Raw genomic sequence first — 141,417 nt, 5'->3', positions numbered from 1 at the left:
CAGTGATTTCATGTGATTTCCCAACAGCCTGTATATTGGGTGAATAGACACATGATATTTAAAGGGTTGTTAGTTACAGCTGGTCTTTTTCAATTTGGGTGTTTGTGTTTACTCACTACACTAGGTTATTCATCAGCACTTGAGATGACCCTGAGATGATTAAAAAAAAAAAAAAAAGCCTTCCCTGGTGGCGCAGTGGTTGAGAGTCCGCCTGCCGATGCAGGGGACATGGGTTCGTGCCCCGGTCCGGGAAGATCCCACATGCTGCGGAGCGGCTGTGCCCGTGAGCCATGGCCGCTGAGCCTGCGCATCCGGAGCCTGTTGCTCCGCAACAGGAGAGGCCACAACAGTGAGAGGCCCGCGTACCCAAAAAAAAAAAAAACCTAAAAGATAGATGGGGATTGGCTTAGAATGAAACACTGGGGAGTCATGAGAAATGGAGCTCAGTAAGTAAACTGGAACAACATGGCCTGTCTGTCTTTGAAACTGATCTATATAGAGCTTAGATTACGTCCTGAGGCTACTGGAACGGCAGTGGATTTTTTTTTCCAAAGCATCATAGAAAATCAGACTTAACAAATAGGTTCAGTTTGTTTTAGATGGGCAGCCCTCAATTATACTACCTGTGAACCTCAGGGATGTTGTATTTTCTCTGAAGTGTCATGGTGATTAATTCTGTTAGAAAAATCTGGAAAGGCTGCCTGGAAAAAAATAGTATTTTTACCCAGACTTTGAAACAGGGGTGGAAATATGGGCTGATACAGGGAGGGGTGTTCCTTGAAGTAAAGATCAAAGTTTTCTAATAGCCCATTAGGAAAAATAATCCATTTTCTTTTATTCTTTCCTGGGAATTGATTCAAAAGTAACTGTCTTGACATTTTGAAAACTAGTGGTAGATCCAGGATTCTAAACCTAGTCAAATTCAAAGGAGCTCATTACATCTAGCCCAACAAAATTTAGTGCTAGACCCTCCTTTTCTGTTATCCAGTTCCCTACTTTTAAAAGCACCTCATAGGGGCTTCCTTGGTGGTGCAGTGGTAGAGAATCCGCCTGCCGATTCAGGGGACGCGGGTTTGTGCCCTGGTCTGGGAAGATCCCACATGTCGCGGAGCGGCTGGCCCGTGAGCCATGGCCGCTGAGCCTGTGCGTCTAGAGCCTGTGCTCCGCAACAGGAGGGGCCACGACAGTGAGAGGCCCGCGTACGGCAAAAAAATAAATAAATAAAAGCACCTCATAATTCCTCCTTGAGTCTCATTGTCAAGAATAAATAGCCCATTTTCAACTGCTACTTCTGAACCTTAGCTTTCAAGATTATCCAATAAGATTGATGAAAATTGTATGAACTGCGAGTTTTAGTGGCCCAGGTTATTTGATCTATATCTTCCTAAACTATATACTGATTTTTTGTTTTGCTTTTTGTCTCCACGCCCCTGATAAGTATGCTAGGGCAACTAGACAATAATATGAATAAAAATGAACAATTACATCACCAAACACAAAAGATGGATGATAGGTCTAAAGGTAAAAATTAAAATTGTAAACCTAGAAGAAAATATCTTTGCAACCTTGGAGTAGGCAAGGATTGAAATTTACCCAAAAAAAGGCACTAACCATTAAAAAGAAGAAACATCAAAATTAAAAAGACACCATTAAAAGTAAAAATGCAACCACAGACAAAATATTCACAGTATATCTGACAGGACATTTAATAAGGAAAAATTTTAAGGTAAAGACCTGAACAGCCACTTTACAAAAAAGTAGGCATATGAGAAGATACTTAACATGATTAATGAATTAGAACCAAGGAAACACTACAGTGCACCCTGTACAATGACAAGTAAACATCATACCGAGGAGGTTCAAACAACTGGGACTCATACATTGTTGTTTAGAGTGTTAAAATGGTACAGCTACTTTGGAAAGATGCCATTTCTAGGAAAATTTAAAACTATATCCACTGTATCACCCAGAATTATTACCAGGTGGGGAGGAAAAGTTTCCCGAGAGAAATGAAAAGTTGTCCTCAAATGTTCATAGCAGCTTTATTACTAAAGGTGGTCATCAAGAGAAGGTCACTTTATGTTCATACAGTGCAATACTGCACAGCAAAACAAAAAGCAAGATGTGAATTACTGATACATGCCATAGCATGGATGAGTATCAAAAACATGTTAGATGCAAGAAGCCTGGCACAGAATAGTATATCCTCTATTCCATTTATGTGAGGGTCAGGAACAGGCAAAACTACTCAACATGATAGAAGCCAAATTAATGTTTACTGGAAGGTGTGGGGGAGGAGCTGACTAACAAGGGGGCCTAGTGGAACTCTGGAATAATGGCCATCTCTCACATGTTGATTTGGGTAGTGGTTAAATAGGTGTGTACACAATATGAAAATCATTAACTGTGCATTTAATATTTGTTCACTTTAAACATGTATTTAAAAAGTAACGTGAAATAAAGATACTTAAGGAAAAGAGTAAATTTTGAGTGAAAGCTACAGAATGAAACCCATGAAGACTTCAGATACTGGAAGTATCAAAGGACAGTTCATAAAGTAGTCATGCTTAATATGTTTCAAGAAATATATAAAATGGAGGTTTTACAAGTGAATATCTGATTGTGGTATCATGAGTAAGCTGGACCTCTGAGCAACTCATCTCTTCCGTGACAGCTAATCTTAGAACATGCTTCTTAAGGCATTGCTGGCAAAAAAACAGAAGGGTTCCCCAAGGACTTTTTCCCCTCCACTCCTCTACCCCAAGCCCAAAGCTAAACTATTAGAGTAAATCTGGATTAATCAGGGTAGGGACTGGTGCTGCAGCTTAGATGACCAGGAGCAGTTAGTTATATTTGGGGTCTGGGGCTGAAGAGTAGGGGAGTCAGAGCAGGCTGAGGTGCTTCCAGGATGGGGATACCAGTAGAAGTAGAATCAAATCGTTAGAGGAAAACTTTCCAAGTTAGGCCTACAGAATTCTCATAGCATTACTTGATGATCACCAAACACGTTAAGACCAGCCACTATGAGTGATTACAGAAACACAGAAACAACACGTTTAACACTGTCAAACACTTAATAGGTTCCAACTGACAAGACAGAAAATGCAGAGTAGCTGTAATTACTAAGATGAGCATACAATAAGAAACATAAGGGATAAACAGACCAAAAGTTAAAATACAGGAACTGACATCAACTCAATAGATAAGTCAAAAATGGACTAGACATAAGTGAAATGATTTAAACTGTAAGGTATATCTAAATCATTGACCTAGAAGACAGCAAAGAGAGAGAAAAGGACTGTATGAATGAGAAGTTAGGAGACATGGAGGATGGAATGAGAATGTCTAATACTACATTATATTAAAGTAATGAAGAGAATAGAGAAGAGGCAATATTTTAAAAGGTAAAATTCCCAGAGTTGATAAACATGGATCCGTAGCTCCACGAATCACAGTGTATCCTAAGTAGGATTAAATCATGCCTATACACATAGCGAAACTGAAGAACATCAAAGCAAGGTGAAGATCTTGATTTCTGCTACCTGCATAATGGGCTACGTTTTAGGGCCACAGTTTCTAATGAGTGCAATTAAAATACTAGATAAAATACTTCAAAAATCTTGTCATCCTAGAGTTAATATAATAATGAGGAACAAGCAGGCCAAAATCCAAGATACAGCAAGAACCTATAAAGTTGATAGGCACTTAGACATGTTTGCTGATCTAACTATAATCTTGATAGCCTTTCAGAACAAGGGAGACAGAAGCAGATGACCAAGCAGGTCTCCCCTAAGTTGAGGAGCCTAGTAGACCCTTACCGTTAAGCTGGGACCCCAGAAGTACATTTGGAGGCTTCTTTCTGCCCCCTTGGGACCAGACAAAGTTTCCTTGGTGCTGAGCAGAACTGAGAAGAAAAATTGAAAGAGGAAAAGAGCCTATCCCTGAAACTGTAGATCAAGTACTGACCCTTGAGCAGAATTAAAGCCCAAATCTGCATTATTAGAGTGGGGCGGGGGACCCTCGGGTCATGAATGAAAGTGGTTCCAGAAATACAAATCTCAAGTGCACAATAGAAGCAAATCCCATTCATTCCTGGAAAAAGCAATCCTCATCCCTCATCCCAGGTTGTGGTAAAACCACATCCAGAGTTTTCCAAGGCCTATGAGACTGCACCACTGGGGAAAACCCTCAAAATAGAAGCAAAAACGGCCTGTCCTCCCCCCACCAAAAAAAACAAAAACAGATTCTGGAGGTATCAAATAAAGATTGCCAAATGCAAACTAGTACATTTTTAAAAATATAAGGCCTACTTGAAAACAGAATGGGCCGCTTAAAAATGGTAGAACAGATTCGAAAACCAAATATAACTTCTAGAAATGAAAAATAAAATTTAAACCGCAGTTGGACAACGTTGAAGGAGAATTGTGGAACTGAAAGATGGAGCAGAAGAAATGCAGCAAAGGGGAAGAAATTACAGACGAGAGAGTAAGATGCAGGCAGGATACACAGCAAGTCCAATAGATGTTTGATTGGTGTCCCAGAGAAGCAGAGAGAAAACGGATCATAGAGATCATCTGAAGCTACAAAGCCTGAGAATTTTCTCAAACTGATGAAGAACAGTACTCCACAGATTCAAAATCCCAGGTAATCCCAAAGAGAATAAATAAAAATGGGCCCCTATCTATACACAAAGTGTCTAGATAACCAAAGGCAAAGAGAAAAATTTGAGAAAAAAGCATCCAGAATTTTTCCTTTGACAGAACCTTCAAAGCAATGACAGCTAGGCTGACAACTAACTCCACATTAATAACAGAAGACAATGGAACAATTCCTTCCAGGGTACTGCCAAACTAGGATTTTATACCCAGTAAAAATCTTTCAGAAATGAGAATAGAATAAAGAAATTTCAGAAAAATTAAAACTGGGAGTTTGCTATCAACAGAAGCTCACCAAAGGAAATCCTAAAAGATTTAGGCAGAAGGAATCTGAGACCAAATGGAAGGCCTAAAATGCAAGATAAAATGGTAAACAAAAAAGCAGTAAGTTAGGCAGGTAAATGCAAAAGGTGTTTAACCATATGAAAGAGATAATTGTGGCTTTTTTTTAAATAACAGAAAAATACAGCACATTACAATTTTTTTTTAATGTTTTAATTTTTGGCTGCATTGGGTCTTCATTGTTGTGCGCAGGCTTTCTCTAGTTGCGGCGAGCAGGGGCTACTCTTTCGTTGCGGTGCGCGGGCTTCTCATTGTGGTGGCATCTCTTGTTGCGGAGCACAGGCTCTAGGTCTGCGGGCTTCAGCAGTTGTGGCATGCGAACTCAGTAGTTGTGGCGCACGGGGTTAGTTGCTTCGCGGCATGTGGGATCTTCCCAGACCACAGCTCGAACCCGTGTCCCCGGCGGGATTTTCCCAGACCAGGGCTCGAACCCGTGTCCCCTGCACTGGCAGGCAGATTTTTAACCACTGCGCCACCAGGGAAGCCCCGAGCACATTACAATTTTATGAAAGTGAGGAAGGAGGTAAGTGGGAGTTTGAACATTCTATGAACCTTGTATTAACCAGAAGGAAGACAAAGATTTTGATTCATTTAAAATTTTAAATATACATTGTAAGACATAGGATAACCAATGAAAGGCCTCTTCCCCATACTAGTAGAAGGGGAAAACATGAAATTCAGTTAAAAAGAAGGCCAGAAAGGAGAGACAAAAAGCATGAAATAAGATAGTTTTAAATCCAAATATATCAGTAGTTACATTAAGTGGAAAAGGACCAAATGTTCCAGTTTAAAGATTTTCGGGCTGAATTTAAAAACAAACAACAACTTTGTGAAAGACATGGCTAAACCATAAGGGCATGCTAAGGTTGAAAGTAAAAGAATTGGTTAAGGTGTAAAAATACTACCCAAAGGAAAATAAGTGTAACTATATTGCTACCAGAGAAAAAAGGCTTTCAGGCAAGAAAACATTCCTAGAATTCAAGAAGGTTAGTCACCACATATTAATAAAAGATTTGTTTCACCAAAACACAATGATTCAATGATTTAAAATTTTCATGCATCTAATGACATTTTCTCATTGTATAAAGCCAAAATGGAAAGAACCACAAGAAGAAACAGACAAACCCACAGCAATAGAGGTAGTTTTTGACAAAGTTCACTCAGAAATTGATAGAACAAGCAAATAAAAACAGTAAGCATATAGATTTCAACAAGATGATTAACAACTCTGACCCAGTGGAAACACATAGAACACTGCATTCAACTCTACAGAATATGCGTGTTTTTTTCAAGCATACACAGAATGTTTATAAAAATGGACACAACAAAGCGAGAGAGAGGCATGGACATATATACACTACCAAACGTAAGGTAGATAGCTAGTGGGAAGCAGCCGCATAGCACAGGGAGATCAGCTCGGTGCTTTGTGACCGCCTGGAGGGGTGGGATAGGGAGAGTGGGAGGGAGGGAGATGCAAGAGGGAAGAGGTATGGGAACATATGTATATGTATAACTGATTCACTTTTTTTTTTTTTTTTTGCCGTACGCGGGCCTCTCACTGCCGTGGCCTCTCCCGTTGCGGAGCACAGGCTCCGGACACGCAGGCTCAGCGGCCATGGCTCACGGGCCCAGGCGCTCCGCAGCATGTGGGATCTTCCCGGCCCGGGGCACGAACCCACGTCCCCTGCATCGGCAGGCGGACTCTCAACCAGTGCGCCACCAGGGAAGCCCTGATTCACTTTGTTATAAAGCAGAAACTAACACACCATTGTAAAGCAATTATACTCCAATAAAGATGTAAAAAAAAAAAAAAAAAAAATGGACCCAAGCAGTCTCATCGAACTTCAAAGTATTAAAGTCATACAGAGTTGTTTCTGGGACCACAAAGCAATTAAACTGGAAATCAACAAGAAGACTGAAGAACTTTGTAAGTTTGGAAATTGAGAAACATGCTTCTAAAGAATCCACAAATCCCCTCAGTCAAATGGACAAAATATTTTAAACTGAATAACAAAAAGTCTAAATGTCAAAACTGATAACTTTTTAAGCAGTCCTTAGAGAAAATTTTACCTTTTAAGCCCATATATTATAAAAGGAAAAAAAGGCTGAAAATTAATGAGGTAAGCATTTATACTAGTTAGGGTAGGCTAGGGCACAGTAGTTTAGAGACTCAAATACGTAATGGCTCAACCTAATAGGAATTTATTGCTTGCTCATTTAAGGATCTTGGGCTGAGAACAGGTTGGTTCTGCGCTAACAGTCCTTTAGAGACTCAGCTAACTGAGGCTCTGTGATTCTCAAAACTCCCCTTCCAAGGGTACACTGGGGCTGTGGTTCTCATACTTCAGCATATATCCAAATCATGCAGACAGTTTTGTTTTTCTGGTGTTGTCATTGTTCTTTAAAGTGCAAAATGTTACCTATCTTAGAGAAGCTATAAATCGGTAGGCAAAATTCCATCATTTGGGGAAATAGTTCAGAGAATAGAACGTTTAGATGTGTTTTCCCCATACTATTACAAAAATATTTTCCCCCCAGCCTTATTGAGATATAGTTGACATATGACATTGTATGCGTTTAAGGTGTACAATATGATGATTTGAAAGTACACTTTTGTGTGCAAAATTGTTGCAGGAAAGAGAGTGGGGCACGAGAGGATGGTCACATCCCAGGTCACCTCTGAGTCCCTGGGATAGCCACCAAGTGTGGGTTCTTGGCTTCACACAGGAAAGAATTCAAGGGCGAGCCATAGCAAAGTGAAAGGTTTATTCAGGGAGAAACACACTCCATATGTCAGAGTGTGGGCCATCTGGGAAGGTGAGAGAGGCCCCAGGGTATAGGGTGGTCAGTTTTTATAGGGGTGGGTAATTTCATAGGCTAAGGAGTGAGAGGAGTATTCCAGCTATTTTGGGGAAGGAGTGGGGATTTCCAGGAATTGGGCCACTGCCCACTTTTTGACCTTTTGTGGTCAGCCTTGAAACTGCCATGGCGCCTGTGGATGTATCATTTCGTTTGCTGAAGTGTTACAATGAGCATATACTGAGGCTCAAGGTCTAGTCATCTGCCATCTTGGACCTATTTGGTTCTAATCAGTGTATGTCATGTCCTCGGGCTATGTTATTCTTTTAAAGGTTGTGCCCTGCTCCCTTCCTTTCTCAAAATGATTACCACAGTAAGGTTAGTTAACACCTCCATCCCCTCTCATAATTACCATTTGAGTGTGTGTGTGTGTGTGTGTGTGTGTGTGTGTGTGTGTGTGTGTGTGTCTGGTAAACCATTTAAAATCGGACTCTTAGCAACTTTCAAGGATATAATACAGTATTGTAAGTATAGTCACCATGCTGTGCTTTAACTCATAACTGGCCGTTTGTACCCCTTGACTAAGATCTCCCCAATCCCCTCAATCCCAGCCCTTAGCAACTACCATTCTATTCTCTATTTCTATGAGTTCAGCTCTTTTAGATTCGTATGAGATCATACAGAATTTGCCTTTCTCTGTCTAACTTATTTCGGAAGATGTTTTGGTATGATGTAGTCCCACTTATTAATTTTTGCTCTTGGTGTCATATCTAAAAAGTTGTTGCCAAGACCAATGTCAAGGAGATTTTCCCCTATTTTCTTCTAAAACTTTTACGTTTTCAGGTCTTACATTTAAGTCTTTAATCCATTTTGACTTAAATTTTAATCCATTTTAACTTAATTTTTGTGTAAGATCGGAGTTCAATGTCATTCTTTTGCACGTGACCATCCAGTTTTCCCACCACAATTTATTGAAGATACAATCTTTTCCATATTGAGTGTTCCTGTCTCCCTTGTCAAGTATTAGTTGACTATGTATGCATGGCCAGTATCCTGTTTTTCTCCATCCTGAATCCCCTCAGGGTACACCAGGGAAGGAGTGGGGGGCAGCAGCTGTAGTGGCTGATAGCTTTAAGACCTCCAAAACATCCTTTGCTTACTGAAACGGCAGGCGACACTTTGTCCACAGTAGATTATGACCAAATTGGGATAATCCCAACAACACAAGGCTAGTTTAACATTAAATAATGTATTAATGCAAATTTATCACATCAGCAGATTAGTGAAGAAACACCATATGATCATCACAGATATGGAAAAAGCCTCCAGTGAAATTTAATATTCAGTCATGATAAAACTCTTCACAAACTAGAAGTAGAAGGTGAGTTCTTTAACCTGATAAGAAATATCTCCCAAAAACCTATAGTAGCCATCATACTTAGAAGTGAAATGTTACTATAGTTCCTTTGAAATCAAGAACAAGTCAAGAATGCTGCCATTACCACTTTTTGACATTGTACTTAAGATCCTAGCCAGAAACAATTAGAGAGGAAGAGACTAAGTTATTATGATTATCCACATGGAAAATTCAAAAGAATCTATAGATTAATTTTTAGAATTAACATATGTTTAACAATGTTGCTAGGTATATAGAAATAATTGTGTTTTATTGAAGCAACAAACAAAATATTACAAACTTTAAATAATACCGTTTACAATAGCAACAGTGAAAAATAACATAGCTGGACCTAAAGCTCAGAAAATATGAAGAAAATGATACAAAATGATACACTCTTTTGGAAAACTATTAAAGAAGTCCCAAATAATTGTAGAAATACAACATGTTATGGGTAGGGAAACTTAGAGCAATAGCAATTGTCTCCAGTAGACCTATGGATTTTATATGATTTAAGATCAACAGCATTTTTCTTAGAAGTTAATTAAAGTAATCATTAAATGTACATGGTAAAACAAAGGACCAGAATAACCTAGATGCTTCTAAAGAAGGATAAGATAAGGTGACTTTTTTTTTTTTTTGCAGTACGCGGGTCTCTCACTGTTGTGGCCTCTCCCGTTGCGGAGCACAGGCTCCGGACGCGCAGGCTCAGCGGCCATGGCTCATGGGCCCAGCCGCTTCGCGGCATGTGGGATCTTCCCGGACCGGGGCACGAACCCGTGTCCCCTGCATCGGCAGGCGGACTCCCAACCACTGCACCACCAGGGAAGCCCAAGGTGATATTTTTATTATAAAGTTAGAGTAATTAGGACTTCTGGTATGGCACAAGAATATACAGCTGAAACAATGGAGCAGAAGACAGAGCCCAGAAACAGACACACACCTAGACAGAGACTTGATTGTATCTGAGATAGCATCACAAATCATTGAGAACTGGATGGACCATTCAGCATGGTGCTGGTTCAAGTTTAGCCATATGAAAAATTATAAAATTGGATATTCATATCCAGTTGCTGGATACCTTATGCCATACTAAAAGAATCCATTTCAAATGGATTAGATGTAAATGTGAGAGGCCAAAATTTTACAATTTTAAGAAGAAAATATAGGAGAAAATCTTTATAAACTAGTGGGAGAGAAAGTTAAGCAAGACACAAAAAGTGCACATCAGACGGGAAATGATTGATAAATTGGACTACATTAAACCTTATAACTTCTTTTCCTCAAAATACTTCAAAAAGAATGAAAAGATAATGCCAAACGAATATATTTGCAACACATGTAATTGACAAGGTATAGTATCAGAATGTATAAAGAACACCTGTGACTCAATCGGTTCAAGACAACCCAATAAAAACCTGGACAAAAGTCATAAATAAGCATTGTGCAGGAGAATAAAACCTGATCTGCAAAAAGCAAGTGAAAAAGTGTTCATCTTAGTAGTAATTAGGGAACTGCAAATTAAAATCACAAGAGGTCATTTTATAACGATCAGAAAGGATGTAGAACAGAGGAATTCTTCTGCACACCAGTTGGGAGTGTAGAGTGGTAGCATCCCTTTGGAAAACATTTTCATTATATTATAAAGTTGAAGATGCTTATACCTAAGCAGCCCTTCCACTCCTACGTGTCTACACCAGAGAAATCCTGGCTCATGTGTTCCAGGAGTCATGCCCAAGAATGTTCACAGCAGGCCGGTGGCAATAGAAAATCACTGAAAACATTCTGAGTGTCCAAGGACAAAAGAGTGGAGAAATGCACATCAGTGAAAATGAATGAACCACATGATCAGCATGGTTCAGTCTCAGGAGCTTAATTTTGAATAAGAAATGCAAATCACAGAAGCATACGTGTAACTGGATTTATATAAGATAAAGTTCAAGAACCTGCAAAACTCAACAAAATGTGTTTAGGCAAACATATATGTGTGTTTTTTAAAAAGCAAGGGATGGGCTTCCCTGGTGGCGCAGTGATTGAGAGTCCATCCGCCTGCAGATGCAGGGGACAGGGGTTCGTGCCCCGGTCCAGGAAGATCCCACATGCCGCGGAGCGGCTGGGCCCGTGAGCCATGGCCGCTGAGCCTGCGTGTCCAGAGCCTGTGCTCCGCGACGGGAGAGGCCACAACAGTGAGAGGCCCGCGTACCGCAAAAAAAAAAAAAAAAAAGCAAGGGAATGTTAAAAATTCTGGATGGTGGTTACCTCTGGCAGGAGAAAGGGGAAGAGGGTGGCATGGAGAATAGGCACAGAGGAGACACTGAACGAACTGATGCTCTGTTTCTTCAAGCTGCTGATGGGTCTGATGATTTAAAATTTTTTCCTTCCTATCTATCACTGCATAACAAATTACGCCTAAACTTTAATAACTTAAAGCAGCAAATACCTACTGTCTCATGGTTTCTGTGGGTCTGAGTCCTTCATCCCAGGGACTCTCGGGGGCTGCAGTGTCAGCTGAGGCTGCAGTCAACTCAAGGCTCTCCTGGGAAAGGATCTGCCTCCGAGGCCACTCGTGTGATCATCCACAGGACTCAGTTCCTCACCAGTTCTTGCACTGAGGCCTCAGATGCTTGATAACTCTTGACCAAAAGCCACTCTCAGTTCCTTGCTACAGTGCAGTTCACAACAGGGCAGCTGGTTGCATCAGAGTGAGTGAGTAAGTTTTCTCTCAATTCAAGCGTGTTTCTTTCTTTCTTTCTCTCTCTCTTTTTTTTTTTAACGTCTTTATTGGAGTATAATTGCTTTACAATGTTGTGTTAGTTTCTGCTGTATAACAAAATGAATCAGCTACATGTATACATATATCCCCATATCCCCTCCCTCTTGCATCTCCCTCCCACCCTCCCTATCCCACCCCTCTAGGTGGACACAAAGCACCGAGCTAATCTCCCTGTGCTATGCGGCTGCTTCCCACTAGCTATCTATTTTTGGTAGTGTATATATGTCAGTGCCACTCTCTCACTTCGTCCCAGCAAACGTGTTTCTAATTGAAAAGGCTTCAGGAATAGAATGAGTTTAAGACTTACATAGAAATAAGGCATCTTGCCCCTTCCGAAGCTCTAGGGGGCGCCCGGCAGCTGCTGTAGGGCTCGCAGCCCGGTCTGTCTCCTGGGTTCTGCAGGGGGTTCTTCCCCTTTGAGCCCAGCAGCTGGCACTCAGAACCCACAGAACCTGGAAACAGCATGCACCCACAGAGGAGTACCCCCGAAAGTTCGTTGCAGTAACATTTTAGGAAAATCTGGGCGATGCTTAAGGGCCTGGTAGATTACAAACATTAAAACATGGAGAGAAATACAGAATGATTTTATAGTGTTCTGTGATGATAGAGAACAAATTAAATGTAATTTGAATATTTTCACCATCAGGTATTTGTCCTCTAAGAAAGACACAATTTGGTACTGGTTATATATGTCCAAAAATGGGCTGCATCTTAATAATTTTATGATTTAATGGTATAATTTAGCCAGAAGGCAATTACGAATTTGAAAGCAGCAGCTCCTAGAATCTCTACCCCACAGGGGCATCGTATGCAAAATATTGACATTGTATCTTTAAAACGATTAAAGGTACAATTCTTTAATTGTATCTTTACAAATCTTAAAAACTGATTCTAATTGCAGTTGTGATAAATGCCCTCTTTTTACCTCCCTCTAGCCCTTCTTCTCTTGGGGCATGAGATTTTATGCTGACTTGAGTGGGCATTAGAGTAAATACTTTGCTGTGTCATACAGGAAATCAAGGATTTAAAGTAATATTGTGTTTTTTGGTGCAATTTCCTCTTTGCTCCCGGAGGGTTTCCCTTTAAAGTAGGTGGGATGAGGAGAAGAGCCAATGACTGCAGTTGGCCTGTCCCGGCAGTTCCCTCGGCCCCCATCACCGAGAGTGTGTTCACAGTCTAGGGAAGCACAGAACACATTCATCAGTTTTCTTGTTTGTTTACTAATATTCAGCAGTGTTTACTGAGTTACAGAGAAATCCTGGCAGAGCTTGCTTGAATTTAGAATTTCCTTCAACGGTTCTTCATTGTTTATGAAAGACCAATATAATTGCACTCAGTTATATTTGTGGGAGACACAGAATAGGAGAGAGAACTGCTTTCCAAAGGATTTGGTAGGTAGAATTTGCATTTACAATTGCGCCCCTGGAGTTTCAGATTTGGAGACAGAGACAGAGTCCCAGGGCAGAAAGTCCAGCTCGCTGTGCCTCACAAAATAATTGTGCCTGATGGGCAGTGAACGCCCTGCCCCAGGTGAGGAAGTAGAGGAGGGCAAAGGTGTTCAAATGGGGAATTATCAAAGGGGGTGAGAGAATCACCACAGTTTCCTAGCTCAGACAGATCTGGGTTCAAATCCTGAGTCTGCCCCCCGCTCTGGGAACTTAAGTCATCTTCTCCTATTTTTCCCATCTATATAATGAGAATTGTGATACCTGCCCCGACAGGGCTGCTCTGAGCACTAAATGTGAGATACACTTGTGAGTAGGCCTGCTACCCAGTATAAGGCCAATAGGTGCAGTACCCCGCGAGGCATTCCATTTTGCCCAAAGGAAAGCTGTCAACTCTGCCTTTATTAAAACCCTTTATCTGCCTGACCTATGCTTCGAGAAAGTTCTGCCAGTGTCAGTCTTTGCTGTCTCAAGAAAAAAAGTAGAAACTTGTGTGCAAAGGAAAGAGTTGGGTAAAGAAAGCATTTTCCTTTATTTTAAAATGAAAAACATATATGAAAACAGTGAGAGGGACTATGTCAGTAAGTTGAGTTCACCCAGTGCCTACAGAGGGAAGGAGAGAAATCATAATATAAATTTGCCATGCCCAAAGTTCTGCAAAACCAATCTGGTGTTAGAAGACAAAAAAGTGGGTCAGTTTTTTGGTAGAAGAAATATGAATTTTGGTGTATTTCGTATTGATTCCTCTCATGTCATGGTTCTTGGGAACTCGTATAAGGTCCTTCTTGTGACTATCAGGCAAGGGCTAGCTTCGGACTGTGAGTCTGAATCTCCTGCTCATCCCTGTCGCATTTCAGGCTGAGAGCTCGGCGGAAAGCTGCCACAAATGCGTTTCCTCTCTATTCTTATGCTGCAAGCAAAGCATGGTTAGATTTTAATTTCACATCATCTAAGGGTTAATTAGCCAGCCCAATTTAATCGGCAAGTGTCTTACGAGAAAAATGTGCAGCGTTGGCTTGGCTAGGTGTTTGTGTATAAAACAGAATTGTGTTGATGGTTACACTTCTTATCCTTTGTTAGCTCTTCTAACAAAAATTTAGGATTTAAGTCTTCGAGGGGCTCAAGGCTCAGCTCTTTTAGCACGGGCAATTTCCCAGTGTCTACTGCCTTTTCATCCAACAAATGGGGACAGTGATTCCCGACCCCAGAGTCACCCTTGGAATCCAACAGAAACCTGAAGAAGAAAGCACAGCCCTCATTGTGGTGACTCTGCTCTCGTTGTGGGGCTGCAGAGGCCATTTTTTCAGCTGTGCTGCCAGCAGTCCTCAGCCAGGACAGTCCCACACACTAGGGAGCGCTTGCAAGGTGCTCTTAGCGCCCAGGTCCGCTGGAGGGGTCCACTGTCTCCTGCAATGTGTGGGACAGCTCCAAACCACAAAGCTGTCCTGCACCCTACACGAATTCTCACTGTCCTACCAGAAACTCATGTAGATGAAAAACCTGGTCCTAATTAGCTCATCCTGGAACTTTTTTATGTAAACACATAGTATTTTTTTAACATCTTTATTGGAGTATAATTACTTTACAATGGTGTGTTAGTTTCTGCTTTATGACAAAGTGAATCAGCTATACATATATATCACCATGTCTCTTCCCTCTTGTGTGGTTTTAATATTGTGTTTTCTAGAAATGCATCTAACTGTGTAAATCGAGGTAAGATTATGCTTTGTTTCATTCTGATTGAAACTTTACTGAGGGTTTTGCCATTTTAGAAAGTTGAAACCACTCCTGTATTTGAGTCACTAAGAAAACACCCCAGTTAGCCTGCCACACACACAGCGATTTTAGGTGTAGGTATTAGCATCTAACTATGTACTTCATGGTGTCTGCTGGTATAATTGCACAAGCATTTATATATTGAAATACATATTTTTACAAATGACTTTCTTTTCATTTCTCCTAACATAACATTAGAATTGGGACATTATACTGATTTGGATATATTACATGTGACTGATTTTTATTTCAAGATGATAAAGGGGACTTTGCAGGATATTTGTCATATAAAAGGGAAGTTTTCTCGGGAAAGCTGATAGCCTGTGAAGCAGGGCATCACTGAAGATCCAGAATTCTGCAGTGCTTCTGCGTCTGACGTTGTTGTTTATATCTATTTGGATTAGGCTCTTCTACCCTGAACAAAATACCCAAATACATGGCTTAAACAAGATAGGGTTCTGTTTCTCTCTCCCATAAAGGAAGTCCAAAGATAGGTGTCAAAAAACAAATGATTCATGACACTTGATCAAGACTGTAAGGAAGACTCTATTCAAGGGGATCCGCTACAATGGGGTTTTGTAGCAGGGGACCGAGATCAGACTCAACTCTGAATACAACAAAGACAAGTAGGGATTTATGCCTAAGGAGCAGGGTAGGAGGTAAGTGGATGAAAAACTACTAAAAGCAAACATCAGGGATGAAGGAGGATTCTGGCTAAAATGGCCTAACAGTATTCCTGCTGAAGGCAAGCCAGTGCAATCAGACATCGCCTGGACAATGGTGGAGGACGAGGAGGCTGATCTGATATCAAGGGTGATCAGATATTGATGGCTGGGGCACTGTTCTGGCTAAACTACTTCAGCAGGATTCTTGTTAAAACTGAACAATGCAGACATGAACACGGGAAGCTCAAAAGTCAGCGTCTAATTGAGAAGAGAGCTCAGGGGAGACTGACTAGAGTTTGACCAAGTAGCGAATCTTGGTCATAGGCAGTCCCACCTGGCATGGCAATTCCTCATCATCAGGGACCCAGGCTCCTTTTATTTTTTTGTTCCCTTATCCTTTATGCCAGGTTTCCATTCTCAGTACTGTTTTATGATCCAAGATGACGATGGAGCTCCAGTCATCCTGGCCACAGTGTAAGCAGGAAGCTAGGAAGGAGGAGGGCAATGGCTACCCAGCAGCTGTCTGTTCCCTTACCAGGAGCTTACCCAGAAGTCCCAGCCAACATCTTCCGCTTATATTTCATTGGCTACTCCCTAACTGCAAGGGAAGCTGGGAAATGTAGTCTTTCAGCTGTGCACATTTTTTTCCCAGAGTTCTGATAATAAGAAAGAAGGGGAGAATGGATATTGGAGTGACATTTAGCAATTTCAGTTGCTGCTGCTAGTGTTTTTGATATTGTAAAAGCACCTCCCTCCCCAGCTGTAGGGAGCTTCATTTTTATGAAATCCAAGAGACTTGGGTCACACTGTAACCCATCCACTTACTTATTATGTGCTGACCTTAACCATGTGACTTAACCTCTTTGAGCCTCACTTTCCTTGTCTGTACAATGGGGATAGAAATGGTACTTAGCTCTTAAGATGGATGTGAGCTTTAAATTGTTGGTGTAGGCCTTACCAAAAGCCCTTAGGAAATCCACCTCTCCTCTCCCACACAGACACAATTACACACTTCGCAGTAGCACCACTGAGTCCTCCATGAGGAAACTTGTCACTCTTTGTTTGAGGTATCAGCTTGGTGAGCAGAGGAAGCGGGTCTCCAGGAAAACCCCCACCTCACACCTGTCAGCTCTTGGCCAGTTGCTCTGCGGGAAGGATGCGAAGACAGCTGGGCTTGGTTTTTCTGGGCTTTTCTCCATTGTCCTTTCCGGCAGGGCCAGCCAGAGGCCAAACTCTTGAAAGCAGTGAGGTTTCTTTGCAGCATCTGTCTCTCCTGGCGGCACCAGAAAAGATCTGACCAGCGATTGTGGGGACTGCTTGTCTGCTTCACTTCCACAGGAGGAGAGCTTTTAAAATAATTGTGTTCTTCGCTGTTGGAAAGCAGTTATACTCCAATAAAGATGTGTAATAAAAAAATTTCATTAATTAATTTTTAAAAAATTATTGTGTTCTTTTAAGCACCAAAAAGGAATCAGGGCTCCTTGGAAAAATGATTAACCCCAGGGCTGGGGCAGGATGTGGACAAGATAAGCCTGGGACATCTTGTGCCAGAAAACAAGGAAGGTCTCAGGACTCCCTGGGTCCTATGGAAAGGAGATAAATCCACTTGAAGGGACTCTCTGTGGCCAAAGATGAGACAGTTTGAGCATCAAAAAGAATAATGATCGTAATTTATTGAAATATATATACTTTAAATCCTCTTTAAATGATACTTACTAAGAATGTATTGTGGGGTTTTTGTTTAAGTTTGGTAAGGAGTAAGTCATTATTCTGAAAACAGGTAAATAAAAAAAAAAGAAACAAGCACTTATCCTGTCTTTGCTGGATAGCCTATATTTCAGAGTAATCAAAGAGTTGATGGGGAAAAGTTTATCTTTAGAGAAGAATCATGGTGAATAAAAGCAAGAAACATGATTTGATTAGAAAACCACTATTTTTGCAACCCCTGTTGAAATAATGGATCTAAGCCACAGTCATCATTGCTGCTAAAACCAGGCAGTGAAAGGCAAGGGGGCTTTATGATGGTTAATGAACCCCCTGATCCATTTTAACATCACCCAAAGTGCAGCATCCAGATGTGATATGCCTCTGGGTGCAATGCCATGGAAAATACACAGCACTACTATGAAGTATCCCTAGCCTCCAAACTGACCCTGAATAGAACCACACTTCTAGATCTTCCTACAGAAAACGCAGGGGATGGAGGAACGTATTAAGAAGCAGAGGATGCGATCAGCCAAGGCCAGAATGTGGGAAATTCTACAGGATAAATGACTCTGTTTCTCCAATAAATAAATGATGTAGGGTAAAGAATGAAAGAAGCTACTATTATACATTAAAATAAATTTAAAAGATATTAAAACACTTAAGCTGTATGCAAAAGGAACATAACTGGATTCTGATTTGGACAAACCAACTACAGAAGGACATTTTAGCACAGTTGGGGAAACACAAACATGGATTGGGTATTAGATGATTTTAAGAAATTACCATAATTTTGTTGGGTGTGATAATGGTATGTAGTAATGTTTTTTTAAATAAATTTATTTATCTATTTATTTATTTATTTATTTTTGGCTGCGTTGAGTCTTCGTTGTGGTATGTGGGCTTCTCATTGCGGTGGCTACTCTTGTTGCAGATCATGGGCTCTAGGCGCGAGGGCTTCAGTAGTTATGGCAGACAGTCTCAGTAGTTGTGGCACATGGGCTCTAGAGCACAGGCTCAGTAGTTTTGGTGCACGGGCTTAGTTGCTCCGCGGCATGTGGGATCTTCCCAGACCAGGGCTCGAACCCATGTCCCCTGCACTGGCAGGAGGATTCTTAACCACTGCACCATGAGGGAAGTCCGGTAATGTTTTTTAAGTCCTTATATGAGGGTCAAATGATAAGGTGTCTAGAATTTACTTTAGTATGCTCAAAAAAAAAAAAAAAAGATGAGTGGATAATGGATAGAATAGCTGAAAGAAGAATGGCTAAAACTCAGTCACGTCTCCTGCTGACTGCAAGGGAGGCTGGGAGATACATCTTCCCATGTGCCCATCCTCTGCCCCCTGAGACCTGCCAATGGCTGATGACAATGGGTCATGACTGAGGAATAGGATTAGCCCCATCATCTGAACTTGAGCTTAAAAAGAAGAGAAGGGGAGCTGGGGAAGCAAAGGGAAATAGGCAGAAAAAGAAAACCAATGAGTTTAATCAAAATTGGGTATTGCTTTGCTCACATACATGAAAGGCCCAAGCAATGCCAGACTCAGAGGACCCTCGGACTGGGTCTCACTCGTCTCTTGGTCCTGCTCTATATGGTTCAGTCTCAGGAAGGTTCTTACTCCACAAAATGCCCCCAGTCCAACTAAGCACCTGTCATTTCTGCCATTCCAGAAGAGAGAGAGCTCCTCTTTCCCAAGAAGCCAGCAGAAGCCCCAGGACTGACCGAATCTCTTTGGCTGACTTGGGTCACGTGCGCACCCCTGAGCCAATCGCTGTGTCCTACGGATCGAATTGGTGAGGGACCCGGCTGGGTCAGGTGTGCATCCTGGGAGCCAGGCAGCCTCACCTGAGTCATAGTTGACTGTGAGGGGGGCAAGGGTTGCTATTGCCAGAAGAAGGGGGATGCAAGCATTGGCACAGGAGACACCTAGATACCCCTTCATCACATCATCATCTTCAGCCCCCATTCCTCACTAGTAAAATGGAGATGATCCTGCCTACGTGAGGAGTCGATGGGATCTGCAAAATCGTGGCGCATGGTAATATGATCAGTGTAACTGTCCTCACCTCCACTCTCTCTAATGGTTCTATTTCTATTCCTTTTCATGGAGACAGAGCTTGTGCTACAGGCAGCCCTCGAGCCAGCATGTGTGTGCTGCATGACAGCTACCTCACGGCACCACCCTTCCTGCTCGGTGGTACCAGGAGGCCCTGCAATTTGCCACCCGCCCAGGAGTAGTGGTACCCAGCAACTGGTCAGGCCACCTCCAGATATTTGCAAAACGTGTTCAGTGGAGCCAGTGGTGGTTCAGACTCGTTGTGCTTCAGCATATCTGTGTGTGGTCAAAAGTCTCTCTTTTTGAAAACAATGATTTTAAACATCTGAAAACACACATTTTATTGTGATATGAATATCTCTAGATAAGAAATTTGGTAGCTTGATTCATTTGTCCCCGTGGAGAATTCTGATATATCCTGGCTTCTGATAACACAGGTTGAGGAATTTTTATTATTTTTTTTATAAATCTATTTATTTATTTAGTTTTGGCTGCATTGGGTCTTTGTTGCTGCTACTCTTGCATTGGGCTACTCTTCGTTGCGGTGCGCAGGCTTCTCACTGTGGTGGCTTCTCTTGCTGCAGAGCACGGGCTCTAGGCGGCGGGCTTCGGTAGTTGTGGAGCACGGGGTTAGCTGCTCCGCGCCATGGGGGATCTTCCCGGACCAGGGCTCAAACCCGTGTCCTCTGCGTTGGCGGGCGGATTCTTAATCACTGCGCCACAAGGGAAGTCCCAGTGTTTTGTGTTTCTGACCAAGGTTAGAAGTCGTGCAAGAGGCCAAGAGCTCAATACTTACCTTAGGGAAAGAATCAAGTGAAGCAGATCAAGAATATTGGCCTTGGAAAGAGACTGCTTGGTTTAAATCCTGACGTGTGACCTAGAACAAGCATTTCTTAGACCCAGTTTCCTCATCTGTAAAATGGGAGTTGGAAGTTGGCTGTGACACTTAAACGGAGAAACTCTTTGGGTCCGGCCCAGGCAGACCAGCACACAGGGCAGCTTCCATCCCCCAGTGTCAGGATGGTCTGAGGCAGCAGGTGTGTGTGTGTGTGTGTGTGTGTGTGGTGGGGGGCTTGGTGAGGACCGCCCTGGGGCTTTCACCACCTTTGTCTGTCCCCTTTTTTTGCCACCTGTCTTGCCAGGGTGCTGCCTGCTGGCAGGGTCCCACCTGCTCCCCTCCTCCAGCCGGGAGCTGCCGGGGGCCTCCCTTAGAACAATGCAGGACACCTTCCAGGGCCTGGGTCAGGGCCCTGCTTTGTGTCCGCCTGGGGACCTCTCTTCCTCCCAGCCAAATCCAGCCCAGCCAAGCCCAGATGGGTGCATGGCCGAAGCCCTTGCAGGGGACGTCAGAGGGGGACTTTGTGGATAGGAATGTGGGGGACAGAAGACAGGGATGGCCCCAGGGCACCACAGCCTCCCAGACTCCCTCGCTGTTCACCCCAGCCCTCGGTTTCCTCAGCAGGGATGGTTCTGAGCTTGTGCTCAGGACCAGGCAGGCCTAGAAGCACAAGTGTGTCTGGATTTATGAGAGCTGTATGCAAAGTTAATTCTATCTCCTGGGAACTATTTTCCCCCCTTTTGGGCACCAACCCATTCCGTGTGTTCAGGTGGCATTCTTTAAGGTAATTCTCTCTCTCCTATAATTTTCTTGCAATGACTCTGGATTTTTTCTCTTCCAGTTTTATTACGATATTGACATATCACATGTAAGTTTAAGATATACAATGTGATGATTTGATACATGCATATATTGCAAAATGATTACCACAACAAGGTTAGTTAATACCTGCATTTTCTCACATAATTCCTTCTGCATGTGTGTATAACATTTAAGATCTATTCTCTTAACAACTATCAATTATGCAATACAGTATTGGTAACTATAGTCACCATGCTGTACACTAGATTCCCAGAACTTATTCATCTTACAGCTGGAAGTTTGTAGCCTTTGACCAACATCTCCCCATTACCGCCACCTTCCAGGCCCTGGTAACCACCGTTCTACTTTTTATTTCTGTGAGTTCAGCTTTTTTAGATTCTACATATAAGTGAGAACATACAGGTTTGTCTTTCTCTGTCTGACTTATTTCACTTACACAATGTCCTCAAGATCCATCCATGTTGTTGCAAATGGCAGGATTTCCACCTTTTTATGGCTAAATAGTATTCCATCTTCTTTATCCATTCACCTGTCGATGAACACTTACCTTGTTCCTATATCTCAGCTATGATTAATTACGTTGCAGCGAACATGGGGTTGCAGCTACCTCTTCAAGATAGTGATCTGTTTTTCTTTGGAGGTATACCCAGCAGTGGAACTGCTGGATCATATAATAATTCTATTTTTAATTTTTTGAGGAACGTCCAAACTGTTTTCCATAGTGGCTGCCCCAGTTTACATTCCCAACGAACAGTGCACAAGGGTTCCGTTTACTTTGGTGGATTTTTTCTGAGTTAGACTCAAGCACAGGGAGAACTCATGGACTGAGGGTGTCTGATGATGTACAGAAGACCAGGGGGAGGGAATAGAGGAAGGTAAAACAGAGAAGGAAAAGAATAGTCTCCAATAATCTGTGGGGTGGGGAGACAGTTCCATTTTTAATTATATACATAACATGAGGCTTCGAATGTTTAGGGTTTTTTTTTTTTTTTGGCTGCATTGGGGCTTCATTGCTGCACACAGGCTTCTCGCTGCAGTGGCTTCTCTTGTTGCAGAGCATGGGCTCTAGGCACGGGGGCTTCAGTAGTTGTAGCATGCAGGCTCAGTAGTTGTGGCTCGTGGGCTCTAGAGCACAGGCTCAGTAGTTGTGACACAGGGACTTAATTGGTCTGCGGCATGTGGGATCTTCCCAGACCAGGGATTGAACCCATGTCCCCTGCATTGGCAGGCGGATTCTCAACCACTGTGCCACCAGGGAAGTCCAGAATGTTTAGGTTTTAATATTTCAAAATAAAATGAGTGAGTAAAGATGCTCCCAAAGGAAAAAATCACAAATAAGCAGATTTGTCTTCACAGAGAAAGAAATCAAATGAGTTCCTTGTAGAAGGTTTTTTTTTTTCATTTTTTCTTTTTGAATTTAATTTTATTTATTTTTATATAGCAGGTTCTTATTAGTTATCTATTTAATACATATTAGTGTATATATGTCAATCCCAATCTCCCAATTCATCCCACCACCACCCCTCCCCACCACTTTCCCCCCTTGGTGTCCATACGTTTGTTCTCTACATCTGTATCTCTATTTCTGCCCTGCAAACCGGTTCATCTGTACCATTTTTCTAGGTTCCACATATATGCGTTAATATACGATATTTGTTTTTCTCTTTCTGACTTACTTCACTCTGTATGAGAGTCTCTAGATCCATCCACGTCTCTACAAATGACCCAATTTCATTCCTTTTTATGGCTGAGTAATATTCCATTGTATGTATGTACCACATCTTCTTTATCCATTCATCTGTCGATGGGCATTTATGTTGCTTCCATGACCTGGCTACTGTAAATAGTGCTGCAGTGAACATGGTGGTACATGTGTCCTTTTGAATTATGGTTTTCTCTGGGTATATGCCCAGTAGTGGGATTGCTGGGTCATATGGTAGTTCTATTTTTAGTTTTTTAAGGAACCTCCATACTGTTCTCCATAGTGGCTGTATCAATTTACATTCCCACCAACAGTGCAAGAGGGTTGCCTTTTCTCCACACCCTCTCCAGCATTTGTTGTTTGTAGATTTTCTGATGATGCCCATTCTAACTGGCGTGAGGTGATACCTCATTGTAGTTTTGATTTGCATTTCTCTGACGATTAGTGATGTTGAGAAGCTTTTCACATGCTTCTTGGCCATCTGTATGTGAGTTCCTTGTAGAAGAATTTTATCTTCGTTGTGCATTTGATCATCATTAATAATCCTGGGAGGCAAGTAGTATTACTACAACAGAGCACAGGAAATGAAAGCTCAGAGAAAGTAAGTGACTTGCCTAAAGTCACACAGCTGGCAAGTGGAAGCCAACTCAGACCTGAGTTTCTCGCATGTTCCAAAGTCTGCACTGGTTTCAGCACTCCTGGTCTCCCATGAGACATTGGACATCCTGTGAGCAAGGTGCTTGCTCATTTTGATGGCAGTGAGGAGGGCCCTCTGGGCCAGAGTCTCCTTCCCTCTAAAGTGAGGATTTCTCATCCCACTGCTCAGGGCAGTCCTAAGGCTTAAGTGAGATAATAGATATGGAGGAATTCTTAAAAGTATTAAGAGCAGTTGTTCTCTGTACAGGTGCTTCTTTTTATCCCGGGAGCCCTGTTCCTTCTTTTAATTTGTGGCATTCACAGTCCAGGCATGCTCCACAGTGGCTCAGGCATCTCCCTCGACAGACAAGGGGAGAAATGCAGCAGCTCCGGCTAGAGAGCAGGCAGCTGACTGTGATGGCCTCGAGAAGGAAGCGATGAAGATGAGGAGGAAGGGGCAGCCCCGGCCAGGGCAGGAGGGATGATAAGCATCCTAGAGGCAAAGCCAGGGAGGAGGCCTGACAGCAGGAGGGGAAAATACACACACAAATGAAAGAAAGGAAGCCACAGGAAAGAAGCCATCTTCGCATCTTGACCTGCCAGCGACCTTGGATGCCCACAACACACACCCACACGCACACATACACACACACCCCACTGGGTACCCCTATTCACCCTATGGCCTAGTGCTTTTCCCAGCCCACACCCCTAAATAATGAAGACCTCCAAGATACCACTTTATTTTCCCTTAAGTATAAAAAAGAGTAGGGCTTCCCTGGTGGCGCAGTGGTTGGGAGTCCGCCAGCTGACGCAGGGGACACGGGTTCGTGCCCCGGTCCGGGAGGATCCCACGTGCTGCGGAGCGGCTGGGCGCGTGAGCCATGGCCGCTGAGCCTGTGCGTCCAGAGCCTGTGCTCCACAATGGGAGAGGCCACAACAGCAAGAGGCCCGCATACCGCAAAAAAAAAAAGAAGAAAAAAAAAGATGATGTAGAAACCATTGAATTACCTTAGCAATTTTGTTGAAGAATAATTGACTATATATGAATTAGTCTATTTCTCAGCTCTGTTTTGTTGCATTGATCTATATGTCTGTGTGATCTGTATGTGTGCCAGTTCCACACTGTCTGGATCATTATAGCTTTATAGAAAGTTATGAAACCAGGTAGTGTGAGTCCGTTTACTTATTCTTCCTTTTCAGATGGGTTAGCTATGACGGATTCATTGTTTTTTCATATGCATTTTAGAATCAGCTTGTCAATTTAAAAAAGTCTCCTGGATTATTGATTGGGATTGTACTAAGTCTATACATCAATTTGAGGGAATTGAATCTTAGTAATGAGTCTTCTAATTTATGAACATGGCATATCTTTCTGTTTATTTAAGTCCTCTTTAATCTCTCTCATACAAAGCTTGCACATACTTTAAACACTTTATCCCTATGTATTTAATGATTTTTATGCGCTTATAAATAGCACCGTTTTAAAATTTTCAATGTACAATTAATCATTAATAGTATGTAAAAATACAATTGATTTTTATATTATGACTGTGTTTTCTGATTTCACTTATCTCAGTTAATAGTCTTAACAGATTTTTTGTTGATTCTTTGGAATTTTTTTACCTAGATGGTCACGTCGTTGGCAAATAAAGACAGTTTTGTTTCTTTCTTTCCTATTTAAATGGCTTTCGCTTTTGTTTCTTGCCTCATTGCTCTTGCTAGGATTTCCAGTATGATGTTGGTAGGAGTGATGAGAGTGAACATTCTTTTTTTTTTTTTCCAGCCCAAAGTAACAAATTTATTCTTTATTTTTTATTGAGAGTGAACATTCTTGTTCCCATTCTTGGGGGAAAGCCTTCAGTCTTTACCAAGGGGTATGAGTTTAGCTGTAGGCTTTTAATAAATACTCTTTTTTCAGGTTGAGAAATTTCCCTTTGTCCCCTTCTGATTCTTAATTTGCTGAGAGTTTTTATCCTAAATGAAAGGCAAATTTTCAAATGCTTTTTTTGCATCTATTAAGATGATCACATAGTTTTCTTTTTCGCCTGTTGACATTATGAATTATATTGATTGACTTTTGAATGTTCAGCCAATCTTGCATTCCTGGGATAAACCGCATTTGGTCATGATGTAGTCTCTTCTTTAATAGACTGTTGGATTAAATTTGCTAAAATTTTAAAGGAATGTTTATATCTATGTTCCTATTGGTCTGTGGTTTTCTTTTCTTGCCATGTCTTGAGCTTTGGTATCAGGGTGATGCTGGCCTCATAGAATAAGTTGGGAAGTGTTCTCTTCTATTTCCTGGAAGAATTCGTGTAGAATTATAGTATAGAGTTATAATAGCTGCTTTAAAATCCTTACATGCTCATTTGAACATCTGAGTTATCTCAAGGTGGTCTTTTTTAATTTTCTTTTTTTCTTCCTGATGGGCTAAATTCTCCTGATCTTCGTATTTCAAATAAATTTGAATTGTATCCCCAACATCGTGCATCTTATTTTGTAGAAACTCAAGATTCTGGTTTGTATATTTATTCATTTGTTTCTTAGTAGGCGATTACCTTTGTTGGATTCTGACTGCAAATTCTCTCTAGTAGCAGCTCAAATCTCACTTTATTTCTTTTCTCTTAATGAGGCTGTTCACAGTCTGCCCTGGGCATGCACGGGTCAGTGGTTCCGGAGATGTGAGTGGAGCTTTTGCACTGAATTTGGGACTCTCTCTGGCTCTCTCCTTTACAGGATCCACCTTCACTTTTCAAGTGGCTACAGTTGCCCTGAACTCTGTCTTCTTCTTTTTCAGGCCAGAAAGTGCAGGTTTTCTAGCAGAGGTTTACCGACCTTGTGTGGAGCTAACTTAGGCTTATTTAAGTCTAAAACCCATGAATATGAGTAACTCACCCTGTGCCATTCATTGTTTTCCAAGTATAGGCTCGTCCCCAGGCTCTGCCTGCTTTGGTTCTTTCTTCAGTGTCTTCAGGTCTTTTTTTTTTTTTTTTAGTACATTTATCCAAAGTTTTCATTGTTTCCTCAGGGAGGATCAGGTCCTTTGGCCATATTGGCAGTGGAAATATCCTTTACCTTTGTTTTGTCTATATCATGTTCCTTTTACATTTATTTTAAGCTTTTCAAACATATGTCTGACAAAATATTGTCCAATATAAAATGGACTTTCATTTTGCCAAATTCTAACAGCTGTGACATCAACAAAAACGTAAGATTATTAAAAGGAAGCCTGTTGACACCCCTTCAGGCTGTCCACAAGAAAGTGTTCATTCTTGTGTGTTCTAACAGCACTGGGGGAGGCCCTTTGAGGAATGCTTTTCTCTGATGAAGGTAAAGTCCTTAGCTCACATTATGGGGGTAGGAAGGGCAGGAGAGGGACCGTGCTGGATAAACAATGCCGCACTTCCACAAGGGGAGATACCCCCCAGCTCTGTAAGTGATTCACTTACTCATTAAATATTTACAGAGCACCTACTATGTGTCAGATAAGGTGCTGGATGACAGGAATGTGACTATCAGTGATTTACTAAGGGAGCCAGGCACGAAACGACCCACAGGTGTAGGATTTGAAACTGTGACTCATGCCCTGCCTTAAAAGCATAGATAAGAGGGAATAATGGGGAGCTTGGTCCAGCCTGAGAGGTCAGGGGTGGCCTCCTTAGGAGTGAGAGATCATGGGAAAGAGGAGTAAAAGTTAATTAAGTGTGTGTGCTAGTAGGGGTAATTCCAGGCAGAAGGAAAAGCATGTGTAAAGACTCAGAGATGGGAGGGGGGATTGGAAATGCGCAGAAGGGAGAGACACAAGCGAGCCAGAGCGTGGAGGCCCCGGAGGGCCCGGAGCACAAGATGAAGCCTTTCAGCATCACGAAAGTGCCTGATCACTCGAACTCTGTGGTCCAGTTTAGGAGTTTGTTTTTCCTTCTCCTCCCCTTCCCCATCCTCCCTCTGCTCTTATCCCTTTGTTAAATTGTTATGAAAATGACTCATGGGTTATAGTCAAAGAAAACTCAGTGCCCTCCCCGATCCGTGCCCCATGCTATAGAGATAACCATTGTCAAGGTTTCTCATATGTGCTTCCAGAGTGATTTCACACACACACACACGTAATATATAGCTTTTTCTAAGAAACAGCTGGTGTGTGAGGGGGAGGGGGATGGAGTTCTACTTGCAGTGTTTCATACCTTCATTTTTTCCTCTTGACAACACATGCAGAGACTTTTCCACATTAGCGCCGTTGGATATACGTCAGTTTTTTCCAAGGGCTGCATGGTACCCCAATGCACGGATGTGCCATTTTGTATTTTCTCAATCTCTGATTGATGGATATTTTAAGTTCTTACTATTTTTAATTGTTACCAACAATGTGGCCAGGAACACTCTTATAAAGACATTTTTGGGCACATGTGTGAATATACGTGTAGGATAAATTCACTTCAGTGGAATTTCTTGGTGAAAAGTATGCACCCGTATAATTTTGAGAGGCATTACCTAATTGTCCTCTGAAGATGTTTGTCCAGGGCCCTTTTACCATTAAAATGTTCTATAGGCATAGTTCAGCATCAGGGGCCTAGGGAAACGTCTGGGCACTGAACAGTATGGATTAGTTTCCTGACACAAAGGGAAACTGCAAATTCGAGATCAATAAATATTTAATTAAATATCTCTACAACGTATTACTTGTAAGGCCGTTATTCATACAAAGTTCATTATATCTGAAAACAATTTGTAGGTTATATATTTTGCTTATTTTGCAAGAATTCACAAGTACGTATAGCGACTGTTGAGAAATAGGCTGTTATAAATTAAATAGCCTATCATAAATTGAACAGCTCATCCTAAGAATTACTTACAGTCAAGTAACTTCAAAAGCAAAATTATTAGAACCCTTTCAACATTTCAATATCAGCAAAAATTGTACTTAATATCGGATATACATGTATTGTAGTGTATGATGTAGGGCATGGCTTCTGACAGTAAGAGTGCCTGAAATCTGTAAAGGTCTTAAAATGGCCTTGATTATACAAACCACGTAGGGAATTGCCTGAACGCTTATACCTTCATAAACATTTTGTATTTTCAAAACTTTCAATCTATGCCAAGCTGATAGGCAACTTTTTTGTTTGCTTCTTAGTTTCATTTTTATTTAACTATGAGGGCAGTTGGGCACATTTTTTGTGTACTTCTATGTGGGCACATTTTTTGTGTATTTCTGTGTCATTTTTCTCTTTATTGTGAACTAAATTGTTGTGTTGTAGATCCATTTTGCTATTAGAGGTTGATCCTTTTCTTGTTGATTCGTGAGGTCTTTTTTTTTTTTTTTTTTTGTGGTACGCGGGCCTCTCACCGTTGTGGCCTCTCCCGCCGCGGAGCACAGGCTCCGGACGCGCAGGCCCAGCCGCCACGGCTCATGGGCGCAGCCGCTCCGCGGCATGTGGGATCCTCCTGGACCGGGACACAAACCCGTGCCCCCAGCATCGGCAGGCGGGCCCCCAACCACTGCGCCACCAGGGAAGCCCTCGTGAGGTCTTTTATATAAAGGAGGAATATAGCTCTTTGTTACTCAAAAATTTGTTGCAAATATTTCCCTCCAATTTGTTATTTGCTTTTAGCCTGCTTTATGATAATTTATATGTATTCTTTTTTGCCTCAGAGAGTTTGATACATTTTTCCTAGTTAAATTTAAAGTTTTCCTTTATGGCTTCCTGCAGGAAGTCCAAGAACAAAAGGAAGCCTCGAATTGTTTTTCAGCAGGAAAGTTGATACGATCTTATTTGTGTTCTAAACGTGGCTGCTGCCCAAGGAACTGGAGACCAAGTCTCAGGAGGGAGAGATGAAATTCAAAGAGAGTGGTTAGAAGGTGAGAGGTGATGGTGGCTTGGCTTGAAGGGGACAAATGGGAGAGCGATCAGGAGGCAAAACCAATGCAAATTATGATGGAGAATTTCCCAGATTTCTTGTTCTGATACTGAAATGATGCAACAGGGCAGCCACTCTCCGATATAGCAAGCACTAAAGGGGGGCTAGGGATAATAGATATATTTATTGTTTGTTTATTTCGGTGGGGGGCTGGGGCTCAGGTTGGTGAGAACGTGAGTTAGGATTAGGACATGTTGAGCTGGAGTACCACTGAGATATCCAGGGGGGAAGTAGAAGAAGCAGTTGGATCCAATGGCAATGGAGTGTAGAGGTGAGATATTTAGCAGGTGTGTTTCCAACTTATGAGTCTTGGTTTCCACATTGAGCATCAAAGTTCAACAAACACCTTTGTGGGTTTTTTAAATTTAATTTAATTTATTTATTTTTGGCTGCGTTGGGTCTTCATTACTGTGCACGGGCTTTCTCTAGTTGCGGCGAGCGGGGGCTACCCTTCATTGCGGTGCGCGGGCTTCTCATTGCAGTGGCTTCTCTTGTTGTGGAGCACGGGCTCTAGGTGCGCGGGCTTCAGTAGTTGTGGCACGTGGGCTCAGTAGTTGTGGCTCGTGGGCTCTAGAGCACAGGCTCAGTAGGTGTGAGGCACAGGGTTAGTTGCTCCGCGGCATGTGGGATCTTCCCGGATCAGGGCTCGAACCCGTGTCCTCTGAATTAGCAGGTGGATTCTCAACCATTGCACCACCAGGGAAGTCCCCCCTTTGTGGTATTGACTCACCAGGTTTCACTCAAAAAGTTCAACTTGGGTCTAGACGTTGGCATAGATTTAAGGAATTGCTAAATGTTTTTCCTGCTGAAAAAAAAGAGCTTTTGGTTTAAGCAAAAATACACACCCATGTTAACCGTGAATTGATAGCCCTAATTTTTTTTTACATTTAAAATTAATATCAAACATACAGAAAAGTTGCAAGAACAGCGCAAGGAATGCCCTTGTAAAAAAATCAATCTACCTAGAGCTAGTTATCTATTTTTGTGTAAAAAAAACTGCCCCAAAACAACAACCATTATAGGATGTATCATGATTTTCTGAGTCCAGAATTTGGGCAGAGCTCAGGTGAGTGATCTCTGTTCCATGTGGTGTTGACAGAGGTCATGGAATGCTCTTCAGCTAGTGGATAGAGTGATCTGGAGAATCCAGGAGAGCTTCACTTGCAAGTCCGGCACCTTGGTGAAGATGGCTGTAATGCTGAGTTGAGCTGGAAGTGTCGACAGGAGCACCTATGCAGGGCCTCTTCAGTATGGTGGTCTCAGGGAGTTGGATGTCTTTTTTTTTTTTTTTTTTTTTTTTTTTTCAGTACGCGGCCCTCTCACTGTTGTGGCCTCTCCTGTTGCGGAGCACAGGTTCTGGACGCGTAGGCTCAGCGGCCATGGCTCACGGGCCCAGCCGCTCCGCAGCATGTGGGATCTTCCCGGACCGGGGCATGAACCTGTGTCCCCTGCATCGGCAGGCGGACTCTCAACTACTGTGCCACCAGGGAAGCCAGAGTTGGATGTCTTATAGCAGCTCAAGGCCCCTGGAGAAAGCTTTCGAAGTAGCCCAGGTCGAAAGTTCAAAGCTTCTCATGATGTAATCAAGGAAGTCCCAGAGCATCAATTCCCCCACAATCTAGTGGTCTAACAAGTCACTAAGACCAGCTCAGATTTAAAGACAGGAATTAGTCTGTCTCCCAATCAGAAGAGTAACAATAAGTTTGTGACCATCTCTACTGTACCACAATTCACCAATTGTTATCTTGCCATATTTGTGTCATCATTCTTCTCTCTGAACTAGTTGAGAATAAGTTGCATATATCATGCTCCTTTACCCCTAAATATTTCCTTATATATTTCCTAAAAACAAAGAATTCTTTGACATATCCACAGTACAGTAGGGATTTTAACATTGAAAACCACTATTATCTAATCTATAGTCCATATTGTAATAGTCTAAATAATGTAATTTATAGCAAATTTTTTTTTCTGGCCCAGGATCCAATCCAGGGTTGTATATTACCTTTAGTTAAGGTCTCTTTCGCCTTCTTTAATCTGGAAGGATTCCTCATCCTTTCTTTTTCTTTTATAACTTTGACACTTTTAAGAGTCATGCCAATTGTTTTGCAGAATGTCCCTTAATGTAGGTTTGTCTGATATTTCCTTGTTATTAGTTTTAGGTTATGTATTACACTTTGGGCCAGAACACCACAGAAGTGATGTAGTGTTCTTCTCAGTGCAACATATGAGGAGGCAGTGATGTTGATTTGTCCCATTATTGGTGGTATTAACTTTTAAAAAATTTTATAAATTTATTTATTTTTGGCTGCGTTGGGTCTTTGTTGCTGTGTGTGGGCTTTCTTTTGTTTTTTGGTTGTGGCGAGCAGGGGCTACTCTGCGTTGTCATGCTCAGGCCTCTCATTAAGGTGGCTTCTCTTGTTGCAGAGCATGGGCTCTAGGTGTGCGGGCTTCAGTAGTTGTGGCTCGTGGGTTCAGTAGTTGTGGCTCGAGGGCTCAGTAGTTATGGCTTGAGGGCTCTAGAGCACAGGCTCAGTAGCTGTGGCACACGGGCTTAGTTGCTCTGCGGCCTGTGGGATATTCCCGGACCACGGCTCGAACACGTGTCCCCTGCATTGGCAGGCGGACTCTCAACCACTGCGCCACCATGGAAGCCCCCCAGGTCCTTTTAATAGATGGCGCTGTAATTGCAGTTTTCATCTTAAACCACTTTATTTTCAGAGGGAATGAGAGACTATGTCAAGAACATAATGAGATAATTCAGTGAAAATAATGAAATGCTTGACTACCACACAGGTAATAGCTGATAAAAAAAGAAGTCTCCAGTGACAATAGATCAGGTAGCGTGGAGCGGGTAACTTTCAGGTGTGTAGGTGGAATATATTCTGAGTTACTAATTCCCCATTTGCTCAAGGCTGGCCATCCTCAGTGATGGCTTGACCAGGCTTCCTCTCAACAGAGGGTGTGCTATCCATGTCAGTAGTGGGGTGTAGAGGCAGCAGTCGGGGCTTTGGAGTCAGCCAGACCTATATTCACATTCCAGCTCTGTTATTTATTGCTGTTTGATACCAGGGTGTTAAATGGGGTTAAGAAACATGACCCTATAAGATATTATGTGCCTTTGCTGAGATAACAAATGATGAAAGCCCAGTAGAGAGACACATTGTGAGGGTGAGTTCTCTTCTACTGTAGCTCTGCAACTTCATGGATTTACTTCTGTGTGCTGACAGAGCCCTCTTATCTATACATCCTCTCAGCCACACAATGGCCTCACCAGCTCTGAGGATTAGGCCACCAAGGAATGAGAGCAGAGGGGAGCGATACTTCCTCCTACACCACACCTGGTATTTCTTCCAGGACTCAAGCAGCATTAAGTCACCTGCTTCTCTCTTTATAAAGACATTTAGTAACGTTTTTAAATACCTAACCATTGCTCAGTCTCTGTATTGGATTTTTGCGGATGATACGAAGAAGTGTAAGAAGTAGTCCTTGTTTTCCAGGAACATAAAATCCCACTAAAGACACAAAATACTTACAATGAAAAGCACACAAACTTGGGTTCCAATCCCAGCTCTGCCACTTACTAGCTGTGTGACCTTGAACAGTCACTTAACCTCTCTGTACCTCTATTTCCTCACCTGTGAAACAGAGCCACCAATACCCACCTGGTCAGGTCATCACGAGGTTTAGAAGAGCTGCTACGTGTAAGGGACTTGGCACAAAGCTGGCCCTGAGACAATCCAAGTTCCTTTGTCTTCAAACCATGTGGTAGTTAAATAATGTAACAGGAGACCTGTTACAAAATTGCCTGTAAGTAATTGGCAAGTGAGATGCCCTGAAATAAAGGCTCTTGGAGTTCGGTGGAGGAGAGAACCATTCAGGCAGAGGTGGGTGGAGTAGATTCTTACATGAAGAAGGGAAGTGACTGGCATCCTCCACGGATGGGCTGATTTTCTCAGATGCATCATGGGAGCCTTGTTTCCTGCACCAACGATAATGAATAAAGACTTGGATGCCTAAGGTAGGAGTGGCACACTGAAGACTGAAGAAAGTCATTAAGTTATCCACCCAATGCCCAGACCACTGATACTGTTTGTCCTTGAGTTACCAGTTCTCAACATCCACCTGTCTCAATGGTCTTTGGGCCCACTGTGAATGAATCGTTCCAACTCCTGCAGTCATCAGAGTCCTCTGGGCAATAACAAACCAAGTGGAGGACAGATATATACCCAAGATAAAGGAAATGCTAATGGACAGAGATGCGTTCACCCCAATACTCTTTACAAAGTATAGCTTTGAACAAAAACATACAGGGAAACTTACTTGCAGAAGATGTGAATAACAATCACCAGCTGCTGTAAATTATGTTTTGTCTCCAGTTATCAGCTCCCTCTTCTGTAAGAGAATCATACATCCTTTCTCTGCCAGCACTCTCTGAGGATGGAGTATAGTGGTCTCCCGTTGATTTTCAGGATGGCCAATGGAATGTGAGAGCCTGCAACAGGCACATCAAAGCAAAAACATTAAATGCATTTCAGTGATTTATTTGGCCTCGTGCTCTTGTCTTCTCAGATGATCCTACTGTCAATCTGGGTCCCAGAATGAGAAAGACTGGTGCTCAAGGTGAGCTAAGCACAGCTGAGTCATGACAGATAAAGACCAATAAACCAGAACACCCATGAGCTAGAGGTGTTTGTTATTGTAAGTCACTGAGGTGTGGAGGTTGTTTGTTGCCACAGCAAAGGCTGACAAGTACGTCAACATTAACTGAACACTTGTTCAGTGCTGGCGTTGTCCTGAGCAATTATATGTGTTCCCTCATTTAATCTTCACATTAATCTTACAAGGTAGAGTTTCACCCAGTGTTCTCCATTGTAAACATCAGAAAATTACTCTGCCTGTGTACAAAGGGAAGTACAGAAGGAAGGCTTCTGCTTCCAGCCAAGATAGAAAAACACAGGCTGGATGTGCCCTCCCACCTGAAAGAACTAAAAAGTCAGTGAAATATATAAAACAATGGTTTTTTTTTTTTTTTTTAGACAATGGTTTTTAAGATATTGTATAATGGGCAGTGAAGGACAGCAAGCTCTGAGATATGGGAGTTTGCAAAAAATGGGGAAGACTGGCAGAGTGTGGTATTCTCCTTGGTTTGGGAATATGGAGCTGAGAGCAAGGAAGCCAAGGCAACTAAAATTTGCAGGGCAGAGTACTGGAAAGGAGAAAGCTACACAGAGAGAGGACCATGGAGATTTGCAAAGGGTCCCTCTAGAAGATTCAGCTGAGCACAGATCAGGGCGTACACAAAAGGAAACTATCCAAGGCATGGAAAGTAACTACCAATAAAACTAGAGGGAACATGGGCTTCCCTGGTGGCGCAGTGGTTGGGAGTCCACCTGCCGATGCAGGGGACATGGGTTCGTGCCCCGGTCCGGGAGGATCCCACATGACGCGGAGCGGCTGGGCCCGTGAGCCACGGCCGCTGAGCCTGCGCGTCCGGAACTTGTGCTCCGCAACGGGAGAGGCCACAACAGTGAGAGGCCCGCATACTGCAAAAAAAAAAAGAAAAAAAAAAAAAAACTAGAGGGAACAATCTCTGGAGCTCACCTAGGGCTAGAAATAGCTTCTTTCCCTACCAGCCAGAGTGGTCATCAGGCAAAATAAGAAAAGGCTCTTGCTCCACAGTGGGAAAAAATTACCAGGCATGCAAAAAAGCAGGTACATGCAACCCAACGTGAGGAGAAAAATCAATCCATTGAAACTAACCCAGAAATTACCCAGATAATAGAATTAGTGGACAAGGACATTTTAAAAAGTACTATGACTGTATCCCATACATTTGAGATACTATTTGAGATACCAAATATGTTAAATAAATACATGGGAGATATAGAAAAATAAAGGCCCAAGTTAAATTTCTAGAAACAAATCTACAGTGTTTGAGATGAAATCCCACTGGGTGGGATTAATCACAGATTAGACATGGTAGAAGGAAGAGTTAGTGAAATTGAGGACATAAAAATATAGAAACTGTTGCAAATGAAGCACAGAGAGGAAACAGATGAAAAAACATGAACAGGATAACAGCAAGTTGTGTGACAACTTCAGGCAGCCTGGGCACGTGGAGTAGGGGTCCTTGAAGGAAATGGAGGAGCAGAAAAATATTTGAAGAAATAATAGCACCCAGATTTCCCAATATGAATAAAACTCTAAACCCACAGATCTAAAAAACTTAAAGAAACTCAAACACAAGACACGTAAAGAAAATGACACTGAGGCACATCATAATTGAATTGATTAAAACCACTCATATAGAAAAAATGTTGGAAGTAGCTAGAGGAAAGGAGAAAACACATTACATACAGAGGAACAAAGAGGATGACAGCAAATTTTTTGTCAGAAACAATTCAAGCTAAAAGACCATGAAGCAACATCTTTAAAGCAATGAAAGAAAAACAATCCATCAACCTAGAATTCTTTACCGAGAGGAAAAGCTTTCAAAAGTGAGGGCCAACAAGGCTTTTTCAGATATACAAAAGCCTCAAGAACTCATTACCATCAGACCTGCTTTATAAGACCCACATAGTTTAAAAGTAAAAGGATGGAAAAGATGCATTGTGCTAACACTAATTTTAAAAAGTGAGAGCAGATATAGCAACATGAAACAAAACAGATTTCAGGGCAGTGCGTATTATTAGCAGGCACAAGGAGAGTCATTTCATAAAGGGATGTAACAACCCAAAGGTATATGCACCTAAAACAAAGCTTCAAAACACATGAAACAAAAAGTGATAGAACTGCAAGAAGCGGATAGATCCACAGGTATAGTCATACATCCTTCTCTTAACGACTGACAGAACAGATAGATAGAAAATCAGTAGGAATAGAGAAGACTTGAATAACACAACCAGCCTGACCTCATTGGTATTTCCAGAACACTCCACCCCACAACAGCAGAATACATGTTCTTTTGAAGTGGACCCAAAACATTTAGAAAGTTCAACTATATTCTGAGCCATGAAATGTTTCAGTAAATTTAAAACTATTTAAGTTATACAAAGAATGTTCTCTGACCACAATAGAAATAAATTAGAAATCAATACTGGAATGATGTCTGGAAAATCTTCAAATATTTGGAAACAAAATAACACAATTCTAAGTAAGCTATGCATCAAAAAGAAAAAAAATTACATTACAAAGTATTTTGAACTGAACGTAAATGAAAATGCTACGTTGCAAAATTTGTGAGATGCGGTACTTAAAAAACAATTTATGGCACTAAAGGCCTATATTAGCCAAGAAAAATGCTCTAAAATCAATGATCTCAGCTTCCACCTTAAGAAACTAGTGAAAGAGCAAATGGATGCCAAAAGTAAGCAGAAGAAAGGAAATAGAGCCAAAAATTAAACAGACAAAAAGAAACAAAAAAATAGAGAAAATGAATGAAACCAAAAGCTGATTATTTGAGACCATCAATAAAATTGATAAACTGCTAGCCAGACTGAACAGGCAAAATAAGAGAGAGAAGACCCAAGTTACCAGTATCAGAAACAAGAGAGGTGATATCACTACAGATTTTTCATGTAATAAAAGGACGATAAGGAAAAATTATGAACAACTTAATGTCAATATATACAATAATTAGATGAAATGACAAATGTCTTGAAAGATATAAACTACTATAGTTCATTCAAAAAGAAACAGATAAACAGAATGGCTCTATATCTATTTTAAAGTCATTGAATTTCTATTTAAAACTCTCCCCATAAAGAAATCTCCAAGAATTTCCCTGGTGGTCCAGTGGTAGAGAATCTGCCTTCCAATGCCAGGGACACAGGTTCGATCCCTGGTCAGCGAACTAAGATCCCACAGGCTGCGGGGCAACTAAGCCTGTGTGCCACAACTACTGAGCCCATGCACCCTGGAGCCCACGTGCCACAACTAGAGAGAGAACCTGCACACCACAGCTAGAGAGAAGCCCGGGCGCCACAACAAAGACTCAACGCAGGCAAAAAATAATAATAGTAATAAAATAAAAAAAGGAAAACTCCAGGGCCAGATCACTTCACTGGTGAATTCTATGAAACATTTAAGGAGGAAATAATACCAATTCTATATAAACTCTTCTTTTTTCTTAGAAGAAAAAGGAACATTGTTAACTCATTCTTGAAAGCCAGCATTAGTTTGGTGCCAAAGCCAGGCAAAAGACATTACAAGAAAAGAAAAGCACAGACTGTATTCCTCATGAACATATATGCTAATGGAATCCAACAATGTATTAAAAGGATAATATGTCGTGGCCAAGTGGGATTTATTCCAGGAATGCAAAGTTAGTTCCACATTCAAAACTCAATCACTGTAATTCACTGTATGACTAGATTTAAAAAGAAGGGAAATTGGGAAATCACAGAATGCCTGGGAAGGCTGGAGAGCAAGATCCAGAAAAAGAACAGGCAGGAGCAGCAACAACAATAAAATCAACAACAAATGCCGGGCAGCAGGAATACAGCTGGAATCACACCCCAAACCCAAACTACTGAGCTGCCATTCCCAGCACTGATCACTGGACACGGGAGTGGATACCAGTGCTAATGGCATCCCTGGGATCTGGATGTTGCTGCTGCCAATGCCTCCATCAGAGTGAATTCTCGGGTTTCCCTGGTGGCGCAGTGGTTGAGAGTCCGCCTGCCGATGCAGGGGACGCGGGTTCGTGCCCCGGTCCAGGAAGATCCCACATGCCGAGGAGCGGCTGGGCCCGTGAGCCATGGCCGCTGAGCCTGCGCATCCGGAGCCTGTGCTCCGCAACGGGAGAGGCCACAACAGTGAGAGGCCCGCGTACCGCAAAAAACAAGAACAAAAACAAACAAAAACAAAGAATGAATTCTCCACCATCTTTGCTTTTTTGGAATAGCTGATTCCAGCTTTGAAAACCCAGGAGGGAGGTTCTGATTGGCCAAGCCGTCAGGAAGACTGGAAAAGGGAGGGCAACAGAAGGGGTTCTTAGTTGTCAACAGTAGAATCCACTCCACCTACTTCATGCAGGTGGGACTTAGTAAAACAGATTAAATAGCTTGTGGAATCATTCAGATTGTTGAAAATTGGGCTCTGGACCGAGCTTTCTGGAAAATACTTCTGTCTACACTGCAGAACAGGCCTGGTAAGGGAGCTTCTGCCTCAGCTGAGATGAGGAAGCTGCCACTCTTACCCTGATCCCAGAAAAGAGTTGCCTCTACTTCCCCAGAAGTACCAGCCAGAACTAATGCCGTAGTCCTAGAGAATTTCCTGCAGTAGCGAACTTCTGGATCTGACTGGTGTATTTGTCTGGTAGAATCCAGATCACACCCCCATCCAGGGAAAGGGAGGCTAGGACATGAAGGGGTTTTTGTTTTTGTTTTTATAAATTTATTTATTTATTTTTGGCTGCCTTGGGTCTTTGCTGCTGTGTGCGTGCTTTCTCTAGTTGCAGCGAGCGGGGGCTACTCTTAGTTGTGATGCATGGGCTCTAGGCACATGGGCTTCAGTAGTTGTGGCATGTGGGCTCATTAGTTATGTCTTGCAGGCTCTAGAGCACAGGCTCAGTAGCTGTGGCGCACGGGCTTAGTTGCTCCGCGGCATGTGGGATCTTCCCGGACCAGGGCTCGAACCCGTGTCTCCTGCATTGGCAGGCGGATTCTTAACCACTGCACCACCAGGGAAGTCCCACGAAGGGGTTTTATTTGTTTGATTTTACCAAAAATAAAATGCAAAGAGGGTTTGCAGAGATTTGAGAGCCATGACTGGGCGCTGGGCTTTTTGTCCATCAGCAGGAAGCGACTCTGCTTCCTACCTGGATGCATGCAGAGGGGAACTCCTCAGGCTTAGAAAGGTGGTTCAGCCGCTCAGGGTCCCAATGTGACAAATGCCACTAGAGAAAGGTACATTTATTAGTTCACAGATTGGAAACTGAGCTTCCCAGACATTTGGTAACTTGTGCAAGATCACAATTTGAAGAACAAACATTGGCCAAGCCCTTATAGACATCACCTCCTTTAATCCGTACAACTCTATGTGCTAGATAGTATCTCTCCCATTTTATATGAGAAAAATGAGGCTTATAGAAATCCATTAAAGGCTAAAAGTTCTGTGGTGTGACCCTGCCGTGTTCTGCCCTCCGTCCCGCCACCCCATCCCACTGTACCAAGGTGTTTTATGACCACAGAACTCTCCAGGACTCTGGGTGTAGGTGTGTGTGTGTGTATCCTTAATATCTTGTCCTGCATCAAGTTCAGTGTTCACTGGATGAATTTGGGGTCTCTGTCACTGAGTCTCACCTGTCTTCTTTCTTACTACAGGCTAACTCGGGTGTATTCCAGAGTCCTCCTGGGGTGCTCAGACCTCAGGGCCCCAGTAGCTCTGCTCATCTAGGAAGTAAAGGGCAACAGGAAGGGGAATGGAATAACCTGGGATCTGCAGCTATGTTGGTATGCAAATCACCTGTATGCAAATGATTCCAAGGAAATAGTGTTGGAGATCCCTGGGTCAATCATTTTTGTGTCCTGTGAATGATGAAAATTATTTTTGGTGCCTTTAACCCTCCATGTTTCGTAGCTGTACTGAAACAGTTTTTTTTTTTTTTTTTTAAATAGACTTCATTTTTAGAGTAGTTTTAGGGACACAGCACAACTGAGTGGAAGGTACAGAGAGTTCCCATACACTCCCTGCTCTGACACATGCACAGCCTCCCCCATAATCGGCATCCCCCACCAGAGTGATACATTTGTTACAATTGATGAACCTGCACTGACACACCATTAGCAGTCAAAGTCCATAGTTTGTCTTAGGGTCGCTCTTGGTGTACATGCTGTGGGTTTCAACAAATGTCTAACCACCTGTATCCACCATTATAGCATCACACAGAGTAGTTTCACTGCTGTAAAAATCTGTGCTCCAGCTATTCAGCCCTTCCTCCCTCCTAACCCTTGGCAACCAACGATCTTCCTACTGTCTCCATACTTCTTTGCCTTTTCCAGAGTGTCATATAGTTGGAATCATACTATATGTAGCCTTTTTAGATTGGCTTCTTTCACTTAGTAAGAAACATATATTTAAGTTTCCTCCATGTCTTTTCAAGGCTTGAGAGTTCGTTTCTTTTTTTTTTTTTTTTTTTTTTTGCGGTACATGGGCCTCTCACTGTTGTGGCCTCTCCTGTTGTGGAACACAGGCTCCGGATGCGCAGGCTCAGCGGCCATGGCTCACGGGCCCAGCCGCTCCGCGGCATGTGGGATCTTCCCGGACCGGAGCACGAACCGGTGTCCCCTGCATCGGCAGGCGGACTCTCAACCACTGCGTCACCAGGGAAGCCCGAGAGTTCATTTCTTTTTAGTCCTGAATAATATTGTATGGATGTACACAGTTTATTTATCCGTTCACCTACAAAGGACATCTTGGTTGCTTCCAAATTTGGGCACTTACGAATAAAGCTGCTATAAACATCCATGTGCAGGTTTTTGTGTAAACATAGGTTTTCAACTCCTCTAGGAGTCTGCCAAACTGTCTTCCAAAGTGGCTGCACAATTTTGCATTCCCACCAGCAATGGATGAGAGTTCCTGTTGCTCCACATCCTCATCAGTGTTTGATGCTGTCAGTATTCTGGATTTTGCCCATTCTAACAGGTGCGTAGTGGTATCTTGTTTTGATTTGCATCCCCCTGATGACATTTGATGTGGAGGATTGAAACAGTTTTTAGCATAGCTTTGGATAGGCTGACCCAGGCTAGACAGTGAATCAACAAGTCCACTCCTACGAATAGGCTCAAGAAAACATCAGCACAGATGCAGTAGGGAACCTGTTCAAGAATGTTCATAGCAGCACTGTTCGTAATAGCCCCAAACTAGAGTCAATCCCAACACTCCTTGAAAGGACCATGGAAAAATAAACTGCTGGCAAAGACTCTTTCCTTTGACCAAACTTTAATGTTTCCTCTGCTCATCCAGGCCTGACCTTGGGCTTCCCTCTCTGTTCCCCTAGAATCCAGTTTGAGTAGGAATCCTGCTAAGTCAGTTTAGCAAAACTCTCCCACACTTTGGTATCTGACCACCCTCAACATCTGATCAAATCTCTCATCCCTCATGCTGGCCTGCCTTCAGCAAGGACCCTGTTGAGTCAGTCTAGCAAGAATCCTCCTTAACCCTGTGTTTGCTCTTAGTAATTTTCCATCCCCTGACCCCCAACCTTGCTCCTTGGCTATAAATCCCCACTTGTCTTTGTTGTATTCAGAGTTGAACCTGATCACTCTCCCCTGTACCTCCCCACCCCGCCCCCATGGAAGAGTTTTCCTTACCATCTTTTTTTTTTTTTTTTTGAGGTATGCGGGCCTCTCACCGTTGCGGCCTCTCCCGCCGCGGAGCACAGGCTCCGGACGCGCAGGCTCAGCGGCCATGGCTCACGGGCCCAGCCGCTCCGCGGCACGTGGGATCCTCCCGGACCGGGGCACGAACCCACGTCCCCTGCATCGGCAGGCGGACTCTCAACCACTGCGCCACCAGGGAAGCCCTCCTTACCATCTTTAACAAATGTCAGGAATAATTTTTTAACATTGTGTTTGTTCACCCAATAAGCTATTATAGCCATGAAAATGAATGAGCTACAGTTGCATGCAGCAATATGGATGAATCTTGTTGAGTCCAAAGAGCAAGTCCTAGAAAACTACATACAGTATAACATCTTTTAATAAAGTTTAAAAAACAAGTAAAACTAAATAAAATAATGTTTAAGCATATATATATTGTGTATATCTATGTGTGTGTGTGTATATATACACACATGCAAAAACACACACACAGTTGACCCTTGGGTTTGAACCACACGAGTCTACTTACACACGGATGGCTTTCAAGAAATACGTCCTATGGTTCTACACAATCTGTGGTTGGTTGAATCCCTGGTTGTAGCACCTCGGATACAGAGGGTCAGAGGGCCAACCATAAAGTTATATAAGGATTTTAAACTGCGTGGGGATTGGCACCCCCATTTCCTGGGGTTGTTCAAGGGTCAACTGTATAGATATTTGAAAAAAATAATCTAAGGAAATGATAAATCTTAACAATCAGGAGAGTGGTTTTACGTGATGGGGAGGCAAAATGATGGGCTAGAAAAGGAGCACATGGGAGACGTAGGTGCCTTGGGTTGGATGGTGGACTCATAGGTGCTTACTATATTATGAATAAATACATAACTATGTAAGGGCCATGCATAGGTTAATGATGACAGTGTGTCATGAACCAAGGAATATGATTAATCCAATTCTCAGCATTGATGTCAGAAGGAAGGGAGGGAGGGAGGGGGTAATGGAGATAGATTGTCTTCCTCCCAACCTTTGTCTTTCCTTCCTTCTGCCATGACTTCAGTCATTTATTCCATGACCTTTTATTGGCTGTCTACTGAGTACCTGGCCCTAGGTTGGGTGCCAGGAGCACTGAGGTAAAGCAGACACAGTCGTGCCCTTAAGAGAGCCGCTGTCTGCTGCGGGAGTCTGACAGTTCCCGAAGGGTTTGCGATGTGGTGTGACAGAGGTAAGACAACAAGCTGCTGTTGGGCTCCCTAACCCACCTGTGGCTGCTGGGGAGGGCTGTAGGGCTTAGAGAAATCAGTGAGTTGGAAATGGAGGCGGAAGTGCAAAAGCTGTAAAGAAGAAAAAGACAGCTCAGCTCTGGAAGTGCTCACATCTTGTGGGAGGGGAGGATGGCAAGTAAAGAGGCAGCAGCAACAGTGGAATTGGGGCCTTGAGAGAGGGCACAGGCCAGAGGGCACACACAGGAGGGGGTACACCGAGACTAGGCTTTCAGGAAGGCTTCCTGGAGGAGAGGGCATGCATACAGGCAGAGAATTGGAGTTACCTGGGCAAAGTCTGTGTCAGGGAGAAAGGTCAGTGTGTGTGAAGGCCGGTGTCAGGGAGGAAGCTTGGTTCCCTGGAGTTGCTCAGAGGTGGCCTGGCCCAGAGCAAGGGTGCAGGAAAGTGAGGCTAGCATGCAGGAGCCAGATTCAGCTAAGAAGTGGGAAAACCACCCTGTGGGCCATCCTCTGAAGGGGGCGGCAGGGCTGACTTTCACTTTGAGAAGCCAGCTCTAGCTGTGGAGCAGAAGTAAGGAGGCGCTGCAGCAGTTGGGGATAGAGATGGTGTTGAGTGAGCTGTAGAGAGGACCAGAGAGGAGGGCCCCTTATGGGCAACCCCACACTGCAGGCTGGGCTCAAATGGGGTTTCCTCTGAGGGAGGGCAGAAGATGTGCCGACAGCACACACCACCCTTCTCCTCCCCGGCATGCATCTCCTCGGAGCAAGCCTCAAGCGCCAGAATTTCTCAGTACTGACGGTTTTTCCTCACCTTCTATTAAATTGCAGTTGATACTTTTGGAAGACTGAGAAGGAGACCAAGGTTGCTGAAACCTGGTAAGTAGATTCTAAGCCGCTTGGGAGAAGAGGCAAGCAAATGGTGGGGTTCACAGCTTTGCATTACAAACAGAGGTTCTGGACCCCTGACTGTAGCAGCCCCCCAGTGGACCTTCTGCTCTAGGCATGACTTTGCCTTAGCCCGAGAAATCCCAAGAATGCTGCAGGTCTTCACCTCCTGCTCAGAAGTAGAAGAAAAAGACTTACTGAGCAGCTACTATGTATGTAACGTGCTACAACACATAACCATACTCAGGAAATCCTTCTGTCCCCATTTTACAATGAGAAAGCTAAGACCCAAAGAGTCTGAACTGAAATTAAACCCAAAGGCTGCCTGGCCATACCCATGAAATATTGTGTTTTCTTTGGAGTGAGACTGGCTAGTTCTTTGAGGGTTTATTTTTTGAATCAACCTTGGACAGTTAAGAACGTCTTGCATGAGTTATCTATTGCTGCACAATAAATTACCCCCCAAATGAGCAGCTTAATACAATAAACATTTATTCTCTTACAGTTTCTGTGGTCAGGAATCTGGACACAGTGCAGCTGAATGTCTCTGATTCAACGTTTGTCATGAACTTGCAGTCAAGGTGTCAGACAAGGGCTGCAGTCTCATATGAAGGCTCAGCTGGGACTGGGGGGTGAGATCTGCTCCTAAGTTCGTTCACTTAGAAGTTGAAGTGAGTTGTTTGCAGGCCTCTGTCCCCACCACATGGGCCTCTCCACAAGGCTGCTTCCACATATAGCAGCTGGCTTCTCCCAGAGAGCTAATTCAAAAGACAGTTAGAGAGAGAGAGAGAGAGAGAGAGAGAGAGAGAGAGAGGGAATGCTCAAAGTAGAAGCCACAGTCTTTTTATAACCTAATCTTGGATGGGTCATCCATCACTTCCACATTACTACTATTATTTTTTTAACATCTTTATTGGAGTATAATTGCTTTACAATGGTGTGTTAGTTTCTGCTTTATAACAAAGTGAATCAGTTCATCACTTCCACATTATTCTCTTGGTGAGAAGCAAGTCCATGAGGCCAGCCCACACCTAAGCAGAGGGGTTACACAAGGGTGTGAAACCAAGAGGCAGAGACTGCTGGAGACATCTTAGAGGCTGCTTACCTCAATGTGAAGAGTTTTAATAGCCAGGTTATTCTGGTTTCTACCAAAATGACAAATTGCTTCACCTGGTATCCAGGGGCTGGAGTATTTTAGGGCCTGCAGGGACACTTGGGGGGCTCTTGTGGCCACTCCTTTGGGCCTAAGGCATATTTGGAAGGGTCAGTATGGTGAACCTATCTGGAGCCCCCAAGGGAGAGGGAAGTTAGTTTCTCAAATTGTGGCTATTTCTCCTTCCCCATCTTGTCCTTGAAGCTGTTGTCATGTTTCCAGCAAAGAGGGCAAGTGATGGCATCCTCTTCCTCCACCCCGTCAGCCAGATTAGGTTCAGGTGGAGAAGCCACTGAAAGTCTTCTTTCAATTCCCCTTTGCTTCTATATCTTTTTTCCCCAGATTTTCTTTTCTTGCCCCCCACCTGTGTCCATAGCCCCCTCAGTAACTTGCAGAGTAGGTGCTCCAAGAGTTTCCTAATGGGGGGGATAGAAAGGCCTGCTGTGGAGACCCCCAAAATACAGTAAGTGTGAATGTACATCAGAACTGTCACTCGGGTCAGTTCAAATCACATTTACTCAATGTCTGTTCTGTGCTGGGTACAGGGAATCCAGAGATGTATAAAATGTATTCTTGCCCTTTGAGGGGGTTCACAGCCTTAGGAGGGAGACAGACATACAAACAGGCAACGACAGAACAACAGGATAAGTGCAACAAATACTTGATCAATACACCCTTTGGCCATCCCACCACGGCTACCCTGGTTTATGAGGCATCATCTTTTGCTTGGACTATTTCAGTAGCTTCCAAGCTGATTTATTCCATCCACCCACTCTGCTACTGAGAGATCTTTATAGAATGCAAATCTGACAAAATATTACCCTGCTTAAAGGCCTCAACTAACCTTGGGGGAACGGTCAGACTCTTTGGATGGCCCCCAAGACCCTAGCCACTGTCCATCCCTCCAGCTACATCTTACCTTATTGTTTACATTCCAGTCATACCATAGGCTCTGTGCTGTGATAGGAACCTAGCCAGGTGACCATCCCATCCCTCTGCCTCCAGGAGCTAATTCCAGACTGCCCTTCCCAGTCTGGGAAAGGAGCCCCAGAGCCGCCATCAAAACATTTCTCGCACTACGTTGGATTGTCTTTGCTTGCCTGTGTCCCAGATGAATGGGCGCTCTGCATCGAGGCTCTTTGATACCTGGCACAGAGAGGGCTGGGGTCAGACCAAATGACTGTGGAATGAACTGAGGTCAACTCTGGGAGCAGAGACGAAGGCACCCAGACCAGTAACTTTCAATATCCCCAAGGAAGCACTGATGCTACAAGCACTCGCTCGGCCTCCGCTCTGGCCACGCCCTCTTCCTTATCTCTCTGCGCCTGCTGGCAAAGAGGCTGCCCACCTTCAGCGCTGGTAGCAGGCAGAGTAGAGAGACCCACCTACTTGCGCCTTGGGTGGGCGGGGAAGGCTCCGTGAAGCAGGTGCGGTATGAAATTGGACTTTAGAAGATGAGTTGAAAAAATTAAGTGTAGACACGTGTCTGAGGAAGAGGTTATTAAACCATGCCCTTTCCCCGGCTGCCATTTCCCACATGCATTAGGTAAAGACAGCGAAGCTGCCGAGTGACTGTGTGTGTCCCCTCCAGCTCAGGGGTACCCACCCCGGCGCTCCCGAAGCTCTTGAATGAATAGGGAGGGGCGCTCATGAATGAGTGCGTGAGTGAGGGAGTGCGCGGGCTAGCGGGCTGGTGAATGGCGACCGCGCCGACTCGGCACGGGTACGCGGGCGCGGGCTCCACTTCCCTCTCCCGCCAGCTGGTGGCCTCGGGAAGGTGGCGGCGCCGGCAGCGGCCCGAGCTGGGACGGGCCGGGGCGCGGGATGGTGGGGGAAGGGGCGTTCCCGGCGGCCGCGCCTTCCGCGGCTATTGGATTAGTGGCCTTCAGGGATGAGCTCAGCCGGATCGGCTTTCAGCTGCAGCCTCCGGGCCGGCCGGGAAGGCGGGGAGCGGGCGGCGGCGGAGGAAGAGGGGGAGGCGGCGGCGGCTGCAGCATCCAGAGCTGGCCGCGGCGGCCGACGCGCCCCGCGCACAAAGGCGCCCAGCCTCTGGGGAGGGCGATGAGTGCACCGTAGCCCGGGCCCGGGCCCCAGCTCCAACCACCAGTGCGTGCGCCCAGGGCGCGGGGAAAGTCGCTGGGCGCGCCAGGGGCCGGAGGCCGAGGCGCGGCCCGTGCGCCCCGAGCTCGGGACTCGCCGCCCTCCGGGTCTGGCGCGGAGCTTAGGAACCGCTGGAGCGCGGGCCTTGGCGCGCCCCCGGGATCCGCGCAGAAAGGCGCTTCCCCACTCCCACCCGGCCTCCTGCGCCCTCCCGCCGCGCCGGAGCGCCAACTTCCCAAGAACGCTCCAACTCCAGGCCACCCTGCTGGGCAGAGGGGGCGCTGCTCCTGGGCACGGGCCGTGAGGACGCGCCCCTGGCCCCGGGGAGCCAGCCGGCATCTTCGGGGTCGCTCGGGCGCCCCTGAGTGGGCGGCAGCGGCGGCAGCCGCCTCTCCCGGCAGTCCAGGACCTGCCAGCGCTGGCGATTCCTCCAGGGCAGGCGCTTGCCCTCTCTTTTATGGTGAGTATTCTCCATCTTCTGGTGAGGGGCACGCGGGAGCCGAAATCTGGCCGCGCGGACCTCGTGCGGGCCGGCACTCGCCACAGCCGACGCTCCTGGCGTGGGTCCCGTCCAGGTCCTCGGGAATTCCTCTCTGCGGGCGGTGGCAGTCCGACCTGGTTGGTTTGCGCGCAGCCATGGGGCGTTGAGGGCCGGCCCCTGGTGCCATAGGTTCGAAGCCCGCTGCTTTTCTGCGTAATGGAGACACCACAAAAAACTACACCCTTCCCCCCAGTCACCCTGCCTGGGTTGGGTCCATGATCTGTCATTCACTGGCTGGGTGACCTTGGGCAAGGCGCCAAACCTCGATTTCCTCATCCATAGGATGGGGATGATAATGGTGCCCTTTTAATAGGGCTATTGGTAGGATCTATGGGGTGGTCCTCGTAATGTACGTGGACCTGTGCCTGGCACATAGGAGATACTCGATCAAATGTTAGCCAGCATTATTATTAGCTGTGTGAGCCCAAGCGTGTTATCCAACTTTCCAGAGCTGCAACAGCTCTCTCGTGTATGTATTGGGGACAGTAATTTCCAGGGGTCTGTTCATCTGGGTTGTTGGTGGGGCGTGTTCAGAGCGGTGGAAATCAAGCGCCCGGCACGCAGTGGGCGCTCGTGAACTGGTGGCTGTTATCGTTTACTCTTGACGCTGGATAGTGAGGCTTGTCGCCCAGTCCGGGCGCTGCTTGGGGCCAGTTCCTGGCCTTGCTTGGAGACAAACTTGGCGATGCTTAGGAAGGGAGGGGGTCGCGTGCTTCGTGAGTCACGGGCAGGGGGTGGGGGTGGGGTCTGGGAAGGAGGGAGGAGGCCATAGCTTGGAGCGCGGTGAATGTGTCCGCCCGGGTAGCGCAAGACGCGCCACGGGCTCGGAGCCAGGAGGGGACGCGAGCCCAGGACCTCTCCCTGGCGGGAGAAGCGAGGGGGAGTGGCTGCTCCTGCCTCCAGGATGGCGGAGCGTGGGCTGTTGCGGACTGGAAAGGAGAGGAGGGCACTTCTGGGCCGCCAGCCCTAGGAGGTGGGGAGCTCTGGGCTCTGGAATTAGGCTTGAGTTCGAATTCCGCCTCCATACCAGCGGTGTGACCTTGGGCAAGTACTCTCATCTCTCCCAGCTCAGTTTCCTCGTCTGCCCCATCCTCCTCCTGGGGGAGTTTCGGGGGTGAAGGTAGGAGTTCTCTCCTCTCTAGGAATCTGAGCCTCCCTCCTCCATGCACCTTCTGTCCCCCTGCAATCGATGAGCATAAATCAGGAAGGCGTGCCTGAGCCTCAGAGAAACGCTATTAAAAGGAGAATCCAGGAACTGCCCGTCCCCCCTTCCAGGAGGTCATCGCACCGAGGGAAGAAGCATCAGTGCACTACGTCTCTCCCTTCTCCTGTCTCTCCCTCTGTCTTCCCACCTTGGTGGCTCTATCCTCCAACAAACTCCTGAAGCCTCTGTCACTGAGGCTGATGGGGGAATCCCTCATCTCCCACACCTTCATTTTTCAAAAAGTGCTACTGATTAATGGAGTTTGTAGAAAGACTGTCAGTAGCATGATATGAACATGCTTGACACAAGGGCATAATCCTCTTGAGATACATGCCCTCTGATTGATTCCATTTTTTAAACTTCCTTTAAAAGTACTAATAAAAGGAATTTAAGCCACTTTTGACAAACAGCAAACAAAATTCAACTTGCTGGCCATTCCACTCAAATATCTCTCCAGTCTGTATTTCTATTTTATTTCAGAGACTGATAAACTGAATTATATAAAAAGAAAATCTACAGGGACATCACCAGAAACAGTTAAAAGACATATGACAAAAGACATATGACAAACTGGGGAGAGAATCGTCACTCCTGTTAAAAAGGGCTCATCTCTTTAATGTGTAAAAATGTTCTCAAGTCAAGAAGAAAAAGGGCAAAAACAGACAAAGACCATTAACAGTTCACATGCACAAAATAAAATTGAAATAGCAAACATAAGACAAGCTGCCCTACCTCACTCAGTAAGAAAAATGTAAGTTAAAACTCCAATAAGATACAATTTTTCACATATCAGATTAGCAAATAATAATAATTTATCAGAAACATCTTTTAAAAGTATAAAATAGATCAAATCTCTCCCAGGCTTAGAACGTCCTCGAGGTTGCCAGGGTGTAAACTCTAGGTGCCTCCAGGGCCCTCCGGGTCTGGTTACTGCTCCCTTCACCCCTTTCTCACTGTTTGCCTCTCTCATTACCCTCCACCCCCTGGCCTTTTTGGTTTTGCTCCAACACTCCAAGGACTTTTTCCCTTGGCTTGTTTAAGACTGGCTCCTTCTCCTCGTTTAGACAGGCCTGTCCTTGGGAGGCTTCGCTTCTACCCCAGAAAGTGGCCAAGACCTGGGCCAGTGCAGCGTTCCCCATCCCTCTGGGAAAAGACCTAGTGCCATTCACCATATGGGGGCTAATTGATTCTCCCCGAGTTGCCTGACCTGTTGTAACATTGCCAGGTTCTTGAAAGGCCCCTTCTCTATTGGTACAGGAATGAAGGGTCTCAGGCAGCCCGGCAGGTAGAACAGGCCACTCGGTGCAGAAAATCAGACGGTGTGAAGGTACCTGGAGCAAAGCTACCAGAAGTCTCTGCCTGAGTCAGTTAAAAAAAATAAGTACATAAATACATGCACTTAACATATGTGAACATAACCAAACATACTTGGCAAGAAAGATCAACAACAAAAAAATTAAATAAAACAGCAACACATTTTATTTTGTTATTATTATTATTTTTTGGCCATGCCACGAGGCATGTGGGATCTTAGTTCCCCGACCAGGGAACGAACCCATGCCCCCTGCAGTGGAAGTGCAGAGTCTTAACCACTGGACCATCAGGGAAGTCCCCATTTTAAATAAAATATTTTAAATAGAACGTGGTCCCTAAATAAGTTTCACTGGCTGTATCGGTTCTGAAGCTGGAGGAAAAACAGTTGTCTGTGCTGAACCCCTTGGGAAAGAGGATGGTAGACCCAAATTGGGTATCATGAACCTTCTTCAGAAGAACTTTCCAGGGCGGTGTTGATTGCATGTGATTTTTTGCTACACATATTGAGTTAACCCCCATTTAAAATGCTATGAAAGAAAAATGAAAGAAAAGTTACGAAAGAAAAATGTTTGTTGTTAAAAATGCAGACTATACGAGAGGTGTGGAGTGGAAGTTTCTTCTTCAGTCTGCGAAGTGCTTTCTAATGCAGACCGAGGTAGCAGATGCCCGTATGGTGCTGGTAGGAGACAGAGGCTGGCTGGGTGCTGGGCTCGCCAGCAAGAAATGTAGCACGGGGTGCAGAAGACAGCTGTGGATGCAGGACGAGGCCGAAGGGAGAGGGAGGGACACCACAGAGGGTGCCCGGTCCCGCTTGCGGGTGGGAGGAGAATGAATGACTGTCAGCTGGGCAAGGGAAGGTGGGAAGGCCCCCGGAGGCCAAGGTATGGGCAGGATGTGGTCTCTCAGGAGAGTCTGCTATGACTGGTCTGATGGGGGCCGTGCTGGGAGACTAAGCGTGGGAGAAGTAAGCAAGAACAGATCTTAAGGACTCTTACATGCCAAGCTAAGGGGTGCGGCTTCTCCCCGGAGAAGCCACCTGGAGAGTTGAACAAAAGGTGTGTGTGTGCCTTGGTCAGATTTACCCTGTGGCAGCATGGAGGGTGGCTTGGGAGCCACAGACTGGAGTCCGGGAGCCCCACTGGTAGACCATTTAGTAATCCAGGCAAGATCTAAATTGAGGGAGAGCTGAAGGCATTGAGGGAGACCGGGAGACAGGGGGATCCACGGCAGAAATGGGGACGAGAGAAGAACCTGGTTTGCCGGAGAGGGAAGAGGCTGCTTTCAGTCCTGGGCATGTAGATTCTGAGGTGCCAGCGGCCCCTGAAACCCCAGGTCTGATATCTAGAGTGGGTGGGCATGTCCTAGGGGAAAGAGACCAGCTGGCTTTACAAGGTCATTTGAAGGAGCCCCTAGTCTGGGGTGGCCAGAGGCCTTGGGATAGGTGAATCTGGTGCTGAGGAGAGAAAGCGGGGCTGGAGACTCAGTTTGGGAGGATCCACAGAGGGCTGGAACTGCCAGTCGTAAGAGAAGATGCATGCGGAGAGGGCGCAGCAGACGCTGAAGATGCGGCAGTGGGTGTGCCCCATTTATGAGGCCAGCCAGGTGGACCTCAGGGCCGAGAGGTGGCAGGAGACTGCCCCGAGCTCTACACCTCCATGTGCTGGTGTGTGCAGAGGGAGAGGCCCAGAGCAGTTCCCAAGTACCCCACCTGGCTTCCAGTGCTGTGAAAAGTCACTTATGAGTGAGCCTGGAGCTCTGACTTCTCCAGAAATTCGTGGGGCTGAGTCCACAGAGATCTCTCACCTGTCAGCCACATTCTGAGAGATGCACATGTCACACAGATTGCCACAGGTCACACAGATTCCCGGGGCCAGAGTGGCTCTCTGCTCCCTGGGGCTCCCTCCCTCTCTTCTCTCTCTCAGGGTCTCCCTGTCTCCCCACTTCCTCTCCATCCCCTCTTCGTCTCCAACAATGCCCCCCCACCCCCGTATCTCAAAAGTGCTCCCAGAGACAGCTGAAGCTTAACAGAGGGACCTTCAGAAATCCCAGCAGCTTCCTACTATGATCTCCTAGACCAAGCCTGAGTTTCCCTTTTCATTCAGGCATCCCGAGTTTTCAGACAACCAGTTATACTAAGTGGGCAACGTTCGGCTCATGAGATAAATGATGGGCCAGACATGAAGATCATTGTGTTTTCGTCATAGAAGTTGATCCAAGAGCGTCCCGTTGTGCAGCACCCACCCTGTCCCCTTTCTCCTAGCTCTGCTCCAGCCTGAGCCATGCTGGGTCTCACAGAGGCCAGCTGTCCTGCAGAACTTTACCCACGTGTGCTTAGGGCACAGGGGCAGCTGGAGCGATGACCAGACCCGCCAGGAATGCACGTGGAAATAGGGCATCTGGCCTTCCTGCCTTGGAGGTTTGTCTCTTTCAAATGACCTGTCAGGGCACGCTGGCTTGGTCACCGCCCGGCAAACCTCCTTCATCCCATCCCCTGCGTTCCTTGCTGGCTGACAGCCTGAGCTTCCGCCCTGGGGGCTCCTGGCTCGGTCACCCGTGGGAAGATTCCCATGGAAACCCCATAAGAAGGAGAGGCACGGGGAAACCTCATTGATTCACAGTCCAGGAAGATGGGTGTGAGATGGTTCCACCTGGAGCTGCACAGATGGCTCTCCTGGGAAGAAAGGGCCTGCCCAGCCCAGTGTCGCATGAGCTCCATGCACGTGTACAGAGAGAAATTTAATGGACGCCTGTGAATGAAAGCTTGGAGGTTCTTTAGCTCATTCACCCTTGGGAGGTTCATTCTGAATCAGCATCTTTTAATAGAATAGCCTCTCTACTTAATATTTGTACTAAGAAAATCTTAGAAACATCCCAGCCTAACCAGGTCCAAGTGGGTACCGTTGGCACCATTGCACAGAGGTGAAAATTGAGGGCTGAAAACGTAAACGGCTTGCCGGAGCCCAGGGAGCTCCGCTCTCCCAGTCATGCCTCGGTGGAGGTTCTTTCTAAAGTGGCAGGTTGCTTTTATTTCTTTGCTCGTGCTTGTGCATCCACCATTTTCTCTGAGCCAGAGCCCTGCAGAGTCCTGGGGACTCCGGTGAGGAGACCCAGCCCCTGCTCTTGCATTGTCTCCCGTCTGGTGGGAGGGAGGCAGCTGAGGAGACGTTAGGGCCCCTCGTGATAAGTCTGTGATGGAGACAGGTGCAGGGGCTCTGAGGGCATGGGATGGGGAGCTCCCCAGGGGCACTGATACCCGAGTAGAATGAATTGCCCAGGTGTGTGTATGTGGAGGGGCGTGCAAGGGAGGGGGAAGGGGTGAAGGCAGCAGAGGGTCAGGACACGCAGGTTAGTGGGGACGCCATGAAGGGCTTCACAGAGGGAGGTGGGTCAGGGAAGCATCAGGGAGCATTTGGGGAGGGTTAGGGTTAGGAGTTTGTACTTTATCCTGAAAGCTGTGGAGAGCCTGTGGAGGATTTTAAGCAGGGAGCGTGAATTAGATCAGCTTTGCATTTTTACAAGTGGTGTCGTATATATTTGAAACCAATATGCAGTCTATTATAGGAATTCAAGTGGTATCAAAGTGCACTGCTTTTTACAGTCCTTGTCATTATTCAGATCTGTCACTGGGTCTGACCCCTTTGGCGTGAGCTCTTTCAGGAGGGAAGTGATTGCGTCTTACACTTTCCTGTAGCCTCAGATCCCCAGGGAGGCATCGTTACTGCTGGTTAAATGAAGGAATGAAATCCGCCCCCAACCCCTACCCCAGCAAGTCCAAAGCCATAGGCCGCATTGAGGGGAGGGCATTTAACCCAGTCGTTATCAATCCTGCGGCCGTCCTGTCTCCCGGCAGACCCCATGCCCGGCTGAGTCCAGCAGACAAGACTTCGAGAATGGGATTTTGGGTCCTGGGCCTCTGAAGACTGAGCGCCACACCTTGCAAACCGTTGAGGCTCCGTAAGAAGTGCGACACCCACGCTTCGCGTCTCCTCATTTCCCCTGTCAGGTTGCAATACCCGCCAGGGTCCTGGGAAGGGCAATTGGCAATCTGAGTTTTTGTTTTCTCGCGTAGCCATCACTGAAGCCCTGGGGCGGATCCTTCCGGATAATGTCATTAAGCATCCCCATCCAAGCATGGCCTAAGAAATTAAGTTTGGTTTGAGGAAATGTGATGGAGGCATCGTTCAGTATGCTGTCTGCTTGCTGGGTTGAGAGACAGTGTTATTCCTACCAGGAACTTAGACTATGTGGTATCTCCTCTGTGCCTGGCCCAGCGTCACGAGCTATGGTGGAGACAAGAGGAGAAAGGTGACCAGTACCCGCTTCCTCTGTCTGGAGAGAGAGGGCAGGGGCTGAGCCTGACTTGGCCACTGCTGCGTGTCCCTAGCTCTCAGCCTCACAGAGCCTGGCACATGACAGCCTTCCACCAAGTGTTTGTTGAAAGAATAAATGAGGCTGGGAGCAGGAAGGCTGCACAGCAGTGTATAACAAGGGGCAGACTGGATACAGCCCAGGGTCAGCAGCTCAGAGGCAGTGACTGTGTTAATGGAGAACGAGGCCCCGTGCTCTCATCTCCTGACTCCAGCCCCGGCCCTTTCCCTGCTGAATCCTCTAGAGAGAGCAGAACGTGAGAACTTGCTGAAGCCCAGAATCTCCTCTTCACACCCATACATGTATTCTTCCCTGTCTTCCAAAGCACGGTGCTTGTTTGTATATGTGCTAGGTGGGGTTGGATGGGAGTCGGTGAAGAAGCCCAGGGGAGAGCTTCCTGTCCCCAGAGGAATGCCCCTCAAGGTAGAAAAACACGGATCAGTGGACCAGAAAGTCGTGGCTGGCTCAGGGGTGACAGAAGTGTGGGGCAGGCACCTAGAGGCCCTGGGGGGATCAGGGCAGGCTTCCTGGAGGAGGTGGGGCTCTCAGGCTGGATTGGGGAGGTGAGGAAGGAAGGACTGGGGGTCCCAACTGCCTGGACAAAGACATGAAGATAGACCTGTGACCCCGGTTTAGGAGTTGGGAATCTGCATTAGTAACTTCCTGTCTCCCAGCTCTGGCTTCTGATCCTGACCACTGCCTTTGACAGGTTCCATGGGGAATAAAACCGAGTTACTTAGCCCGTCTTTTATTCATTTGTTAGTTCAGTCACAGCTACAGGAGACCGTAGGAGCTGGACCTTCTCTGGGGCGAGGACTGCAGAGGCAACATCCCAGCTGGGTGCAGGGGAGGTACGGGCAGAGTAGATCTGGCTGGAAGCTGGGGACCCCATGAAAAAGTTATAGCCCCCTATTGTGAGCATTTACCTTAATCTCCACATTTTGGTTCTATGAACCACGCTGCCCTTTGCTTCTGTAGCTGAATCCTAGTGCGCGCCCTGGTGTTTCTTTAGGATGCATTCAGGTGGTGAAATGGCAATGTCGCAGGGCATACACAGTTTAAAGGAGCACTTAACATTTACTGGGTGCCTCCCAGGTGCCCTGTGCCATTTCAGACTTTACAGATGTCTCCCTGATCCTTGCAAAGACAGGCAAGCTTAGCACATAGAGCACTTTTCAGATGAGTCTCAGAGAGGGTAAGCCCTTGCCAGGGCCCAATGGACAGGAAGGGATTCAAACCCTGCCCTTCGTTATATTGTGCTGTCACTAATTTTCCTTAGTGGATGGCCATTAATGGACATGAGCACTTCACTCTGGGTCCTGTCTTGGGGGGAGTAGCAAAGGGCTGCTGTGTGTCCACTCCACCATCGCCAGGGTGGGCAGCTTCTGAGGCCCCCGCCTGCCACTGATGGGGCAGAGGCCTCGAGGCCAGCAAGGAAAGCACCGTGCCCTCCATGACCCAGCATGGTCTCCTCTGGGGCTGCTGCTTGGCCGCTGCTTTCAAATCTGTTAAAGGTGTCTTTCAACAGCTCCAAGGTTGGCATGGTGTGCACAAGGATAAAGCAATTTCCCTAAGAAATGTCCCGTGTGGGCCACAGAGCTGCTTACAGTCGGCATCGTGAGAGGCCCTGTTCTGTTTTTTGATTAGATCTTTTTTTTTTGTTTTGAAGTCTATTAATTTATTGAGTAAAAAAATCATTGTCAGACATATTAAATTCAGTTTGGTTCAAATTTGGCTGATGTCCATTTGCAGCAGAGATGAATGGAGGAAAAGAGAAGACACAGTGATGCTGGTAACGGGACACTGAACAAAACCATCTTCCGTTCATTATAAAAGCGGGCATCACGCAGCCAGCGTGAGTCAGTTAGCTAACGAGCAGGGATAAAACCAAAGTAAGCGAGAACTTTCAAGAAAAGAGAGGCCAGAGCTTTCAGAGGACAAGATGCAGCAGGGGCTCGCTGGAGAACAGTGTTGGGTGCAGGGCTGCCTGCACACTTAGGGAACACATTGATCACATCATAGCCCTCGGGTGGAGTGACCCGCTCCCGGGTGTGCTTTTCACAGTAGATCTGATCCTCCACAGAGAAATGGCCCTTCTGTTTCAGGTTGTTGCCACAGTCGGTGCACACATAACACTCAGGGTGGCGGTGACGGTCCCGCCGCTTCACAAACATGCCGACGGTGCTGGTGCCACATTTGTCACACATGGGCAGCTTCTGGGCATTTCCAATCTATGCAGCCACTTTGGTGACTGGAGCCTTAACTCTTCTGAATCCTGAGGGATGGTGGGGATCCCCTTTCTCCTCAGACTCCAGGATTTCCTGCAAAACCAGGAGTGAAGTGGACTGTTTTGGAGGCTCATTTAACTCTTGTTTCTCCTGCGGCATCTTGTAAACTTCAGATTCTTTATCAATGACGAGTCCGCTTGGAAGCTGAGAATGGTCTAAGGCTCTGCCATTCGTCTCCTGCCCACTGGCTGCCGTCTTTGACTCCAAGGCACTGTTGAAGCTGGAGATGTGTTCAGAGGAGTAGAGGCCAGCTGGGTTGTTGTACTGGTTTGTGATGACCCTGGAGCAGAAGTGGAGGCAGGTGAGGCGGTAAGGGGCAGGGCGCTCTGGTTGTGGGTGCTTCCTATGTGTAGGGCCTCTTGCGGTTCAGAGGCTAAATTCATCTTGTATGGATAATGTTTCCCTTCCTCTGTCACCAGAAGCGACCAGATTTTCTGTTCAGATCTGGTTACTGTGAGAGTCAAGTTGTCTGTGCAGCCCTTGATTTTCTCCTGAGCTTCCAAGTGCGTCGATGGCTGTGATTACATCTCCAGCACATAATAAATTAGCTATAGCAGCCTTGCTTCCGGGAGTGACCCGGGAGATGGTGAGAGGCTGCTCGAAGTCCTTGCCCCCCACAAGGCAGAAGCCCCACGGTCCCGGGCCCTGGAGGACTAGTTGCTGGGTGGTCATGGCGCGGTGACGGTGGGCGGCGACTCCAGGGGACAGATGGGGCAGGACGCGGAGTGGCGCGTTGGGCTCCCCGACAGCTGTGCTGATTAGATCTTTCATTTTTCTATTTTATTATGCTTAATTTGTATATTTTCACTCTTTTTCATTTACTAATATAAGTACACCAGCCATGACTTCCTCTGGGCTCTACCTGAATGGGATCCCACAGGTTCCAATATATGGAATGTTTTTTGATATTCTTGTTTTCTAGATACTGTACAATTTCTATATAGGTCTCTTTTTTGATCCGAGTTGTTTAAAAGAGAGTCTTCAAAAACGTCCAGGTGGTAGGATTTTGTGATCCATAACTTTGTGATTAATTTCTAGTTTTTCTTCTGTGTTACCAGGTTCTGTATTATGTCTGCTTTTTTGGTGAGGTTTTATTTGTGGCCTAATATATGGGCAATTTTTAGAAATACGTATACATCAATTAAATGTCATTACTTATGCAATTTTGGTTTTTCTATGTCTTTACTTAATTTGGTCCATTGATCTGTCATGAGCTGAAAGAGGTGAATTAAAATCGTCTGCCTCTACTGTGTATCTGTCTGACCTTTCTTGTATTTCCTGTAGCTTTTGCTTTGAATTTTGGTGCTGTTATTTGGTGTGTTCAATCTTCAATTGTGGATTATATTCTTTATTGTTATAAAGTGTTCTTTGTCTCACTTAATATCGTTTGCCCTGAATTCAACCTTACTTGCCTCATATTAAGGTTACTGTACCTGCTTAGTTTGATGTAGCCCTTACTTGATATATATTTACCTTTCCTATTTTTCAACATTGTTCAATTACTTTGCTTTGGGAATATCTCTTAAATATGCCATACGGTGGGAGTTTTGTCTTGTTCCCCAACCTTACAATCTTTTCTTTTTAGTAGTTCACTATGGCCAATCATTAACATAGCTAGTATTTATTTATTTATTTATTTTTGCGATACGCGGGCCTCTCACTGTTGTGGCTTCTCCCGTTGCGGAGCACATGCTCCGGACGCGCAGGCTCAGCGGCCATGGCTCATGGGCCCAGCCGCTCCGCGGCATGTGGGATCCTCCCGGACCGGGGCACGAACCCGTTTCCCCTGCATCGGCAGGCAGACTCCCAACCACTGTGCCACCAGGGAAGCCCCATAGCTAGTATTTTGGTCATAATTTTACTATCATATTTTATGTCTCTGTGTTTTTGTTCCTATTGCTTCTTTTTTTATTAATTTTTAAATTTTATTTTATCTATTTTTTTATATAGCAGGTTCTTATTAGTCATCAATTTTATACACATTAGTGTATACATGTCAATCCCAATCTCCCAATTCATCACACTCCCCCCACCCCCCACCGCTTTCCCCCCTTGGTGTCCATACGTTTGTTCTCTACATCTGTGTCTCTATTTCTGCCCTGCAAACCGGTTCACCTGTATCATTTTTCTAGGTTCCACATACATGCATTAATATGCGATATTTGTTTTTCTCTTTCTGACTTACTTCACTCTGTATGACAGTCTCTAGATCCATCCACGTCTCAACAAATGACTCAATTTCATTCCTTTTTATGGCTGAGTAATGTTCCATTGTATATATGTACCACAACTTCTTTATCTATTCATCTGTCGATGGGCATTTAGGTTGCTTCCATGACCTGGCTATTGTAAATAGTGCTGCAATGAACATTGGTGTGCATGTGTCTTTTTTTTTTTTTTTTGTGGTACGTGGGCCTCTCACTGTTGTGGCCTCTCCCGTTGCGGAGCACAGGCTCCGGACGCGCAGGCTCAGCGGCCATGGCTCATGGGCCCAGCGCTCTGCGGCATGTGGGATCTTCCCGGTCCAGGGCACGAACCTGTGTCCCCTGCATAGGCAGACGGACTCTCAACCACTGCGCCACCAGGGAAGCCCCTCATGTGTCTTTTTGAATTATGGTTTTCTCTGGGTATATGTCCAGTAGTGGGATTGCTGGGTCATATGGTAATTCTATTTTTAGTTTTTTAAGGAACCTCCATACTGTTCTCCATAGTGGCTGCACTAATTTACATTCCCACCAACAGTGCAAGAGGGTTCCCTTTTCTCCACACCCTCTCCAGCATTTGTTGTTTGTAGATTTTCTGATGATGCCCATTCTAGCTGGTGTGAGGTGATACCTCATTGTAGTTTTGATTTACATTTCTCTAATAATTAGTGAGGTTGAGCAGCTTTTCATGTGCTTCTTGGCCATCTGTATGTCTTCTTTGGAGAAATGTCTATTTAGGTCTTCTGCCCATTTTTGGATTGGGTGGTTTGTTTCTTTAATATTGAGCTGCATGAGCTGTTTATATATTTTGGAGTTTAATCCTTTGTCCGTTGACTCGTTTGCAAATATTTTCTCCGATTCTGAGGGTTGTCTTTTCGTCTTGTTTATGGTCTCCTTTGCTGTTCAAAAGCTTTTAAGTTTCATTAGGTCCCATTTGTTTATTTTTGTTTTTATTTCCATTACTCTAGGAGGTGGATCAAAAAAGATCTTGCTGTGATTTATGTCAAAGAGTGTTCTTCCTATGTTTTCATCTAAGAGTTTTATAGTGTCCAGTCTTAAATTTAGGTCTTGAATCCATTTTGAGTTTATTTTTGTGTATGGTGGTAGGGAGTGTTCTAATTTCATTCTTTTACATGTAGCTGTCCAGTTTTCCCGCACCACTTATTGAAGAGACTGTCTTTTCTCCATTGTATATCCATGCCTCCTTTGTCATAGATTAATTGGCCATAGGTACGTGGGTTTATCTCTGGGCTTTCTATCTTGTTCCATTGATCTATGTTTCTGTTTTTGTGCCAGTACCATATTGTCTTGATTACTGTAGCTTTGTAGTATAGTCTGAAGTCAGGGGGTCTGATTCCTCCAGCTCCGTTTTTTTCCCTCAAGACTGCTTTGGCTATTCAGGGTCTTTTATGTCTTCATACAAATTTTAAGATGGTTGTTCTAGTTCTGTAAAAAATGCCATTGGTAATTTGATAAGGATTGCACTGAATCTGTAGATTGCTTTGGGTAGTATAGTCATTTTCACAATATTGATTTTTCCAGTCCAAGAACCTGGTATATCTCTCCATCTGTTAGTATCATCTTTAATTTCTTTCATCGGTGTCTTATAGTTTTCTGCATACAGGTCTTTTGTCTCCCTAGGTAGGTTTATTCCTAGGTATTTTATTCTTTTTGTCGCAATGGTAAATGGGAGTGTTTCCTTAATTTCTCTTTAAGATTTTTCATCATTAGTGTATAGGAATGCAAGAGATTTCTGTGCATTAATTTTGTATCCTGCTACTTTACCAAATTCATTGATTAGCTCTAGTAGTTTTTTGTGGCATTTTTAGGATTCTCTATGTATAGTATCATGTCATCTGCAAACAGTGACAGTTTTACTTCTTCTTTTCCAATTTGTATTCCTTTTATTTCTTTTGCTTCTCTGATTGCTGTGGCTAAAACTTCCAAAACTATGTTGAATAATAGTGGTGAGAGTGGACATCTTTGTCTTGTTCCTGATCTTAGAGGAAATGCTTTCAGTTTTTCACCATTGAGAATGATGTTTGCTGTGGGTTTGTTGTATATGGCCTTTATTATGTTGAGGTAGGTTCCCTCTATGCCCATTTTCTGGAGAGTTTTTATCATAAATGGTGTTGAATTTTGTCAAAAGCTTTTTCTGCATCTACTGAGATGATCATTTGGTTTTTCTTCTTCAGTTTGTTAACATGGTGTATCACATTGATTGATTTGCGTACATTGAAGAATCCTTGCATCCCTGAGATAAATCCCACTTGATCATGGTGTATGATCCTTTTAAAGTGTTGTTGGATTCTGTTTGCTAGTATTTTGTTAAGGATTTTTGCATCTATATTCATCAGTGATATTGGTCTGTAATTTTCTTTTTTTGTAGTATATTTGTCTGGTTTTGGTATCAGGGTGATGGTGGCCTCATAGAATGAGTTTGGGAGTGTTCCTTCCTCTGCAATATTTTGGAAGCATTTGCGAAGGATGGGTTTTAGATCTTCTCTAAATGTTTGATAGAATTCACCTGTGAAGCCATCTGGTCCTGGAATTTTGTTTCTTGGAAGATTTTTAATCACAGTTTCAATTTCATTACTTGTGATTGGTCTGTTCATATTTTCTATTTCTTCCTGGTTCAGTCTTGGAAGGTTATACCTTTCTAAGAATTTGTCCATTTCTTCCAGGTTGTCCATTTTATTGGCATAGAGTTGCTTGTAGTAGTCTCTTAGGATGTTTTGTATTTCTGCGGTGTCTGTTGTAACTTCTCCTGTTTCTTTTCTAATTTTATTGATTTGAGTCCTCTCCCTCTTTTTCTTGATGGGTCTGGCTAATGATTTGTCAATTTTGTTTATCTTCTCAAAGAACCAGCTTTTAGTTTTATTGATCTATGCTATTGTTTTCTTTGTTTCTATTTCATTTATTTCTGCTCTGATCTTTATGATTTCTTTCCTTCTGCTAACTTTGGGTTTTGTTTGTTCTTCTTTCTCTAGTGCCTTTAGGTGTAAGGTTAGATTGTTTATTTGAGACTCTTCTTGCTTCTTGAGGTAGGCTTGTATAGCTATAAACTTCCCTCTTAAAACTGCTTTTGCTGCATCCCATAGGTTTGGATCATCGTGTTTTCATTGTCATTTGTCTCCAGGTATTTCTTGATTTCCTCTTTGATTTCTTCAGTGACCTCTTGGTTATTTAGTAACGTATTGTTTCGCCTCCATGTTTTTGTGTTTTTTACGTTTTTTTCCCTGTAATTTATTTTTAATCTCATAGCGTTCTGGTCAGAAAAGATGCTTGATATGATTTCAATTTTCTCAAATTTACTGAGGCTTTATTTGTGACCCAAGATGTGATGTATCCTGGAGAATGTTCCATTTGCACTTGAGAAGAAAGTGTAAACTGCTGTTTTTGGATGGAATGTCCTATAAATATCAATTAAATCTATCTGGTCTATGGTGTCATTTAAAGCTTCTGTTTCCTTATTTATTTTCATTTTGGATGATCTGTCCATTGGTGTTAGTGAGGTGTTAAAGTCCCCCATTAGTATAGTGTTACTGTCGATTTTCTCTTTTAGAGCTGTTAGCAGTTGCCTTATGTATTGAGGTGCTCCTATGTTGGGTGCATATATATTTATAATTGTTATATCTTCTTCTTGGTTTGATTCCTTGATCATTATGTAGTGTCCTTCCTTGTCTCTTGTAACATTCTTTATTTTAAAGTCTATTTTATCTGATATGAGTATTGCTACTCCAGCTTTCTTTTGATTTGCATTTGCATGGAATATCTTTTTCCATCCCCTCACTTTCAGTCTGTATGTGTCCCTACGTCTGAAGTGGGTCCCTTGTAGACAGCATGTATATGGGTCTTGTTTTTGTATCCATTCAGCAAGCTTGTGTCTTTTGGTTGGAGCATTTAGTCCATTCACGTTTAAGGTAATTATCGATATGTATGTTCCTATGACCATTTTCTTAATTGTTTTGGGTTTGTTTTTGTAGGTCCTTTTCTTTTCTTGTGTTTCCCACTTAGAGAAGTTCCTTTAGCATTTGTTATAGAGCTGGTTTGGTGGTGCTGAATTCTCTTAGCTTTTGCGTGTCTGTGAAGCTTTTGATTTCTCCATCGAATCTGAATGAGATCTTTGCCGGGTAGAGTAATCTTGGTTGTAGGTTCTTCCCTTTCATCATTTTAAGTATATCATGCCACTCCCTTCTGGCTTATAGAGTTTCTGCTGAGAAATCAGCTGTTAACCCTATGGGAGTTCCCTTGTATGTTATTTGTCATTTTTCCCTTGATGCTTTCAATAATTTTTCTTTGTCTTTAATTTTTGCCAATTTGATTACTATGTGTCTTGGTGTGTTTCTCCTTGGGTTTATCCTGTATGGGACTCACTGTGCTTCCTGGACTTGGGTGGCTATTTCCTTTCCCATGTTAGGGAAGTTTTCGAGTATAATCTCTTCAAATATTTTCCCAGGTCCTTTCTCTCTCTCTTCTCTTTCTGGGACCCCTATAATGTGAATGTTGTTACGTTTAATATTGTCCCAGAGGTCTCTTAGTCTGTCTTCATTTCTTTGCATTCTTTTTTCTTTATTCTGTTCCGCAGCTGTGAATTCCACCATTCTGTCTTCCAGGTCACTTATCCGTTCTTCTGCCTCAGTTATTCTGCTATTGATTCCTTCTAGTGTAGTTTTCATTTCAGTTATTGTATTGTTCATCTCTGTTTGTTTGTTCTTTAATTCTTCCAGGTCTTTGTTAAACATTTCTTACATCTTCTTGATCTTTGCCTCCATTCTTTTTCCAAGGTCCTGGATTATCTTCACTACCATTATTCTGAAGTCTTTTTCTGGAAGGTTGCGTATCTCCACTTCATTTAGTTGTTTTTCTGGGGTTTTATCTTGTTCCTTCATCTGGTACATAGCCCTCTGCCTTTTCATCTTGTCTATCTTTCTGTGAATGTGGTTTTTGTTCCACAGGCTGCAGTATTGTAGTTCTTCTTGCTTCTGCTGTCTGCCCTCTGGTGGATGAGGCTATCTAAGAGGCTTGTGCAGTTTTCCTGATGGGAGGGACTGGTGGTGGGTAGAGCTGACTGTTGCTCTGGTGGGCAGAGCTCAGTAAAACTTTAATCCGCTTGACTGCTGATGGGTGGGGCTGGGTTCCCTCCCTGTTGATTGTTTGGCCTGAGGGAACCCAACACTGGAGCCTACCTGGGCTCTTTGGTGGGGCTGATGGCAAACTCTTGGAGGGCTCATGCCAAGGAGTACTTCCAGACCTTCTGCTGCCAGTGTCCTTGTCCCCACTGTGAGCCACAGCCACCCCCCGCCTCTGCAGGAGACCCTCCAACACTAGCAGTTAGGTCTGGTTCAGTCTCCTATGGGGTCACTGCTCCTTCCCCTGGGTCCTGATGCACACACTACTTTGTGTGTGCCCTGCAAGAGTGGAGTCTCTGTTCCCTCAGTCCTATCAATGTCCTGCAATCAAATCCCGCTAGCCTTCAAAGTCTGATTCTCTAGGAATTCCTCCTCCCGTTGCCGGACCCCCAGGTTGGGAAGCCTGACGTGAGGCTGAGAACCTTCACTCCAGGGGGTGGACTTATGTGGTGTAAGTGTTCTCCATTATGTGAGTCACCCACCCAGCAGTTATGGGATTTGATTTTAGTGTGGTTGCACCCCTCCTACCATCTCATTGCGGCTTCTCCTTTTTCTTTGGATGTGGGGTATCTTTTTTGGTGAGTTCCAGTGTCTTCCTGTTGATGATTGTCTAGCAGCTAGTTGTGATTCTGGTGCTCTCGCAAGAGGGAGTGAGAGCACGTCCTTCTACTCCGCCATCTTGGTTCTTGGTCTCTATTGCTTCTTAAAGCAAAATCTTTCAGTATGGTGTTTTATTTTGTGTTCTTTTTGACAGTTTGGAAGATCTGTATTTTATTCTTCTGGAGTTCTTCTGGAGGTTGCCTTTGTAACTATGTAAAAATGTATTTAATCTTTTTTTTTTTTTTTTTTTTAGGCTGTACTAGTTGTCTCCCGTCCCAAATAAGTGATCACAAAATTAGTTTACAAATTTGCTCCCAATTTTTATCTGCTTTGTGACAGCTTTTTCTTACGGTGAGTTTTCTTGGCTTACCGTATTTTTCCCTGTTCTGTTCCTCCTCTGTTTCTTTTCCAGCATCTTTGACTACATCATGTGCTGGTTCCTAGTTAGAAGAGGCGGACCTTCCTGAATCAGCATTTTGCAAGGGATGCATGTAGAGGAGATGCCAGGAGGTATTTTAGGAGAGCAGGATTGCTCCCTGGTTCCTGGTAACTCTGTTCACAGGACTGTGGCTGTGATTTCTTTTAGCTTCTACCCAGTCAGCAGAGATCTGCAGCCCTGGGCTTCCCCCAGTTCAGGCCCTTCTCCCGCTCTGCCTCAGCAGCACACTGCTTCCTGTGAAGATGGCAGACCTGTAAAGTTTTCTCTGTTAGCTCTGCCCTCCTCTTTCCCCACAGTGTCAGAGGCAGCTCCCACGGCTAGACCGCATACCCTGTTCCCATTGTTCCTGATTAGGAATCATTGGTCTTCTCCTTCAGGGAGTGCCAGCTACTGGCTGGCTCTGCCATCTTCAACTGAGATCTGCAGCCACAGGTGTCTTCTGTAGGTGTTTTCTCACACCTCGTTTGATCTTCAGTGGTTTTGGCAACGCTTGACCATTTTTTTGGCAGCCTCTCTTTGTAAGTTGTGGTTGGATTACAAATTTGTTCTAGTTTTGCAGAAGACAAAATTTGCATTCCTCTTTCTCTTTCTCCTTTATTTTGGGTGATTTTGGATATGAAAAGGAGTAACTACTCTGCTCTCTTAGAACTGTCTAGTGTTGTACATTTTTATGTATTCTGGTATTTCCTGAAACATTAGCCAGAACTCTCTGGATAGGGTCAGCATGAGCTGAAGCTGGGGTCTGACCGTAGAAAGGAAAGAAAATGGGAGTCGAGAATAAAATTGGAGGGTTAAAAAAGCAATGCATATTATTGCTGCCTGTGCCGCATGGCACTTTGGCTGGGACTGTGCCACTGTTTGGGTGGGAGGTCATGGCCAGGCAGAGCGGGGCATGAAAAACATCTGCCTCCTGATCTATCTCAAGGAAAGCCTAGGAGCTCTCAGACCAGGGAGGGGAGGACACACACCTCTGCTCTGGACAGGTTGCAGGGCTCAGCTCTCCATCTCTTCCCACACCCGGGGCCCATCCAAACAGCGCAAGCACCCTGGATTCTGGCTAGTCTCTTAGTGATGGTGGCCAAGTCCTGAAAACCAGGATCTTGTCTCAGCGGAGGTTGCCCAGGGTCAATGCTGTTAACTATGCTTATATGCCTAAAGAAAGAGCTAGCCCATCCAAAGGGAAGGTGTATATGCAGGATGCCCAGAAGATAGAGCCAGAGAGGAAAACCTGCCCGCAGAATCTCAGGCTTGACTTTCTGATATTGTCTCTTAGCTTCCCACACCACCTGGAGGGAGCATTTTACCCCCATTCAACAAATGAGGAAACTGGAGTCTTAGAGAGGCAAAGAGACCTTCCTGTGGACACACAGCTAAGCCATGGAGAGAGGGATTTGCATATACTTCTCGCTGGCTCCAGGGTCTGGGCATCCACTCTCTCATCCCCCTGCCTCCAACTCATCTTCCCATGGAGACCCCACCCCATCCTCAGATGGTTATCTTATGTCCGTGTCCACGTCCCTGGGTGACCTTGGTGGATCCTTGCTCAGTGTCTGGCTTCTCAAGCCTGGCTGCACTTTAAATGCTGTTTAAGCTCCCCAGGGCAGCCAGGGATGGGAACCAATGGGCCACACCCTAAACATCTTTGACCCCCTGTCTTGGGCACTTTGTCCCCCCCAACCTTGGCACAGGGCTTGTTTCTTGGGACCAAATGCACTGGGGTTCTCTATGTTCTGTGATCTTGAGCAAATCACAACTTCTCTGGGCTCAGTCCTTATTTCTAAAATAAAATTGCCTGTGACTACTCTAAGAGCCGAACACAGACTCTGAAGCCAGACGGCCTGTGTGAATCTGGGCTCAACCCCTTCTTAACCGTAGGACGTTGGTTAATTACTTATCTCCTCTATACTCTTTACTTTTCTCATCTATATAATGGGAATGATAATGAATGTCTTATAGGGAGGTCTTAAGGATTAAATGAGCTAATAAATATGAATCACTTAAAACAGTGTCTGGCATATGGCAAGTTCTAGATAAGTGCCAGATATCATTCGATTCATTAGTTATTGTTATTAGTGCATGCCCAGGGCCCAGCCAAGGCATGGGCATACGTGGCTGTCGAGGCTGCTGTAATAACCCGCGTCCTTTGCTTCCTTCCAGGAGCTTGGGCCCCTGCCCCAGCCCCGCAGAGGCTGTGGACGTGTACGGTCCGGAAGCCTGGTTTCCAGCCCCGTGGCCCATCCCTGGCTGCGGGGACCGGAAGCTCCCACGAGGTAGCGGTGGCCCGCAGCGGCCCCGTCCCGGCAGCGAGCCATGGGCCAGAAGCTCTCGGGGAGCCTCAAGTCGGTGGAGGTGCGAGAGCCGGCGCTGCGGCCGGCCAAGCGCGAGCTGCGGGGAGCGCAGCCGGGGCGGCCGGCGCGGCTGGACCAGCTGCTGGACATGCCGGCAGCGGGGCTGGCGGTGCAGCTGCGCCACGCGTGGAACCCCGAGGACCGCTCGCTCAACGTCTTCGTCAAGGATGACGACCGGCTCACCTTCCACCGGCACCCGGTGGCGCAGAGCACGGACGGCATCCGCGGCAAGGTGGGCCACGCCCGCGGCCTGCACGCCTGGCAGATCCACTGGCCGGCGCGGCAGCGGGGCACACACGCTGTGGTGGGCGTGGCCACGGCGCGGGCCCCGCTGCACTCGGTGGGCTACACGGCGCTGGTGGGCAGCGACGCCGAGTCCTGGGGCTGGGACCTGGGCCGCAGCCGCCTCTACCACGACGGCAAGAACCGACCCGGCGTGGCCTACCCCGCCTTCCTGGGGCCCGATGAGGCCTTCGCGCTGCCCGACTCGCTGCTCGTGGTGCTGGACATGGACGAGGGCACACTCAGCTTCGTCGTGGACGGCCAGTACCTGGGCGTGGCCTTCCGTGGCCTCAAGGGCAAGAAGCTTTACCCGGTGGTGAGTGCCGTGTGGGGCCACTGTGAAGTCACCATGCGCTACATCAATGGCCTTGACCGTAAGTGCAGCCTGCTGAGGGGGGAAGGGGTGGGCAGGGGTGGGTCCAGAGGCTGCCTGTCCCAGGCAGAACTGGGGGGGCGGGGAGATGGGGGAAAGCATCCTTCTGAGGCCCCATCCTCCATCAGCACTTGGGATAATCCTGAACTCGTGGTGAGGACGTGGACTCCGAGGCCAGGCTCCTGGGTTTGGACCTTGACTCTTTTCTGCTTGCTGGGTGATCTTGGCGTGTGCCTCGGTTTCCCTTTCTGCAAAAGTGGCTCAATGATAGTAATCTAGCTCCGGGTTGTTGTGAGAAATCAAATAAGATAATAATATATGTGACGTGCTTAGGACAGTGCTTAGAACTGGCGCCTAATAAGTGATTTGGGTGTTGATGCTAAAATTACGAACGTTTCAGTCGCTGTAAGGGTTGTGCAAAACGATGTCTCCCGTGTTTCTGGCTTCAAGTTCACAGTGGGAGGAGAGTGACAAGTAGAAGACACAGTCCCTGCACTTGAATCCCATGCACTCGAGTTACTGATAAATAATAAGTAGTGATAACTATCATTTATTGAACACCTACTGTATGCAGGGGCTGAACACTCAAATCTAGGTCTTCCTGCTGAGCTCTCTGTTAAAGGGGGCATCTGGCTGATTATTGCCTCATGGGAATGAGAGCCGCAAGTTGTGGAATCTTCTGGTTTCTTTCAAGAGGACCTAGAAATCTAGATTTTGTGTGAACTATTCCAATTTTTAACGTTGGCAGCGGCTTAAGACACCGTGTGGACACACAAAACACCCTCGCAGGTTGCACAGAAGCCCACAGGCCGCTGTGTTTGACTGCTGGCAACTCTAAGGCCTCCTCTCATTTAATAGACACAACCATCCTGTGAGGCAGCTTAAAAATCCTAGTAACGAAAATAGTTCTTGGTTTTGGGAGGGAGTCACTTAGGGAGGTAGGGTGGCCTCTGGACAGAGGTGCATGTGGTCACCTGTCCCGTGTTGAATCCCAGCCGAGTGGGGCCTGGAGTCAGTCACCTGTGAGCTTGTACACACCTCATCCAAACAGGCTTCCTGCCACACCCCTGACGAAACTCCCAGTGCTGGGCGCTTAAAGCCAGAATTCCAGCTTATTCATTTTATTTTATTTTATTTTTTTGCGGCACGCGGGCCTCTCACTGCTGTGGCCTCTCCCGCCGCGGAGCACAGGCTCCGGACGCGCAGGCCCAGCGGCCATGGCTCACGGGCCCAGCCGCTCCGCGGCATGTGGGATCCTCCCGGACCGGGGCACAAACCCACCTCCCCTGCATTGGCAGGCGGACCCTCAACCACTGCGCCACCAGGGAAGCCCCTAGCTTACTCATTTTAAATGAGAGATATAATTGCCCCTCTTCAGAGAAGAGAAACTCAAGAGCAGAGCTATGGAGAACCAGAACCCGAACCTCCCCAGGTGTGTCAGCCTCCGAAGCCCACTCTTTTCCCATGCTCCCCCCTTTGGCTGAGGGGCTGAGAGTGACACTCCAGAAGAGAGGTCAAGAACAAGATTTTACTCAAGTAAAAATTGGCATTGACTCAGGTTAGCGTGGGTTGACCATTTTCAAGGGTGACAGGCCACCAGAAAGTGGCTGGTGTGCTCCACTCTGTGGTACCATTGGCGACACTTTTGCTCATATTTCATTTCCGTGGTTGTTGGACTCAGGTTGCCATTGAATGGCAGAGTGGCCTGTTTTCTCTGATTAACTGGTTAAGTAAAGAGAGGATGAGTGTGTCCTGAATCGGGCTAGTTTAGTCACCGCAGTGCCTTGTGGAGAATGTTGAGAACCCTCAAAGACATGATGACCAGGCAAACCCCAGTGCTTAGAAAACCAACAGCAATAACAAAGACTCTCTTTAAATGGAATTGGAAAATCTACTTGCCAGAGCTGATCACTGGACTACAAGGATGGCCTTGGTGTACCCAGGCTCTGGGATCTGACATGCCTCATTTCCCACTGCATCCCTAATGCTCAGTGGTTTTGTGTCTTTGGTGAGTCACTCTAAGGCTTTAGGGCTCGTTTTACTCAGCTGTAAAATGGGACAGTGTCAGGTCCCTTTCATAGCTGCTGTGAGATCTTGTGTGACGGCACCAATACTATGGTAGCTGGGATTAAAGGCTGGCACTGATACCCAGAGGAATTACCTGAGCCAACCATTGGGCCCCCAAGGTGGGCTTCCTCTTGGGGATTGATTCACACTTGGACTATTGTCTGTTGATTCGTTTACTGGCACAAAACTAAGGTGCTAACAAGGTTGCAGCCACGAAGGATAGGATCAAGGGTATTCAAGCCGTGGTGTTCCGCTTGGTGTGCTGCGGAGGGTGGAGGCTGGGTGGGAGGGGACGGTCGTGATCAGAGCATTCTGAGCTCTTGGGTCCTTCAGGTGGCTGGAGCTGCTTGGTGAGACTAAAACTTGGAGCATTCTATCCTCCCTGTTGGCAGTGACTTTTTCAGGTTGGCTGAGGCTAGAAAGCCCATCCAGGAGGCACGGGGAGACAAGGCCAGGATGTCATATGATGCGAGCCTGTGGCATCTCCTGTTGGGTGACAGGATTAGGCTTGAGTGCTATGGTGCTGGCCCCTTCTCCAGATAGGAGTGATGTTCCCTATCTTGGGCAGGGTGTGATTGCAGAAAGGGGGAGCTCAGCTTTTTTGAACAAGCCCTGAGTACAGGGTGAGCCACCAAAGAACAGGCTGAGGGGAGTCTGATGGTCTGGTTGGGAAGGGACTGTGTGATGCCTGTAGCTAGTGACCTGGGCTGCAGTCCAGCGGATCCCTGGACACCGAGAAGGCTTTGGCCCTAGGGAGTCTCTGGGGCAGGTAGGGTGACCCAAGGTGGAATTCTGTGCATGAAAAGAATTATGAGCCAATTGGTTGTGGCCACGAAGGTGGGTCCCCAAATTCAGACCCAACAAGGGGGTTAGGTGACCACAGTTAGAGACAGGCTCTAGGGCAGAAAAGCAGGGCCGCTCTCTGGGGTTGCTTCCCCACAAGGCCATGCGGGGTAGAACAGATGGGGTTAGAGTTTGGTCCCAGGACTCACCAGGAGGCCCTGGACGATGATTACCTCCTCGCTCTGGACCTCAGTGTTCTCCTTTGTAAAACAGGCGTGATAAAGCTCGCCAGCACAGAGCAGGGCCACAGCGACTGGTGCTCGCTGCTTTGACTAACTAGGTGAGCTGGGCCAGGTCCGGGGCTTCACCTCTGGATAAAAACAAAAGTGGCCTCAATAAGAGACTTCCCTTCTAATGTGTAGGAAGGAAGTTAATGGGCATGATTTTCTCAATTTTTGATTTTTATGACTATGAAAGCAAGACTTAGGAAGAGCAGACTGTCTGTCACTCTGAAGTATGTGTTTGTGGAGGACAAGAGCTCCTGGAAGTGCCTTTTTCCTATTACAGATGTGTTCTTCGGCTACACCATGGAACGAAACAGCTCAGCGTCTTGGGGGGTTTACAGTAGAGAGCTGCAGGATGCCCAGGGGCTCTGCCATCCGAGTGAGCTGGGAAGTGCAGAACCGAGGCCAGGCAGACAGGCCAGCTGGCTCCGGATGACTGGGTCCAGGGTCAAATAATAACAGCAATCACAGCGCCACGCTAACAACACTTCTCTGATACTTAGTCTGTGCTGGGCTAGATACTAAGCACTTTACAAATTTTAATTCGTTTAATCCTTGTAACAACTCTTTGAGCTAATACCTTTATTAGCATCTTCATTTTCCGATGAAGAAGTTGAAGCCCAGAGAGCTTGAGTAATTTGCTCAAGGTCACACAGCTAATAACTGGATCAAACTGAGGCACACTGGCTTAGTGGTCCCTAGTGGAGACGTTTACAGACAAGGCAGGAAGAGAAGGAATAGGAGAGGCTGCTCCACCTGGCTGGGTGGCCACTCAGCAAAGGACTGGACCCTTTCCTTCAGCGGTGAGTTTGGAGGAGGCCCTGAGATGCTGTCCCTCCTCCCCGGTTTCACCTCCAGCCCACCAAGAGGAGAGGGGACCCCAGACGGAGCAGCTTTGATTTGAGGGTCATAATAATTATACATTTGGGGGATTCCACCCAAGTTCTGTGCCCTGGGCCAAGTGTTTTACTCATTTTCTTTTTTTTTCAGCCCACGCAATAAACCTTGAGGCAACGTCATTGTTATTAAACCCATCTTATAGCCAGTGGCAGAACTGCCCTGAAACCCAGGTCGTCGGGACCATTGCCGTGCCTCCTGCTACCTAGGTCGGCCCTGCTGCCTCCACTGTGCCCGCCGATTCCAAAGAGCAGGTGTCCGAGCCCAGGGCTGACTAAGCGGGGACAGGGAGCGGGTACCCCAGGATCTCAGGCCCAGCGGGCAGGGAAGCCTTGTCCACCTGCTTCGAGCCAGGGAAACTGTCGTTCCAGACGTCATTCCTAGATGGTTTAATTGATCTGCCAACAAGCATTTATTGGCACATCAGCTCAGCAGAGGAGGCTGGTGTCCAGCCAAGGCTTCTGGTACTGATGAAGGGCAGAGAGTTTTCTACCGGGATGGCTGCAAGGACACCGTCCCCTTGCCAGAGCTGTGTGCACTGCACTCACGACCTTCCCGCCCAGCTCCCCTGTGTCTCCTGGGTGGCACCATCCTCTGGACTCTGCTCTTCCCCCCTCCTGAGCCAGGTCCAGGCCTGGTCTCCCCTTTGCCCCGCACCCTATCATTGCCCTGACTCCAGCTCACCACAGCCCTCAACCCAGGGCTCTGTCCCCTGCATCCCCAATTCAAGGCTGAGTCCTCCTCCCATCACCCCCGCCCCAATCCCCGCTTTGCCCCAGTCACTCACTTTTCCACATGTGTATGCCTTCTTGGGTGGGTGTGAAGCTCCCCAGGGCACAGATGGTCAGCCAGGAGGCATGTGTGGGGAAGCGGGCACACTGGGGACTTTAAAATACTTTTGAAAGGTAAAGGATGCATGTGGCAACAAATTTCAACGCTACCAAAGCGTGCCTGGTGAAATACCTCCACCCCGAAGCTCCCCAGCCTCTCTCTTCCTGCTGGTGACCACCAGGATCACTTTCTCCTATGTCCTTCCAGAATCTTATGACAGAGAAGTTTCACACAAATGTGATCGTACTGTGAACACCGCTTTGCACCTCGTTTTCCGCCTTAATAGATCTTGGTGATCGTTTCATATGATTAACGTAGAGCTGCCTCATTCCTTATTAACAGCTGCATGGGTTTCCATGGTGTGGCTGTGTCATAATTGGATTATCCAGACCCTTATTTTTGGACCTTTAGGCAGTTTCCAGTCTTTGAGAATAAACTTTTGGTCCTGATTTGAATTTTATTTCTGCCCCCTGCTGGCTAATTGACATCCTCAAGCCTTTGTTTTGCCATCTGTGCAGTGGGAATAATTATATGTACCTTGCAGGGTTGGTGAGTATTAAGATAGATGCAGAAACGCAGCGTGGTCCAGCATGTGACTCACGTTAGGTGCGGGGTGGAGGGGAGCTGTTGATATCACACACTTAGCCTGCATCATTGATTGTGCTGTGTCCAGTGCTGCGCTCGTCTTGGGCACCCGATGAATGCTTGTGAAAGATTTGGTTTCTGATTTAAAATACGGCACAATCACATTAATTTGCAGTTAAGACGGCTTCAGACTCATTGTTGGACAACGATCATTTGAGATATATAATTCAGTCAGTCCTTACATGGGATGTATGTCAGCACAGTGAGACCCCTGGACCCCTGACTTGCACAGAGCAGGTTCATAAGAGGTGTGTTTCGCTCTTTTGTTATTGCTGCTGCTGCTGAGAGTGGCAGTTCTCTGAGGCGGGACTGCATCCTAGCCGCCTCAGCCACCCTCATAGCGGAGTATATAGTAGGTGCTCAATAAGTGCATGTTTTCTCCATCGCAGCGCGACTGGAGTCATAGTTGCCTGGAACGAAGTGAGGCTGGCTCTGAGCTGTCACCCCCTTGAAGCCTGACCCCGGAGTGACCCACTTCCACCCCTCATTGTGCACCGTGCACAGCACATCTGTCCCCACACCCGGGCCAAGCAGAGGCTGCATGATGGCCCAGCAATTCAATTCAGGATCTCAGCATTCAGAAACTGGCCCCTACCCTTTGTTTCCCACTAAAAAGGAACAGACTTTCAGCTGAAAAAAGGTTTCACTCAGACGCTGTGGCCCTGCTTTGAGGGCTTTTTTCTCCACAATTAACACAGTCATGAGTAGGTTCAGTCCAGGAAGTCCTGCCTGCAGAAGGGAGCTTTGAAACGCAGGCCCGTTTGGGACAGGTGTCACCGTGGGCCACCGCAGAGCTGCTGCCGTCTTTCTCAGAGGCTCACAGCCTGGTGTCATGGGAAGAACTGCGGCTCAGGGATCTCCCAGCCCCGGGCCCAGTCCTGACTTGGCTGCTCGTTAGCTGTGACTTTGAGCGAGTCACTTCACCCTTGAGCCGGTTTCCTCATCTGTAATAGTAATAGAAATTGACTTTGCCACGATCCATCGGGATCGTGGGTCATATATGGCAAGTGACTAGGCTGGTGCTGGGCACATAGAAGGTACTGAAAAAGGTAGGTTTAAAAATTGCCGGTTGTAACTATTATAGCTCTCGTAGGCTGTTAAAGTTACTTAGTGTTATTAGATGTGGAAATAATTATTGTTATTCAATTTGAGTCCACACTGTGAGCTCTGAGGGATTCCACACAAGGGAATACATTGGTCTGGGGAGGTTTTGGACTCTTTTCTCTTTAGGATACATGAAGGAAATGCCACCTGAGGTCCAGAGGCCACTGTGAGCTCGTCACAGGTGAGCTGGGAGTGCTCAGCCTTCCCTGCGAGCAGCCTTAAAGGCTTCCAGCTAATGTCTGGCTCAAGCGCTCTGTAGCTCCCGCGGGTGACTTGCCTGGTGAGCATGTGTTCAGCACGGATGTCCAAACAAGTGGTGTCCTCGCCAGCTGTGCCCGCACGTGTGTTCAGCGGGGATGGGCTGTGAGGTCGTGGGCCTGAAGACCAGCATCTGCCTCTGAACAGATGGTTGCTAGGCCTGGCTGCGGGCTGGCCGCTACTGGACCATGGAGGAAAGGGAGTGAGGAGGAGACGGCCGGTCTCCACCTTTCTGGGACTAGCAGGGCTTGAAGACAGGCCCCAGGCTTTAGGGCTGGAACGGGCCATTCAGCAGCCTGTGCAAGACCCACATTTTACAGGTGGGAGCTGAGTGGACTAGAGAGCTGGGAGGACTGGCCCGAGGTCACCCGCTAATGAGCGGCAGAACCAGACTAAAACCCAGGCCTCCAATCCCTCCTTGACAGTGCACCTTGCCAGAAACAAGAGAGTAAGCATTCAGTGCCGTTTATGAGTCCATATTGAAAAGCCCGACATAGGTGAAGGAGGACGTAGGAGTTCAGGAGGAGAATGATGGGTGAGGGTGGAAGGGCCTTTGGAGCTTGGGTGCAATTTAGAAGAGGTGCTCCCCACTCCCACATCCACACATAGGAAGACCCTCCGTGGCCTCTCAGTGCCTCCCACATGTCAGATAACCCCCTCCTGCTCAGACCACAGAACTAGGGGTTTCAGCGCCGGCAGGACCAGACATAACTGATCTCTCCATTTACTACCTGGATGACCCGGGCATAGGTTTCCTAACTTCTCCGTCCTGTACAGTGGGTGTGATGCTGGGACTTCGCCATAGACTTGTAGTCGGCTGCGCACCTCAAACTTTCACGTGCCGCTCACGTCCGCTGGGGATCTTGTTAAAAGCAGGTTCTGACTCAGCAGGTCTGGGTAGGGCCCCAGACTGCATTTCTGACAAGCTCCTAACGACGCTGATGATGCAGCCTGTTGAGGCATCAGGCAGTCTGTTCAGCAGAAGGGTTTCCCGAAGCCGGTGTCAGCATCTGCCACTGCATGGAAACACCCTGAAATACAGCACAGCCAGACCATTCGTTCTCACCCCTGCCGACGGGCGTCGGTGGGACTGGCCTGGGTGCCGCTGGGAGGGGCACAGGGCAAGGCCTCCAGGACGGCTCGTCGCCAAGTGAATCCATACTCTTATGCATGAATTTCCCGCGAGGGCGACTTCGTTTGGGAAGGGATTACCGCAAATAGAAACAGCTCCGTGTTAAAACAGTCATCGCGTGAGCACTTAACAAGAGGCCAGGCACAGCTCAGCACGGCACGTGCGCCATCTGATTTAAACTGCCACAGCCCCGTGCAAACGCCCGTGAGCGTTCTGTGCGTGTTATCTCGTTCCATCCACGGATGACAAGGCACTGCTCTCCCACGTCACTCGTGAGGAGACTGAGGCTGAGGGGGGATGAAGAGCCCACTCATGGCAGGAGCTTGGCAGGCAGCCATCCGGCAACCTTGAACCCACGCCTCTCACCTCCGTGCCGCTCGGGGTCATGTGAGTCTGCCGTGGCTCTGTGGGTGGTCCCAGGCCTCGGCTGTCCTGCGCTCCGCAGAAGCGCTCCCCGACGCGATGGTGCCGGCGGCTCCCACTGCCACAGCCTGTGAGCACCCTTAAATACCGCACAGCCAGATCATCTGTCCTCACCCCTGCCTGTGGGAGTGGGTGTTGCCCGGAAGGCAAGGCACAGAGCAAAGCACATTTGCAGGAGGGTGTTCGAACCACTGGGAGAGCAGACAGCCTGCTGGGCTATGCCTGCGGCCAGGGAGCCGGCTGATTCTCCCCGTCTCCTCACTTGGTTAAGACCAGGGGGCGGTTAGCATGAGTTATGGCCTAACCCAGACACTAATAAGGCTGCTTGTCTGAGGCCGTCCATAATTCACGTTAAGGCTGTGCCATTTAATGGCCCTGCTTCATCGGATCTCCCTGGACTCGGTGCCTCCCTAATGATTTATTTGCTTGGGATGAAATTAAGCCGAGACAGGGTGAGCTTGGAAAACACTGCCGAGCCGGTTCTCCCCAGTTCTTCCTCCTCAGCAGCAGCTGCTTTCTATAAATAGAGCTGCGAGCCCCGCTTCATGACCTGCCTGCTGGGAACCCCAACGGGTACAGGCTGCCCCATCCTGGGGCCCCACTTGACGAGGCACCTGAGGTCCCCATCTCTCACACCTCCAAGGCCCATGACCTCACCAGGGAGCACTGAGGGCCAGAGCTGCCAGCAGAGACATGGTCGTCCTTTAAGTAGAAGCGTCGACCCATTTGGATCCATTTGAGTCAATCCATTCGGAGCCACAGCGGCATTCCAGATCTTGTCCCATTGGTTGAGGTCTCTCCCTCAAAATGCATCCACGATGGTGTCCCAGGGTGAGGGCGGTTTTGCCCTAGTGCTTGCTGAGGTGGACAGTAGCCCTCTGCTCGTTGTCTGGGCCCTGCTGGGGGTGCCATGTGGGATTCCGGTCTTCCCCCTGAGGGTGGCTCCCTCTGGGGTGAGGGGCCAGAATCACAGCCCGGGGCCACTCACAAAGCTCACCCAGGGGCCAAGCATCGAGAAAAGGGGAGGGACGTTTAGTTGAGGCTCCCTTGGAAATCCAGACCCCAGGAGATCCAAGTTGCCTGAGGGAAGGGGTGGGCGTAAGGTTGCATGTGTAGTGGGCGGGTCCAGGAATGGGATGCTCTCAGGCACCCCACTGCTGCCTCCACTGCACGTCTGCCCCAGACCCCCTCCCGTCCACCTGTGCCCCGCCTCTCCTGTGTCATCTCTATTCCCTCATAATTTGGGTATCTCTTGGGGATAGCTCACCAGGACCCTGACCCCTCCTTGGTCCCTGACCGCTTCCGCCTCCCTGTTAGCTGACACGTTATTTTCCCAGGTCTTGGTTTAAAGTCCTGAGCGTTTCTGATGGGCCAGCGCTTCTCAGGTGCAGACAGAGGTTCCCACCAGCCCTCTGATTGGTGCCTCTGGGTCAGGTCCCACCTGCTGGTTCCCTTAGTTGTGGGGAATCCTGGAGCTGGTCACTTGGCACACTTACCTGGACCTCAGCGACCCTCAGGGAGAGTGGGAGAAACACAGGTTCTGGCTGTCTCTGAATCCATGGACCCTGGAAAGTGTGTGTGTGTATTATAAGCTTCCCAGTTGATCATGCCATCAACGCAGCACTGGCTGGAAGTCAGCTCCTTGAGATGCCTGGCTGGAAGGAGGCTGCTGGAGTGAGTAGGGGTGCAGGGTCATGTAGTGAGGGGGGGTGCTGGTGGCTAAGCAGAGATGTCCCAGGTTTACAGGTACTAGTTGTCGGGAGGTGCTTGGAAAAGGTGGAGGGGATAGGTCCTGGAAGGAGCTCTGCACTAGGAGCCAGGAAACCTGGCTGGGCCCCTCCAGCTTGGCAATGGCTGTGTGACCTTGGGCGAATCACCTCCCCTCTCTGTGCCTCTGTTTCTCCATCACAGGAAAGAAGGGATTAGACAAGATAGCCTGGAAGAGTCCATTACTCATCAGTATCTAACATCCAGAGGCTGTCTGCACGTCTGAGCTTTTGGATGACAGACTTTATACAGCTGTGCTGTGCAATACAGTAGCCACTAGCCACGTGTGGCTACTTACATTTAAGTTTAATGAAAATAAAATAAAGAATCCAGCTTTTCGGGCTTCCCTGGTGGCGCAGTGGTTGAGAGTCCACCTGCTGATGCAGGGGACACGGGTTCGTGCCCCGGTCTGGGAAGATCCCACATGCCATGGAGCGGCTGGGCCCGTGAGCCACGGCCGCTGAGCCTGAGCGTCCGGAGCCTGTGCTCCGCAACGGGAGAGGCCACGGCAGTGAGAGGCCCGCGTACCGCAAAAAAAAAAAATCCAGTTTTTCAGTTGCAGTAGCCACATTCGAGTACTCCATAGCCACATGTGGCTGGTGGCTACCATATCGGGCAGGGCAGATGTAGAACATTTCCGTCATCGCCCCAAACTCTAGTGGACAGTGCTGCTTTAGAGCCACTGGGAGGACTGGGGAGCCTCACGGAAAGGGCGTTGGCCACTGTTTCCGTCATGGGGCTATTTCCATCTGGGGCTGCAAGGAGGTTCAGCTCTCCCATGAGTTAGTTATTCTAGGGCCCAGCTCCAGGATGGAGGGTCAGGAAGAAGATTCAGCACAGGTGCCTGCCCAGGGAGAGTTGGGCAGCAACACTACCAGGAATACTTGGAGAACTGGGTGGGGAGAGCCAGGAGGGGGCAAGGACAGGAGGTATGCCAGGAATGCGAGGAGGAGGGCCTGGGGGACAGCAGGGGTCAGGAGCCCTGGTGGGGGGGAGGGGCAGCTGCACCAGAGAAGCAAGAGCTCCGGTACACCCAGCGCAGGTTGGGGGAGCAGCGGAAACCCCTCGCTAGTCTGTGTCCCTGGGAGCATCCCTGAGCCCGCGGAGCCTCCACCTCCTCGTGGGTGAAAGGGGAGGAATGAGAAAGAGGCTTGTTACGGAGATGAAATAGAACCAGACCCTTGAGAGCCCTTTGTAAATGGTGGCCCGGATCGCGGTAGAGACTGCTTCACGAGGCCCGGTTGAGTGTCCGTTTTGACTTGTAATCATAACTGCCCTCAGTGGTGATTTTAAGGTTCTGGGGTGTCTGTCCTGTCTGTCCATCTGGGCAGTAGGCTCTTTGGAGAAGGGGTGGGTGTGTTCTTCCCATGTCCCTGCAGCCCTGAGCACGCAGGCGGCTTCCGTCCATTCTGTCCCACTGCAGCTGAACAGAACGGCACTGGTGGCCACCATGCGGGGGCCCCTGGCTCTTTCCTCCTTCCTCCTGACCTGGTGGCCCTTCGCCGGCATGTACTCATGCCCCGGGAGTTGTCCAACACTTTCCTTGTCCCTGACACATGTGTGTGTCTGCCTGGGTCTGGTTGTCATTTTCTGACCCCAGCCCCGCCGTGTATAAACAAACCAAGGGCAGAGGTCAAAGGCCAGAGCGGGGCTTTTCTGGCATCTCGCAAGGGGTGCCCTTGGCAGGAAGTAGCCTGGTGTCTAGTTTCATGATGAAATGGACTTTCATCTGCATTCCTCGCTGGGAGGTGACTCGACTGGCTGACTGTGGATGATGGATTGCCTGCTGCACCCCAGCCCTGCATGGGTTCATGGCTCAGGTCTGGCTCTGGCTTTTCATGAAGTCCCTACCAAGACACGCAGAACATGGAAAGGGGAGTTGAAGCCCACCAGAGCCACCTGTCCCGCCATATGCCTGGTGGGCTTCCCCGCAGAAGTGGCTGTGAAGATACGTCAAAGTAACCGTTTGCTAAACACTTCCCTGCCCCAAACTAAATGCTTTATATATATGCAATTCCATTCAATCCTTTTTGGTGAGTCATGTTAACATCCCCATTTCATGGATAGGGAAACTGAGGCTGTGAGAGGCCAAGTGGTCACAGGGTCAGAACTGGAATGTGGACCCTAGTCTGTCTGATTCCCATTTCAGGTTCAAATGTCCTGAAAGTTTCCTTCTTGCCTCTGGTATCTTCCGTCTGATCACAGTGAGGTTTTTCAACACCTGAAATGCTCCCTGCTCTCATTGTTTAGCCTCAGCGTGATGATCTGAACTTCTCTAGGTGTGGGCTTAGGGCCAGGTTTTGCAGAGCTGTGTGACCTGGGCCAGCCACAGAACCCCTCTGAGCCCCAGGTGCCCTCACTAGACAGTGGGAGCACCTCACATATCCAAGGAACTGGAGTGGTGGGGTGCCAGGTACATGGAGGGGCCCAGGGGAACTGTGCTCCGTGGTTTCTGAGGAGACAGTCACTGCTGTCCCCACGCTACCCACCCTCACCAGCCCCGGTAGGACCCTGGTGGTGCCTCTCTCGATCCCAGAACGTGTCCAGCAGAGGACATGGGAAAGGCATCAGCCCCGCATGGGCCCCATGTTCTCGGCCTTCTGAGAGCACAGCTGACTCTGCCCTGGGAAGTGAGGGCTCTTAGTTGCACCCCTTTCTCGGGGCAGACCCAAGGAGATGGACCTTGTATGTGGCCTCCCTCACCAGAGCCGGCTTCTTAGCACTTCTGTCACAAGAGCGGGCCCCCAGTGCTCAGGCCAGCATTCACATCTCACCAGGCAGATTTCACCTCCGCTTTTGCCTGTGCTGTGCCTCCTGCCTGGATGCCATCTTCTCCATCTCCATCTGCCCAGAGCTGTCCTTTCTCAAGTCTCAGAGAGATGCCAACTTCGTTTGTAAAGTGCTCCCCAGTGACCTCAGTCCATACTGACAGCTCTGCTCTGTGCTGCTGGAGCGCACTTGGGTGGATGGAGGGTGTGCGGGGCTTTACAACTCAGCAAAGTTGAAGGCACGACCGCATTCTTAGTGACCAGCCCTCCGACGCCTCTCTCCATGGCTCGTCTTCCTTAGACTCCGGCCCGCCGCTTACCTCTCCTCCTCTGAACCCCGGAATCCTCTGGGGGCCCTGCAGAGTAGAGGGAAGTCAGGCAGAAAGCCTGGGTTTGAATCCTAGCTCTGCCATTCCGGGCTGCGGCCTCTCTGTGCTTTCCCTTTGGTGTCATCACCTGCAAAGGGCGGCTAACGATGGCCGTGCTGGAGGGTGGCAGAGAGGGGTCAGGGAACCTGTCAGCTTGGCAAGCCCAGCTCAGCGCTGGAGGGGGGCTGCCCTGGATGGCGCTCACGTGGATTCCCTTCCTCTCCCAGATAGGAACAGCCTGAGATACAGCCCTGAGTAGACAATGGGCACACAGTAAAGACTTCTTGGCTCTTCCAATACTTTCTTTTGCGATGTTTCTCTCTTAAAAGCAACCTGAGGTGTTCGAGGCTGAGAGCAGAAGCACGGTGCTCGCTCAGCCTCTGAGGGGGACCCTGCCTGGCCCTTCCCTCCCCCTCCCCACCCCCCCCACCCCGTCCTGGCCTCCCTGTGCCCTCCCTCCATGCCCCCCGGGCGGCTGCACCGGCCTATAAATCAAACCTGTCCCTGGAGACCTCTGACCCAAACCAGATGGCTGTACAACGCCAGCACAGAGTAGGCTCAGCTTCCAACAATGCCTGACCCCTCCCCCGCCTGACCTGGGGCCTTGGAGATTCTTTAGGCAGCTGCCCTGTCAATCACTACCAATTGGTGATCCAGGCCTGGCAGCAGCTGGGGGCCGTGACCTCACAGAGATGCTTAAGAGACTGTCTTGGAGACATTCCATTAAGCCATATATAAAGATCTCTTGAGGGTTTGTGGTGTCTGCTTTCTGTGCCACAGGCAGTAGCCTGGCCCAATAGCCTGAGCTAGTATGCTCTGTGCCACTCTCTGCCTCCTCCTCCAGGAAGTCTTCCCTGGCTAGAGCCACTGCTGGAGCTTGTGTAGCAGAGCCTGTCTGACCCTCCAGGCACTCATTCAGACACTGTTCATTCTGTCTACAGCCTTTCACTGTGCTTCCTTGCCTGGGCCCATGGGGACGCTTGGACATTGCCTTGCTACCAGGAGCCCCCCGAGACAGCTATAGATAATTACAGGACAGGGTGAGCAGGGGACCCAGAGCACCATAAGAACTCAAAAGGTGGATGCACTATAACCTGGGAAGCCAGGACAGCTTCTCTAGGAGGAGCGCTTGAGCTGTCTTGAAGGATGAGTTGGAGTTTGCCAACTAGAGGAGGGGGGGAGTGTGTTTCAGACAGAAGAACGGCATGCAGCAGGTACTGGCTCGGGGTGCAAAGCAGCTTGATAGATTCAGGGGCCCGCAAATTGGAGAGCATGCCAGAAGTACACCTGGAGGATGATTGAGAGTTAGAGGTATATCAGTATGAATTAGGTTTGATTGTGTGCAACCCCAAATCTCTAATAATAGGCTTAAAATCGAGTAGGGGTTCATTTCTCTCTCACTTAAGAGAATTCTGGAAACAGGCAATCCAAGGATACTGTGGGGCTCCAGGAGGTGATCAGTGCCTCAGGCTCCACCTGCCTGCTGCTCTACCTTCCCGGCTTGTGATTTTCGTTCTCTAAGGTACCTCATGGTCTCAAATGGCTGCCACACCTCCAGCCTTGACACCTACATTCCAGGAAGTAGGATGGAGAAAGAGCTGGAGGGCACACTGTCTCTCTTTAAAAGGATGTCTCAGGGGCTTCCCTGGTGGCGCAGTGGTTGAGAGTCCGCCTGCCGATGCAGGGGACGCGGGTTCGTGCCCCGGTCCGGGAGGATCCCACGTGCCGCGGAGCGGCTGGGCCCGTGAGCCATGGCTGCTGGGCCTGTGCGTCCGGAGCCTGTGCTCCGCAAGGGGAGAGGCCACAACAGTGAGAGGCCCGCATACCGCAAAAAAAAAAAAAAAAAAAAAAAAAAAAAAGGATGTCTCAGAAATACCCTACTCTGCTTCTGCTTATAGCTCAGTGGTTAAAACATCACATACCACTCTTAGCTGCAAGGAAGCTGAGAAATGTAGTTCTGATCAATAAGTGCTGACTAGAACATTGTTCTGCAAAGGATCCAGAGGCCCTACCTTGCCTCTGTGGGAAAGAACACTGCTCGATTAATGATGTCTCCCTTCCTTGTGGGCATGGAGCCGACAAGATGCATCCCAGTGTTTGTCTTGCTGGTCTGCCGCCAGGAGGTCCTCTCCCCAGGGATTCCCAAGGTGTTTGGTGCAATTCCTGCAAACAGAGCCAGGCACACGGCCAGCCGCTCTCCAAAGCCCCGGAGCTGAGCAGAATTCCGGGTGAAGGGTTTCTTGGTGCTTTGCAGTCTGATCTTGTGTCTGATCTACAGCGTCCTTAAGGCATCCATTGCGCTTCAGCAAGCCTAGAGTCTGCAGAGTGGGCCGTGCCATTAGAGCATGGACTTGGAGGACAAGAAAGGAATACAGTGTCACTAAGGTAACTGCAGCCTCATCCCCCAGTGAGAGCTTTTCCAGAAGGTCATAATAGAGAAAGAATTTGAGGAAAGTTCTGAGCCATTTTATTTCACAGCTGGAAATGCATTGTCTCCTGGTTTAATTTCACACCTGCTGTGTGTCAGAGCCTCAGTTTCCTCAGCTGTGAAATGGGGTTAATACTACCTGTCTTCAGGGGTTGCTGGAAGGATCACATGTAACAAAGGAAGGCAAAGCAGGGAAGAGACACAGAGGGTAGCAGTTAGGAGCACAGGCTCTGGCCTCAAACTGCCTGGGTTCCAATTCTGGCTTTGCTGCTGGTATATGTTACTTAACCTTGTGTAACCTTGTGTATGATAACTTAACCTCTCAGTTCCTTTGTCTCCTTATCTGTGAAATGGCGATGATGATAATAGTAGTACCTACCTTAAAGGGCTGTTGTAACGCCCATACGTGTCATAATATACACGTAAAGGGCTTACACATCTGGCACACGGTATGTGCATGTAAGAGGTAACGGCTCTGAAGAGCACAGTCTTTGTGACCAGGCAGGTGTGGGCTAGGATTCTGGGTAAATTCCTCCTTTGGGTCTTAGTTTTCTCATTTGTAGAACAAGGCTAATAGGACCTGCCTTGCAGAGTGAGGATTAGTAATAGAATAGCTGTAAAGTGACACGTAGGACACACTCAACAAGCCAGCACTATGGTGACAATTATAATAATGAGACCGTGTCCCAGGCTCTGTTATCAGCATCTTTTCCTCCTAAGAGCACTAGACAGCTAGGCTGCTAGTGATGTTCCTCCTGGGGAAAGTGAGGCCTAGGGACTTGCCCAGGGTCACACAGCTGGTGAAAAATGAAACTGAGCTTTGACCTCCCGGGTCAGCTGACCCACAGCCCGTGCTGTCTTACGTGGGAACGTTGGTCCTGAACAGGAGCAAGCCTTGGGTTTAAGGGGGGAAGGGCTGGGCGTGGAGGTTGCCCAGAGCTTCAGGGACAGCTGCCCCGGAGGTGCCATGCGACACAGAGGACCAGGGCTTCTGAGCCCTTGTAGTCCAATTCGCCTGCAAGTCGCCTGACCCTTGCTCGGAGCACGAGCTCTCTGGGCCTGTCTCGAAGAAGGGCTGTCCTCGTGGGACTCCCGTGGCAGGCAGTGTGGATGGTGGTGGGGCAGCAGGCGTGCAGCTCGCTCCCTCGGAGTTGAGATCCGCAGGTAGACAGTGAGAGGCGAGGGAGGGGCTGGAAGAGCATGTGAAAGCCAGGTGTCCAGAAGATTCCGTGTTAGCAGAGTGGGGGGGGTGGGATTGTGGATGGGGCGGGGGCAGACAGGACGCGAGCAGATGGTGGAGGAAGGTAGGCCACGTAGGGAGGTGGGCCCAGGGGAGGGACCCAGGGGAGGGACCCAGCAGGAGGCGAAAAGTCCAGGGTGTGCTCTTGAGGCCCCCAGTTTTGGTGTCCCAACAATGTCAGGCACTGTCGCAGCTGCTTCACATCCATGTCCTTGTTTGATCCTCAAATTGTCCTGGGGAGCAGGTGTGACGTACCCATTTTCCAGGCAAGGAAGCAGAGGCTCCAGAGGCGAAGGGGCTTGCCTGGGCTGGCCGGGGGCAGCAGAGCTGGACCTGGGCCCAGAGCCGAGTGCCAAGCCCACCTGCCACCAGGCGGCGGGAGGAGCGGGGTGGTGAGTGTCTCCAGCCACCTCCTTGAGGAGTCCCTGCCTTGTCTGTGGCGGGGATCCGGGTGCTGGGACACTTCTGCGCTTACAACCTTGAAGGATAGACTTTTCTTTAGGAAGCAAAAGTTTGGTCGTGCTCAGTGAGCAGGAAAATGGAAGTGACCCCAGGGCAGAGATTTAAGGCCCTGCTGGCCCCTTGGGCAGCACCGTGTTTAATAGCTGGGACGGAGGCTGCGGTGTCAGCGATAAATCCACTCTGTGCCATGGGGTGGGGGGCCGCCCTCCCCTCTGAGTTCCATCTGGACCTCAAACTCCTTCCCAAGCCTGGCTTGGAAGTGGGCCGGCGGCCGCCCATCCCCCTCCCCTGGACAGCTGAGCTGTTAGCACCAGCTCCAAGGGGAGGCGTCACCCGTGCTACACGGGGACACACAAAGACGGCACAAAGTACAGGGACCGCATTGACACACACTATAAAAAATAACGCTGCAAGGCTGTGCTCCACACACGGTATCTAGGTGGCAGGAGAAGAGGTGAATTTCCTGCTTCTTTGTGCTTAATGTCCTTTCCAAATCAACACTTACAGAAGGATAGAACTGTGGAAAGTCTAACGCTTTCTAACGATCCCCATTTCCCATTTGATTCCTGGGGAGCCCACCCCCCATCCCCTCCACCCCACAGTGGCGGGCAGTCCCAGGCCTGGTGCTTCCGGAAGGGCAGCGTCCATGCCCTCTGCTCTCCCTGGAGCTGCAGGTGGCCACTCAGCAGGACACAGGTACAACCTTGAGGGCACCCCTCAACCATTGGGAGCACAGGGCTCAGTGGATACGTGTCCCTGGCTCCCCAGCCTCCAGTGGGACAGCCCTGAGGTGCATTCTACACAGCCGCTCAGAGGGTCGGAGCACGAGCCCCCGGCTATGTCCACTCATTAACACACCCTCTCTAGTCTTCCTCCCTTTCCTGTTTCACTCTCCCCTCTCCCTCATTTTTATTTCCTGAGATTGCCTCCCCCCAAAACTACCGGCACCCAAAGCCTCATCTCAGGGGAACCCCAACTAAGACAGGTCCACTCTGACCACTTTCTTTTTTTTTTTTGGCACGCGGGCCTCTCACTGTTGTGGCCTCTCCGGTTGCGGAGCACAGGCTCCGGACACGCAGGCTCAGCAGCCATGGCTCACGGGCCCAGCCGCTCCGCGGCATGTGGGATCCCCCCGGACCAGGGCACGAACCCGCGTCCCCTGCATCGGCAGGCGGACTCTCAACCACTGCGCCACCAGGGAAACCCTGACCACTTTCTTGTAGAGCATCTCAGATGTGTTCTAGGCATACACAAGTGCATCTGTGTCCGTATCCAAATACTGATTTCCAGATCCCTATCTTGTTCTCTTTATGCTTATTCCATCTACTCAATAAATTTACTGAATAAACTAAAAAAAGAAGTCCACAAATGGGACCATTCTGCAACGTGCTTCCTTCGTGACTGGATGAGACACTCAGGGGGATTTCAGGCACCCGTCGGTGCACCCAGGAGCCCTTCCTGGCGACCTCGATCCTGTTTATGGGGCCACCCACATCCCCCAAGAGTGGGGCCAACCCCAGCTAGAGGTTACTGGTCCTCAAGGAAAGGGAGTGTGGGACCAATCCTCTCTTCGCCCAGCCGGTCAGTAGGCACTGTCCAAACACTGGCTGAGCCTTCTCTACCTCCCCCAGCAGGCCAGACCTGGGCTGGGGCCTTGCAGCTGCAAAGAGGGGCTGACATGGTCCAGTCCGTATGTCCAGCAAGAGTAGAACAGTCGAGTAGGAGCCCCAGGTTCCCACAGTCCTCAGACAGGGACAGAGGGCACACAGGGGACACAGATATCCAATCAGGGAGGGCTGTGCAGAGGAAGGGACTTCTGCCAGGTTGGGTAGAGCCTGAGGAGCAAGGTAGGCCATGGGGGCTGCTGGAGCAAAGGTGTGGAGTGTGAAAGACGGGGTGGGGGCAGGGAGGCAGAGTAGGACAGTGAGCACATGGGGTGTTTCTAACAACTGACCCTATCATTTTCTTCGACTGCAATGAATTCTTTTTTTTTTTTTTGCGGTACGCGAGCTTCTCACTGTTGCGGCCTCTCCCGCTGTGGAGCACAGGCTCCGGACGTGCAGGCTCAGCGGCCATGGCTCACGGGCCCAGCCGCTCCGCGGCATGTGGGATCTTCCCGCACCGGGGCACGAACCCGCATCCCCTGCATCGGCAGGCGGACTCTCAACCACTGCGCCAGCAGGGAAGCCCGACTGCAATGAATTCTTTATGCAGACTTTCACAAGCAGGTCTGTGTGTGCCAGTGGCCTCAGGGTCAGGAACCAGATGAGATGATGAATGCACTTGGACAGAAGCCCTTACCTTATTCTGTAGGGAATTTGTCAAAAGCCAGTTATCTTTGAAAAAACCAATTTTCAGGGAGTTCACAGAAATCTTTTCAGAGTTTGTGGATGTTGATTGCTCTGCCACTAATCAGCTGGGTGACCTGGGGAGTCACTTTAGAGCCTGCTTGGAACTGCTCTTTTTGTTTCTTCAAAGCAGCAAGTGACATGTAGGTATATCTACTGTGGGAGGGACGGGGACATTCAGGAACACCAGTCTTGGGTGATGCTGGCCACCCACCCCTTTTTTCTGCTCCTTCTGCCCTTCTAGTCTGTTTATAAATTGAGGGGAATACTAAGCAAAACATCTCTCTCTCTCTCTCTCTCTCTCCCTCTCTCCCCTCCCCGCTCCACTGCCTCCCAGATTGGGAATATACATGGTCAGCCCAGAATTTAGACCCCAGTTCTACTACCATGCGACGCCGGGCAAGTAATTTTTTAAAAACTCATTCTGCACATATTAATTGAGCACCTCCTGCTATCGCATGCACTGGGGATACAGAACTGCAGGGACAAAACAGACAAAACTCCCTGTCCTTAGGAAGCGTATATTTTAGTAGGTGGAGATAGACAATCAGCCCATCAGTGAATAGTAAACTGTTCGCTGGTGATACGTGCTATGGAGAAAAATAAAGCAGGGACGGGGCTAGAGTGTATTGGGGGAAGTTGGAGTTTGCGATTTTTAAATAAGGTGGCTGAGGAAGGCCTTGTTGAGAAAGTGACATTTGAGCAAAGAACTTGAAAGAGGAGCGGGAATGAGCCATGCGGGTGTATCTGGGAAGAGCTCTCCAGGCAGAAGTAACAGCAGGTGCAAAGGCCCTGAGTCACATGGTCACGTGTGCTGGAACTGAAAGGTGAAGGGAAGAGGCACAGGGGGTGAGGCCAGAGAGGAACCAGGCGGTGGGGGGAGGCAGACCAAGTATGACCTTCAGTTTTCTCTCTGAACGAGCTGGGGAGTCACTACAGAGTTTGGGGAAGAGGAGTGACCTGATTTGCCTTAGGTTTCAGCCATCACGTTAATTGCAGTCTTGGGAATAAGTTTTTTGGGGTGAGGGGTGAGGGTAAAAGCAGGGAGGCCAGTTAGGAGGCTGTTTCAATACAAATGAGAGATGCTAGTGGCTTGGATCAGGATGGTAATGGTGTAGGTGACGAAAGGTAGCTGATGCTGGATGTATTCTGAAAGTGGGACCAACACTTTCTCTTTTTGAGAGCAAGAGAAAAGTCAAAGAGTCAAGGATGGGGGCTTCCCTGGTGGCGCAGTGGTTTGAGAATCTACCTGCCAATGCAGGGGACACGGGTTCAAGCCCTGGTCTGGGAAGATCCCACATGCCGCGGAGCAACTGGGCCCGTGAGCCACAACTACTGAGCCTGCGTATCTGGAGCCTGTGCTCCGCAACAAGAGAGGCCGCGATAGTGAGAGGCCCGCGCACCGCGATGAAGAGTGGCCCCCGCTTGCCACAGCTGGAGAAAGCCCTCGCAAAGAAACGAAGACCCAACACAGCAAAAATAAATAAATTAATTAAACCACATTAGAGAATGGCTGAAAACACTTTAAAAAAAAAAAAAAAAAAGAGTCAAGGATGATTCCCTGGTTTGGGGCCCAGGCAACTAGAAGGATGAAGGTGCCTTTATCCAAGATGGGCAGGACTGCAGGTTGGTGGGGGGGTTGTCAGGAGCTGGACCTGGGACATGTAAGGGTTGAGATGCCCACAGGGCATCCAAGAAGAGGTGCTGTATAGGCAGTTGGATATGGAGTGCAGGGGAGAGGTCCAGCATATAGATGGTTTTTGTAACCATGACACAGTGTGAAATCCCTGGGGTAATGGATGTAGCTACTAAAGAGAAGAGGTCTCAGGACCAAGCCCTGGGACACCGTAATGCTTAGAAACCAAGTCTCAATTTCTCCTTCTGTAAAACAGGGATGAAAACCATAACTACCTCCTGGGGGCTGTTGTGGAGATTATGTGAGATGGTGCATGTAAAGTCTCTAATAATAAATGGCATAGAGTAAGAGGACCATAAACAAGCATTGTTATTAATGATAGAAATTATTGTCTCAGCAAGCGTATGCCTCTTACAGGGGCTTTTCAACTTTTAAATCCACTTCCTATGGTTTTTGACCCTCCAGAATGTCCTGAGCAATAAGAAAGGACATACTTAGCTCCATCTGGCAAGTGAGAAGCCTGGGGTTCAGAGAGTTTTAAGGGAGGTGCTCAGCTCTCCCCTGCATGTTAGTGACAGAGCCAGGGCTCCAGTGCAGACCCCAGACTCCTGCTTCTCTGATCTTTCTGCCACAGCCTGTTAACGCTGACAAACGACTTAATTAAACAGAGCAGGTGCTGCCTGCCCTTGAGAACGTGGACGCCAGCTCTGCTTGGGACAAGCTCCCATGGCAGTGCCCACCGCAGGTAGTGCCAGGGGCCCAGGTTCATGCGGAAAGGCCAGGGGACACAGGCTGAAACCTACAGCAGTAGTGACAGGGCAGGGCAACCTCCTTTTGTTGGAAAACTTCCTTTTGAAAAGCAGCTGCAGAGGTAGGGCTAGTTCAGCAAAACTGGCCTTCACTGGAGCCGGCCCACCCAGCTGCTGCTTGTCTTAGTGGGCAGTGTGTCGTCCGACCCAGCAGGAAACACACTTTGCAAGAAGCCGTGAACCCAGAGTTAGCAGTGCGGGGTGGAGGAGCCTGGGGTGGCTTTTAGTCAAGCTGAGCAGGGTTCACATCTCAGCTTCCTCTGTCCCCAGCTGGGAGCCCTGTTGCAGGGTATCTCACCGCTTTGAGCTGCAGCTTCTTTTTCTGCAAGGTGGGGCGGGGGCCTTGATTCTTAGCCTCGTTCACGAACTGGAAGTAAAGTATGTGGTGCAAAACGGGACTGGATAAATAGTAGATGATATCATTACGGGCAGACAAAAGGAAGCCTTCCAGGGGGAAATCAACCTGTGCCCAGCCAAGCCCTGCTCCCTCACTAACCACATCTTCCGTTCTCGACCGTCACGGAGGGGTGATTAGGACACACTGCACTGAAGGCCTTCATCACCATTACAGTTAGCACCACTGTGGGCCCCTGTGCAGCAGGAGTGAGGCCTGAGGCTGCGACGCAGCAAGACGCTGCTGGAGCGGCCCAGGCAGCTGCTGGCTTTGCCATGCGTTGCCCACGAGTTGGTCCTCTGGAGGAATGGCTGGCAAGGGGGCTCAGTCCCCTGCTGTGGGGTTCGCAGCATCTCTGGTGGCCTCCCAAGCTTGCTGACTTGCTGACCCAGCCCCGCACTGACCCAAGTCGGGGAGAGAGAGGAGACAGTGCCCCCTCCACCCGGAGGGAGCCCCTCCCTGTGCCAGCATACACTGGCTATCTCGTCAACTCCTTCACCCCTGCTCCACGGCAGGGAGGGGCTACTCTCCCTGTATTAAGAGGCTCAGAGAGGTAAAGCAACTTGGCCGAGCTATTTCCAGGACAGACTGTTGCTCGGGCTTGGCCTCTTGCTACTCTGTCTCCCTCCCTCGGCCCTGCTCAGCAGGGGCTGTGGGCCGCCCTGTGGCTCTGAGCAGAGGGGTGGCGTGGGGTGCTGAGCCTGACCTGCCTGGAGATGAAAGGTGCCAGGACCCCCACTCAGAGGCGGGAGAGGAGGTCAGGAGGCCGGGCAGCCCCGCGGATGCGGGAACATGTGCAGAGGTCATGCAGGGAGATGAAGCCGTTCGTTTTCATAACAGAGTCTGTAGGGAGAAATCAAGGCTTCTTGGAACTTAAAGCTAAAAATGGACATAATGACAACAGCAACAATAATAAAATATGTAGTCGTGCCATATATCGTGGTAAGCACTTTTCATATTGTAAGTCTTCCCAGCAATCTGCCGAGCAGATGTTACTTCCTTTTCTACTTTGTAAATGAGGTAATTGGGCTCAGAGAGGTCACTTAACTCGCCCAAGGTCACCCAGCCAATAAGTGGCGGAGCCAGGATCCAAACCACAGTCTCTCTCATTCCCAAAACATGCTTATTCTGCTTCACTAACTGAGGTGTAATTTAATTCATCAGAAGGTTCCACCTTAGGTGACAAAGAGGAGACCCGGAGAGGTTAACCTGCGCTCGAGGCCCCAGTGGCTTAGTCACAGCTGGGGAAGCTTCCGGATCTCCAGAGCCACCTTGCCGCCCTGCAGTGCTGGAGGAGAGCTGTGTGCCAGCTGCCAGGCCCAGCTGTGCCCTCCCCTCCCCCCTCCTCCCACACACACCGATCACACACATACACATTTTCACGAAGCCACTCAACCTCTGCAACAGGGCCCAGACAGGAGCCGAGGGTCCTTCTTACCAGCTGGGTGTGAAGAGCCATGTGCCTCCTTCCTCGGCCATCCAGAGCCTGGGCCACGCCTTGCTGAACTCGGGCCAAACAGCCCCTTCCCCTCATACCACGTAAGCCTCCTGGGAGACCGTGGGCAGTCTTGGCCATGTTCTGGGCCTCAGTTTCCTCTTCTGGGAAGTGGGGGGGTAGCGGCACCTCCCCCCCGGGCTGTCTGGGGGCTTTAGTGTGGTGGCGTCAATAGAAAAAGGCAGCCAAGTGTCCGGCATGCCGTGGACGTTGAACAGATGCCACCCGGCCTGGCCCGGTTCCCTTTAGTTACTGGTAGCTGGGCGTGCTCATGCTGTTTCTAGGGCAGCAGCCTGGCTGCCCGGGGCCCGTTGGAGTCCAGTGGGCACCCTCTGCAGCTGACACAGCTCGTGCCCATCTTCCCCCTCCTCCCGTGCCTCCCACCGGCAGCCCCTGTGGTCCCGCCCGGGCGTCCCCACGCTGACTGGGCGCCGTCCACCCCTCTCTCCACCGCGGCGCTGCACACAGTAGGTGCTTGGGAACTTGGTGAATCACGGAATTTGCGCTCTGGCCCTGGGCAGGTCTGTGCTGGCTCCCACAGGGCATCCTGAGGAGCGACTCTGCTGGCCCTCCCCAGGCCAACGTGGCCGGTGGGGCAGTGGAGCCGCCCAGCTGCTCCCTGGCCCTTCCTCATCTTGTGAGAGTCCCTCTGCCCACAGTGCCAGAGCAGATGTGGCATTATTAGAGATCTTGAGTTCAAACTGGTGGGCAGCCAGGAGACCCTTGCAAGCAAGTGTGGGCTGAGTCTGTGCCCGGATTCGGGGAGCCTCCTCGGAGGCGGTGGAGCTGCACAGCTGCTCCTTGCACACACTCTGTGCCCCGAGCCCAGGGCAGGGCGAGCAGAGCAGGGCAGGCTTCTCGGAGGAGGCAATTTTTGAGTCGGCCTGAGGAGAACACGGGTTGGATCTTGTGCTTGCCCCTGGCCTTTTGTTTAGCCCATCTCAAAAATCCTGCAACAAACACGTGGAAACCACTCGCCTGGTAGGGCTGAGACTGGAGGAGGCCCCATCCCTCTCGGCCGACTCTCCGCACCCCGTGGCCTGACCTCTGTGCCTCCCCAGCTCTGAAACCTTCCTCTGGCCGTGGGCCCCGGCTGGGCCACCCACTGCCCTGGAGCAGCTGCAGTCACTCTCTAGAGGGGGGTTGTGAACGCCCCAGTTCCCTCGCCCCTCAGGTGGGGTCACCCTGAGTGTGGCTATGCTCCCGGAGCCCACGGCAGTAGCTGCAGTAAGGACACTCCCCTCCTGGTGGCGCCCCCGCCCTCCTGCCCGTGACTCTCTTGTCCCCCAACCCGACACCTTTTCTCTGCAGCTGCACTTTCCTTCTCAGAGAACAGGGGGGATCTAGCAGCATCCTCACAGGGCACCAGGGAAGCACTTTATGAGAAAGTGTGTCAGATAAAGCCTTGGCTATCTAACTGTATATAGTTGCTCCCCGACAGGGCGTGACCAGCCTGTGCCCACTTGAAGAGCGCTCCCGGCCCCTGTCTTGGGCCCGCCTGGACGTGGCAGTGGGGACGGGAGGCCCGGGCAGGTGGGGACCGCCGCACGGAGGGACGCTAGGTGTGGGAGCAAGGCTGCAGCCCCTGCAGTGCCCCGGGAGGGGCCTGCTCCACGGCTGAGACTGCAACGGGCATGTTCAGGAAGGGATTTCCGGGCAACTCTGAGGCGGAAAGTTTGAGACTGTAAGCTCCTCAACAGCTGTGTCCTCTGTATTATTTGGGCCCCTGCCTGGAGCACCATGGCTACAGGATGAATACAAATGCATAATGGAAGAGGCTGTCCTGGGGCTCAGAACAGACTTTTTCATTCCTCGCTCCCCCAGCTGCTCCCTTCCCGGCTCCCCTGAGACTTTGCTGGGACTTGATGTTGTCAAAACTCATATAAATCCTAATGTCATCTGGCTCTGTTGACTGCCAGGCCCCAGACATCAGGAGGAAGGAGGGAATTTTCACTTTTCTCTGTGAGGGGAGTGACTGGGGAGGGCCCGTGCCTACCCAGACTTCCTGGGAAGCAGCTGGGACCTGGCATGCTGGAATGGCATGGAACCCTCGATGCCCTGTCCCCCTGGAACATTTTAGGTAATCTGCCCCAGTGCGTTCGGCTTAGAAGGCTGGGCGGGGCCGGGGGGGTGGGTGCGTAACCCAGGGCTGGTACTGTGGGCAGAGGGACTCTCACAGGATGAGGAAGGACCAGGGAGCAGCTGTAGCATCATTAGAGATCTTGAGTTCAAACTGGTGAGCAGCCAGGAGACCCTTGCAAGCAAATCTGGGCTGAGTCTGCGCCTGGATTCAGGAATCTATACGAAGAGCATCGATGGGGTAGAAATAACAGCCAAGGCAGAAAAACTGGAGGCATCTTCTGCCTCAGTCAGAAGCTTCTTATGTGCTTTCCTCTGGAAGAGGAAAACCTAGGATGTGATGACCACCCAGGGCCAGAGGTGGAAGCAGCTAAATAGGTTAATAAGACAGCAAGTGAGTTTAGTGACCAAAGGAGGTAGATGGTATGATGCATAGTCAGGGCCTCTCCAACCCAAGTTACATTGGGACCTCGCCTCCTTTCATTTGGACCTCATACTTCTTTTTTTTTTTTTTTTTTGCGGTATGCGGGCCTCTCACTGTTGTGGCCTCTCCCGTTGCAGAGCACAGGCTCCGGACGCGCAGGCTCAGTGGCCACGGCTCACGGGCCCAGCGGCTCTGAGGCATGTGGGATCTTCCCGGACCAGGGCACGAACCCGTGTCCCCTGAATCGGCAGGCGGACTCCCAACCACTGCGCCACCAGGGAAGCCCTAACCTCATACTTCTTTTGATGTGGTCTCTGTTAGTCTTAGCTAACTGAGCAGGCGGCTCTCATTTTCCAGTCTCAGGGAGCTTGTGACTCTCTTTCGCAGAATAGTATGTCACAGAATAATATTGTCACAGAATATTATTGTCACAGAATAATATGTCCTGCCAGCCAGATTTACTTCCAAGGCCTAAGAGCAGGACTTTATAGAAATCCCTGATGGGTTCCGTCCTATTGCACTATACCAGATTTCCTAGACTGTGGAGGGCATTTGGGTTTCTAATTCCCTGCTCGGTATTATCTGTCATTTCCAGCTTGTGCTGCTTACACAGGTGGTAACATCATCATAACAAACATGTTAAAAATGCACAACATCCTACATTAAATATAACAAAGGTGTAACTGTCAGCTGAGTTGCACTTGACTTCTTGACACAATGCTTTTTTTTGGTAAATATTTAATTAACATGTATTAATTTTAATTTTCTTTCGGTAGCTTTTGAATCAATACATTCACCCTAGTCCTCAAACATTTTTTAAGGCCCTTGAAAAATTTGTGGTCCAGAGCCTTGTGCCTGACATGCCCCATGGTTGAACCAGGCCCATTGTCTTCTCCCCTCTCTCCTGGTCAGCTACATCAGTGTCCTGGCTGACCTTCCTGTCTCTGGGTCCCCTGTCCTCAACCTGGTGTCTTTGGTACATGGCTTCCAGCTTATCACCCTGAAATACCATTTCTCTTTGTTCCATTCTCTCTTGAAAGTCTGTGTTGGTGGCCAGAACGAGGCCAGACCACTCAGCCTGCAGGGGGGACTCTCCATCACTAGCTCCCAGCACCTGTGTGACCCAGTGACCCCCCTGCCCTAACACAGGCCTTCCTTGAAGTCAGGCCAGGGCCTTCGTCGACTCCTGGGCCCACGATGCCGATTCCTCCATCTCTTCCACTGCTGCCACCCTCACCCACCCTGAGAAGGGGAAGAGCTTCAATGATACCGTCCTGGGCCCACGACCAAGGCTTTTAAACAAGAAGAGAGTGTGTTTCCGAGGCTGACCACCATCTCTCGGAAGACTCACATTTCCCAAAGTCTTGATCCTTTCTTGGGAGCATCTCTTAAGGTCTCTTTATTTGGACTTTCTGCTTGTCTCCCATGAAGGACGGGGACTGGCCTCTCTCTGTTAGGCGAGGAGGGATGGGTCGGGGATCTGCAGGCAGCTCTGTTAGGGAGGGAGGACCAGATGGGGAGCTGGGGTGTGGCTGGTGCCACAGAACACAAGGCCAGGGGGCCTCTGATTGGGTGGCAGGGTGGTAATATTCATAGTTAAATTAATTTTACTTTTTTTCTTTGGCTGCATTGGGTCGTCGTTGCTGCGCGCGGGCTTTCTCTAGTTGTGGCGAGCAGGGGCTGTTCTTCGTTGCGGTGCACGGGCTTCTTACTGCGATGGCTTCTCTTGTTGCGGAGCACAGGCTCTAGGCACGTGGGCTTCAGTAGTTGCAGCACGCAGGCTCAGTAGTTGCAGCACGTGGGCTCTAGGGTGCACAGGCTTCAGTAGTTGTGGCACACAGGCCCAGTATTTGTGGCTTGCGGGCTCTGGAGCACAGGCTCAGTGGTTGTGACGCACGGGCTTAGCTGCTGCGCAGCATGTGGGATCTTCCTGGACCAGGGCTCGAACCGGTGTCCCTTGCATTGGCAGGTGCATTCTTAACCACTGCACTACCAGGGAAGTCCTAAATTAATTTTAAAATAAAAATAATATTGATAATAAATTATTGATAGTCATAGTGACCTTTCAGTGAGTACATTTGAGACCCTGTTCTGAGCACTTTACATACATAACCTTCTTAAATTCTCACGATACTCACATGAGACCAAAACAGGCTCAGAACAGAAGCCACAGACGTCCAAGGCCACACAGGCTGGGAGGACAGCCCAGGTCTGTCTGGCTCCCCGTGCCTTTCCTTCTCCACCAGACCACTTTCTTAGGAGCAGCAGCTTTTTGCCGATTCTTGGAGAAATGCAGCATTCCATCGATCCATCCGTCTAGGCCTTCACCAGGACCACATGGTTTTAATTACTGTAGCGCTATGATTAAAAATCTTTTAATAGCCCGTAGGACCGCTCCTCCCTCATTATTCTTTATTTTAGGGTTTTTCTGTTTCTTCTTTTGTGTTTACTTTTCTGGGCAAACCTTAGTTAATCATTTTGGTAAGGTCCCCCAAAACCTGAAGGTATTTTAATCGAGATCATACTGCATTTTAGATTATTTTAGGGGATAATTGGTGTTTTTGAGTTATTGAGTACTCCTCTGCAAACATAAAATGCCTTTCCATTTATTCAAGTTTTCTTTCATGTCCTTTAGTCTGACTTAAATTTTTATTCTTACAAGTCTTACACGTATCTTGTTGTGTTTAGCCCTAGGTATTTCATCTTTTTTGTAGTTATCATGGAAGGAATCCTATCTTCCGTTCTATTTCCTGGCTGGTTCTGTGTCTAGTGGGAAGCTGCTGATTTTTGATTACTCGTGATTTTCGGCTTCACTGAATTCGTATTTCTCTAGTAGGTTCCCTTCTGATCCCCTTGGGTATTCTAGGTAGACAAGCATATTGTCTGCAGATAATGACAATTTTTCTTTCTTTCTCTTACTAATTATTTGGCCGTACTTCTAGGAGAGTGCTAAGCAGTGGTGGTGTTGGTGGGATCATGTAATTGTTAATGACTAAATAATACGTCACCATTAGGTTATATCGTCATGTAATTACCCATCCTCACTTCTGTACATTTCGGTTGTTTCCAGTTTTTCCCTTTTGCACATAATGCTTCAGTGAAGGCTTCTGCTTCTGCTTGCTGTCCTTTTTATTTCTTGCTGTCCTTTTTATTTCTATCAGCGTGGTAGATGGTTAGGAGTAAAAATAACGGCTCGTTTTTGAGATTGCTGATACTGAGTGCCAACTGATTTTCCAGGAAAGGATTCTCTAATTAATTAAGCTAACATGTATATTTGGAAGCTTCAGACCTTTGGTTAGTGCCTCGCAGAGTCTCAGGCCCCGGGCCAGGGGTTGGGGGGTGGGCAGCATTTCCTTAGAGGGAATTTATGTTAAGTGAGCTCGGTCGTGAGTCCTGTTGGGAAGGCATTTTATCGTGAACTCAGATTTAGTTAAGAACAAGAGCTTGGGGCATCAGAATAGGCTGGTGCCGAGGTTGTCCGGCCCCTTGGGGCCCCCTGACCTAAAGGCCAACATGGCTTACGTTCACCTCCTGAGAATCCCCTCTGTTCGGTGCTGTCGTAGGCTGTGCAGCCCTCAGACATGTGCTGCAGCGTTGTCTTGACTCGTCTTGCCCTGGCCTGACTGGGCAGCCACGGGTCTGCTGCAGTGGTTGTCATGGCCCTGCGGCAGCCACGTGGCTCCCTGCCCTGGCTGCCGTGGCTCTGCCCACCCTGTGCCACCTTCTGCGCAAAACGTCTCCCTTTCTTTCGTGGCTCTCCAGTGGTGTTCTGGGGGCTCTTGTCAACCCAGCAATGCTATAGTCAGCTGCTGGGCTGCATCATTCTTCCCTATCACCCTGGCCTCCCTTTGCATAAAGTAAACAGAGTGTTATGGGTTGAACTGTGTGCCCCTAAAATTCATATGTTGAAGTCCTAACTCCCAGTACCTCAGAAGGTGACCTCACTTGGAAATAAGATGTAATAAGTCAAGATGGGGTCATGAGAGTGGGCCCTAATCTAATACGACCGGTGTCCTTATAAAAAGGGGAAATTTGGACACAGAGACACAGCTGCTGGGAGAATGCCACGTGAACATGAAGGCGGAGATCAGTGGGATGTGTCTACAAGCCAAGGACCACCAGAGGTAACCGGCACACCACCAGAAGCTAGGAGAGAGGCCTGGAACAGACTCTGTCTCTCAGCCTCCGAAGGAACCAACCCTGCTGACACCTGGATTGTGGACTTCCTGCCTCCGGAACTGTGAGACAATACGTCTCCGTGGCACTTTGTAGCGGCAGTCCTAGCTAACTAGCACAGAGGGTAAAGCCTCATCTGCTCAACACAGGTCTCCATTTGCTCAGGAATGGTGCCTCAGGATGGCTTGGACAGGTGCAGAGGGATGGAGGGGACTAGAGCCTGTCGAGGGGACACCCTGCCTCCCAGGACTTGGTTGCCCTGGGCCTGAGCCTGGAGCCTAGAGAGAGAAGGCAAGGGCGCCCTCGGTGCCCAGACAGTTAACCACACAGTGGCTCTCTGGGCAATGCTTCTTGCATGAACCTGACAAGGAGTTCCTGTGAACGGCTCAGAGCCCCCCCGTTTCCAGGGCCCAAGCCAACTAGCTGCTCCTCTGGTGGTGGAGATACATGGTGACCACGCGGGGATGTAACTTCCAGGAGGCCGAGGACGGGCTTTATGGGACCTGCATCTCTGCAGTCATGGAAGGACAGGTGGGAGGTGAATGGGGCTGCCCTTAACCACGCCCCCCAGATTGTCCAAGGCCGGCAATGGACGAGGTCCCTGTGGAGAAGGACGGGGACCTTAGAGCCCAGCTGCTATCCCCTTGGAAACTGCCACCACCACGCCACCACAGGCTGGCCCCATGTGCCCTAGTGGCCTGGCCCGAGTGGTCTGAGGGCTGCCCTTCCCCTCCTCCCTGGCCACTGCAGACCCCCAGGCTGGGAGGCTGGGGGAGACCTGGTTAAAGTCTTGGGAAACAGACCTGGCAGGGCCGGAAGCTGGGAACCTTGTTTCCATGGCAGCACTTCACCTTCAGCTTGGGGGACGCCTGCCTGGAGACCCCTGGTCAGCACCTCGCTCTGTAGCCGGGGCAGAGACTTGGGAGTCCAGCTGTTCGGGGTCAAGCCCACCTCTGCCTCAGCGACTTCTGTAACCTCGGCCAAGTTACTCAACCCCTCCGAACCTCCATCTTCTCATCTGCAACACGGATATAACTCCCACCTTTCACAGTTCTCTTGAGGATTCGATAACATAAGGCATACAAACTGCCTAGCACAGCGCTGGCATGCTGACGTGATCACTGCCAGGTAGCTCTTATCACTACCTGCATAATGTTCTCCAGACGACAGACGCCTAGGCTCTTTCCACCTTATGAATGTTTTCCCCTTCCTTAAGCTGAACAACAGACAGCACCCTCAGTTCAAGATGCACTGATGACGCAGGCCCATCTCAAATTCATCGGAGTAGGTTCCGCACTATTCGTTTCCGCTCACCAGCCCTTGCTCACCAGAGACTTTAGGATTTCCCAGAAGCATTTTAGAAGGATGCTTGTGCGTTCATTGAGCTTTGCTGTGGGCAGTACTCCCACTCAAGGGCCTTTTCCTCTATGAATACTTCTCTTGCCACACATTCGGTGCCTTTTCAGTCGTGCAGGGGAGGGCCTCAGAGAATTATAAGTTCTCTGACATTCTGACAGTTTGTTTATTGGTTCATGCTTTCATTGATTTATTCATTCCTTCATCAAAGAGCAGGAATTACTTAGGCAAGAAAGGTGTATCCAGGCAGAAAGAGCAAGAACTTAGAGTTATGAGAGGGCTTGGGTTCTGGGGGCAGCCTGGCATGGCTCGAGTTGGAGTGAAGGGTGTGGGCATTGATTAATAGCAAGTATTTACTGACTGTGAACTATATGCCAGGCCCTGTGCTAGGTGCTGGAGATAAGGCCATGAACAGGCAGCCGGAGACCCCGTCCCATGGAACTTACAAGTCCACAGGGAGACGTGTCACAGCCAAGTACAGAGATTATCCTGTGGTTCCTATTGTGTTAGGCGTCACACTGGGGAAGCAGAGGGTGCTGAGAGAGTGTGTGAGGGGCCTGGTCTGTCTTGGGCATCAGAGAAGGCCAATCTAGGGACCCTGTAAGTTCAGAGGAAAAATTAACAAACTAGTAAAGTGTCTGCTATGGGGTGAGAGTGAAGAAAAGGGTGTTCCAGGCAGAGGGAGCAGCATGTGCAAAGGCCCTGAGGCAGGAAGGAGCCTGGTACAGTTTAGGAATGGAGATGGCAGGCGGCACACGTGGAGCATGGCAGGAAACAAAGCTGGCAGTGGGGGGCAGGCAGGGTCTCACAAAGATTAAAGGAAGTTGGGATTTCCCTGGAAGTCCAGTGGTTAAGAATCCATGCTTCCACTGCAGGGGGCGTGGGTTCAATCCCTGGTCGGGGAACTAAGATCCTGCATGCTGGGCAGTGCAGCCAAAAAAAAAAGAAAAAAGGTCAAAGGAAGCAAGCAGGAAGTAAAGCTTTGTGTATATAAGAATTTTGAGTGAGGATAATTTGGGGTATGGGCGAGATTACAAGCTCACTAACAGTGCCCAAGGCCAGGTGGCCAAGTGGTACCTTCGAGATGCCTCGTGGTCAAAGTAGCCGCTCGAGGAAAGCAACATCGCCAGGGAAGAGCACGCTGCCCGGCAGAGCTCATCAACTTCAGGGCAGCAGCGCCACCCTACCTGGAGGAGAGAGGCCACATCTCTGCCTCCACACCCGACCTGGGGTCTCCAGGGCCCTCCTAGGCCCTGTCTTCCCCCGTCCCTGGATCCTGACAGTGCAGTGTAGTCACTGCACCCAGCTTGCGCTTTGTCCAGCCCCTCTGTTCCCAGGGCTTAAAAGAGGAGTTACTGCAGCCCGAACAAGCTGTGGTAACTTTCAAGAAACCAGATGGTTCCTAAGTGGCCATGCCTGTCTTGCGTGCTGCATAAAGTTGTTGGACATCTCTGTCTTCCCAAGAACCACAGATCAGATGCAGCGATTGTTTGCAACCAGGCTTTAGAAATCTTTACCTGACCCAAAGCCACACCCTTTGGAGACGGCAGCCGCCAGCGACCTGAAGCCACGGCCCCTGGGAGCCTGTGATGAGGCTGAGCCAGCTCCACCTGCAGGCCCAGCTGCCCTTTTAGGATGCAATTGATTCTAAAGCAAGAGCTGATGATGGAGCTCTGGGATGAGCCCCATCCAGGTCACACATCCCAGAGCAAGTCAGCTGGGTCCTGTCTCTGAGCTGCCCTGGGTCAGGCTCTGTATGGGCACAGGGGAACCCACTCGTCACCCCACGGACGCATCAGCATAGGAACAGTGCCCTTATGTGGCACCCTCAGCTCTACACAACCCCAACCCTGAGAGCGAACGGGAAGGCTCACTTGGGGCCTTGAAAGGAACCCTTCTCAGATACTGTTTGCTGTTCATCTACATCCTACTGGCATTGACACACGCTTTGTTATCTGCGTCCCCCTCCCTTCACAGAATAGAAACAGCAGATGGGAGCGTAGGGGGTAGGTGAGGCCAGAGGCAAACACACCAACTTCATCCCCCGCAGCGTGGACCACCTACCCACGTGGAGGGACACAGAACAGCGACAGCAAGCATGAGCTCCCAAAGCATCGCCATCTGGGGCCAATCAGCAAAGGGGCACACAGCCCCCAACTCGGGAGCCGAACAGAGCAAGGTCACGGCACCGGAGGTGGCATTTTCTTTTGTAATTCTGCATCCTGAAAAATGGATTCCATTCCATCCAGGGATAATTCATTTAAGAGGAGGACATAATACCCTTTTGCTGTCTATGCATATATCAAATTATTGTGGTACACCTTAAACTTATACAGTGTCATGTATCAATTATATCTCAGTAAAACGGAAAAAATAAAATTAAAAAAAAATGAAGGCATAATGCATTTTAGAAAAACTCCCACCCAAAGAGATCAAGCTGAAAGTAAGTTGGTACTTACAAGGATAACTTGTCAGAAAAATTCACTGATGTTGAAAAAGCTCTTTCCCTAAGTTTCAAATAAATGAGGTGTCAGTGAAATAAATCATCCCACCATTAAGTAATAAGAGGCACCCCAAGAAGGGTGTGATTCATTGTCTCATGAGCGGCACAGGCAGTGAGTCCTGTCAGCTCGTGCAGAGGAACAGTCCCTGTGGGCCCAGAGTGATAGGATGGAGGATGTTCTGCAGGGCTGGGGAGGGGTGGGTGGAGAGGACAGGGAGATGTGGTCCAGGCAGGGGGGATGGCGGGAGCAAAGGCAGGGAGGCTGGGAGGCCTGAGGGTAGATTCCTTAAGGGGAGCCCTCCTGGGGCCAGACCATGACCCAGACACACTGCAGACCTCTCCTGGGTGGCTGCCACTGACCAGTCCACAGAAGCTTCTTTGAGGGCCTCCCTGCCCCCCGCCCCGAGAATCCCCCCTGCAGGGCCGATGTCTGGTGTTGTTTTGGGCAGCTCAGGGTCTGGAAGGGTGTGGGAGGTGGGAGGAGATGGCCTGGCGGGGCTGAGAGGCTGCCAGGCCTCGTGGCCTGCACGCAGGTGGCCGGTGTCAAGCGGGCAGTGGTTGTCTGCGGACCTCGCTGCCCAGACCTGGGCAGGGCCACCCATCACAAGTGAGCCTTTGTGGCCCCGGCTTACAAAACCAGCCAAATATTTTCCCGATCACCTTATGAGGTGCTGGCTCTGCCTGTTCAACTTGGGAAAAATAAAGTGTCACATCATTTGCTCCTTTAGAGTTGAGAAGGTTTGAAGTCACGTGAATCCTGTGCCCCTGGGAAGGCCAGTCAGCTCGAGGGCGAGGGGTGTTCCCTCTGGAGGGGACGTGGGCACCAGCCAAGCCAGCTGCAGGTTTTGCAGAGGGAGAGAATGAGGCCCTGAGCCTGGGAACCCAGCCCTCGAGCCGGTGTTAGATGAGGAGACCCTGCTCCCCGAGAATCTTCTTTAACACCATGCTTTGGGGACCGTTAGCCCCCTGCCCACAGGTGAGGTCAGGGAGCTCACGGAGAGAGTTGAATGGGAATTGTCCTGCAGACCCTCCTCTCGAGGCAGAGAGGATTCTAGAGGGGTTTCAGAGCCGAGGTGCACGGTGAGGGGGGATGATGTGCACTGAGGTTGAAAAGCATCAACCTTATGCAGTAAGCTCGTGGGCAGCCAGGACACACTGTGATTTCTGGCCTCCGCTGAGTTCTCACATCCCCTACAAACCCCCCCTCCCTTTTTTTTTTTTAACTGCCCATGGCCTGCAATTTCACTGGTAGACCTGCTTCCCTTCTGCCTCTGATAAGAAGTGTCATTTATAGAGAGCTTGCTGTATTACGCCAAACACTTCAGTAGGTGCGGCACTCATTGCTTCAGCTGAGACCTAATCGGCACCTGCTGGATGCTAGCCCTGGGGCTGCAACAAGGAAGTTCTCCTTCGCGGCAGCCCTGTCCAGAGTAGTAGTGAACCCCTTGTTACAGATGGATGGACGTGTGGAGCTCAAAGAGGAGTGACTTTCGAAGACATACAGCTAAGACCTACAGCTAAGACACATACAGCTAAGACACAGCTAAGCAGAGCTGGGTTTCACAGCCAGGCCAGTCTGACTTCAAAGCCTAGCTTCTCTCCACTCCCTCCCTCAGCAGTGTTAGAAAGAGGCAAGTAATTAGTAAAGAAGAGACAATGTGTGTAACCCTATTATAATCTTCTGGTTTGTCCTCCAGGTTTTATTCAAATTAATCATAGCTTCATATGCCAATTATCTTTTGAGATGAATAAAGATAGTTTTATGTAAAAGCAAATCTCTGAGGCCCACTGAATTCCACACCGAATGCGGTGACTCCATATTGCCACCTGGTGGCAGAGTCTTTGCATACATAACAGGGGAGAGAGATTTAAAAGAGAAGAGCAAAGACTTAACCAGGGTAAGCTGGGACAAAGTGAGCGAGTGCCATGGACATATATACACTACCAAACGTAAAATAGATAGCCAGTGGGAAGCAGCTGCATAGCACAGGGAGATCAGCTCGGTGCTTTGTGACCACCTAGAGGGCTGGGAAAGGGAGGGTGGGAGGGAGGGAGATGCAACAGGGAAGAGATATGGGGACATATGTATACGTATAACTGATTCACTTTGTTATAGAGCAGAAACTAACATGCCATTGTAACGCAATTATACTCCAATAAAGATGTTAAAAAAAAAAAAGACAACCAGACAGCAACTGCAGCCAGTGGGAGGGACTCTGTGTTGGAAGTGAGAGCCCAGGGGCTCCAGTCTGTGCCCTGCCCTAGACCCACCCTGCTGGCCCTGAGTCAGCCGCTTCCGCTCTCTGGACAGCAGATCCTCGATTGTGCAGCTCCGGCATGGACTGGTATTCTTCCTGGAGATCCCTTCTGACAGACATTCCCTGACTCTTCGTTGTCTCTCTTATGTTGCGTTGTACTTGGGGAAATTATGCAGGTAGATTTTGAGGCACCACAGGGGGAAGTGGGGTTGGGCAAGTAGGGCTTTCCGGAGCCCTCAGGCCACTGTGTGAAGGTAGCACCTTCTCCTGCAAGTGGGCGGCTTGGCCCACTGTGGGTTCTCACTCTTTCTCTGGGATTCTCTCAGACTCCAGGCGCTTAAGGTCAGTTCTTGCCCCCTGCCTTTCTTCAGGGGACCAGAGATCCTCTTCCACACACTAGGGTGTTTCCAACAGGAATGACCTCTGATTGTAGTCCAAGAATTTAAGTTCAGGATCTAGCGAAGACTTAGCACAGTGGGGGAGGTTATTAGTTGTATTCACTTGTAAGGAACCGGAAACCTGACCCGAACTGCCTTACGTTGATAAAGGGAATGTATGTGCTTTTTATTTCTGGGGTAAATTTGGGTTCAACTTCACCTGTATCCAGGGTTCAGACACCGTTGCCAGGATCTACATCTGGTTTCTCTCTATTTCTCAGCCCTTCTTCCTTCAAGCCTAGTGGTGCCTTAGGGTGTCTTATGGGGCTTTAGGTCCTCATACTCTCAACCTACATGAAAAGACACAATCTAAGTAAAGACAGTGATTCCACACTGATCCCTAGATCTCCCATCCCACAGAGCACCATCCCTAAGCGCCTCCAACACACACACATTCTGGATGGAGGCCCCATGGTTGGGGTCTTCTTTCTAACATCCCAGAATGACTGCAGGAACTTCCCTCCCTATCCAGCAGGAGCCAGCATGCTTGCGCTAGCTTTGCCCAGCACAGGTCCTGGAATGCATTCTGATTGGTCCAATTTGGGTCACATTCCCCGCCCCCCGCCCCCCCCAACCAGTCACCGTGGCCACTGGATTGGAATGTGCTGACTGGCTCAGCCCCTGTCGCAGGCTCCACCCCTGAAGGTGGGAGGGGGCAAAGTCTCGAAACAAACACACTCCACAAGGGAATCCAAAGATGTTTTACTAAAAAAGGAAGCAGAGGATGCTGGAGGCAAAACCATCAGGAATCCATTAGTAACTAACATAAGGGTTAGTAGAATGGAAGTTTATAAATGATTGATCTTTCAGTTAAATCAGGGTGATAAGGCCATCCTTCTGATAGCGTCACTTCATTGCCCCTGGGAAGTTTCATTTGGTAGCAACCGTATCCTGTCCTCCCATGCTACCATCCACAGAGGACAGTCGTGCTGAGGACACATTTCAGTGGTGACTTCCGGGCTTCCCTGGTGGCGCAGTGGTTGAGCGTCCGCCTGCCGATGCAAGGGACACGGGTTCGTGCCCCGGTCCGGGAAGATCCCACATGCCGCGGAGCAGCTGGGCCCGTGAGCCATGGCCGCTGAGCCTGCACGTCTGGAGCCTGTGCTCCGCAATGGGAGAGGCCACAGCAGTGAGACGCCCGCGTACCGCAAAAACAAAACAAAACAAAACAAAATGATGACTTCCATTCTTAGGGTTCGGGGTTTACACATGGGCGTGTGCCTTGCATGTGAATATCTTCCTGTAACTACTGGGGCTTCCTTACATCCCCTCCTCTTGTCTCTGATGTTCACTGCGAGATATTACTTATTTATCTAGAGCGGGCTTCTCTCACTGTTCTGCCCTGCTTGGCAGAGGTTTAAAATTCCAGATAGAGTTCCCAATAGGGAGGGCTTTAGGGACCTGGTCCAAGCCCCCTCCAAGGTATAGATGGGAACCAGAGAGGGTCAGAGGGACCCTGGTCCAAGCCCCCCAGGCAGTGGATGGGACGAGTGAGGGTCAGGGCCTTGCTGAGTTCCTCCAGCCAGTTAAATTGCAGAGCCAAGACACTCCTTCTCCAGGGGTGCCTCGTTACCATGGGATTCCTGAGCTGGCAGGCAGGAAGGCAGCCGAGGTGAAGGCCCAGACGACATCTTTGCCATGAATAATCACAAAATCAGTTTTCCCCAGTCAGGCCCCTCACCGTGGCATTGCTGGTACCTCTATTGCAAGTACTTGTTGCTACAGGCATCCCTTCCTAATTTTGCTCGGGCCAATGTTACAAATTAACTTTCCCAGCACATTCAGATGAGGCCAAGGGAGGAGGTGGTGTGAGAGCAGAGACTTGATTTTCTGCAGATAAACCACAAGGGGATCATCGGACATGAATGCTCTGTGTGTGTGCGTGAGTCCTCAGAGACCCAGAGTGTTGTGCTGAGTGGCACTCTGTGCCAGGTCACAATACACCCTAGAATCAGACCTGGGCCCTGCTAAGAAAGGCATTTCAGGGGTGGGCGCAGCATGTGCAAAGGCACGGAGGCTTAAAACACACAGCCAAGTTGAGGAGCACGTGAAGCAGAGAGTAGCAGCGAAGAGACTAGTCCATGGAAAGAGACCCCACTGGTCTAGTTTGTCATTTATTCCTTCATTAAAACCTGGGCCTTCTGAAGTCCCGTAGTTTTTAAATTTAGATTTTATTTACACTAAATGCATTCATAAGGTTTATTTAAAATAACAGTTATAAGTTCCCTGCCTACCCGTTTCCAGCCACCCTCCCCAGAAGCAACGAGTGCTGTCAGAGTCTCCTGTTTTCTTCTAAGATACTTTTCGAAAATACACAAACAGCAGTATTCCCCTCCCTGCTGACACGCACCCTTCTTTCTTCTGTTTTTAAAGATTAATTAAATTTTGGTTGCTGCGCACAGGCTTTCTCTAGTTGTGGCGAGCGGGGGCTACTCTTTATTACAGTGCATGGGCTTCTTGTTGCGGAGCATGGGCTCTAGGCGCGTAGTAGAAGCTCTAGGGCTTCAGTAGTTGTGGCGCACGGGCTCAGTAGTTGTGGTGCACAGGCTTAGTTGCTCCGCAGCATGTGGGATCCTCCTGGACCAGGGCTCGAACCTGCGTCCCCTGCATTGGCAGCTGGATTCTTAACCACTGCACCACCAGGAAGTCCCACACCCTTCTTTCTCCGCTTCATGGACCTTGGAGGTGACTCAGCACACGATGGGCTTCTTCCTTCTTCTTGACGCGGGTGGGAGTTCCGAGGTAGCGCCCCAGGCTGAGCATCTAGAGTTTAGAGACCTCTCGTGCCGCCCTCGTGTTGCAGTGGAAAAGACCAGAGACCCAGAGAAAGTGGGGAGCCCCCCACCCAGGTCTCCCAGCTGTCCAGTGACTGAGATAGGACCGAAACGCTAGTCTTCTGCCCTCACATCGACCCGGGGACAACCAGGCCCACTTCCCTGCCTCGGTGGTCCTCATTTGTCAGACCAGCAGTTGGCAGAGGTGAGGGGCGCGGCTGCCGTTTTGGGTGGTCATTGCAGGCCGTCAGCTGACGTAGCACCGCCTCCTGTGGTGTGGCTGCAGACTTCCATAGTCACCTTCAGACGTGTGCTCTCCCCTCCCCTTCCTCTCTCCTCCTTCTTCCCACCTTTGCGGCAGCAGCCCTGTGTCCAGCCTCTGCCCCATCCCTAGCCCAGCAGCTGGTCCCTAAGACAACACAGGCCTTCCATCCAGAAGTGGCATCCCAGGTATTTTATTCTGAGCCCCAATTAAGCAGGGCAGGCTGCTGGCTGGCAACGATGCAGGGAAGTATGTTTTATGGCCTGTGAAAGAGCTCAGGTGCTATTTATAGCTCCTTAATCGGTGTTGCTAAATGGGGTCTTAATGCAAGTCCCCTGGCAACTGCGCATTCTCATCACGGAGAATATCCTCCATGCAGCCTCGCTCCCTGCATCTGGCGCCCCTCTCGGAGGAAGTGGTGCCTCCCCCGTGCTCAGCAGCTGTCAGCAGTCTGCCTGGCCCTCCTAACCTCCTCCTGACACAAGCGGGCCCTTTGCAGTCCCGCCTTTGGGGATATTTGGTCCACAGCTGTCACTTCCATCAGGAACCTGAAGTCCTTGGGCAGCTGTTTGTCTCGGGGCTGACGTTCTGTCCCCAACCTCCCTCCACCTCCACCCAGCCTCTCCGTCAATGCCAGGGTGGGATGAGGGACGCCTATGACTCAATACATTGGTAAACATCCACAAAATCCTTTCCATGAATACCTCGTGGGTTAACAGTAGTTTCAGTTATTTAAACGGAGCAAGGTAACCATTACCGCCTTCCTCCACTCTCCCTCCCCCACCCTTCTTTACAGCTGGGGAATTCAGGCTGAGCATGGGAAAGGGAATCAACTAAGTCATTGGTCGGGCACTCTCCTGGAACTTTACATGTGCCACTTAATTCAGTCTTCACCCCAGTTACTTTATAGAGAAGGAGCCTCTATCAGTCAGGATGGGCCAGGTCTTGCTGCAGTAATAGGCAAGCCCCAAGTCACACTGACTTCACACCACCAAGATTTGTCTTTGCCCTTGGTACATGCTCATCACTAGTCCCCTGGAGGCTTTATTCTGCAAGGTCTGTGTCCTCACTTCAGGTCCGGGGTCACTAGAAGCAGATCCTAATGGTCACTAATGGAAAAGAGAAGGCAGCAATGCCCTGACCAGCTAGCTGCTAAAGCTTCCAGGCGGAAGTGACACGCAGCACTTCCACTCATTGGCCAAGGCAAGACTTATGGCGGCACCTAACTTCAGTGAGTAGGAAAGGGCAAGGTGATTTCGTGCCCGGAGGGTGAGAGCTGGAATATTTGAGAATAGTCCTAACAACCTTTACAGAAGCCGAGGATCCCAGGGGGAAGCCGGATCCCACAGCTCCGAAGTGGCAGAGCAGGGATTCGAACCCTCTGTTGCTTCTCCCAGATAGCTGTGCTCTTTTCCCATGTTTAGACATGGGCTCTCAAGGCAGACTTCCGGCTTGAATCCTACCTCCAGGACCCACCTGTTGCGTTACCCTCACTAGGCAAGCCGCTCCATCTCAGAGCCTCGTTTCTTCGTCAGATGAAGATGTTGGCACAAGACTACGTTCTGAAAATCAAAACTTCTTTCCTAAGTTTGGGGCAAACTCCTCTGACAGCCAGGTCAACCTGAACTGGTGTGAGGCTGTTTTGAGTCGTTTCTTATTTCACTCAGTGTGAATATTCATAGGTTTCTCTATAGAAATATCAACGTGTGTGATTGCAGACGCTGCCCCAGACCCCTGGGATGTTAGGCGACACGTGGCATATGCAACCTAATTACTCAACTCTGGAACTCTGAATTCCCAAACAGTCTGCCCCAGGGTTTTGGCTAAGGGACCACAGATCTGTCTCACCTCCCTCAAGGGGTTGTAGTGAGGATGAAGGGAGATGATGTGTCAGAAGTTCTGAGCACGTGGGCTTCCCTGGTGGCGCAGTGGTTAAGAATCCGCCTGCCAATGCAGGGGACACGGGTTCGAGCCCTGGTCTGGGAAGATCCCACATGCCGCGGAGCAACTAAGCCCGTGTGCCACAACTACTGAGCCTGCACTCTAGCGCCCTCGAGCCACAACTACTGAGCCCACGTGCCACAACTACTGAAGCCCGCACGCCTAGAGCCCATGCTCCACAACAAGAGGAGCCACCGCAGTGAGAAGCCTGTGCACTGCAACTAGAGAAAAGCAACGAAGCAGCAACAAAGACCCAACGCAGCCAGAAACAGTAAATAAATAAAATAAAATAATAAAATAAATAAATTTATTTTTTTAAAAAAAAGAAGTTCTGAGCACAGGCCCAGCACATAGTAAGTGCACAGACATTGGTGGTGATTCTGGGTCCCTAGGTTGGACGGACGAGGCAGGAAAGAGGCCCCACAAGAGCTGAAATAAAAGCAGGAAAACAGTGGAGCTGCTCCAGTTGGCACATGGTTGAAATCAGCGCATCTCCCTCGTTCCTGAGTACTGTGTTCTAGTCAACAGAGGTTCTTTAGGACCTCATAAATCCTTGAATGTGTTTTGGAATGGTTCACTCTGACAGCAAATAGGATGTTCGTGCAGGTCCTTGGAAAAGACAACATGCTTTGTAAATCTAAGGTATTGTTCTCACACATTAAATTTAAAAGCAAAAGCCTGTGCCCTTGCCTGCCATTGGTCAAGAGTCCGAGATGTTGTCTTCTCACTCACTTCTCAGTATCTCACTCAGAATCGTGGAATTTGCCAGAGGGTTCCAAAACCCTCTTCCTCCGAAGTCCCCAAGGCCCCACCTTAAGGTGGGAAACTGGGACCCCATCCTTCCAGCAGCTTCCCTTCTATCTGCTAAATAGACTGGGGTTGTACATAAAATTTCATCTGGCAAAGGGGTTCTCCTGCTCTGGCAAAGAGACCTGCCCTTCCTCGTCACACAGGCTGAGAACTGTTGCCATGTGTGCCCCTTAGACCTGGGTTAAGACTGCCTGGGTTGGAATCCCAGATCACTAGCTGTGTGACCTTGGCCAATTATGACCCCCCCCCCTACCCCGTGACTCACTTTCCTCATCTGTAAAGAAAGATGTTGATGGTTGTGGGGATTAAATAAGTTAATTTATGGAAGTTCTTAAAACAGTGCCTGGTGCAGTAAACTCACTAGAAATGCTAACTGTCGTTATTATTATTAATCAATATATATGTTATTACTATCACAATGAATTTGTGGCAGAACCAGACCTGTGTCTTCTGTCTCTCACTTCAAGAGTCTTATCCAACTAAAGTCAAGTATTTGAAAATAAGAAATGGTGAGTGTATGGACAGATTGCATGTGGGAATGTACAATGATACAGCTGCTGTGGAAAACAGTCTGGCAGGTTCCTCAAAAAATTAAACATGGAATCGACATGACCCAGCAATTCCACTCCTAAGTGTATACCCGAGAGAAATGAAAACAGGTTCTCAAACAGATACTTATACACTAATATTCATAGAAGCACTAATCACAATAGCCAAAAGGGGAATACACCCCAAAATATCCCTCGGTGGCTGAAAGGATAAACAAAATGGGGTATATCGATACAATGGAGTATTACTTAGCCATTAAAAGAAACGAAATTCTGATACATGCTACAGCACAGATGAACCTCGAAGACATGCTGAGTGAGGAAGGCCAGATGCAAAGGTCATGTATTGTGTGACCCCATTTATATGGCATATCCGGAATAGATCAGTTCCTAGAGATAGAAAGCAGATTAGCCGTTGCTGAAGGAATGGGGAGGACCTGCTGAATGGATACAGGGTTTCCTTTGTGGGTGATGAGAATGGTTTGGAGCTCGACAGAGGTGATGGTTGCCCAACACTGTGAATGTGCCAGATGCCGCTGAATCACGCATTTTAAAACAGTCCCTTTTATGTTATGCAAACTTCACCCCAATTAGAAAATAAAATTCCGTGCAAGGAAGTTGTCACCAGACTTCAATCAACAGGGCAACCATGTGCATGCAGGAATACCCGAGGGGTGAACTTAGTCACTCTGAGCGTGGCACGGGGGGAGGCACCCTTCACCTCCCAGGCCCCTCAGGAAGCTGTGTGCTTCTCAAATTGCGGGTGTCTGACTTTTGTGATTCCCCAGCACCTGGCCTGGCACACAGCGGATCCTCAAGAAATATGGGACTCCTGGTGGTAAAAACATAGCGAATACACATTGGGTCTGCCCGCCCCTCACCCTCTATGTAGTATTGTGCCAGCAGCCCAGCCTCGATGCTTGAGTTCCTCACTGCGAAATAACACGGGACATGGTGCTGTGTCTGCACTCACTGTGCTGGCCCGGTGAGATGACGCATCTCAGCCCCCTGTGGCCGGGCCCGTCTTGGCCCAGAGGCAGGGTTCAGCAGAGAGCAGCTGCTACTTGCCTTAGGTTATTAGTATTGTTATTTCAATTGGGAAATAAGCCTTTTATTTCTGCAGCTTTATTGAGATACAGTTGACATATAACCTTGTGTAAGTTTAAGGGACAAAACGTGTTGATCTGATACACTTATATATCACAAAATGATTGCCACCGTAGTGTCAGCCGACACCTCTGTCATCTCACATAATCACCATTTCTTATTTGTGGTGGGAACATTTAAGATCTACTCTCCCAGCAACTTGCAAGTATATAATACAGTATTAGTCGGTTATTATTACTGTTATCCAAGGTCAAGGGGATTCTCAAGCTGCGTTCCTTTAGGAAACTGGTTTTGCCACATCCTGAACTAAGGGATTTTTCTGCATTTTCTTAACTCCCACGATCAAAAAAGTTGCTTTTGTCTGTCATTTTTCTCTGCTAATATGTTTTTGTCCATAAACCTCTACCATCCGCCACCCCTTGTCCAGAGTAAAATAAGAAATAAGAAGATACCTGATTTTATAGGAAGATAGATGTTATAGGCACCTTACACCAAATACAGAAAAGTTCTGGGTGTTGAGAGGTGTCTTGTGAGGAACAGACTCTGGAGCCCACGGCGGTGCCATTTCTCGGAAGCCCCTCTCCGTGCCCGAGCCTGCTTGTCTCTAAAGTGAGGGCACACGGGGCCTGCGCAGAGGCGCTGTGAGGACTGAGCAGCTGCCCAAGGGCAGTGCTCACACAGCACCCGCCCAGGCGAACTCCGCATTTGCCGCAGAGGTGGTTGTGCCACTACCATCCCCCCGTGGGGAGCTCTGCGGTGCCCTCTCCTCCAGTGTTCTCACCTCTGCACACTCACGGAGAGCTGGTGGGGGGAAGGAGTGGGTGTGTCTGGTGACCGGGCGAGTGACATTTGCTCAATCTGGACTCTCGGGATCCACGCGGAGACCAAAGGGAGAAAATAGGTTTTCGTGAAGCTCTGGTTTTCACATGCAGTTGTGGATATTATGGCTGTGGAAGGACGGGGGGCAAACTCGTGGATCCCCTGGAGTTTGTGCCTCTGTGGTTGGATCAGACCTTCTGGCAGTTCATGGGGCATGGGCTGCCCCCCGTGTGGGGTGGGCTGGTTCCGACTTCCCAGCAAGGTGGTAGATAAGCTTCACTCTGAGTAGAGGTGACACTGTCAGCCCAGGGCTGTGTCTGGGCCTAGAAATGTCAATATTTCGTTTGGCCATGCCAAATTAAAGTAACTCAGAAACGTCACATAAAAAAATCTGAATTCTTGGCTTTTGTGGAAAGGGCAGGGAATCTGGTAACAGGGGCCCACATTCCTGCTTGGAGCTGAGGCCAGAGCTGAGTGATGACCCCTGGCGTGTGTCTCCAGCGTCCGTGGACCCCACCACTCTCCCCCTGCCCGCTGCTTTCGTCTGCTCTGCACTGGTCACTTAGGGTACCTGCCTGGCCCCTAGGCACTGGAGTTTGCAGCCTCTGGTCAAAAACCCAACCATACTTGTGATACTAGAAGTGGTTTCATTCATGCACTGATCATGAACTGTTTGAAAAGTTATTTTAAAAGAAGAAATCATTTGCCTTGAGACTAGAAGTGGAAATAGAGCAGTCATTGCTAAATATACTAACGATTATCCTTTATCAGGGCTCTTGACACACTGAAAATATTTATCTGCAGATCTCATCATTGACCACTTCTTAGTAGACACAGTTTTCCTCTTCCAGAGCTATCCCGTAAACACGGGTTCCTCCTGAGTCTAACTGGATCTTGTAACTAAGGGAGGCGGGGAGCCAGGGTGAGAAAACTCAGCAGACTCCAACCAAGAATTCAGTTTACTCATCAGTTTTCCTTAGCTTAAGAAAAACAAGCGTCTGCCACCCTCCTCTGGGCCTGTTTCTGGGCTCACACTGGGAAAGGTCAAATAAACACAATAAATCCATTAGAAGGCCTTCATATTAAGCCCCTGGGGCCGGTGCTGTTTAGCAAGAGGCTAAAGTGATGCCGTTTCCCAAGTGGAAGTTGGCCTGACCTTGGCGATTTGCTAGAAAACAAGAGTCAACTGTGCCAGTTGGCCTTAGTGGTTGCAAGGAACACAGCCCCAGGGCTGCTCCAGGAAGGGATGGGTGATTCTGGTGGTCTCCAGCCCTGCAGAGGAGAAGACCCCTTCACGTGGTCTGCACCTGCTTCCTTCTCCTCTCCTCTCCTGAAGATTTGGTCTTCAGGCCAAATCCCAGACAGAACCAGGTGGATTGAACAACCCGTTAGTAACTATCCCCATAGGCAGGGTCCTTCCTCGAGGCCACCTCATGGCTTACCTGCCAGCCAGGGCTGGGCTTTGTTGGGTCAGGGGCCCCCCTCCAGTCCATTCAGGGGCCTCTAGTGCACAGACAGTGATCTAGCACTACCACGTGGAGTTGGGGTCCGGGGCATGCGGGCACCTGTCACTGAGTGACAGAATCAGTAGGGCTGCATTTCCTTTGCAGGGACTGTCACCCTACCTTCCCAGGAGAGTTTGGCAACAGAATACTCCCCAAACCACACTGCCTGAATTCCAGTCCCATTTTTCACTACTTAACTGTGGCTTTCAGTGAGTCACTCTGTGCCTTGGTTTCCTCAGTCCATAAATGGGCTTTCATGATAGTAATACCTCATCGGGTCATAGTGAAGTATAAGTACAGTAAGACATAAACTGCTTAGAACATCTCACGACACAGGAAGTGCTAGGTAAGTCCTTGCCATGACTGTTCACATCATTATCATCATCATCGCCAGCAAGCCAGCCAAAGAGCCCAGAACACCAAGACGGGCTTTGAAAATCTACCAGCACTCATGAGTGTCCTCGTGCTTCTGCTTCTGGGGAAAGATTGGAAGGAACATCCCCCAAAGTAGAAGAGGCTGAGGGATAGGGCTGGATCAGGGTCCCACAGGGCTGGGGTTGGACCCCAGTTCCTGGCCTGCTCAGACCTCTGGTGGGAATTATCTGTGGTTGTCGACATGCAGCATCCCACACAGGGCGTCAGGTCCTCAGCTCACCACACCAGCTGCCTCTTTTTTTTTGCACTTTGTCCTAAAGGACTAGCTGCTCTGAAAACAAAACAGCTGTCATTTGACGATGGCCCACGTGTGCCAGGGCCTACGCCGGGTACCTGTCCTCTGCCCCCGTCTCGTTCTGCCCCAGCTCCCGGTGAGACGGGGCTTGGCCCCCTGCTACAGAGGAAGCAGCTGCCCTGTGAGACCAGAACTGGCTCTATGCCTTCTCACCCCAGGCCTGTGCTTCTGCTTCCCAGTGACGCCTTCCCCGCGGCTATGCTAAGTTCACAACAGACAAGAGCGTTACTACCCATTAACTAGAATTTAACTGTAATTCATCTTCTAGCCAAGCTCTCATTTGAGCCAGATTAAGGCCAACTCATGACTCTTCTCATTCGCTTTTGCCCTTTCTCTTTTTTTGTTTTTAACTGATACACAGAATTGGATTAAACAGAACCGTTGGTTGTAATACACTGTCATCATTGGTCCCGTGCATAGCCCTCTTTTATTCTGCTTTGCTGATTCCTATATTTATTTCTTACTAATTTAATGCCACCATGAATCCGTCGTCTAGCCCAAGGACTCGAAAATTGACAACCGGGCGCTTCTGTGCCTCCATGGTCTAGCCTTGCCAGCCCCCATCCCCTCTTCCTCAAGGCAACCACTCCTCTGAATTCTGTGTTTCCTGTTCCTTGCAGACTTTTTAGACACCTATAGTATGTGTCTAAATAACGCCTTGCTTAGTTTAGTTCTCGAACTTTCGAGTTTGCCTCTTCCTTTCCCAATACCACACTGTGTTCATTCCCATGGCTTTAAGTAAGTCCTGCTCTCCAGCTGGCTATCCCCACGCTCATTTTTCTTCTTTAGAAGGGGACACACCATGAGGAATGGGGGTCCCATCCCTGAGGGCCCCAACCTTACCCTGGATGGGATGAGTACCAACTGTCTCTGAAGGATGCTACTCCCCTCCCTGGTCTCCCTATCTTGGACATGCTTCTTTCAGTGTCTGTAGGGGCAACAAGGTTGTTCCCATGGCTGCAGCAGCAGAGATAACTTCTAGGGGTGTTGGGATGGTCCGTGGTGCAGGGTACACGCCAGCCAGGCCCTCCCCCACTGAGGCTGTCCTCGGCCAGGGCCAGGGTGTCCAGCCATTGTGGAGCTCCCTGGGGCGGGCTCCAAATTGAAAACAGTCAGATTTTCTGGGAAGTTTTTCAGCTGAGTTAGGAGCATCCCTCCAGCAGACCCGCGGAGCCGGCACAGTGTGTTGCTAATTCTGTCAGCCTGCAGGAGCCTTCTGGAGGGTTCTTTAGCTGACTTAGGGCAGTAGGAAAGGACTACTTTTAACATTCATTCCCTGCACCAGAAGAGCTGGGCCATAGTTTGCTTTGTAGAGGTGAAGGCTCACTGCAGCTGTCTCCCCTCCCCCAGATACCCTCCCACTGGCCCAGCACCCACGATGTCCAAAGCAGAGCCCCGGGGCTGGGCAGCGAGGACAAGAGCCAGTCCATGCCTGTGGGAGCCCACAGTCTGCACTGACTTTTTTTTTTTTTTTTTGACAGACTAGATTTTCTCCAACAATTGATTATTGTTTCCTCAAAGTGTCTTCTGGGAAAACTGTGAACTTTTCCCAATGTTACACAAAAGAGATTTCTTTGAATGCATCTTAGAGATACGCCTTCAGAGCCAACAGACATCCTTCTCAGCCCTCAGCAGAGATAACTCTTATTCATCCTTTAAAACTTCTCTTAGCTGTAGTCTCCTCCAGGAAGCCATCCTGGACACCCTCTGGCTGGGTTAGGTGCCCCTCTTCCTGGCTCCCTCAGCTCCCCCTACAATTCCTTCTCTTAAGCACAGACCCCTCTGTGCTTTTTTCAGTCTCCCTGTCCTGTCTGTAGCCCCGTGAGCCTCTGTGGGCCAGGCTGTCTGCTCAGGACCTGCAAAGCACGTTTGTAAGTAGAAGTCTGATGAATACACGCATATGTGATGAGCGTCACAAGTTAGACAAGACTTTATCCTCAGAGTCCCCAGAATGACATTAGAACTCTGATACCCCTCCAAACCCTTCTTGAGAAGCCTTTAGTCAAAACAGTGATGTTCTTCGTGCCTTGATTTTTCCATCCGCAGAATGCACCAATCATCTTACATGGTTCAAGTTTGCTGCTGAAACAGACTGGCCTTGGCCTTGTACTAGGGTGGAGGCAGAGCTCGGAGTCCTATCCAGCACAGCTCCCTACACCCCAGCCAGGCTCTCAGAGGCTGGGCAGGTGATGGGACCCTCTTCCCTCTCCCCACTCCTTCCCAACCCAAGCACACAGAGGTTCCTCCAGGCTGCATCTGCTTGGAGGTTGAGAAGGCCCCACAGGGGCCAAGGCCACAAACCACCCCAGGAAGGGAGTCCCCAGTGCCCACCTGGAGCCATTCATTCAGCCTCAGAGCTGGGAGAGGGCAACAGGTAACACCCCCCTGGCTTCAGCAGGGCCAGGCATGGCTGCAAGGTGGGCGGACAGGCAGCTCCAGCCCTGCCGAGATCTCGGCCAGCGGGGCAGAGAGCACTGGTGGATGGAAGGCCCTCGGACAGGGCATTCAGGTCACCGGATCCCTCGTTCTTTTGACAATGCTGTGGCTAAAATGAGCCTCACCTGGTAAAGCTGAGGGCAGCCTTTGAGCAGCCAGCCTTGCTTTTGATATAATAGCAGATTGTAACCAGCTAGCCCCCTGGACCTGGCTCAGCACCACCTCCCCCAGGAAGCCTGCCGGGCTTGTGCCAGCACCTTGGGAGCCACGGCCCTGGATTACCAAGGCTCATGATCTAACATGTATTTCACAGGCATCCCTGGCCTTGCCATTCACTTTTTCTTGTGTGTTGAAACCTGATTTGATTGGGTGCAGTCAGAGTCCTTCCACTGCCAGGATTAAACGTAACTTCTGTCAAGTGTCAGCTGGTAGAAAGGACCCCCAGCCTCCTTGCCAAGCCACTTGCCGCACTGGTAGAGGCTGAGGCCCCAAGGAGGTTGGGGAGGCCGCTCTGCCAGACGGTGGCCGAGGCCGGCCAGAGCCCAGGGCTGCCAGCTGCTGCTGAAACAGACTGGCCTTGACCTTGTACTAGGGTGAGGCCGGGTTGGGGAGAAGAAGCTCTGAAGTGGCACTGAACACAGATGATCTGAATGCCAGAGGCTTCTTGTCCCCAATTCATTGTCCAGCCCCCAACCTGGTATCCCCACAGCTACTCACCAGCCCCCCCGCCACCGTCCTGCCTGCCTTGCCCCTGTATGCTTTGTCCCTGAGAACAGCGAACTGGTCAGCTGGGTGAGGAGGGAGGTGAAGAAAGGCAATGCTGATGGGCTGAGCAAAAGAGAGCAGGAAGTAATGGTCAAAGTGGTGGTGGCTGATTCAGCATCCCTGGGGTCCTAGAAGGGGCATTTAGGAGCAATGCTGCAGTCCGTGCTGTGGCCCAGGATGTGGGTAGCTGGGTGAATGGGCGTGGCCTCCAGCCCCAGGAGGCTGCGTGATGAGAGGGTCGTGCCTGTGGAGGATTCTGTCACCGGGGAGGTGGCAGGCGTGGGTTGAGAAGGGACCGGGGAGGCCAAGCCAGAGCCCTGACAAGGACCAGAAGAGGACCCGGCCAAGTGGTGTGAGCCACGGAGGAGCTGGGACTTCTCATAGCAGATGGAGGCTGCAGAGCTTTGTATGTGGCAAAGGAGCGAGGGGTCCTGCCCACCTCCTGGCCCTGAGACACCAGCAACGCCCAGGGAAGGCTGAAGGGCAGTGGTGTCCTGGGAGAGGAAGCTGGGTTCAGTTAAGGCGGGAGGTGGAGGGAGCTCTCAGAAAAGAAGTTGGGTTGCAGTTTTCTGTGTGGAGTGGCACTGCCAGAGGGCACAGTGGGAGCGCTGAGGGTGGGGAAGCCAAGGGCTGGGGTCAGAGGTCAGGAGGCACAGAGCTTTGTGGGTGTGGCACTTTAGAGACATGACGGCCACTGGAAGGAGGCTCTTCCAAGCATCACCATCTAATGGACCTTTGTATCACTCACTCTACCTTCCTTTGCTTCTGTGTTCCATTTACTCCCCCCTTTTCCTGGAAGCTTGTGCCATCCTGTTTCTTGGATTCCTTTTTCATTTTGCTGGAATAACTCCTTAAGTAACTTTCAGGCTGGGTGGGTAGAGGCTCTTCTTTTAGAGCCACTGAACACATCTAAAAATGCAGCTGCTGTTCACTCCACAGCCACGTAGCTCCCCTTTGCCTGGGAGCAGCGCAGAGTCTTTAGGTGAGAATACCTTGCTGTCTAGTACTGTGTCGAGGAGCTGGTGGACAGGCCAGCCCCTCGGGCACTTCCGTCTGTGCCCATGATGCTTGCTGGAACCAAGTTCATCTGAAGATGCTGCTTTTGTCCCAGCTGTAGTCATACCCTTTTTGTTGTGGCAACAGTAAAGCTTGCTAACAGAAACCTCCAGATTCCAGGGGCTTTCTAGATGTGAGCTGAGGTCTCTGTTGGCCATGATAGGGCCAATTGGTAGAGGTATGGCATATTTTAGAAGTGAGCAGGTAATGACACATTTGCCCATTTGTGTAGTTAGCTAAGTGGGTTGACACTTGACAGGTGCAGACCCAGAAGGTGGGGGAGCCATGTCATTGGGGAGGAGGTGACTCTTGATTTGGGTCCTGAAAGAGGAGACAGGCTTCTGACAGGCAGTACAGGGGAGGATGTTCTAGCTGAAGCAATAGCATGAGGGGAGGCCCAGAGGCGTGCAGACAATACTCTGAGTCTTTGGACACCAAAACCATGGTCTGCAGAAAGTGATTAGCACAGTGTCTGACACGTAGAGTGTGTGTGCTTGCCCACATGCATGTCTTCTCCTTTTTTTCCCCCCAAAACCATGTCTACTTAAGTTCAGATTTCAGGGCTGTCACTGAAAGCTTCCCCTATCTGCTGACCATTGTCTAAACTGTTCCAAAAGAATTTCACCTCTTGACCTTAAAAATGTTGATCTTTTTTTTTCAAAATATAAATGCAGGAATGGGGGTAGGGTGATGACTCGTGTCTTGGCATCTCCTCACCATCAGCAGAGGAGACTTAAAGGGGCCCAGAGAAGAAGCTTAAGGCACAAAGTGCCTAGCTCTCCACTGTTTCATCATAGACATAGACCATCAAAACCAGATGAGCTAACACCCCCATTTTATTGACAGCAAAACAGAGTCCCTGGGCAGTTCTGTGGCTTACTGAGGGTCATGTAGGGGGCGAGTGGTGGAGAACTATGGAAAATTCAGCTTCCTGGAGAACTTTGGAAATGATTGCCTTGTGATATTTTTAGCACAGAACAAGACATCCAGCCCTAGCTCCAGTAAGTCTTCATCAAGAGCTGAGCACTGTTGTCAATTAGGATGATGTACCGGGACATTTTTAGGACCACAATAAGTAAAGTATTACTATTTTTTAAAGGTACCTCTGGGGCTGATGGCCTGGAATAAGACATACTGTAGAGAGAACGCCTTTGGAACAAGGAGCGTGTTGTGTCATACCGTTGTCACAAGGCATGGATGGAGGTGTTGATGCCCCCATTTTACAGATGAGAAAAATGTGGCTCTGTGAAGGTGAGCCAGCTGTCTGGCCCACTGGTGGTGGGAGCAGAAGCTGGATAGTTTTCTTTTAATAAATGTTTACTGCATTCCTTTTTCTTTTGGCCTTGCCACGCGGCATGCGGGATCTTAGTTCCCCAACCAGGAATCAAACCCGGCCCCCCTGCAGTGGAAGCATGGAGTCTTAACCACTGGACCACCAGGGAATTCCCTGGGAGCAGAAGCTGGGATTCCAAACTAGTCCCTTCCCCCCACTTTGCCTGTTGGGACAGGTGGGAGGGTGCCTGGCTTGTGTCATATCCACACCCACCCACCAGGGAGCCAGGGCCCTCCTAACTCAGTCAGTGACTGATTTTTTTTTAATGTAAACTTGTTTTTGAAGTATAACATATATGCTGAAAGTGTACAAATCTCAGATGATTAAGCCTGATGATTTTTACAAACTGACCACACTGGTATTGCCAGAGCTCAAATCAAGGAGCAGAACGATACCCACCCCCCAATCACTGCTCCCCACTAATGTCACCACTACCCTAACTTCACCACCCTGCTCTTGAACTCTATACAGATGAGGTTACACAAAATGTACTTCTTTCACTCAAAATTATGTTTGAGTGATTCATCCATTTTTTTTTTTTGCATGTAATTGTGGTTCCTTCATTCTCACGGCTGATTAGTGTTCCACTATCAGAAGAGACCCAGTTTGTGTGTGCATTCCACTGATGGCGGAGAGTAGAATTCTTGTTTCCAGTTTAGCACTTCTCTAAGCATCCGTGTACGTGCATTTTGGTGAGCATGTGTACACCAGGGGGAGACTGTGCGCCCTAGGGTCAGTCTTAGTAGATGCTCCCAGTTTTCCAAAATGGTTGTGCCAGTTTCCACGCCCACCCGAAGCCATATGAGAGTTCCAGTTGCTCCACATCCTCACCAGCACTTGCTACTGTCTTATTTTCATTTTAGCCATTCTTGTTGGCATATAGCAGAGTCACATTATGGTGTTAATTTGCATTTTTCTGATGGTTCTTGAAATTGAGCACTTTTTCATATATTTATTGGTTATTTGGATATTCACTTTTGCAACAATGATTCCTTTTTAAGTTTATCTTTGTCGGAAAATATTTCTAAGAATGGCTTCCAGGCTGAAAGATGCTGTGTTTCTCTTCCCACCTGGGTGATCATTTCTAAACCTTGACACTTGGCAGTTCTAAAGCCAAAGGGAGTTAGAAAGAGAAGTTGGGGGATGGCCCAAGCCACACGGGGCATCCTTGGAGCTCTGGAAGTTACTTTCTCTGTGCACTTTGGGGTTACTATGAAGTCGTCAGTTAAAGTTCCCTCAGAAATTAGGAGAGGTTTTTTTTTTTAAACAATTGCAAGGTCTTTTTTTTTAAATTATTAATTTATTTGTTTATTTTTGGCTGCATTGGGTCTCCGTTGTGGTGCATGGGCTTCTCATGGCGGCGGCTTCTCTTGTTGCGCCGGCTCTAGGCACGCGGGCTTCAGTAGTTGTGGCACGTGGGCTCAGTAGTTGTGTCTCGTGGGCTCTAGAGTGCAGGCTCAGTAGTTGTGGCACACGGGCTTAGTTGCACCACGGCATGTGGGATCTTCCCAGACCAGGGATCATACCCGTGTCTCCTGCATTGGCAGGCGGATTCTTAACCACTGTGCCACCAGGGAAGCCCCGGGAGAGATGGTTTATATTTCACATTTAGAGCTAAAGGTGTGCTCTGAACTCTGGCCCCTCCCCCCTCCCTCACTTCCTTTGGAGTTTGGGCTCTGGAGTGATTTCAGTGACTGCAGAGGAATGAATAGAAACATAGCTCTTTCTTTCTCTTCAGCACCTAACTGGGCAGGGAACACACAGGGCATTGAGTTTGCTGACCAGGCTTAGCATTTTGGACATTGAGGACCTAGTATGTGCCTAGAGCTTTAAAGTGATTACAGAAGTTCTTAAGCGCTGGCAATGATTCTCAAACGTTAACAGCTCAAAATTTTCCCGATGCAGAATGCAAGCCCATCTCCCGACATTCAGAGAAGGAACTGCTGGCCTCCTAGCAGACCCCATCTCATTAACATCCCTACCCAAGCTCGTCCTCACAAAGGGTGACCAAACAAATGCCTGGATGGGGACGAGATAGCTAGAAGTGCTGAATGTCGGACACCTACTACGTGCTGGTCACTGTGCCAAGTGCTTTCTACTCTCTAACTCGTTTAACCCTCACCACAAGCCTCCTGTCAATTAAGACCTGCCCTGTTCTCAGAGGGTTTACAGGAGAGTGGGAACTCAAGACAGCAACCTTGTCAGGTAAGAGCAATTTATTTCAATAGCTTGAAACAGCTGTAGAAGACACGCCCCAAAGAAGCGAGTCAATTCGTTCATTTAACAAATGGTTTCTGGGCCATCCCCCTGTGACAGGCCCAGGCTGGGGATTGTTGGTCCATTTTCCAAGTGAAGAAACAAGCGCTCAGAGTACCTTCACAAAGGCACAGACTTGCAGTTGGCAGAGCTGGAGCTGGAAATCAGGGGCTCCAGATTTCTGCAGATCCCTGGGATGTGCCAGAGGAGAGGGGTCTGATGGCCGTGAAGAAAGGGAAAGTGGCTGACCAGGTCCACGTTGAAATGGGTGGGCAGGAGAGCAGAAAAGGCATCTTGGTGGCAGGGCGGCCCATTTAGGTGGGTGCAGAGCTCACGGCAGGAGAGGTGGGCACCGGTGAACTGGAAAGCGGTCGGAGCCAGAGTAAGAGCCTATGGACTGTGTGAGCCTGGGAGACAGGTGACCCTCTCCTTCGCTTCATACCTTAAAGCGATCTTCCATTATTGCATGGTGTTTAAGGGAGGCACCGTGAAGCTCCACCTGTAGGCTTTTGGGCTGTGTGACTCTGGACAAGCCCCTTCACCTCTGAGCCTCAGTTTCCTTTTCTCTGAAGTAGGCATCTCTAAATAAGATACAGTATGTCCCCTACATACGAACCTTCAAGTTGCAAACTTTCAAAGATGCGAACATTCATTCGCATGTCCAGTCACGTAAGTTAGTCCACGTGTCTGGCGTACGTTGTCACGTGCGTGCATCCTCTACAAGTGGTTGTGCTTTTGTGTACAGTACCGTATAGAGTACAGTAGTACAGTATCTTTATTTCAAGCCCAGGATGTCCAGAAGCAAGCGTAAAGGCAGTGGTGATGTAGCTGGTACTGCTAAGAAGCGCCAAGCGATAACGATGGAAACAAAAGTGAAAATAACTGAGAGAGCGGAGCGAGGCAAAAAGATGGTTAGACGTCGCTCGTTCTTAAAACATGAATTGTTCAACCATCGGCACGATTCTAAAGGACAAGTGCAAGATCATGGAGCATGTGAAGTCCGCTGTGCTGATGATGTCGACAGTGATATTGAAGAAGTGTGGAAAAGTGATGGAGGAGGTGAAAAACTTCTCAGCGTGCGGATGCAGCAGCAGCATCAGAGTTGAGTCCCGCTCAGCTTAATGCTGATTCAGGAGAAAGCTAAAAGCTTTTATGAAGACTTGAAGAAGAAACGCGGCGAAGAATCAGAGGGTGCATCTTTTAATGCCAGCCTTGGCTGGTTTTATCGGTTCAAGGCTAGAGACAACCTTCCAAGGTAAAAGTAAGCGGCAAGGCAGCGAGTGCAGATATGGTAGCTGCCCGGGAATTTCTTGAATTCTCTTCGTCCCAGAGAAAGGACTAAGAGAGACAAGAGGAAGAAGAAGTAACTGAAGAACCGAAGAGATTCACCATGCAGAAAATGGCAGGGGATTTTCTTTATTTCAGGAGGCACTGTTAGTCTCTGAGGCACAGGACCCGAATGTAGAAAGGTACACAGAGGTTGCAGCACCCGTTCAGAATGCAATCCAGCGCTACTGTGTCATCTATGACGAGAGAAAAAGAGCTACTAGCCAGACATCACTGGATCGTTTTTTCAAGAGGGTAGATAGAATTGAATCCAGTGAGGAACCAGAACCTGTGCCATCAGCGTCAGGCATGAGTGAAATTGCATCTCGCCCTCCGTCTCCAATCGCTGAGGATCCTTCAGCTCTACCATCTCCCACCTCCTCTCCCTCCTCCAGTCAGTAACTCTTCTTGCCTGTTCACTCGATGCCAGCCCCTGTATGCCAGCTGTTGTACTGTATGACTGTACTTTTCAGGGTACTGTACTGTAAGATTTAAAATGTTTGCTTATTTATTTTTTCTTTTTTATGTATTATTTGTGTGAAAAGTATTATAAACAGTACAGTACTATATAGCTGATTGTGCTAGTTGGGTACCTAGGCTAACTTTGTTGGACTTACAATCAAATTGGACTTATGAACACACTCTCGGAACAGAACTTGTTCATATATAGGGTACTTAACTGTAAACCTAACGTAGCAAAGGGACAGAACAGATGCTCAATAAATGTGGTTAAATATAAGACAGTTTCCAGTTTCCAGCTGCCTGGGTCTAACTCCCAGCTTTGCCATTTACCAGCTGTGTGTCCTTGGGCAAGTGACTTACCCACTCTGTGTTTCTGTTTCTTCCTCCTTAAAATGGGGGTAATAATAATAGTTCCTACCCTAAGAGGTAATTTTTTTTTACTGTATTACCTTTTTATTTTTATATTTTTTACATCTTTATTGGAGTATAATTGCTTTACAGTGTTGTGTTAGTTTCTGCTATACAACAAAGTGAATCAGCTATATATATACATATATCCCCATATCCCCTCCCTCTTGAGCCTCCCTCCTACCCTCCCTATCCCACCCCTCTAGGTCGTCACAAGGCATCGAGCTGATCTCCCTGTGCTATGCAGCAGCTTCCCACTAGCTATCTGTTTTACATTTGGTAGTATATATATGTCAACGTTAATCTCTCACTTTGTCCCAGCTTCCCTTGCCCTCCCCAACCGTGTCCTCAAGTCCGTTCTCTACGTCTGCATCTTTATTCCTGCACTGCCACTAGGTTCATCAGTACCATTTTTTTAGATTCCATATATATGCATTAGCATACGGTACTTGTTTTTCTCTTTCTGACTTACTTCACGCTGTATGACAGACTCTAGGTCCATCCACCCCTAAGAGGTAACTGTGATATGAGTTTGATACATGCATTCACATGAGTTGGTACAGATAAGGAGCTTAGCACAGCACCTGGCCACATAATATGTCTTCAATAAACAGTAGCTACAATTATATTTCATCTCTCATGTTGCCTGGTAAATAAGTAGCAATTGATCATTAAATAAGGCTTTTAAAGGTTTTTTTCTCCCCAACGTCCAGTGGCACAGGCGGCAAGCATTGGTGCTATAGGAGCTAAAAGGAGATCATGGGAACTTGCGGTGGGCAGGTCAAGATGTTAAGGATGGGAAGATTCGGGTGGGGAGGCAGGGAAAGGGGTTCACAGAGGCATAATCTGGGGGACTGTGCAAAGCTTGGATGAGAACCCGGTGGGAGACAGTGAGAGAAGAGCTGGGTGCAGGGGCATTGCTAGGGGAGAGATGGGGACACCTCGAGGGGGGTGTCAGGTGTTGGCCTAGGCATGGTGACCATGTGACAGCAAGACTCGGGGTGAGTAATCTGCTTTCTAGGCCTGGGAAAGAGGGGGTGCCCAGGCCTCCCTAGCTAACTTCAAGGGTTTGTATGAGGATCAAAAGAGGATACGGAGGTGGGAGTGTTTAAAACCACCAACACTCCACGAGGATATGCAGCCTCACCCCACATGAAGGAGGGCTGGGTACGCTCTTGTGCATGGCTTCCAACGCACCAGCCAAGTCTGGGTTTGATTTTAATGACTCTCCTCATTAACTCTGCATCTCCAGTAAATGAAAATTCCTATAAAACACACTCTCAACAACCTTCCCATTCCTTCCATTCTCTTGTGATATTATTCCTCTCACAACTCTTGTGTTAGTGTTTACCACTTACAGTTTTATTGTACCTTAGCACGTTATAGAATGCTTTTAAAACATCACTTGTTCTGTTGACAAAAAAACAAGTGCTAAGATGCAGCATCAGGCCTCTAGCATGTTCCTGTGGGTTGGGGAAAACTAGGGCTGCAGAAGCCACATGAAACAGCATGTGACCACCACCCTCTTCATTCCAGACCCAACTGATCAGCACCATTCCTCTCCCTCCAGACCTCCCAGCCTGTCCTGTCTTATGCCTCCATGCTTTTACCTGTTCTCTCTGCCTAGAACACCCTCCCCAACCTCACATCACATAAAACTCCTATTCACCCTTCAAAACCCCTTTCCAGTATCCTCTCTTGGAAGCTTTCAAACGACTCTTCCATATAGAAACTGCTCAGTTTCTGTCCTTGTGCATTTAAGAATTATTGCGTATGTTACACTCTGCTACAATTATTCACATATTTAAACTTCCAGACCTCGAGCCTTCCTTCACACCCAGGGCTGCCATTGGCCTTGGCTTAGTTCTCTCTGTATCCCCTCGGACCAATTAGAGAGCCTGGAAGAGAATAAGAGCTTCATAAGTATGTCTGCAATAAACCTAACTAAACCTCGGTCCTATGTCCAGAGGTTCCATGGCTTATGAATTCTAATTCATGAATTTTTTCTAGAACTGGACATTTGAAGAAAATGCATTCCTCCACTCACCATCAAAAGAGGCTAGAGGAGAAGTTTGAGGGTTCAAGGGCATTTCAAACAGCCCCCGCCATCTCACCTGTTTCTAAGAGGAAGCCCCCTGCAGACCCACCCTAGGTCAACGTCTCGCATTTTATCACGACCTGCAGTGAAAAGTAATTTTTACATGGAGACACACTGAACACTTACATCAGAGACAGAGCTTTCGTGGAGCAGTATTCACCCCTTGCTGTGGCATTGCTCTCTGTTTCTTCTTTCTTTTCTTTCCTTTTCTTTCTTTTTTTTTCTTTAATCGCTGGTCACCACCTAATGAATTGATTCCATGCATCTTTAGTCGGGTTGGTTGCATCCCACAATGTGGAAGACACCGCTCTAAGCCTTCAGCTACTATAACCGGAGAAGGCTTCTCTGAGGAACTGGGGCCCTGAAGGGCAGCTCAGGAGCAGGCGGGCAGGGGGTGAGCAGGGGCTGGGTAAGGGTGAGAGGTGTAGGGACAGCTCTGGTGAGACTTAACTCTCTTCCCTCTCGTTGTAGCCGAGCCCCTGCCGTTGATGGACCTGTGCCGGAGATGCATCCGCCTGGCCCTGGGCCGCCAGCGCCTACAGGACATCGGCTCCCTGCCCCTGCCTCAATCTCTCAAAAACTATCTGCAGTACCAGTGAGCCGGGGATGGAGGGGCAGCGGAAGGCACCCACAGACCCAGGCCTGTCGCTTCACGGTCACACTGTACATCAGGAAGAAGTCTCCCTCTTCACCCTGGTTCCCCAGGACATTCACTTCTTTGAAAGGCCAGGACATCTTCCCAACTTTGAAAATGAAATGTCTGTTGCCAACAGTATCTGCTGCCTTGAAGCAGCCCTCCCAAGTCAGACACCTCCTTGGAAGCCGGAAAGCGCCCGAAGCCTGCTCTGGGTGGAGATCCTGCCCGCTGAGCAGGACACAGCCGCCAAGCAGCCACCGGCATTGATCCGAGAGCCTGTTTCCTTATTCAAGAGAATGAATAAAACATTTGGGCAGGACACCTTCTGCTGTGTGCCCCGCTGCAGACAGGGCCAGGGGAACATTGGCCAGCTCCGGGAGAACATTGCCTCTACATAATGCATGGTGAAAGCAGCTTGATGCCCGTGCCCCTCTGGGTCCCCAGCCTTCCCAGGGCAGCAGGTTTGTCATGACACTTTAGGACTTTGTGCCCCTTTGAGAGACTGTTACCTAGGGATGCCCAGCTGCGGAATTGGCAAGTGGACAAAGCAGTGTTGAGACACCTCCCAGCTTACCTCTCTGAACGTTGTTCACTTCCCCTCTCACTCGCCGTCCTTCCCCACCCGGACCCCCAGTCTCTGGATGCCCAGGGCACCTCTATTCAGGGAAGCTGAGTCTGACAGATTCACCCCAGGGAATGAGTGTATCCTTTATTATTATTGTTTTAAGTAGCGATGCCTTTTAAAAGAGTGTGGTGAGGGCAGTACTTAGTCCAAAGGTGCTAATGGGGGAATTGGAGGCCTTGTGACACCCACGGGGGGGTGATGTCCACGGGCTGGGGAGCCTTCCTGGGGGGCTGAGGGTCTCCAGGCAACCGTCCATTCAGGATACAGCCTGACTGCCACAAAGCTTTATTTGAGCGAATTATTTTTTCACTTGAGACTTGTACGAGTTTGTTTCTGTTTCACGTGTGTGTGTGTGTGTGTGTGTGTGTGTGTGTCTGTGTGTCTGTGTGTGTGTGTGAGACGTGCTGTTTATTTATCAGCTTGGGGCCATGGGGGCAGCTTTGTAACTGGAAGGGTGGATGTGAGGCATCTTCTCCACCCGCCCCCGCCTGTCCCCCCCCCCCCGGGAACAATGCTGCTGCCACCGCTGCCACCACCAGGCATCTCTCGCGTTTCCAACACTCTCTGCCCAGACTGATTTTTAACTGGAAATTGTCACAGCAGCGGGACACCAGAGCCCCAGACGGCACTGCCCCCTGCCACTTTAATGTGAATTCGACGAATGAAGAGCGTTTCTAATAAAGTTTGTCATTCAGTCCTTCAGTTTGTTCAGTGCTCTTTGGGAAGGGACTGGGAGGGTGTCTTCTATCAACCTGGCTGCCAAACCTTCAGAAGGCAGGACTGTGCATCCCTCCCCAGGCACTTCCCGTCTCTTCTGTCCGGTTGTCCCCGTGTAATCCCAGACTCTAGTCATTATTCAAAGGGCTGCCCCGGCGGAGAGAATGGGCCTGGGGCCTGGGGCCTGGGGCCATATAATGCTAGCTTCCATGGTGGAAAAACAGGCCAAATTATTGATGCCAGGGCCGCGATGTCCACAGGGTGGCTCTGTAGGGGCAGAGGGTCAAGCAGGGTAAACCCTAAGGGCCAACAAAGTGACCCAGAGGTGGGGCTGGATGCGACTTTGGAAGTGCATGGCGTCACCAAGAAGCCGTGCAAGTTGCTGAAGGGTGAGCGTGTGAGGTCAGGAGCCAGTTCAGGCTGGGGTCTAGGTCAGGACCAGTGCAGTACTCACTCAGTAGTACAGGCCACCGACACACACTGTGCCAACCTCTGAGGACCCAGAGCTCAAGCAGATCTATCCCACCCCCAGCGGAGACGTTTACAGCACAGCCTAATAAAGTGAGAGGGAGCTCACGAAGGGGTTGGGCAAGATAGGGCCTGAAGGGAGGGCTTCCTGGAGGAAGAAGCACTCTTCACACCCGCTTTTTAAGGGAAGACAACCTTGGTGAGAACAGACCAAAAGAACCAGACATGCTGCACTGCCCCCAGGAGCTGTGTCCTCCACCCCCACTCTGACCTCTGACTGGGCTCAGCCTGAGGCGGGTTTGGGCTGTAGAAGGGCAGCTTCCTGCATAGGCGCGGGCTCAGGCTTCGGGGTCAGGAGGCCTGGGTCTGAGTCCCAGCTTCCTATATGCTGTGACCTTGGGTAAGTCACCTCCTCCTCCACACGGTGTAGGGGCTGGACCAGGTGGCCAGTGGAGGGGGACCCTCCCTCTCCCAACTCCTAGGGTCCCAGTTTCAGCGCCAGCTTTCCAGCTTGGCTGCATCCGCCTTGCTTATGCAATTGCCTGCCCCCAGCAGTGCCCTCCTGGTCCTCACTCCACCCTTCTCCAGGAAGCCCTCCCTCACCACCCACCACACTCTGCCCGCTCTCAGAGCCAGCTCCCTGCCTCCTGGGCTGATGACACCTCTCCTGGCACCCAGGACCCTCACCCAAACACTTGGAATGGAGCCCCTCTCTGCCCTGTGGCCTCATCTGCTCAGTAGGCTGTGAGCCTTGGGACAGTAGGACCTGTGCCCATTATTCCCGCACAGCCCTGGGGCCACACACATGGACTCAGAGAAGGCCTGGCGGCGGTGGGGAATGAGAAGATACCCCCTTTATAGCTGGGGTGCCCGTGAAACCTGCAAGGAAAATCCTGGGGGCAGAGAGGAATTCCTGCTGGATCCTCCGGGACACCACGCCTCTGACTCCCTGGCCATTCCACGGGTATTGTTGGGCATTTACATGCACCCAGCGCTGCCTGGGGACAAGAGGGAGATGTGGCCCTGCCCTTCGGGAGCTCACGTTCTGAGGGGGAGACGATGACGCAGAAGAAAAGCAACTGTGAGGGGCTTCCCTGGTGGCGCAGTGGTTGAGAGTCCGCCTGCCGATGCAGGGGACACGGGTTTGTGCCCCAGTCCGGGAAGATCCCACATGCCGCGGAGCGGCTGGGCCCGTGAGCCATGGCCGCTGAGCCTGCGCGTCCGGAGCCTGTGCTCCGCAGCGGGAGAGGCCACAACAGTGAGAGGCCCGCGTACCGCAAAAAAAAAATGCAACTGTGAGATGACGTCAGAGGGAAGAAATGAGCTGGGCCAGGGGCTAAGAGCAGGGAGCAGAGGGACCCCATTACTGAGGGTGATCAAGGAAGGCCTCTGGGGAGATGCCGAGTTCTGAAAAAACAAGAGGGAGCGAAACACGTGAGAGGCAGTGGTGGGGGGCTCTCTCAGTAGGGGGAACTTCCGGCTGCCCCATCCTGCTCAAATCGGGGAGCTCTGTGCCCCGATGAGCTGAGCTGAGGTCAGAAGCCCTGCGCTGCACTCTGCCTAGGCTCCTGTTCAGTTTGCCTGTGTGTGTGCAACGTATGTCCAGGGTTCCTTGTGTATCAGTACACACACACACACACACACACACACGCACACACACACTGATGGCCTTTCCCTGGTGGACATCCTGGACACCTCATGACCCTCCAGGGCCAGTGCCCATCGTCACCCAGCCCCAGACCCTCCCATCCCCGGCATGTTCTCTGAGGTTGCTGACACCGGCACCAGCTGAAACAGTCCTGCTAATCGCTTTTTAATGGTCTGCAGAAGAGCATATGGTGAGCTCGGTTCCCCACAGATCTGAGCCCTGCTGAGTCCCCCCGTTCACACTTTACCCCAATGTCACATTCCCACCTTCCGGATCAAAGCCGCCCCTCTTTCCCGGGCTTTCTCCCCATCGCTCATGCCGTGCCGCTGGCCACTTTAGGGGGCTGCCTTTCACCAAGAAGCAGATTGCATCACCTCACGATGTTGCAGCCAAGAGGGCAGCAGTGGCAAGTAGCACAGTTACGTGGCGACTGATCTGTGCCAGGACAGCTGTGCCCGCTGCCCGGGACCTGGCTGCAACAGAAGGCACATGTGTGCCTCGGCAAATGGACAGGAGGCTCCGCGGCATTGCTCTTCAGGTCCTTGACAAGGAGTGGAAATCTCCACTTCTAATCCAAAACACGAGGAGTTGGTCTGCTGTTCCCTCTAGTTCTGGGGGCCTGGGTCCCATCCCAGTCTGCAGATGTGTTGTGTTGTCCTACTTAGAGTGTGTGTGTGTGTGTGTGTGTGTGTGTGTGGTTTAATAAAATTGAGCTCAACTCCGAAAAGTCAAGTAACTGAACAGAAAATCCAGATCTCTGACTCCTCTTGAAAATTAGGGAGGTGTAGTAAGACCAAGCACACATTCCTTGATGGTGATGCCGGCAGAGGCTGAGCAGTGTCAGCCCCTTGAGAAGGGGCCTCTGTTCTGTAACCCACCCTTGGGTCCACCCCTCTCAAGTCACATCAGGCGTTAACTCTCTGGGCGTTAACTGTCTCCCTCCTGGCGTTAACTATCTGGGTCTGGATCATGACTTCTGCATTCGCCTCTCTGGACTATTACCAGGACATACATCAACTGGTAAACACACACACACACACGCACACATGCACACATGCACACACGCACACGCGCACACACGCACACACACACATGCACACACGCACACACGCACACACACACACATGCATACCCCCACCAAGGGAGGCTTCAGGAGGGGAGTCTGCTAATTCCGGACTTGACTTTGAAATATCTCACATGCTCAGCCACTGATGTCCAAGGAGCTCACAGACACCCAGGATCTCTGCCCAGACACCAAAGATGACCTGTGGTTAGACAGTGAACTCGAGCACAAAGACGAGAATTCTTGGGTCCTCCCGTTAATGAGCTGGATGATATGATTAGGCAAGCCCGGCTGCACATTAGAATCCCTTTGAGGAACTTCGTAAGACGTCCCAGGGCCCAGGTCCTTCCCCAGACCAATTAAATCAAGACCTCTGGGAGTTGGGGTCCCTGCTTTGATAGTTTTTAAAGCTCTCCAGGTCAGTCCAATGTGCAGCCAGGGTTGAGATCCCCTAGATAAGGTGCTGAATTACGTCATCTCGGTGAAGACATGGTTGATGTTAGAATGTACAGCCGCCCCTCGGTATTCACGAGGGATTGGTTCCAGGATGCCCCAGGGATACCAAAATCCTCAGATGTTCAAGTTCCCTCGGTATCCACAGGTTCCACATCCGCTGATTCAACCAACCACAGATCGATCTGGTTGGTTGAATCCGAGGATGCGGAGGTAGTGAATACGAAGGGCCAACTGTATATCATAGACTAGAGGAAGCTGCCCCAGCCCACCCAGAATTCTCCAAGAGGAGAAGATTTTGAATGGTGCTTGTCACCAATGTGATTAAGTCCAAAGGCAGGGAGTCCTTACCAATCCTCTTCCTTCCTTTAGTGACGTTGACCTGTTTGCTCTCCAGAACCGGGGAGGAAGGACCAGCCACTTCTGCCCTGATGCTGCACAATTCATGATAGACTGATTCTAGCCCCGCCCGCTCCTGACTCGTGGGGCTGGAGGTGTGTGGAGAATTTCTCAGAGAGCATTGCCATGATCCATCAGAATAACTGTAGAATAAAAGGTATGGGACAGACTGAAGATGATACATTTGGCCAATAATAATGATGCCCCCTCCACTTTCTTGACGGGTTTTGGGTGTAAATAAGCCAGTGACAAGCCAACTCCGGCGTGGCGACTGTGTCCTTACCTGCTTTGTCTATGCAACAAATAAGACTCTTTTCCTGAGGAGCCCTGGCATTGGTTGAGCGCCCAGCCCACCAGCCTGTGTGGGAGAATCAGGGTGAGTGCCGTTTCTTCCAACTGGCACAGAGGCCTCAGTTATACTGGCCCCGTGCCTGGAGATTTTTCCATCCAGCAGAGATAATATGCTAATGATTTGCTGCGCAGGGTTGGCATTTGAAGGAAAAAGTTGCCATTCAGTCATCACTTTGAGTCAACAACTGGCTGTGTGCCAGGTTTTGTGCCAGCCCCAAGGGGTGTCTTGCTCCTGCCGCCAGGGGTACCCCACACCCCAGCAGAGGGACTGACACGCAAACTGGTGGGCGCAAAGCCCAGTGCCTGCTGACGGTGTGAACAAGGGGCCCAGAGGAGAGAAGGCCCAGCAGAAGCAACGCGTGGAGGTGGGAAAGGGCTCAGAGTGTGGTAGGGAACACCCAGGTGATGGAAGACGAGCTGTGTGGAGGCAGGGCACAGAGATGCAGAATGAGGGCTTGTAAGGCACACTCAGGGATAAGGGCTTGGAAGGGGTCGGGGTTCCAGGACACAGCCAGCACACTCAAAAGGGAGGCTGAGGAGAGTTAATAAAAGGGCTGCATACACAGGTGTGGGCAGGGCTCGGGGAATCCTACCATTGTGAATCAGCACCCTGCATCAGTGGGAGGGGAAAGTTGTTACGTCACTAGGTTCAGAGGGCTAAAAGAGGGGAACAGTAACTGGAAAAAGGGGACCTGCAGCTGTAAGAGAGCTATGGCCTTAAATGGAGGGACACAGCCTGTGCCAACCACAGTCTGGCAAGGAGGGAGCCGGGGCATAAATACTCTGACCCATCTCTTGTCCCTCCTCCCATCTCCATCCATGCCTCCCCATTGGTTGAAACCCCAGGGAGCCCAGCAGGCAAGGGCACCTGATTGGCGTTGTCCTTAGAAGTCTTACAGAGCAGGGCAGAGAAGGAAGAATGTGGATCTATGGGTGTCGAGAACAGCCCATATACTTTATCCTAGAGACCTGCAAAATTCTTTTTTCAAACACAGTTGCAAAGATCCAAAACTTTAGTGAAATAGATAAAAGCCAATGTGTTCCAGATGTGTGTGTTGGGGGTGCTTTTGAAGCCCACCCCTCTGCCTCTCCCACTTGAACATCAGATGACAAACGGCTGAAGCATCTCCAAGGAGCCTTAGGCTACCGTCAAAATGAGATCCTTCTGAGTAACAAGAAGCAGCAGGTGCAGGGCCTGGACTACACTTCTTAAATGCTGTTGCAGGAATCACAGCAGCCTTGAGGCAGGAATGCTGAAGGTTAGTTTGTGTCTTTGTACAGCCTTCCTGGAGGGTTTGTGGAAGGGCACTTAGCACGCAGGTGAAAGTAGAGGTGGGGAAATCCAGGGCAAGGCTGTGGGTCCCAGGGGCCCTTGGGAGCAGGGGCTGGGGAAGAGAGAGCCAGTGCAGAAGGCCCACATCCTTGGGGCTTGATGACTGGGCGCCTGCAGGAGTTAGGCAGGGGTAGATGGGAGGACACTCGCCATCCATTCATTCACTCATCCATTCGTTCATTCATTCAACAGCTGTGTATCGAGGCCTTCCACGTGCCGGGCACTGTGGGTGGTGCTAAGGATACTATAGTGAAGAAAACAAACAAAACTCTCCCCCCTCATGGAATTTATCTTCTAGTAGGAAAAGTACACAACCAAGAAAGCTGGTAAATATAGAGTACGCTGGACGTTGCCAAACAGGGAAAAGACGTAGGGAGCAGATGGTGAAGTTGCTACAGTGGTGGGCTTGCAAAAGTTTAACAACCAGCTCTCTGGGGAAAAAGTAAAAACCCTGATTTGTAGTGTTTGCTGTTTTCCATAGTGTAGATACTCGCACCACGGCTGATTTCAAGCTCCCACGTGATGGCACTAAATACAGAGCTGGGGAAAGATGATCAGTGGCCAATCCTTTGTAGTATTTCCACCATATGTATACAATAAATGTAAATTACCCATAAGACAAAGATGATAGCAATATAATTAAAAGTGATGAGTTTAGGGTATTTCTTACCTTTTCAAAATATGACTTACTTAATTGCAAGTTTATATAATTTATTTTTAATCATTGTTGTCATCAATAGCAAGCTTTCAAAATTCCTGAAATTTTAACCATCAGCTGTTGCGAGCCAGCTCCAGGACGTCACCAGACTGCTGGGATTGGCATTACCCCAGTGCCATTCTGACCCACCAAAAGTGAGCACATTTTGACTGGCCTAAGATTAAAATGGTCTTTTTCCTGAAGTGCCCCTTGCAGAGTGACGAGGTTTGAGTATACAGGAGTGAGGTTTAGAGTAGACAGGAGTGAGGAAACCACGCCTGGATGAAGCAATGACCCAGGGTCTGACCCAGGCACAATCAGAAGTTTATGCCACTCCTGAGCACACACGATGCACGTAACGTTTCCAGGTACTACTCAAAATGGAAATGCAAGATCTTAAAGAAAGTGCAAAGCAAATCCAGGGGTATGTAAAGAGGTTTATCATGATCAAAGTCAGTTTGTTTCACGAGTTGATTTAAAAATCAAAAAGTGATGCAATTCATCATAGTGACCAAGTAAAAGAGAAAAAACATTATCATCTCAGATGTGGTAAAAGCGTTTGCTAAAATGCAACACTCGTTTATGATTTTTAAAAAAACTTTCAGAAAACTAGGAAGAGGGGAACATTCTTAATCTAGTAAAGGAAATCTACAAAACACCTGTAGCTAATATCACATTTAATGATAAATTATTGAATGCTTTCCTCTTAGCTGATGAACAAGAAAGATTGCCCACTCTCACTATTTCTATGCAACATTATATTGGAAATCTAGGCAGTTCAATAAGACAAGAACAAGAAATTACAAGGTATTATAAATTGGAAGAGAAGAAATGAAACCAACATTATTTGCAGATGACATCATTGTATACATAGAAATGAATCTACAGAAGATTTGAGAATTAATAAAAGAATTTAGAAAGGTCACTTGTTGCAAGGTCAATTTTTAAGAATTGTATGCCTACGTGCTAGCAACAATTAGAAAATGAAGTATAAAACAGTGCCATGTATAGTAACAAAAATAAGAAAATCTAATGAAGGATGTGCAGGACCTCTACACTGAAAACTACAAAACATTGTCCAGAGACACTGAAGAAGGTCTAAATAAATGGAGAGATATACCATGTCCATTGAAAGGTTCAATATTGTTAAGATGTCACTTCTCCCCCAAATATCTATAGAGTCAATACAATAACAATAAAATTTTTCTGAGTTGTGTTGTGGAAATTGACAAGTTGATTCTAAATTCATTTGGAAACATAAAGGACTTAAAATAATTATAAACAATCTAAAAAAAGAAAAGTAAAGTAGGAGAAATTATTATTACCAGATACTGAGACTTACTATAAAGATATAATAATTAAGATAGTTTGATTTGCGTATGAATAAACAAATAGATGAACAAACAGACTAGACTAGACTAGACTAATAGAATAGAATAGACCACGCTTACATTGTCGATGAATTGTGTTACTGGAATTCAGTGGGAGAAAGATGGTCTTTTCAACGAGTATTGCTGTGTCAATTGTATATCCAGGTGGAAAAATACAAATCTTCCCCCATCTCATGTTACAGACAAAAATTAAATTGAAAGTGATTATAGACCTAAACACGAAATGTAAAACAACAACAACAACAAAAATCTTCTAGAAGGAAACATAGGAAAAAATCTTCATGTCCTTGGGGTAAGCAAGGCTTCTTTAGCAGCACACACAATGCAGTAACCATAAAGAAAAAGCTAAATATATTGAACTTCATTAAAATTAATAACTTCTTCATCAAAAGACATATTAGAAAGTGAAAAGGCAAGGGCATAGTCTGGGGGAAGATGGTTACCATACACATAACTGACCAGGGTGTGCATTACTATTCCTAACAGGCCCAAACTGGAAACAACCCAAATACCCATCAACAGGAGAATAGATAAGTACATTGGGGCAATAGTCATACGATGGAATAGTACATAATAATTTTTTTTGAAGAGGAATGAACTACTGCTACACACAGTACGGATGAATCTCATGACAATGTTGACCATAACAAGCTAGACATAAGAGAATACATAACTCCATTTAGGTGAGTTCAAGAACAGACAAAACCGAGCTCTGATTGTAAAAGTCAGAAGAGTGTTACTTTGGAGGGGGCAGGGGGTGTGTTATTGATCTTGGTAATATACATGAGGAAGCTTGCTGGGGTCCTAGAAAAGTTCCACATTTGTATCCAGGTGACGGTTACATGAATACATACATATGTAAAAACCCGTCAAGCTATGTGCTAAGGATTCGTGCACTTCTTTTATGAATAACATACCTAAATGCAAAAAAAAAAAAAAAAGGGAAGAAGCTGTATCCCTAATATTTCTGTTTTCAAAGTTATTTCCTTTCCACTAGAAATACTTTGGATTCAATGCAGTATTTCCCTTGGCAGCAACTGTAGAGCTATTGCATCTGAGAAGGGAGATGGTTCCACAGCAGAAAAAAAAAAAAAAAGAAAAAGAAAAAAGAAAAGGGGGCTGAGAGATTTGAAGGTTTTGAAGAACAAAGAATCTCACTATCTTTTGAAATCATCTCCAGGGAGCTGATGTCTCAGAAGAACTCACAGGAGCACAACATCTATTCGGTGATTTCCCATATCAAGTAGCCTCCTGTAAAGCAAGTGTGGATGCCCTTAGAAACCTCATTGACCACAGGGAATATATTCTAGAATTTCACATTTCCATCTAAAAATGCACACTCCTTTCCTGGATAATGGTCACATTACACAACAGCTCCTAGGATTTTCACATAGAGTCTAATAGGACATCACTGCCTGCTAGCTACAGAAAAGGCAACTTTTTTTTGTAAACAGAGAAGATAAATCTTTTATTTTTTAATTTTCGTAAGAAAAATCTTGGGCTCCCCTGGAAGCGCAGTGGTTAAGAATCCGCCTGCCAATGCAAGGGACAGGGGTTCGACCCCTGGTCCGGGATGATCCCACATGCCGCGGAGCAACTAAGCCCGTGCGCCACAACTACAGAGCCTGCGCTCTAGAGCCCGCGAGCCACAACTACAGGGCCCACATGCCTAGAGCCCATGCTCTGCAACAAGAGGTGCACCGCAATGAGAAGCCCGCACACCGCAACGAAGAGTAACCCCTGCTCGACGCGACTAAAGAAAGCCTGCACGCAGCAACGAAGACCCAACGCAGCCATAAATAAATAAATACATAAATAAATTTATTTTTTAAAAAAAGAAAAGAAAAATCTCTTGGCAGGTTAATCAATGTGATTACTATTCCTCCCCAACCCCTCCAAGATTTTCAGATGAAGTTGCCAGCACTTGTTCTGAATTACTAGAAATCTGAAACAGAGACTGAAAATAATCCTCTTCTTGTAGGAACACAAACAAATATTTCCAGATGAAAGAGCATGATGTTGGGGGCTGCAGGCACAGGGAGTGGGTGGGGACATACAGATGAAACAAGATAGGTGATGAGTTGAAAATTTTTGAAGCCGAGTAATGGGAACATGAGACTTTATTATACTGTTCATTCTATTCATTGTTTAAAATTGCCGATAATAATAAAAAGAACGGATTCTCTGCAGGTGAACTGATTTGGAAGGATGGACATTTACATCTGATCACATGAGTTAATAATCAGAGGATTCTGATTGTTGAAATCAACCTGCCATTTCTCATCAACATTTGAAAATGAAAATAAAATCCCCTCATTTGATCTCCAGGTCACTAATCATTTCCTATCATCAGTGTTTTCTTCACTGACTGGAGTCCAAACTTGGAGTTTAATAGCTTGTTATTTTCATTTTTTGATCACTAATGAACATATTTGACTTTTATGTGCTCTTTTTTTTCATCTAGATTCTTTCATTTAGGATAATTATTTTACGAAACATCCATATCTTTATGTGCTGCCATAGTTCATTCCTTTTGACTGCTGAGTAGCATTCCATGGGATAGATACACCACAATTTGTTTATCCATTCACCACTGATGGACATTTGAGTCGCTTCTAGATTGGGGTTACTACAAATAGAGCTGCTATGAATATTCATGTGTGGCCATGTGCTTTCTTTTCTCTTGGGTAAATACCTAGGAGTAGAATGCTGGATCATATGGTAGGTGTATGTTTAACTTTTTAAGAAATTTCCATATTGTTTCCAAAGTTGTGTCATTTTACTTTCCCAGTATGTAAGAGTTCTAGTTCCTTCACATCCTTGCCAACATTTGATAGGATCAGCTTTTTTATAAGTTTAGGTGTGAAGTGATATTTCACTGAGGTTTTAATTTCCAGATCCTAATGACTAATGCTGTTAAGTATATTTTCATATGCTTATTTACCACCGAAATATCTTCTTTGCTAAAATATCTGTTAAATCTTTTGTCCATTTTTAAGTGGCATGTTTGTTTTATTTTATTTTGAGACTTCTTTACATATTCTGCATCTGATATCCTTTTTCGGATGTAGGCTTTATTTTCTCCCAGTGTGTAGCTTGTCTTTTCATTCTCTTAGCAGGGTCCTTTAAGAGCAGGTATCTTTAATTTCAGTGAAGTCCAAATCATTCATTTGTTCTGTTATAGACCGTGTTTTGGGGTCTTATTCAAGAAATCTTTGCTTTACCCAAGCTCACAAAGATTTTCTCCTATGTTTTCTTCTAGAAGTTTTATAGTTTTAGGTTTTACTTCGAGATTTTGATCCACTTTGAGTTAATTTTTGTG

General features: G+C 48.3%; 1 protein-coding gene and 1 pseudogene across 2 annotated transcripts; one reads left to right on the top strand and one right to left on the bottom strand.

Moving 5' to 3' along the window:
• The first annotated feature begins 46,981 nt into the window (after positions 1-46,981).
• On the top strand, positions 46,982-130,277 carry SPSB4 (splA/ryanodine receptor domain and SOCS box containing 4). 2 transcript variants are annotated; one of them, XM_067737653.1, is made up of 3 exons: positions 46,982-47,672; positions 67,460-68,306; positions 128,785-130,277. In XM_067737653.1, the coding sequence occupies exons 2-3, from the start codon at positions 67,613-67,615 to the stop codon at positions 128,910-128,912; spliced, it is 822 nt and encodes a 273-aa protein (XP_067593754.1). In that variant the 5' UTR covers positions 46,982-47,672; positions 67,460-67,612; the 3' UTR covers positions 128,913-130,277. The 2 variants fall into 2 exon arrangements, with proteins under 2 accessions (XP_067593754.1, XP_067593755.1); XM_067737654.1 differs by lacking the exon at positions 46,982-47,672 and adding an exon at positions 57,075-57,228.
• Positions 56,337-57,605, bottom strand: LOC137224763 (PDZ and LIM domain protein 1 pseudogene; annotated as a pseudogene).
• Positions 130,278-141,417: the final 11,140 nt, after the last annotated feature.

The sequence above is a fragment of the Pseudorca crassidens genome, chromosome 5 (genome assembly GCF_039906515.1).
Source record: "Pseudorca crassidens isolate mPseCra1 chromosome 5, mPseCra1.hap1, whole genome shotgun sequence".
NCBI lineage: Eukaryota > Metazoa > Chordata > Mammalia > Artiodactyla > Delphinidae > Pseudorca > Pseudorca crassidens.
This window is presented reverse-complemented; position numbering and strand designations above follow the sequence as displayed.

Bases quoted from the DNA above. Each gene is read 5' to 3' on its own strand.
- SPSB4 (XM_067737653.1), top strand. From the start codon at position 67,613: ATGGGCCAGAAGCTCTCGGGGAGCCTCAAGTCGGTGGAGGTGCGAGAG. The intron at 68,307-128,784 runs GTAAGTGCAGCC...CTCTCGTTGTAG, and splicing joins CTACATCAATGGCCTTGACC to CCGAGCCCCTGCCGTTGATG.